Source organism: Pelobates fuscus, chromosome 2, assembly GCF_036172605.1.
Source record: "Pelobates fuscus isolate aPelFus1 chromosome 2, aPelFus1.pri, whole genome shotgun sequence".
Classification (NCBI taxonomy): Eukaryota; Metazoa; Chordata; class Amphibia; order Anura; family Pelobatidae; genus Pelobates; species Pelobates fuscus.
In genome coordinates, this window is record NC_086318.1 from 55,002,524 (window position 1) to 55,146,702 (window position 144,179).

General features: G+C 43.0%; 1 protein-coding gene across 1 annotated transcript; it reads left to right on the top strand.

Annotated features, from left to right (window-relative positions):
* Nucleotides 1-7,339: 7,339 nt before the first annotated feature.
* On the top strand, nucleotides 7,340-79,590 carry NOL10 (nucleolar protein 10). The gene is made up of 21 exons (XM_063442161.1): nucleotides 7,340-7,504; nucleotides 15,715-15,760; nucleotides 16,204-16,302; nucleotides 18,780-18,857; nucleotides 22,428-22,465; nucleotides 22,950-23,086; nucleotides 24,322-24,387; nucleotides 24,875-24,935; nucleotides 25,630-25,715; nucleotides 41,208-41,286; nucleotides 42,222-42,371; nucleotides 43,387-43,453; nucleotides 43,736-43,788; nucleotides 51,488-51,614; nucleotides 52,031-52,110; nucleotides 53,965-54,063; nucleotides 55,448-55,537; nucleotides 56,881-57,054; nucleotides 59,531-59,778; nucleotides 77,736-77,838; nucleotides 79,217-79,590. Exons 1-21 carry the CDS (start codon nucleotides 7,439-7,441, stop codon nucleotides 79,334-79,336), a joined length of 2,067 nt encoding a protein of 688 aa, XP_063298231.1. The 5' UTR covers nucleotides 7,340-7,438; the 3' UTR covers nucleotides 79,337-79,590.
* Nucleotides 79,591-144,179: the final 64,589 nt, after the last annotated feature.

Genomic DNA, 144,179 nt, shown 5'->3' on the forward strand with positions numbered 1-144,179 from the left:
AACCCAGGGCAGGTTACGGAAACTTTAGAGGCAGAGCGAGAGGTAGAGGAGGCCCCGGAGGGAGTAATGGTAATAGAGGGAGTAATGGGAATAGAGGAAGTGTTAGGGAAGATAGGTATTATCCAGCAGCGCAAAGGTCCCGCGATAGAGAAGGTAGGGACTTTGTAGGATTGGCTGACACGGTCATGGAGGACTATTGATACCGACCGGGCTCCATCGCCCTTGGTCGAGCGGAGCCTATGGTCGATGTATCAATAGGGGGTAAAAGGAGTGCGTTCATGATCGACACTGGTGCTGAACATTCGGTGGTGACTGACCTAGTTGCTCCTCCATCTGGAAGAACTATTACTGTAATAGGAGCAACTGGAAGAAGTGCTGCAAAACCGGTTCTTAAAAGTCGACTCTGTACATTGGGAGGCCACGTAGTAAAACATCAATTCCTTTATATGCCTGAATGTCCAGTCCAATTGCTGGGACGTGATATGCTATCTAAGTTACAAGCGCAGATTACGTTCCTACCAAATGGAACAACATCCTTAAGGTTTAATGGACCTTCAGGTATTATGACATTATCCGTACCAAAGGAAGAAGAGTGGCGACTTTATACAGCGTTGACTAGCCAAAACCCTAGGAGTGATGAATCCTTATTCAACATACCAGGAGTTTGGGCAGAGAACAACCCACCAGGACTGGCCCGCAATATTCCACCTATTAAAATCGAACTAAAACTTGGGGTTTATCCAGTGAGCCTAAGACAATATCACATCCCGCAGAAGGCTAAGAAGAACATCCAATCTTATCTGGATAAGTTCATACGGTATGGTATCCTAAAATTCTGTACTTCCCCCTGGAACATCCCATTGCTGCCTGTTCAAAAGCCCGGTACAGATGAGTATCGACCTGTGCAGGACTTGAGAGCAGTCAATGATGCGGTTGTTAGTATACATCCAGTTGTGCCCAATCCATATAACCTGCTTGCTTTAATTCCGGGCGGGGCTACTTACTTTACAGTCTTAGACCTCAAAGATGCCTTCTTTTGCCTCCGAATTGCCGCAGAAAGTCAATGTATCTTCGCTTTCCAATGGGAAAACGCTGTAACTGGCTCAAAACGCCAAATGACCTGGACAAGACTGCCCCAAGGGTTTAAAAATTCACCTACCCTATTTGGTTCAGCTCTAAGTCAAGATCTACTGGATTTCGAGTCCATCCCAGGAGAGTGTGTATTGTTACAATATGTAGATGACTTGTTGATAGCAGCAGTTACAAAGGAAATATGTCAGCAAGCGACGCACGATCTACTACACATTCTCTGGAAGGCAGGATACAAGGTGTCTAGAAAGAAGGCTCAGTTGTGTTTGCCAACTGTCAAATATCTGGGATTCCATATCTCTGAAGGTCAAAGAATTATGGGGCCAGAGAGAAAAGAAGCTGTGTGCCAAATACCGATAACCAAGAATAGAAGACAAGTGCGAGAATTCTTGGGGGCTGCAGGCTTCTGTAGGATATGGATTCCCAGCTACGCGATACTGGCAAAACCTCTGTATGCAGCTATCAAAGGTACAGAGCACGACCCCTTCTTATGGACTCAAGAACAGCAAACGGCATTTGAAGATGTGAAGAAGGCTTTGATGAGTGCCCCAGCATTGGGTCTACCTGATCACACACGACCATTCTACCTGTATGTACATGAGCAAAGAAGAATGGCTGTGGGAGTATTGACACAGTACTTGGGATCATGGCAAAGACCTGTTGCCTACATGTCTAAGCAACTGGATGCAGTGGCCAGCGGACTTCCACCTTGTCTAAGAGCCGTAGCTGCAGCCGCCTTGCTAGTAGCTGAAGCCGATAAACTCACTCTGGGTCAAGAACTTTATGTACGAGTCCCACATGCAGTACAGACGTTGTTGGATTACAAAGGAAATCATTGGTTTAGTAACAGCCGTATGACCAAGTATCAAGCAATGTTGTGTGAAAACCCAAGAGTGCATTTAGAGACTGTAAACACCTTAAATCCAGCTACCCTTTTGCCACAACCTACTGAAAGTCAACATGATTGTTTGGAAGTAATGGATGAAGTATTTTCAAGTAGACCAGATCTTCGTGATTTTCCCATCCAGAACCCCGATGTTCAATATTACACCGACGGCAGTAGTTATGTAAAAGAAGGGATCCGCTATGCAGGATATGCAGTAACAACAATAGACAAGGTGATAGAAGCTCGGCCACTAGCAAAAGGAACATCAGCACAAAAGGCAGAATTGATAGCACTGACACGAGCGTTACAATTGGCTGAAGGTTTAAGAGTGGACATCTACACGGACTCCAAGTATGCGTTTTTAACCACTCATGCCCACGGAGCTTTGTATAAAGAAAGAGGACTATTGAATTCAGAAGGCAAAGAAATCAAGTATGCAGCTGAAATCCTACAACTATTGGAAGCAGTGTGGGAGCCGAGAGAAGTCGGTATTATACATTGTCGAGCGCATCTGAGAGGAGATGGTGATGTAACCAAAGGAAATCGGATGGCAGATAGTGCAGCTAAGCGTGCCGCCGAATCGGGAAGACAGGAGTATGTGGGGCATATAGCTGCTCTTATACCAACTCCACTGTCTCAATGGACTCCAGTTTATACAGCTCAAGAAGAGGAGTGGTTAAAGACTGAACCTGGAAAGTATTTGGAGAACAAATGGTATCAGCTAGAAGATGGAAGAATAGTCATTCCAGCATCACTAGCGGTAGAAATTGTCCAAAACTATCACAACGGGACACATTCTGGGAGAGACAGCACAGAAGATACTCTCAGAAAACATTTCTACATACCAAGATTGTCCACCTTGACTCAGGCCATTGTACGAAGATGTGTAACGTGTGCTAAAAATAATGCAAGGCAAGGATCAGTAAAGCCACCAGGAGTTCAGTTTATGGGGGGACTCCCCATGTCCGATTTACAAATTGACTATACAGTGATGCCTAAATCGGGTGGACATCGCTACCTGCTGGTGGTTGTGTGTACCTATTCAGGCTGGGTAGAAGCATGTCCTACTCGTACAGAGAAAGCAGGAGAAGTTGTGAGATTCCTGCTACGAGAAATAATACCCCGATATGGACTACCCTGCTCTATAGGATCGGACAATGGTCCAGCTTTTGTTCATCAGTGCCTACAACAACTGACTCATATGCTTGGTATAATGTGGAGGCTTCATACGGCATATAGACCCCAGAGTTCTGGTAAGGTAGAGAGAATGAATAGAACTATTAAGAATCAGTTGGCTAAAATGTGTCAGGAAACCCAACTTAAGTGGAACGTTCTCTTACCCATAGCTCTATTGCGAATCCGCAGTACACCTACCAGAAGGATGGGCCTCTCTCCTTTTGAAATCATGTATGGGCGACCACCTCCCGTACTTGGTAACTTAAGGGGGGATTTGAGTCAGTTGGGAGAAGGAATTACCCGGCAGCAGGTTGTAGAGTTGGGTAAGACTATGGAGGAGGTACAGAAATGGGTACAAGATAGATTACCTGTGAATATTTATCCCCCAGTTCATAGTTACCACCCAGGAGACCAAGTGTGGATTAAAGAGTGGAATAATGTACCGTTAGGGCCCAAGTGGAGAGGTCCTTATGTTGTTCTTTTGTCTACCCCTACAGCGATAAAAGTAGCCGAAGTGACTCCGTGGATACATCACTCCAGGGTTAAACCAGCAGCAGTCGATTCTTGGCAAGTTACAGCAGATCCAGAGAATCCCTGCAAGATCCGGTTAAAGCGCACGACTCAGTCAGAGTGACGAGGAACTTTGTGGATTACAAAATTTTATTGTTCAGAGATTTGGTAAGTGAGTGAGAAGGCCATAATAAAGCCTGTCCGCTCACCGACGTATAGTATATAAGCCAGGAAAAGTCTCGACCGGACCCCTGTGAAGACGAGCAGAACTCCATTCCCTGCAGCCCTTACATCCTGGAAGCTGAGGTGCCTTTGCACGGACGAAGACTGAGGATGACGACGAAAGATGTGTTTTTGATAATGTTTAATTATGTGTATTTTTATATTCAGGAAGGTAGAGGTACCGACACTCCTAGCTGTGAGGTATGCATTAAGACTACAAGAACAGGTAACCATATTTCCCAAACCCTAATTTGGCATTCACAATACGAGTGTAAAGGAGATGTATCAAGATGTAGATACCTAAATATAGAATATAGTGTATGCCATTTAGGAGTAGGAGAACCTAAGTGCTTCAGTCCAGAGTATCAACCTCGTACAATTTGGTTGACTCTCAGGAATGGAGATCCTCAGGGGACCCTAATTAATAAGACGGTATTAGAATCCGTACATTCTTCGGGTGTTCTGCTATTTGATGCGTGTAAGGCGATATCAAGTGGTAGAAAGCCGTGGAATGTATGTGGGGATCTTAGATGGGAGAGGACGTATGGGTCTAACGATAAATATATTTGTCCCAGTAGTAAAAATAAATATGTGAGTCCTAGATGCCCAAATAGAGATTATAACTTTTGCCCATATTGGTCTTGTGTGGGGTGGGCAACTTGGGGACAGACAGTAGACAAGGACATGATTGTGACTAAGTTGCCTACCAGCCCATATTGTAAGTCTATGGAATGCAATCCCATCCATATACTTATAAATAACCCCGACAAGTTCTTAGATAAATATGGTAATTTATTTGGGTTTCAAATATATGGGACGGGTTTAGATCCTGGGACAGTATTGTTTATAGGGATAGAGACTGATACGGTATCCTCCCAAACTCATCAAGTATACCATTCCTTTTATGAAGAGATGAGCATAGATAATAAGATCCCCCATAATGCTAAAAACCTGTTTATTGATTTAGCCGAAAGTATTGCCGGTAGTCTTAATGTTACCAACTGCTATGTGTGTGGAGGTACTAACATGGGAGACCAATGGCCTTGGGAAGCAAAGGAGGTAATGTCCGGTTCTGAGGCAGTTGACCAATTAATATCTACACAAGCCGATTATCATATGAGTGTTAGAGGTAAATCTGAGTGGAGATTAAAGACCTCCATCATAGGTTATGTTTGCATAGCGAGGAAAGGAATGATGTATAATACTTCTGTAGGAGAATTAACCTGTCTAGGGCAAAAAGCTTATGATGATGATACGAAGAATACAACTTGGTGGTCGGCTTCAAATGTCTCAGAACCATCTAACCCGTTTGCTAGATACGCAAATTTAAAGGATGTGTGGTTTGATCTATCCATCACATCTACCTGGAGAGCCCCAGCAAATTTGTACTGGATCTGTGGTAAGAAAGCCTATTTGGAGTTGCCACAGGACTGGGAAGGGGCATGTGTGTTGGGTATGCTCAAACCATCCTTCTTCTTGTTACCTAGCGAAACAGGTGAGACTTTAGGTGTTAAAGTGTATGATGTGAATCATAGGAAGAAAAGGGGACCCATAGAGATAGGCGCCTGGGAAGATAATGAATGGCCTCCCCAGCGTATTATAGATTACTATGGGCCAGCCATGTGGGCAGAAGATGGTACCTTTGGTTATAGAACCCCTATTTATATGCTCAACCGTATTATAAGATTACAGGCGGTGGTTGAGATCATTACTAACGAGACATCACAAGCGCTCAATCTTCTAGCGAAGCATAATACCAGGATGAGGACAGCAGTATACCAAAATAGATTAGCCTTGGATTACCTTTTGGCAGTAGAGGGAGGTGTATGTGGGAAGTTTAACCTGAGCAATTGCTGTCTTCAAATAGATGACGAAGGGCAAGCAATAGCTGAGCTTACTAGCCATATGGTTAAACTAGCGCATGTGCCTACTCAGGTATGGAAAGGGTATAATCCAAGTAGTTGGTTTGGTAGCTGGTATGAGTGGTTTGGAGGGCTTAAGGCAGTGGTAGGTGGAGTCCTACTAATTTTAATGTTGTGTCTACTCCTGCCGTGTCTTATCCCTTTAGTAGTTAGGTCTGTGCAAAGCCTGATAGAAAATATAGCAGAGAGGAAGGCTGCTGCACAGATAATGGCAATTTATAAATATAAGGCTCTAGATCAGGGAGAACCAATGCAGGAAGATGAGTGTTGAAGATTCACATCATAAGATAAGTCTGGTCTGGTTCAAGGTAACTCGCGGTGTATGCAAACCAAGGTTAAGTGATGCCTCAAGTAATTGTTAAATATCAAGAGGCATCAAAGGGGGGAATGTGGTGGAATCTCGGTAAAAATAAATTTAGTAGGCCGAGATTACCACGTGGCATGTGTACGTGCATATGCTGACGTATCGATCAGTTGGTTGCACGAGGCAAGATACGATCAGTAGTGTACGGAGCATGTGCAAGAATACAGGATGTAGTATTCCCCTCCTCCATTGTGCTGGACAGGCCATGCGGTCAAGCAGGAAGTTAATTCTTATTTGTATTGATTGGTCAAGAGAATGTGCGGGTGGAGCTTAATATGGGAGGAGTTATGTGCCTATATTAGGAGCTTGCACTATTGTCCGGGGCTCAGAACTTGCTGTATTTTGGTGACACTAGTCCCTCTGAGTCCCGATCGGTGATCCAATAAAGAATCTCTTCCTTCCTGAAGAAACCTGTGTCCATCTCTCTGTGCTTGGCTTCCGTCAGTTTCTCCGGTATCAAACCCACGCAAACGCCCTCCACAGGTGGAAACCGAACCTTGGGACCCAGGAGCCCACAACTCCTAAACACCTAAAACCAGCCAGGGACTGAGACACCCAGAGGCACGATCTGCCACGTGGAGACCAAGAATACACTAACCACAATGTTCTTTTATATATACCTTTATTTTATATGTTGATCTTACATTTACATTAATGTCCTTTTGGAGCTCGATATATCTTTCGGTAAAATCTAACAAAAAACTGTATGTTTTTTTTCTATTATATACAAGGAATTTCCTTGCATGTAATATTTGCAGGTATGTTTTTTGGCAAGTAGTGAACAAAAACAAAAGTAAACAAAAAAGGAAAAAAAAGTGATGTTGGCGCTTTATAGTAATAATAATAATAATAATAATATTAATAATCTCTAAAAAAAAAAAAAAAACATTTCCACGTGGAATTTGAGAGGTTAAATCTGAAGAAATAAAGTATAACTGCACATGTAACATCAGGAAAATAAAACATATATAATAAATAACAGCTTTTACTACAGTGTACAGTGGCAAATATTTTATTAAATACATAAAAATAAAATAACAAATCAATATATATCTTCACATGGAGCAAGTTGTGTCTGCCAGTCACAAGATGGCGGTCTCTGTAGCGTGTGACATCCAAATCATGGCGTCGCAGTGTGCCTGCAGCTACCTGCTTCCTGGTCACGTGACTGCAAGGTTCCGGTTCAGGCACAACGTGGGTGCCTGTGATCCTGGGTCGGTATCAGAGTGCTGGGTGATGTGGGTCCGGTAGGGGCCGGATTCTACCAACATGCAGATCTCTAATGTGAATGATGTGAAAATCTATAATCTGAGCTGTGGGAAGTCCCTGCCAGAGGTAAGTGGATAGAACTGTAGGTCTCATCATATTAACATGTGTGTATTACTGTGACCCTCTACATGTACATCATACTAACATGTATGTGTTACAGTGACCCTCTACATGTACATCATACTAACATGTATGTGTTACAGTGACCCTCTACATGTACATCATACTAACATGTATGTGTTACAGTGACCCTCTGCATGTACATTATACTAACATGTATGTGTTACAGTGACCCTCTACATCATACTAACATGTATGTGTTAGTGACCCCCTACATGTACATCATATTAACATGTATGTATTACAGTGACCCTCTACTTCTACATCATATTAACATGTATGTGTTACAGTGACCCTCTACATGTACATCATATTAACATGTATGTGTTACAGTGACTCTCTACATCATACTAGCATGTATGTGTTACAGTGACCCTCTACATGTACATTATACTAACATGTATGTGTTACAGTGACCCTCTACATGTACATCATACTAACATGTACGTGTTACAGTGACCCTCTACATCATATTAACATGTATGTATTACAGTGACCCTCTACATGTACATCATACTAACATGTCTGTGTTACAGTGACCCTCTACATGTACATCATACTAACATGTATGTGTTACAGTGACTCTCTACATGTACATCATACTAACATGTATGTGTTACAGTGACCCTCTACATGTACATCACACTAACATGTATGTGTTAGTGACCCTCTACATGTACATCATACTAACATGTATGTGTTACAGTGACCCTCTACATGTACATCATACTAACATATATGTGTTACAGTGACCCTCTACATCATACTAACATGTATGTGTTACAGTGACCCTCTACATGTACATCATATTAACATGAAGGTGTTACAGTGACTCTCTACATGCATATCATACTAACATGTATGTGTTACAGTGACCCTCTACATGTACATCATACTAACATATTTGTGTTACAGTGACCCTCTACATGTACATCATACTAACATATATGTGTTACAGTGACCCTCTACATGTACATCATACTAACATATATGTGTTACAGTGACCCTCTACATGTACATCATACTAACATATATGTGTTACAGTGACCCTCTACATGTACATCATACTAACATGTATGTGTTACAGTGACCCTCTACATGTACATTATACTAACATGTATGTGTTACAGTGACCCTTTACATGTACATCATACTAACATGTATGTGTTAGTGACCCTCTACATCATACTAACATGTATGTATTACAGTGACCCTCTACATGTACATCATACTAACATGTATGTGTTACAGTGACCCTCTACATGTACATCATACTAACATGTATGTGTTACAGTGACTCTCTACATGTACATCATACTAACATGTATGTGTTACAGTGACTCTCTACATGTAAATCATACTAACATGTATGTGTTACAGTGACCCTCTACATGTACATTATATCAACATGTATGTGTTACAGTGACCCTCTACATGTACATCATACTAACATGTATGTGTTGCAGTGACCCTCTACATGTACATCATACTAACATGTATGTGTTACAGTGACCCTCTACATGTACATCATACTAACATGTATGTGTTACAGTGACCCTCTACATCATACTAACATGTATGTGTTACAGTGACCCTCTACATGTACATCAAACTAACATGTATGTATTAAAGGGACCCTCTTCATGTACATCATACTAACATGTATGTGTTACAGTGACCCTCTACATGTACATCATACTAACATGTATGTATTACAGTGACCCTCTACATGTACATCATATTAACATGTATGTTTTACTGTGACCCTCTACATGTACATCATATTAACATGTATGTATTACAGTGACCCTCTACATGTACATCATATTAACATGAAGGTGTTACATTGACTCTCTACATGTACGTCATACTAACATGTATGTGTTACAGTGACCCTCTACATGTACATCATACTAACATATTTGTGTTACAGTGACCCTCTACATGTACATCATACTAACATATATGTGTTACAGTGACCCTCTACATGTACATCATACTAACATATATGTGTTACAGTGACCCTCTACATGTACATCATACTAACATATATGTGTTACAGTGACCCTCTACATGTACATCATACTAACATGTATGTGTTACAGTGACCCTCTACATGTACATCATACTAACATGTATGTATTACAGTGACCCTCTACATGTACATCATACTAACATGTATGTGTTACAGTGACTCTCTACATGTAAATCATACTAACATGTATGTGTTACAGTGACCCTCTACATGTACATCATACTAACATGTATGTGTTACAGTGACCCTCTACATCATACTAACATGTATGTGTTACAGTGACCCTCTACATGTACATCATATTAACATGTATGTATTACAGGGACCCTCTACATGTACATCATATTAACATGTATGTATTACTGTGACCCATCTACATGTACATCATATTAACATGTATGTAGTACTGTGACCCTCTACATGTACATCATATTAACATGTATGTGTTACAGTGACCCTCTACATGTACATCATATTAACATGTATGTGTTACAGTGACCCTCTACATGTACATCATACTAACATGTCTGTGTTACAGTGACCCTCTACATGTACATCATACTAACATGTATGTGTTACAGTGACTCTACATGTACATCATACTAACATGTATGTGTTACAGTGACCCTCTACATGTACATCACACTAACATGTATGTGTTAGTGACCCTCTACATGTACATCATACTAACATGTATGTGTTACAGTGACCCTCTACATGTACATCATACTAACATATATGTGTTACAGTGACCCTCTACATCATACTAACATGTATGTGTTACAGTGACCCTCTACATGTACATCATACTAACATATTTGTGTTACAGTGACCCTCTACATGTACATCATATTAACATGTATGTTTTACTGTGACCCTCTACATGTACATCATATTAACATGTATGTATTACAGTGACCCTCTACATGTACATCATATTAACATGAAGGTGTTACATTGACTCTCTACATGTACGTCATACTAACATGTATGTGTTACAGTGACCCTCTACATGTACATCATACTAACATATTTGTGTTACAGTGACCCTCTACATGTACATCATACTAACATATATGTGTTACAGTGACCCTCTACATGTACATCATACTAACATATATGTGTTACAGTGACCCTCTACATGTACATCATACTAACATATATGTGTTACAGTGACCCTCTACATGTACATCATACTAACATGTATGTGTTACAGTGACCCTCTACATGTACATCATACTAACATGTATGTATTACAGTGACCCTCTACATGTACATCATACTAACATGTATGTGTTACAGTGACTCTCTACATGTAAATCATACTAACATGTATGTGTTACAGTGACCCTCTACATGTACATCATACTAACATGTATGTGTTACAGTGACCCTCTACATCATACTAACATGTATGTGTTACAGTGACCCTCTACATGTACATCATATTAACATGTATGTATTACTGTGACCCTCTACATGTACATCATATTAACATGTATGTATTACTGTGACCCATCTACATGTACATCATATTAACATGTATGTAGTACTGTGACCCTCTACATGTACATCATATTAACATGTATGTGTTACAGTGACCCTCTACATGTACATCATATTAACATGTATGTGTTACAGTGACCCTCTACATGTACATCATACTAACATGTCTGTGTTACAGTGACCCTCTACATGTACATCATACTAACATGTATGTGTTACAGTGACTCTACATGTACATCATACTAACATGTATGTGTTACAGTGACCCTCTACATGTACATCACACTAACATGTATGTGTTAGTGACCCTCTACATGTACATCATACTAACATGTATGTGTTACAGTGACCCTCTACATGTACATCATACTAACATATATGTGTTACAGTGACCCTCTACATCATACTAACATGTATGTGTTACAGTGACCCTCTACATGTACATCATACTAACATATTTGTGTTACAGTGACCCTCTACATGTACATCATACTAACATATATGTGTTACAGTGACCCTCTACATGTACATCATACTAACATATTTGTGTTACAGTGACCCTCTACATGTACATCATACTAACATGTATGTGTTACAGTGACCCTCTACATGTACATTATACTAACATGTATGTGTTACAGTGACCCTTTACATGTACATCATACTAACATGTATGTGTTAGTGACCCTCTACATCATACTAACATGTATGTATTACAGTGACCCTCTACATGTACATCATACTAACATGTATGTGTTACAGTGACCCTCTACATGTACATCATACTAACATGTATGTGTTACAGTGACTCTCTACATGTACATCATACTAACATGTATGTGTTACAGTGACTCTCTACATGTAAATCATACTAACATGTATGTGTTACAGTGACCCTCTACATGTACATTATATCAACATGTATGTGTTACAGTGCCCCTCTACATGTACATCATACTAACATGTATGTGTTACAGTGACCCTCTACATGTACATCACACTAACATGTATGTGTTAGTGACCCTCTACATGTACATCATACTAACATGTATGTGTTACAGTGACCCTCTACATGTACATCATACTAACATATATGTGTTACAGTGACCCTCTACATGTACATCATACTAACATGTATGTGTTACAGTGACCCTCTACATGTACATCATACTAACATGTATGTATTACAGTGACCCTCTACATGTACATCATACTAACATGTATGTGTTACAGTGACTCTCTACATGTAAATCATACTAACATGTATGTGTTACAGTGACCCTCTACATGTACATCATACTAACATGTATGTGTTACAGTGACCCTCTACATCATACTAACATGTATGTGTTACAGTGACCCTCTACATGTACATCATATTAACATGTATGTATTACAGGGACCCTCTACATGTACATCATATTAACATGTATGTATTACTGTGACCCATCTACATGTACATCATATTAACATGTATGTATTACTGTGACCCATCTACATGTACATCATATTAACATGTATGTAGTACTGTGACCCTCTACATGTACATCATATTAACATGTATGTGTTACAGTGACCCTCTACATGTACATCATATTACCATGTATGTGTTACAGTGACCCTCTACATGTACATGATACTAACATGTATGTATTACAGTGACCCTCTACATGTACATCATATTAACATGTTTGTATTACAGTGACCCTCTACATGTACATCATATTGACATGTATGTATTACAGTGACCCTCTACATGTACATGATATTAACATGTATGTATTACTGTGACCCATCTACATCATATTAACATGTATGTAGTACTGTGACCCTCTACATGTACATCATATTAACATGTATGTGTTACAGTGACCCTCTACATGTGCATCATATTAACATGTATGTATTACAGTGACCCTCTACATGTACATCATATTAACATGTATGTATTACAGTGACCCTCTACATGTACATCATATTAACATGTATGTGTTACTGTGACCCTCTACATGTACACCATATTAACATGTATGTGTTACTGTGACCCTCTACATGTACATCATATTAACATGTATGTATTACAGTGACCCTCTACATGTACATCATATTAACATGTATGTATTACAGTGACCCTCTACATGTACATCATATTAACATGTATGTATTACTGTGACCCTCTACATGTACATCATATTAACATGTATGTATTACTGTGACCCTCTACATGTACATCATATTAACATGTATGTATTACTGTGACCCATCTACATGTACATCATATTAACATGTATGTATTACTGTGACCCATCTACATGTACATCATATTAACATGTATGTAGTACTGTGACCCTCTACATGTACATCATATTAACATGTATGTGTTACAGTGACCCTCTACATGTACATCATATTAACATGTATGTGTTACAGTGACCCTCTACATGTACATCAAGCCAACATGTATGTATTACAGTGACCCTCTACATGTACATCATGCTAACATGTATGTATTACAGTGACCCTCTACATGTACATCATGCTAACATGTATGTATTACAGTGACCCTCTACATGTACATCATGCTAACATGTATGTATTACAGTGACCCTCTACATGTACATCATACTAACATGTATGTATTACAGTGACCCTCTACATGTACTGCAATAAAAGGGAACTGAGCTGAGTTTAAATGCTCATGGATTTTGCTAATCTCTCTCTCTTGGATGTCAATGGCACAATAATTACACGTTTCTTCATAGTGGGGTTTCCATGTCCTTTACCCTTAATGTGTGTCACTGTGTCTTATATTAGCATGGTCTCAGTGTGTATTTTATCCCAGTATGTGAATCGCTTTTACTAAAAAGTCTCATTATTAGCCAGTGAGTGTGTGCCATAGTTTGTATCTCTCTTAGTGTGTGTCACAGTGTGCCTTTTATTATCCTGAGAGCGTCACAGTATGTCTCTATTCCAGCATGTGAGAGCGTCACAGTATGTCTCTATTCCAGCATGTGAGAGCTTGTCTCTATTCCAACTTGTCTCTATTCCAGCTTGTGAGAGCGTGACAGTGTGTCTCTATTCCAGCATGTGAGAGCGTCACAGTGCGTCTCTATTCCAGCATGTGAGAGCGTCACAGTGCGTCTCTATTCCAGCATGTGAGAGCGTCACTGTGCATCTCTTTTCCAGCTTGTAAGAGCGTCACAGTATGTCTCTATTCCAGCATGTGAGAGCGTCACAGTGCCTCTCTCTTTTCCAGCGTATGAGAGAGTCACGGTGTGTTTATTATCTCGCCTGTGAGTGCGTCACAGGGTGTCTCTTTTGCAGCATGTCAGTGTGTCACAGTGCGTCTCTTTTGCAGCATGTGAGAGCGTCACAGTGTTTCTTTTCCGGCATGTGAGAGCGTCACAGTGTCTCTTTTCCAGCGTATGAGAGAGTCACGGTGTGTTTATTTTCTCGCCTGTGAGTGCGTCACAGGGTGTTTCTTTTGCAGCATGTCAGTGTGTCACAGTGCGTCTCTTTTCCAGCATGTGACAGCGTCACAGTGCCTCTCTTTTCCAGCATGTGACAGCGTCACAGTGCCTCTCTTTTCCAGCATGTGACAGCGTCACAGTGCCTCTCTTTTCCAGCATGTGACAGCGTCACAGTGCCTCTCTTTTCCAGCATGTGAGAGCGTCACAGTGCCTCTCTTTTCCAGCGTATGAGAGAGTCACGGTGTGTTTATTTTCTAGCCTGTGAGTGCGTCACAGGGTGTCTCTTTTGCAGCATGTCAGTGTGTCACAGTGCGTCTCTTTTCCAGCATGTGAGAGCGTCACAGTGTGTCTATTTTCTAGTATATGTGTCAATGTTCTCCACAGCAATAAAACTCACTTCAGTGAACACTGTACCTCCAGTAGTGTATCGTAAGTGTTTCCCAGAGCTACACATCCTATTGTGTGTGCTTATCTTCTGTATCAATAACATCCTTGGGCTGATGTTGACTCTGTAGAGCAGTTCTGGGTGCCAACTAACTTGGGAACAACTTATGCCCATCGCATAGCACAAGGAAGTACATGGTGGGCAAGCCCCTATCTCACTTTTCCAGCTCTCTGTGAGATCGTGAGCCATGGCAGCAAACATGCATAGTCAGGGCTCAGTGGAATGCTCTTCTGATTGGAATTTCAGGGAAGAATGCAGGTGAACCTATTGAATAGTTTAAGCCAGGGGTGGGCTACCTTCAGAACTTCAGATGTTGTGGACTACATGTAGACTAGTGGACATGTGGACTAGATGTAGGTTGCCTACCCCAGGGATAGGCTGATGGATGAGGGTGTTTTATGAATATTTGGAATTAACCTTTTAACACTGACCGGCCAGGAAGAAAGTTTGCTAAACTGGATTATTTAAATATTAGCTGGCAATAAATGTTTATTAAGTTCCACAAATAAAATACTTGGACGTATCCAATAACATAGATATGAACTAAGCTAAAATTTACAACACTCCTAACTGGTAAAATCCCTCTTTGGCTGTTAGATTTGTGTGAATTTTAGAGTTGAGCCCTGATCTAGCCCTGTGTAAGCTTGTTTTGTTATATTTTTTTTAATGTTGTTTTCCATTTTTTTTTTCTTTTTACCAGTGGCTTTCAGATCGCAAAAAAAGAGCCTTACAGAAGAAAGATGTGGGTAAGTAGAATGTCAGCACATATTTAAATGAGATTCTCTGTTTTAACTTTAAATCTTGTGACTTGATGTTTACATGTGTATGGAACACGTATATTTTAAAGTGACACTCAAAGCACCATCACCACTATAACGCGTAGCGGCTATGGTGCAAGCAGGCTGTCGGTACTGTCTCATGTTTCTGTGATTTTGATCGGTTTAGCACAAACCGAATGTCCTCCAGATACCTGCAGCCTGGCCACTGGCGGCAGATTACTAATTGCACGTCAGCATGTGCCATTCCAACTTCATCCACGTTTAGGTAGTATTGAGCATGTCAGCAGACGCTCTCAGCCAACCAATGCAGAAATGTAAATTCCGCAGTGCAAATACAAAAATACAGTTTCTGTGTAAATCCCAATTAAGCAGCATACACTTGGTTAACGTATTTTTCTTTTTCTTTAAAGATGTCCGGAGAAGGATAGAACTTATTCAGGATTTTGAAATGCCTGCTGTCAGTACCAACATTAAAGTCTCGAGAGATGGGCAATATGTTATGGCCACAGGTAAGAATATACCATAAGTATGGAATTCTATGAGACCAGACTCTCACATTGTGTTTTTAATTGTTCTTTCACCAGGACTCCTGATTCTCTAAATGTTTATGTTTACAATGCTTTTTTGTTAAATGTTAAATGGCTGTTAATGCATTTTGCCCTTGCCTTTGGCATTTAACTGTGTATCCTCTATAAACACCAGAATAATTTTATTACCATTGATGCCTAGTAATGCAGAGTTTCACAATAGCCTTGGAGATGTATATGCTAGACCAGGGGTAGGCAACCTTTTAGCAGCACTGTGCCGATATAGGATTGTGATGTCCCGTAGAGTGCCGATCCTATTTTTTTTAAATTGAGGTGTGTATGCTGCCATATTCTGCTTGTGTTATTTTGACTGTAATTGCTTTGTACCGTTGTATTTGTGCGTATATGAGCTATTATATTGTATATGTTCGTTTGTAGTTTATGGTATCGTGTATGATACCTATGAATGTGGGCTGTGTATGAGGGCTGCTTGTGGAATTGTGTGTGGATGGATATGTCACATTGTGTGTTTGGTAGTGTGTGGGGGCTGTTTGGGGTATTGTATGTGAGAGGCTGCATGTGGGGTTGTGTGCATGTATGTGGGTTGTTAGTGGTGTTGCGTTTGTGGGCATTGTGTGTTGTGTGTGTGGGCTTCTCATATTATTTGTATGAGGGGAGGGTTATTCTGCATTTCTGTGCATATCTAGCAGTGTGGGTGGGTTCCAGTGGGGACCAGGCTGGCCAGGTACAGGTTAAGGACAGGAGCTGGGATAGCTGTCGAAGGCTGCTCTACTACAGTGTGGATTCCCATTCACAAGTGCTGGGAGGAAGTGATCTGAGATCACTTCCTCTATGTGCTGCAATGCATAAATTGAGGATTGTCCTTCACCACCTCTTCGTATTAGCAGATATCTGAAGTTTTACTGGGACTCCTAATAGCCCAGAGTGCGTTTGGCTCTAGCAGCCTCGAGTGCCGTGCATGGCACTAGTGCCGTAGGTTGCCTACCCCTGTGCTAGACATAAAGGGACACACCATGCATCATAACTTTTGTAGGTTATTGTAGTGGTTACAGGAACGTGTCTTACACGAAGCAAACAAAGCACTTTGCAGGGGGCGGCAAAAAAAGCTGCCCCCAAAGGCCCAGGCAGATCCCTTGTTTGCCTTGTGTCCTGGGGGGCTCAAGAGCTGCCCACTTTTGAGCCCCCCATAGGCGGGCAGCGAGGGAGCATGCTCACCTGAGCAGCTCCCTCCGCGCCGCTTAATGAAGCCGAGAGCCGGAATATGACGTCCTCCGGCTTCCAGCATCACTAAGCGGCGTGCGAGGGAGCTGAGCAGGAAGATTAAAGCTCCCTCCCTGCCTACTCAGCCTGGCTACCCGCCCGACCAGCAGCCCCACTGGACCACAGGTTAGTAATCCACTCCAGCTCTCCCAGGGAGGCTGGGTGGATTTAAAATAATAATTTGTGAGTGTTGGTGGAAGTGTGAGTGAATGTGTGTGTGTGTGTATGTGTGTGTCGGTCAGTGTGTGTGTTCGTGCGTCTGTCAGTGAGAGTGTGTCGGTCAGTGAATGTGTGTGTCTGTCGGTCACTGAGAGTGTGTGTCATTCAGTGAGTCAGTCTGTCAGTGTGTGTCCAAGTAATAGTGTGTGTCAAATCAGTGAGTGTGTGTGTATGTCATTGTTTGTCGGTGTATATGAGAGTGTGTCTCTGTCAATGAGTATGCGCGTCTGTCAGTCAAAGTGAGGTCTTGACAGAAAGGGGTGGGGGAAATGTAAATTAGAGGGGGTGCCCGAGCACCGTCCTGCCTAGGGCAGCACAAATCCTAAATACACCACTGGGTGGTTATGGTATTATAAAGCTGTCATTGAAATATACCTTTTATACATGGGGAGGTCTACCTACCCCTTAAATCTTTCTACACTCAGTCTGTTTACATCACTCAGGACACACTCCTTCAGTAGAACGAGTTGTGATGTGAGTGTGTACACACAATTCCTTGCCCAGCTCAGGGTCACTCACACGGTGTGAACAGGCTGTGTGTGTATTGCTCCGAGTGGAAGTTGGACTTCCCATATTCTGTCAGTGGGTAGGCAGTACAGTTTCCAGAAGGGTAACAAAAAAAACTAAACTGAGGGACGTTACTGGGGACTAGGTAACCTAACCATCATAGTGAGCTGTTATGTTAGAGTGGCCCTTTAATTGTCCCTGTGGAGCATCGGTCATTTAGGGAACAGTTTCTTGTAAGGTCACTGTCAGAGCTGTAACCTGGGCAAAAATATTTTTAGAAAAAAATGCTTCTTATTGGAAGTACAACCTACTGATTTTTATAGGGTTTCTGCTGTGATCTCTAATTTTTCTGTACCCCTTGGGTGGCATATGACTCAAGAAGTACAATGTTTGTTTTTTGTTTGTTTTTTCCTACTTTTAGTTTAAGTCACTAATCTGAAATTCTTTTCCAGGAACCTACAAGCCTAGAGTCCGTTGTTATGACACTTACCAGCTTTCTTTGAAGTTTGAACGATGTTTGGACTCAGATGGTCAGTAATCTATAAATTTACCTATTTATTTATTAAATTCCCAGGCACTATAAAATTGGTGGAGAACGTACAATATACACAGACAAATACGAAAGGAAGAGAGGGCATATAACATTTTACCTGTAACATGCGGGTGGGGGAAATACGTTTTGTGTGTGTGTGTTTTATTGTTGTTGTTTTTATTTATTTTTTTTTTAAACCCTATCCCACCCTATTTACTAGTCCCCCCCCCCTTTATTGCAAGGTTCCAATTAAAGGTACACTAAACTCACCCAGATCACTATATCTAAATGAAGTGGTCCAAGAGCGGTGGCCCAGTCGTTTTAACCATGTAATGTAAAAGATTACAGTTTTGTTTGTGGAGTTCAGAGAAAAAGACAAAATTTTCTTTTTAACCTGTGCCTTTGTCAAGAGACTTATAAAGGCACAGGATAGTGACGAAACATTGTCCTTTTCTCTGAACTCAAAACACACGCTATGGAAGGAATGTCTGTTTGCGCACACGCTACCACTTAGCAGGTACCCAAGCAAGTATGAGTGGGAGCATCACGGCACAGTGACACATCACTCTGGACACACAAGTGCTGCAGGGATATATGGTGTTTCTGTATGGGCAGATACCTTTTAACTGAAGCCCACAATAGATCCATAGCAAACATTGAAGCTACACACAGTGTGACTTTTTTTTTAACTTTTGCATGCAGTTACACCTCATTCCCATCTGTAATCGTCTTTTGCCCTTTATTTATTTTCCCTACTTATTAACCCCTGATGTTATGTTCCATGTTGTCATACATTGACTTGACTTTAATGCTCTTAGGACATTATGGAACTTCCTGCCGTTTTGGTGTAAGCAGGGTTAAATCCCTGCTTTCACCAGTGAGCCCCAGGTATCAGTTGATACCTTGGCTTTGTCAGCTGATCAGCACCGATCACAGTGTAATCGGCTGGTAAGCAGACTCCATTTATAATTACATTGAATGTAATTATAAAAATAGCCAATAGAGAGCCGGAATATGACGTCCTCCGGCTTCCAGCATCACTAAGCGGCGTGCACTAACTACAGTTTTAGCTTGGAAACCCATTTCCTTAAAACAAAATTGATATTAGCAGAGTGTTCCATAGGGGTTGGGGTTAGATAAGGCAAGACGTAATGCTGGGTTTTGGGATATGGTTGGTATAGTGTTTTGGTTGGGTTTGATATAAGGTTAACATTACCTACTAAAAAATGTATTAAGATCCTAAACATGTTAGGCATGTAACAATCAGGACTAATATATGAATCTATTTTGAGTTCTTTTTATTTAGTTGCACTGGATGTTGGATGTATAAACCGTATTATAAGCAAAAATGTGGCAAAAATGCATGTGCCTGCCCCCTTCCCATAACATTTTATTCACATGTCATGGTGTGTTAATTATACACAAAGGATGTTTAATGAAGCCGTATCTGTCCTTTAAAGAGAAATATGTAATATGTATGGGGGCACTTAAAGAGAATCCCTTAAATTACAGTGGAACAAACAGTGCAAATTCTAGGTTTTGTTTTGTTTTGGTTTAGAATATGGATAAGACCTTCCGTTCTTAAAGGACCACTATAGGCACCTAGACCACTTCAGCTTAATGAAGTGGTCTGGGTGCCAGGTCCAGCTAGGGTTAACCCATTTTTTTTTTTATAAACATAGCAGTTTCAGAGAAACTGCTATGGTTATAAATGGGTTAATCCAGCCCTCAAAGCCTCTAGTGGCTGTCTCATTGACAGCCGCTAGAGGCGCTTGCGTGATTCTCACTGTGAAAATCACAGTGAGAGCACGCAAGCGTCCATAGGAAAGCATTGATAATGCTTTCCTATGAGACCGGCTGAATGCGCGCGCAGCTCTTGCCGCGTATGCGCATTCAGCCGAATGGGAGGAGAGGAGGAGGAGAGCTCCCCGCCCGGCGCTGGAGAAAGGTAAGTTTTAACCCCTTTCCTCTCCCCAGAGCCCGGCGGGAGGGGGTCCCTGAGGGTGGGGGCACCCTCAGGGCACTATAGTACCAGGAAAACGAGTATGTTTTCCTGGCACTATAGTGGTCCTTTAAGGGATTCATGAACTAGTCTTATAATACTTTGTTCATTTATTGTTGGCTTATCTATAAAAATCTCTACAGTCTAATAAAACAGCAAATATGGGCAGTAAAATCTGCATCTGTTTTAGCACTGTAAATGACCCTTTCCTCTGCTGTAGCTGAAAGGGATCCTATAGTTCCAGGAAAACAATAGGTCCCTCCTCCCTTGTGTACCCCCTCCTGCAGAGCAGAATGGGTTACAACCACTTCAGCCACTTACCTGAATCCAGTGTCGATGTCCCTTGGCGCTGAGTCAGGCTCCGAGGGCCGCCCCAGCCAGCGGGGGAGACCTAATGCACATGCACAGCAATGGCTGCACGCATTAGACCTCCCCATAGGAAAGCATTATTCAATGCTTTCCTATGGGGAAAATCTGTCACTGGAGGTCCGTGAGGACGTCCAGCATCAGATAATGGACCAAAAGTCCATTAGGATTCCTGAAAAGCCTCCAGTGGCTGTCTGACAGACACAGAGGGCAGACTTAGAGCTGCAATGTAAACATTGTTCTCTGGAACTGCAATGTTTTACATTGCAGCACTAAGTGCAAAAGGGACACAGCACCCAGACTACTTCAATTAGCTGAAGTGGTCTGGGCGCCTACAGTGTACCTTGAAATCTCCTTTTTTATTTTCCTAAATCTCCATAGATGATATTTTGTCTTTTGTACATTACTGTTAAAAAAAACATGTTATGCTATTGGAACATTTGCTTGGGAGAGTAGTGTAGTGGAGGCAAATAGAAAACCAATTTATCTTCACGATTCTTCCATGTCCAGGGACCACATCAGCTGTTTGTGTTAGCCAGTTGGCTATTCAAATTTGCATGGTTATTCATGACACCGTTAACTGTGTGATATTCAGAGTAAGAGAATACAATGACAGAAACATATGGAAAAAAAGTTAAAGGGACACTATAGTCACCAAAACAACTTAAGCTTAATGAAGCAGTTTGTGTGTATAGATCATGCCCATGCAGTCTCACTGCTTAATTCTGTTTCATTTAGGAGTTAAATCACTTTGTTTATGCAGCCCTAGCCACACCTTCCTAAACACTTCCTGTAAAGTGTCCACTAATGTTTATACTTCCTTGATTGCAATTTCTGTTTAAGCATTCCTATCTTCTGAATTGGCAATAGCTTACTAGACCCTGCTGGAGCCTCCTGTATGTAATTAAAGCTCAATATACAGAGCAGGAGATGACAACTTTTACAATAAGTTATATCTGATTGAAAATAAAACTGTTTTGTTGTCATGCAGGCTGTGTCAGTCACAGCCAGGGGAGGTGTGGCTAGGGCTGCATAAACAGAAACAAAAGTGATCCTAAATGGCAGTGAATTGAGCAGTGAGACTGCAGAGGCATGATCTATACACAAAAACGTCTTCATTACGCTAACATTGTTTTTTGTGCCTATTGTGTCCCTTTAAGCATACTTGCTGCTTCAGTAATTTTTGTTTTTATTTTTCAGTGGTTAAATTTGACATTCTTTCCGAGGATTACTCAAAGGTACTGTGTATTACTCTGCATCTTCCAGATTAGTTTTCAGAGCTGTGCTTTATATATAATAGTACATATGTTATTGGGTAAACTACCAGCTAAATGTCTCCTACAAATAGATACATGTTTTGTAGTCCCCTCTAATCGTTGCTGAAATGCATGTTCTTGTTAGAAGAAGATTAACCCAGGTTCACATTGCTCGAAAAGTAACTAAAAATGCGAAGTGGACTGCAATTAAATGGTTAACCACGTTTCGACTACTTAACTGGGGGTTTTATGATCTACACCTGACCATTAAGTGTTAAGCGGGATACTTGTTGATGCATTGTCAGCCAGGTACTTCCTTCTGAAATAATAAATGGATTTAGCTATGGTACTGCTATCAGATGTGATCAGATATTGAAATTGCAGCAATAGGCGATTCATCTCCCAATATTCCAATGTATCAGTGTATTCTCTCAAAGCATCACTCTGTTTACTTATTTTGTTGCAGGTGGTCTTCCTTCAGTGTGATCGATACGTTGAACTTCACTCCCAGCATGGTCGTTATTTCAGACTCCGGATACCCAAATTTGGCAGGGATTTTGCTTACCATTACCCGTCCTGTGACCTTTTCTTTGTAGGGGCAAGGTAATGTCTGCTGTGTGTAGTATCACGGTCAATTTCTACAAGTGTTTTGTCGTGTTATATGAGTAGCCGTGGTCAGGTCAGGTGCCGGATAACTTAAATATATCTTCATAGATTTTATATATACTAACAGACTTCCCATCCATTGTGCCTAAATGATGATAAAACACTAGTGAAGGATAGTTATTGTTTCAGTAAGTTTTAGTAAGGAGAAAACTTACAAATAAGGTTTTTCAGGCTATTTTTAAGTCAGTCATTTTAATCTATTTATTTAACACTTTGACGTGGGTTGGACAGGTTCAGGCTCATCAGCTGTGAGTTAAAACTCCCTTGATTATCATCCAGACCGGGGTGTAATTCTCAGAAGTTTAATTAGTGAAGGTTGCCTGAACTTGGCCTAGCCTACACCTCCCAATGTTATTAGAGGGCCTGTACGGACAGCTCCCTTATACTGTATGCAAAGTCTTAGATTAGTCGTTTCTGGTAGTGGCTAGCCATACTGTCCTTGTGTTTTCAAGCTGTCAACAAACTCATTAACAGGGTCATTTACTAAAAGGAGAATTCGAAGTTCATTTCTTTTTTAAGCTAGTCAAACTGAGAGCTTAGCTGACTAAATGTGATTTCGAGTTCTCATTTAAATGAATACGTTCTAGGTACCAGTTTAATTACTGCAGTATGTTACCCAAAACAAAGTAAATTTAATTTGATATTGATTATGTTAAAAGGATCTCGAGCTGTGTTTTGAGAAAGCATTACTACACCTGTGAAAATGAAATAAACCTAGAAATCTGAAAATACATAGTTTGTAATTCACATTTCCCTTTGCAATAAGTTAAGTTAGCTGTTCTGTTGAGTTGTGTGCAGACCCTGAAATAATTGCACCTATACATTACATCTGCTATTGGACATCTATTGCCAAAATGTCAGCATCATTTGTTCCACTTCTGGGTCTTGTGCTGGTGTGTGTGCTCTGCTCTGCCAGTCCTGGCTGTTTTTATGTACCCTGTCTATAAGGGAGAAAATGTCTAGCCGAAAACTTCAGAGCTCTTTCTAGAATCAAATTAGCACAGAGAGTGATATGATACGTTAAAGACGCCCCAAAAAAATAAAATAATAATTTAAAAAATATTTTTAAATTTTTTCTTTTTGGCAACACACTTTTTCTTATAATTTTTCCCCAGTAAAATTTTGAGGTTATATAACATTTTTTTTTTTGTTTTTTTCTCCCCCAAATACAGTTCTGAGATTTACCGGTTGAATTTAGAGCAAGGACGTTACTTGAACTCTCTTCAAACAGAAGCCTCGTAAGTACAACTATGCCTCTCTATTCTGCAACTGTCACAATGCGGTTGTGCCACTAGGTGGAGGCAGAGTATCACGTTCCCTCATTATTTTATTTGATATATACGTGCATATGCATATATACCGTGTTTCTCCTAATATAAGCCCTAGCCGTTCGCTAATCTATGTTCTGGGAAACTTCCCTGAACATAGATTTGCGGTATTCTGTTAGCGAGTAAGCTAATCTATGTTTGGGAAAGTTTCCCTGAACATATATTTGCAGGATTCCATACCCTAGTAAATTGGTCTATGTTTGGGGGAATTCCCCTGAACATAGACCTGCTTTCTAGCACACATTTTCCCCCCAAAATAAGCCCTAGTGCGTTTTTTGGGGAAAAAAATAAAAATAAGACCCGGTCTCATTTTTGGGGAAACGCGGTATGTATGTGTGCAACCTGATTTGTATTTAGTATTGATTTCTTGATAATCTTTGTTTTCCTTTACTTTTAGACAAATTAATGCTTGTGATATCAATCCAGCACATCATTTACTGGCTGTGGGCACAGCAGAGGTAACTGTGTTTTTTCTTTTAACATTGGCCTCGATTTTAATATTTTTGGATAAGCTTTTCAAATTAACTCAATCTATTAGAAAAACATTTCAAACGGTTTATCTGCAAAAATCCCCCTTGACCCTAATGAGGGTTTCTGTAGATAAATAATTAGAAATTTTTTTTTTCCCCTAACAGATCGTGATCATTTAAAAAAACGTATCCAAAATAATTAAATCAAGGCCCAGGTTGCCGGTTATCCGTATACGGAGCAGTTTTTTAAAAATCCAGAAATATTTTTTTCCCTCCTTGAGCCGTTGTTAGAGATAGTTATTACATTTCTGTTCAGTGGTTGACAATTGTCTTATTTATGTTAAAGAACAATCACTGCGTGTAAATGCTATATGAACATTCTATTTAAGAAGTTAGAAACTACTCTCTACATTTGTGTTCATATATGCATTACAAATTATTGCAAACTTTTGACACTGTAATGCTCAGCTTCTAATGGGACTGGTTAAAAACTGAAGTTAGGAAAAATCACAGTGAACAGTATATTTATTTTAGATTCTGTATCTGTATATTTCTGTTCCATTGCTTTTATTTCCTTCTTAATTAATATTAATAAGAAGGAAATATATATATGTGTGTCTTGTTTCGGACCATTCTTTTCTCAGTTCTTTATTCTAACTGGTATTATTCTGATCTCGCTCAGGGTAAAGTTGAATGCTGGGATCCAAGGACAAGAAATAGCGTAGGCGTTCTGGACTGTGCTTTGAGTAGTGTAACGGAAGATACCGAGTAAGTTGTTGTTTTTTTTTGTTTTTTTTTAAATAAAGTTTCCATAACCCTTAGCATGCCATATAGGTCACAGACACATCTTCAAGCTGATAGACAGCACATGAAAAGTGTGAAGCATGTAGCATTCATATGCTGTGGGATTCCTCTTTGATCTATACTGATAGCGTACTTCTGAGCAGCTCTTTGCTTGTTTGCCCATCAGTACGTATAGAAAAATATGGTGGATCTGGCTTCAATTTGCCCCATGATGTTAGTATCGAAGGTTAGATCTATATCCTCTGTTACTCGTGAGAAATGTGCTATAGTCTTTTAGATTCTGATTTTGTCCACCACTCAGTAAAGCCATAACTAATTAGACATTAAGCAAATTAACCCCTATAGCGTTTACAATGCAGGCGTTCTGTAAACAACCTAATCACTAAAGCAAGCTACGAAGCTAAAATAAATACATAATCCCTTCGAAAGTTCTCAAAACATTACTCCTCAAATAGAGGCAAGTGTATATTGGTTGAGAGCAGTTGTGTTTGCTAAACAAAATGTAAAAAATATATATTAGGGGAAAGAAATTCCCGGTCTGGCAAACCATCCCTATCATATCATATACCCAGATGATATATTAGTTTGAAGACAGCCATCTTTTTCTGTAGCCCTAAATATTCATAGTTGATGTTATTTTCCTTCCAGGGTTGTAAGAGACAGTCAAATAATTGCTTAAGGTTTTTGTCTTATTTTAGTTTTTTCGCATGCTTTTCATGCTTACCGTAGTCTATTATGTTAAAAGTTGTTAAAACAAGTATAGCTGGCTGTACTGGAGTTGTCATTTCTGTAGTCAGATTTATGACCACTACATTAATCTATCAAAAATTTTTTTTTTTTTTTTAAATCATGGTGGTACAAGGAAATTTTCTTTTCATTTTAATTTAATTTTTTTCACCAAATCTGCATATCGTCATATATTTTCTTCTTTGTAGGATGTGCAGCCTATTTTTACGTGTGTCATATTCATTTGTTATACTTTTTCAATAAATAATTATCAGATGTCGGTTCATTTGGTTAATAAACAGAGTATATGACTTTTATATATTAATGGAACAATCTAATTAAAAAAAATAAATGCATTTTTTTTTTTATTGGAGAATTCGATTACTTGCCTCCTCCACCTTCATTCCATCTTTGAAACCAATAATAAACTATTAGACTCCCCTTTATTCAAGCTCCAGTAGAGTCTAGGTCAGGAAAGGGTACAGGGAAGCAGTGCCTTCTGGGTGTCCTTAAACTCGTATGGTGGTGAGTCAGTAGGGAAAAAATGAAAACAGAAACAGAATATAGTGTAGTATATTCTATAGGTGATGAGGTTAAATAAGAAAAATGCCACTTACAATTTTCTGGAGTTTATGTTCAGCTCCAGATATATGCGCTTGGGCGGTATTATCCCTTCCTTGTAGATGGTAGGTCAGGGTCAAGGACCAGTTAAAGTGTTGAACGTTCACAGGTATTTCCCTCCAAATTTCAGTGTCACAGATATTCATTAACTACATAAAATGAAAATGAAAAAGGGGGCAGGGCTTGACGCCATGCTGATCAGATGCATGGAACGGGAGCTCCTTACAAATCTTGCTTTTTAGCATTTAATCTTGATACCCGGCATACTTTATTCGTCTGGTGGCTACATGATTGTGTTATGGTACTTTTTAGCAGTAAACCAAAATGTTTAAATGTCTATCTGTTCCTGTCCAAATCAATAAAATTGGATTGCGTATATACGCTGAAGTAATTAAGTCTGACACACAAGGTTCAGGTTAAAATAACTTCGAGAAAATTTATTGGCAAGTGATTAAAAAGCGGGCGCGCAGGCCCTTTTAAGAAGCATTTTGCGTCATCATTGATTATTAGAATATCAGCAAATAAACATCATTAATTGGATTAATTGTGAAGTGTCGGGATTAGTGTCCTCCTATTAATATTACTAATTGGCTCAAAGACTAAGTGGTTAGTCCCGTGCCCACCCACCAAGAGGTGGGATTGTTCTGGATACGGGTGGGGACAAGGGGGTCTTGAGCGTCATTTTACACGGTCGGTGATCTCAGGCCTCGTGGCCAGGTGCAAGGTCCCTTATGAATAGAACATTTCATTACTACTGTGTTCTCATGGCCTTCAAATTATACTATGTTGCAAGTTAAGGAAAAGTCAGCGATTCCTGTGTTAATCATGTCCTTATAGAAAATACAGTCTTTGTCTATTGTATTAGATGTGCTGGGAAATTCTGTCATGTAAGGTAGTTTTAAAATGAACAAATTAGGTTATGAGGACAAAATGGAGGATTGAAGAAGTCAGGTTAGGAGGACAAAATGGAGGATTATCACAGTATAAAGTTAAAATGGAGTTAGTGCAATAATTCAATACAAGTACGATAAAGATTTTTAATAATCCCACATCAGTCCCCCCTATGAAATGTTAGATTCTAAGAGATAAAAACTTTATTAAGTTAGTACCAGGAAGACGTGTTAACCCAAAGGCACAGAAACCCCGTGGCCGCTAGCTAGGTGTTAATGCAAAGTGCAAGACTGTCCCTAGATCTGACCCTGACAGGCTAACTCATCCGTCAGTATGGCTCTCGAACGCTTCACACCCATGGGTGTCCCATGGCAGCTAACCCACCACTTCTCCACACGGGGCCTTTACCATTCACTGACAGATGCTGTCCCTAAGCTAGTCCCTTCCTAGAATTCCTGCACTTTATCAACAAAAGGGATTGTTTGCAGCGGCAGACAGGGTGAGTTGATGTCTTGGAAATCTTGGTCATCAACTTCAAGATGAGTGAAAGTGGGTGCCGCTTGGTCAACAGTCTTCATGAGGGACTTTTTCAGACATGGGAGGATACAACAAAAGAGAAGAGCAAAGATAAAAAGAAAAATTAGTATAGCCATACCAATATGCATTAAAGCCTTTTGCCATCCTGTCATCCAACCAAACCATCTTTCCCAGGGATCTTTTATCCCAGAATTCCTTTTTAACTCTTCAGACAGGTCATTTAATTTCTCGATGGCTAATGTAACTTTACCATTAGGGCCTGTGTTTTCTGGGATATAGGTACAACATGTCATGGGCAAAATTTTACAAACCCCTCCTTTTTCGGCTAAGATCATGTCTAGGGCCATTCTATTCTGGAAAGCCATTTGGGATGTGGCCTGCAACTGTTCGGCCAACCCCTGGAGGGCGTCTGGTGTAATTAACAAAACGCTGTTGATTATAATAAATGTAATTTATCCAATTTAAATTCTTGTTTGTGGTAACTATGGCAAAAAGTGATTCAAATCCTGCAGCAACTTCATCTCTTGCTTTAAACTCATTGGGCACCCCCCTAGGCACTCCAATGGCATCAATATACACATGAGGATCAAAACTTCCTTTCACTGGGGCGTCACGCTTAACCTTAGTGTGCCTGGACTCATGGTTGACGAGGTGTGTGTCAGAGATGATATGTATAGGCATAATGGCTTTAGCCAGAGTACACTCCCCCCACCACTCTTTGTCCATTCTGGATCTTAATTGTAAATCCCCACACAACCAGTAAATATCCCCTAATGACCTGGTGTGAAACTGCAACAAGTTCATAGAGACATTTCTGTAGGTAGCACAATACCCCTTAGAGAAGTTACCCAAGAATTTACCAATTCCATCATAATTAGCATAACAAGTGTAATTACCTTTATACACGGTAATACCATCTGGGGGTTTGACATCCTTGGTTAGGAGAGGATACTCCTTTGTCCATGCAATACATATGGACCTGTTAAAATTATAGTGATAGGCAAAAAGGCTTAAAACACATTCCTCTACATCTACTGGCAGGATTAGAGGTACAGTACCCAGGTGAGGCCGGGCACCGCCACACACATAGCATGCGGTCTTATTATGCTTATTAGCATTATATTTCATCCATTCTAACCATAAATTTACATCATTAAAACCTGTTTCAGCGGCCATGGTATCTTCAAAGGTGGGGTTAGCAATGGCCATCATGTCTTGAAAGGTCTGGATATGAGGTTTTAATGGGTTTGGGACCATATGGGTGGCCCCTTGCCACTCAGAAGAGTTACACATATCTTTGAGGTAGAAATGCCCTAATTTACGGTAGGACCCCTTTTTCCAATACATTCCCATCACATACTGGTCTGCATCTGTTGGGCTTGGATGCTCAATATTAAGGATTAATTTCATTGGTGTACCCCCCCCAGGCTTTCTCAAAGTCATTCTCTGGAGAAGGGATCTACCATGGTCATCTACTTTAGATAAGGCACTTTTTGGTTTGTAACCCCAGGCAGGCCCGGCATTCCATCCCGCCGCCCCCCAATGATTACAATTGTGCCCCCATTGTTTGTCAACTACACAAACATATGGGTCTTTTGAATGAGGGATATCTCTATAGATACTCTGGATTTGTGATGTGGGAAATGGGCATTCTACAATATCACAATAATCAAAGGTATAAGTAGCCACATGGGTGCATGATGAATTATACCAGAAGGTGTACCCACTAACATCTTTGGTAATGGCTACTTGCTGGGCCTTTATGAGGCTAATTAAGGAGAAGGTGTACCAGAGGTACATGCTTGTGCGGTATCTGCTTCCTCTGGGGCAGGAGATTTCTTGCAATGGGAAGCGTGGATCCAATTTGGCCTACCGGCCAGTTTGACTGAGGTTGCGGTAATCAGGAGAACTTGGAATGGACCGTCAAATCTTGGTTCCAGGGTATTTTTCCGCACAAACTTCTTGACCAGAACCCAATCTCCGGGAAGCAGGTTATGGGTACCTGTATCCAAATCGGGATCTGGAATTGAAGAGAAAACTTGGGCATGTATTTTGTCTAAGGCATTTGCAAGTTCAGTTACATAGTCTACTAAAACATCTGATTGGAGCTGTAACTGCTGCGGATAATAACAACCTAGTCTGGGTGCTGTCCCAAATAGAATCTCATATGGGGACAGTGAATGCTTCCCTCTAGGTGTGTGCCTAACACTAAATAAAGCTATTGACAGGCTTTCTGGCCAGGGCATTTTTGTTTCTTGTGACATTTTTAACATTCTGGCTTTTAGAGTGCCATTCATACGCTCTACTTTACCACTACTTTGTGGGTGGTAAGGGGTGTGGAAGGCTAGAGTCACCCCTAGAGCAGTCCAAATTTCTTTAGTCACTGTCGCTGTGAAAGCTGGGCCTTGATCACTTTCAATGACTTCTGGGAGTCCGAACCTACATACTATCTCTGTAAGTAGGCGTCTTGCGGTTGTTTTTGCAGTGATATTGGCCACTGGGTAGGCCTCTGGCCATCCTGAGAACATGTCCACTATGACTAGTGCATATTCATGGGGCCCACTCTTGGGCATTTGGATGTGGTCAATTTGAATTCTCTGGAAGGGGTACATGGGCTTTGCCAGGTGTTTTGCAGGCACCTTAATTGGTCTTCCTGGATTGCATTTTGCACAAATGACACAGGCCTTACAGAAGCTGCTGATCAATGTTGTGATTCCGGGTGCTTCATAATACTTCTGTATGAGGGCGGCCATCAATTCCTTTGACAGGTGTGCAGGCCCATGTGCCCATTGGACAACTGCTGGATATAAATTTTTGGGAAGACAAAATTTGAAGTTGTTGTAATATACTCCGTCCTTTTGGACAGCTCCTTTCTTTTTCCATTTCTGGATTTCTTCAGGAGTGACTGCAGCTTGCTGTTCTCGCAAAATTCGCAAATCTGTAGGAAGAGTTTGCAGAGCAAAAATAGGGACTTCTTCTTCTTCTTGTCCGGACACTTCTTCATCCACTTCCTGCAGATCCCTGGCTGCTAGCTTAGCAGCCTGATCAGCCAAATGGTTGCCCTTTGCTTCATCTGTATCCAATTTCCCATGGGCCTTTACCTTCAAAATGGCCACTTCTTTAGGGAGTAGGAGGGCATCCATTAGCTCCTTGATTGCAGTACTATGCTTGACTGGTGTACCGGCGGTGGTAAGAAATCCTCTTGTCTTCCAAATTAGGCCGAAGTCATGTGCCACACCCAGAGCATATCTTGAATCTGTATAGATGTTGGCACGTTTTCCTTCGGAAATTTTGCATGCTGAAGTCAGAGCCTGTAATTCAGCTTCTTGCGCAGACATTGCTGGCGGTAAGGATGATGATTTGATAACTTCATCTGTTGTGGTTACGGCATATCCTGTATGATATCTTCCTTCTTCATCAGCATATCTTGAACCGTCCACAAACAGGGTGAAATCTGGATCTGGTAATGGATTCTCATGCACAGTTGGTAGGTGCACTGTCTCCATTTTCATCTGTTCAAAACAGTCATGAGGTGTTTCAGGGTCATAATCATTCACTATGACCAGATCTTGAAATTCTTTTTCTAGGAAGTGGTGTGGCCATGCTTCCAGAAGGTCAGTTGTTGGGTATTTGGCAATACCATTTTCCTGTAGCTGTTCTTCATCCATGGTGGCCCATAGCTTCGCCATAGGCCCAAGATCATTCCATGACCTTGTCTTCAGTTTGGTAACAGGAATATGTGGGATAGCAGTATCCCAATGGCGGTAGAGGTAGTTAAGTTGTTGAGATAGTTGGACCAAGACCATGCTATTGCCTTCAGAGTCACAATAGAAATCTTGAGCAGTGAGCTTCACATCAGTCCAGTGGTAAAGCTCATCTTCATAACAAGGTTCGGGAGTAATGTTTGGTTTGTACCACATGGTACAGAAGGCGTAATCTGGGCCTTCACAGAGAGGCCTCTCATCTTCATAAAATGTCAAATGTGGATGCATGACTTTCTTGATACATCCACAGAGCAGGTAAATGTAGGTTTCATCCGTGATAAATCCATAATAGATACCCCCCTCAGGGAGTGGAAGAAGAGTGGATGGGTTAAGAACTTGACATCTTTGGATGGAAATGTTGTCAGGTAGAAGAAGATGGCATTGGAGGCGTAGGTGTCTGGCTGGAGACACGTGCTTGAGCTGGACTTGGTTGATGATGGCAGAAATGTCATGAGGGGCCAAAACAACCAGAGGGTGGCCAAGGACCAGGTCTGAGGTTCTTTCTATGAGCTCTCTTGCAGCAAAAACAGCCCTGAGACAGGAAGGAGTCCCTCTGGCCACAATGTCCAGTTGACATGAGAAATATCCAATAGGCCTCTGGCGGCCTCTTAAGTCATTAGTTTGGGTGAGAACTCCTGTTGCATGGCCTTGTCTTTCGGAGACAAATAATTTGAAAGGTTTGGAGTAGTCAGGTAGGCCCAAGGCAGGAACAGAAGCAATGGCACGTTTTAGAGCATTGAAATTGTCCAGAGCTTCATTGGTCAAACAGAATGGGTCAGACTTAAGGGCATCATAGAGAGGTTGCATAAGCAGAGAGGCTTCTGGGATCCATGCTCTGCAGTAGGAAATGAGGCCTAGGAAGGCATGAAGAGACTTTGAAGTCCTTGGAGGTGGGATGTCCAGCACAGCTCTTACCCGGTCCCGAGTAAGATGTCTGGTACCTTGAGATAGGCAATGACCAAGGAAAATCACTGAAGGTTGGCAGAATTGGAGCTTGATGAGCGAAGCTTTACATCCTTGTTCTGCCAAATAGCAAAGGAGACTAATTGAGCAATTTTCAGTAGTGGGTATATCATCTCCACAGAGCAACAAATCATCCACATACTGGAGCAGAACAACTTCTGGGTGCTCGGCTTGCCATGGGTCAAGGATGGTGGCCATGGCCTTTGCAAATTGACTTGGAGAATTTTGTGCCCCTTGGGGCATGACAGTCCAGGTATACTGTTGCATCTCATGAGTGAAAGCAAACAGGTATTGACAGGAAGGGTCCAATGGGACACTGAAAAAGGCATTGGCCAGGTCAATTACTGTGAAAAATTTTGCAGATGGTGGGACTCCAGAGAGCAGAGTATGGGGATTTGGTACAAGAGGGGTGTCCAGGACGGTAGCTTCATTGACAGCACGGAGATCCTGAACCATCCTGTACTTCTCAGGCTCACCTTTTGGAGTTTTCTTTTTCACAGGAAATAATGGGGTGTTGCATTCAGATTTACATTTTACCAGGGCACCCTTCTCCAGGAGTGCCTTGATGTGGATAGAAATGGCAGCAGCCTGTGCTGGTTTTAATGGATATTGTGGCTTTCTTGGTAACTTAGCTCCTGGAATAAGCTTTACCACCACAGGGGGAACATTTAGGTGACCTATGTCCTCTGGGCCTGAGGACCATAGCTTGGCGGGCACCTGTGTTTTTAATACCTCTGGGAAATTGGACCTTAATTCTGCTGCTTTCTCACGGGGTTTTTCCAAATGCAGCATCAGAGGCAAGGAGCACAAGGCTGAGGTGTCTGATTCAGATAGAGGTGTAGTCATTTCTATTTGCCCATCTGGGGTGAAGGTGATGGATGCTTGCAGGCGTGAGAGAACATCAGCACCTAACAGGTTAATTGGGCAAGTGGAGGATACCACAAAACGAGCAAGCAGGCCAACTCGTAGTGGAGTTGTTAAAGGGCTGTGTCTTGGCTGGCCATCCACTCCAACACAAGAGACATCAATATTGGACAGGAAAGATGAGTCTGGCAGGTCTTGTTCTCTCAGAACACTACGGGCTGCACCTGTGTCAACAAGAAATGTGGTTGGTTGGCCCTCAATGGGTAAAGTCACTGTAGCAAGTGGCCCCCCCTTATCCCCTGTAGACACTGCCATAACAGGGGTTAATGACACAGGCTTGCCAATTTCCTAATCATCTGGTTCCTCAATTATTGGAACCTCCTTCTCGGCCTTAGGGGCCGGGGCAGGCCTGGATGGCTTTCTTGGCTCTCTCCTGGGTTCCGGGCAATCACTTTTAAAATGCCCTTTGGCCTTGCAATTAAAACAAACACCATCCTCTGGTCTGGTACCCTTGGGAATAGGGGTAGTGCGTGCCACCATAAGAGGAGCAGAGCTTGGCCTTCTGGGGGTCTGGGCAGACTCTAGGCCCCTAGCAACTAGGAGTAAAGTATCCAGGGGAACAACCTTGTATTCAGGGCGGGCAGCGATAATTCCCTTGCGTATTGGGTCTTTGACACCTTGGACAAAAGCACCGGACAGCATTTGTGAATGAATCTTGTCAGTAAGATCAAACCCCAAATCTGTGAACATTTGATACAGTCTTGCATGAAACCTTTCCACTGATTCTCCTTTATCTTGTATAACATCAGTAAGGCCAGCAGCCTGATCTGCAAGTTTGTCCTTAGCCCAATCTCTTAATTGGTTGCAAAAAGTTACTCCGGAGGGGTAATCAATGTCACTGCCGAGCAGATCTGTACTGAGGTGTCGGGCCATGCTTGGCCAATATGCATCCCCTGCTTTAATAGCACAAATGCTCAGTAGATCACGCCATGCGGCGGAATAAGTCTTTTGAATTTGAACTATCCCTCGGTAAAAGGGCATAGGCTGCTTTTCTGGGTCAGGGAGTGATTTCATTAAAGCACTAGCTTGAGTGGGGTTAAAAGCAACATACTTAGGAGGGGCCCGTTCTCCCCGACCCTTGTGGCCGAAGGGATCATCGATAGAACGATGAGCTGAGGCTCCCGCAGCAACCTCCGATGAGACATGGGACACCCTGTCCTCCTCTTCGTCATCAAATTCTATGATATTGTCTCTCTTACGTGGTGCAGGGCTTGCGTGAGGTGAAAGGATCGGGGGATGGGAAGGAGCCCCAGATGCAGGGGTGGCTAGCGAGTCATGACCTGGGGACAGGTAATCACCGGGGATTACCGGCATCAGGGCTGAACTGGGGGCCGCCATATTGGAGGCGGGAAAAGGAGTTGCATTAGGATTAAGGGAAGAAGTGGCGGCCATGTTCGATATGGGCACTTCCGGGGCAGACTGAGCCGGACTGGGCATAACCGGAACCTGGGGAGCGGCTTGGGGAAAGGGAGGGTAACCGGGGTAGGGCAGGGCCATGGGATATGGGAAGGGGTAGGGCCAGGCAGGGGAGGGCAGAAGAGTAGGGTGGGTAGGTACATTTAAGGAGGTAGGGTATTGGACTGGGGTGCAGCTGGTTATGGGAGGAGACAGGACGGGATTGGTGGGGATGGGTGCAGAAGGAGGAGTCGGAGCAAGGGAGGGAGGGGTAGTTAGTTGGGCGGATGCTGATGGGAGGGGATTAGCGACGGAGAGGGATTGCAGGGAGGAGATGGCAGATGAAATGTTAGGATTAGGCATGGAAGGTAGCGTGGGGATGGATGAGGATGATGGGATTGTTAGAGACGGGGAAGGGGTAAAGAAGGATCCATCAGAATTCAGGACCGGGCAGACAGGGGAGGTGATGGGATTGGATTCGGGAGTATTGGGAGTGGGGAACATAGTCAGCTGGCTATGACCTACTGCTGACTGAACCTTGGGGATAGACATCCCCTGGGCGCCATTTTGGGGCGCTGGCTGAGGGTAAACTCCAGCAACACAATTCTTATGATACACAAACAATTTCACACCTTTGTGATTTATTTCTTCCTCAACCCAACCTTCTAGCTGAATAGCCTTCGCTACTCTGTACCATGCTTCAGCAGTCTTTAATAAATCATTATCTGTAAGCTTGCCTTTCATTTCTGCCAGTAACTTGCGCCAGCTTTCTGGTTGCAATCTTCCACATGTCGGTACAGCAATTTTACATACTTTTGCAATCCTTTCAACACCTTTAACCATCTCCTCACCCTCTCTGTTCTCTACTAAATCACATGCTAACCAGCCCTTACTGGGCTTATCTAAATCCTGTCCCATAGTCTCTTTACCCCTATACCAGCGTCCTAGATATAGAGAGAGAGAAGGAAAATTGAACAGGAACGTCTACAATGCTCGACTGCCACCCGAGAACCGTGGGACTTTCTCAGGTGCGTCTTCCCAAAACGTAGACCAGTCACTGAATCCGCCTACCCGGGGTGGTAGACACGGATTGGAGAGAGGTGAGAAGTGTGTGACCAATCACTTCTCTTTTAAGAGGAATGGGAGTGGATAGTATAACAATATAGGAAGTGTAGAAAAGATGAAAGGCAAGGAAAATCCTTAGAGACAGACACAGGAGTTCATGAGACTCCTCATTAAACAAACAAGACAACAATACAGTTGAAATACAGTGCATGCATCACAGTTCAAATGAAATCAACAGTAATTCCTTTCCTTTACTCGTGTGCTTACTCCAAAGTCACCTCCCTCAACCCCGTAGTGTCTCCGCTCGGAGAACAACTTTCATAAGTCTCACTACCAGCGGCCACGGAAAACAACTGACACCGGTCCGAGTTCCGTCAGCCTCCCTCTGCACAGTAGTCCACAAGAATGTGGCCACCTCTATCCTCACTCCCGTAGTGCCCCTATAAAACCCACTTATAAGTCTCACTACCACGTGATGCGGAAAACAAGCAATGCCCACTTGAATCCCCCTAGGAAACAGAGTCCCCTGCCACAAGACTAAGCCCCCCTCACAAATAAAACAGAAAACTGGAATTCCACCGGCCCCAGCGCTCAGGGTTGTGGTTACCAAAGAAAACCGGACTCCCCCCAGCCGAAGCTGTGGGTTACCAAAACCGGACTCCCCCCAGCCGAAGCTGTGGGTTACCAAAACCGGACTCCCCCCAGCCGAAGCTGTGGGTTACCAAAACCGGACTCCCCCCAGCCGAAGCTGTGGGTTACCAAAACCGGACTCCCCCCAGCCGAAGCTGTGGGTTACCAAAACCGGACTCCCCTCAGCCGAAGCTGTGGGTTACCAAAACGCTAGCTAGGCTGTAAAACCGGCAACAGAAGACCCAGGCAAATCCCCTCAGGTCCACCCCCCTTTATCCCAAAAGGGGCAAAATACAAACAGATAGACAGATATACTGAAGACCCAGGCAAGTCCCCTCAGGTCCACCCCCCTTTATCCCAAAAAGGGAAAAACAAGCAAGACAGAACCCCAGGCAAATCCCCTGCAGGTCCACCCCCCCTTTATCTCAAAATGGGGAAACAGGCAAACAATTCAAACACACCCAGGCAACAGATAGACAAAAAATGCAGGTAAACAAGTGAGTAACGAGGCACCGGGCAAGATATTACCTGTCTTTGATGTCCTCCCGGGAAGCAGTCACAGACACGTGGACGGGTCAATCAAAGGGGCCGGAACATACCGGTGGCTCTGCAGAAGTCTCTACCGTGTACCTGGAGGTGATCAATCTCCTTTCCTTCCCCCTGGATTCCTCCGTCCACCCTTGTCTTCCTTAGGACGGCTCACCGGCCGGACATAGCCCGATGCCCCACGTTGGGCGCCAAGTTGTTATGGTACTTTTTAGCAGTAAACCAAAATGTTTAAATGTCTATCTGTTCCTGTCCAAATCAATAAAATTGGATTGCGTATATACGCTGAAGTAATTAAGTCTGACACACAAGGTTCAGGTTAAAATAACTTCGAGAAAATTTATTGGCAAGTGATTAAAAAGCGGGCGCGCAGGCCCTTTTAAGAAGCATTTTGCGTCATCATTGATTATTAGAATATCAGCAAATAAACATCATTAATTGGATTAATTGTGAAGTGTCGGGATTAGTGTCCTCCTATTAATATTACTAATTGGCTCAAAGACTAAGTGGTTAGTCCCGTGCCCACCCACCAAGAGGTGGGATTGTTCTGGATACGGGTGGGGACAAGGGGGTCTTGAGCGTCATTTTACACGGTCGGTGATCTCAGGCCTCGTGGCCAGGTGCAAGGTCCCTTATGAATAGAACATTTCATTACTACTGTGTTCTCATGGCCTTCAAATTATACTATGTTGCAAGTTAAGGAAAAGTCAGCGATTCCTGTGTTAATCATGTCCTTATAGAAAATACAGTCTTTGTCTATTGTATTAGATGTGCTGGGAAATTCTGTCATGTAAGGTAGTTTTAAAATGAACAAATTAGGTTATGAGGACAAAATGGAGGATTGAAGAAGTCAGGTTAGGAGGACAAAATGGAGGATTATCACAGTATAAAGTTAAAATGGAGTTAGTGCAATAATTCAATACAAGTACGATAAAGATTTTTAATAATCCCACATCAATTGCACCTGGGACCGACAGGGAACCTTTCAGTAGCACTCTTGCTGTCGGTGGCTGTGGGGCTCCAAGCAACTAACATTGCGGCTTGGTGTTGTCCCAACCGAGAGGGGCGGCCGACCTCCTCAGCGGAATTGCTCTGGCATCCTAGGCGGCAAGTCCTGTTTCTTCCCCCCTCTGGACCGGTGGAGGTTATCCCGGCACCCAGACAAAAAGCTCATACAAGGCCCGCTGAGTTTTGCAGTAACACTCTCCTGCAATGGCGCAGGCCGCATGGCTCCCAACCCCCAACGCTGACACTGGCGATATACTCACCCGGCTGGACAAGCTCTTCCACAACTTTTGGCTGCAGCTTGAGCACAGAATGCACCAGCCTGCGCCATCACAGCCAAGTTCCCACTCGCATCGAGGTCCCTTTAAGGCATCTGCGGCTCCAAAAATGGCAAAAGCTCCCACACAGAAGCAGAGTACAAGGCGCACCTTGCCCAAACGTAGGATGGTGCAAAGGCCTGTCCAGCGGCTGCCTAAGTACACTCACCAATGGGAAGCACAGAGGCCCTCCGATGCTGAATACCCGAGACTACCGCAATACCTGTACCTACCAGTCGGAAGCCTCCTGTCCCACCTAAAACGTGGAATTGGGTGAAAGAGTGTGGGGGAACCAGCAGACTCCTGGCTCGCTATGACAATCTGGCCAGCATTGGCAACAAGCCAGTTCACATACTCTGTGGTGGACTCCTGTCTTATACTAAGCTTAGTTCTTATGTTGATATAGCACACTTTTAAACCCCTTTCTAAGCTTTTACAGATTAATACGTTTTGTAGCATTAATCTTACACTACTTGTTCCTCAACTTTTCAAACTCATGCTGAAACACATCCTGTTTTCTTGATCATTACTTAACAAAAAATATGTGCCACAATTCTCAGTGTAATGCCCATGTTGTCTTGTCATTGCAGGTACTCTTGTTCCTCTCAGCACATTTAAAATAAAGAATTATAAAGTGAAAAATAAATGAGAATAAAAACAGAAAAATAGTGCTCTTTGTTTTGTTCTTGTAAAAGCAAAATAAAAGGAGGTATACTCGCATAAGGAGAGCAAGAAATGCGTTTTTTGCTCAATCCCGTGTAGCGTCGGTGGTGTCCTCCCCCCTGAGGAGGTCAAAAGTGTGGCTCCTCTGGATAAAATCTTCAGGGATAAAATTGTAAGGTTTAAAAAGAACAAAACTAGTTTTATTTAAAACACTAACGCGTTTCACCCAAAAGGGCTTCGAATCATCATTACTTATGGGTTTTATGCAGTCAGGTGCTTCTCACAGGGAAGCATTGCACATGTGCTGCACTCTCCTTGATTTCGCATCAATGGTTCTATGAGAAGCACTGACATTCCGAGTGAGGCAAGAAACCCTCTCAGCTGTCTTGTTTACTGCCGAGAGGTGTTAATAAGAGGATATTCCATAAACCAGAGGAAACGTGCATTTAACCCCTAAAACACTTTAACAACTGAAGTTTAAGGGCAAACTTTTTAATGGATATAGTGATTAAACATAACTATGTAGTTTAGATGGTTAAAACATTGTTTATTAAAGTTTGCTTGACTAAAAGTAGAGTTTTGTAACTTTGTGTATTCATGAAGGTTGGTAAATAATAATATTTTGACTTTTGTGAGAGAAAATTTTGACTATTATTGCTGACTAGAACTCTGTCAGGGACACGTTCGTCCTCTGAGATTAATGCTCATTAGATTTTTCTTTCTTGGCTATAATACACCAGGGTGGGTAAAAATCCGATTTTCTTTTCATTTAAATCAGTTTTTTTTTTTTTTTTTTTTTTTAATAATTGCATTTGAAGGAAAATCTATTTAAGATACATTATAGTCCAAATGTTATTCTGTATGAAATATGGATCAGTTATGTAGCATGAGGATGTATATTTGTGCAATATTTGCATTACTGTTAAATGAATTCCATGAATTGAACTTCTGTCTGTAGAGATAACAAGCATTTTTATTTATTTTTTTACACAGCAGAAATTTAAAATAAACATACAACGTTCAGAAAAAGACATTATATACACACAATCAGCATCTTTTAATTTAAGTTCTCAAAACATGAGTAATTAATGTATTAAAGTGGAGATGCTCAACTTTGCAATCATTTCATTATTATCAGTATATTTCTAAAGATGTATAACAAAATCTGTTCCGATATAACAAACTTATCTGAAAAGTTGTTAAATAGGAAAACTTCATCTGTTTGCAAATATAAATGATTAGGACAACCAACATGAAGGAGTTTTTAAGTTTACAAAAAAATAGAATAATTAAATCAAGTATTGCTGACTAGGTCTTTAAAACGACTAGTGGTAATACAAATCCACCACTATAAGAGCTTTCCCGAGAGTAAAATCGTTCTTTATTTTTGTCCATTTGTTCTCTTTCAGAATAGAAGGTTTACCAGCAGTATCAGCCTTGAAGTTTAGTGGACCGTTGCATATGGCCGTTGGCACATCAACTGGACAGGTGCTTACATGGATCATACAGATGTGGATTTAACTTTTGCCAAACATTTTTCATCTTCTCCATTTTGCTTCTTAACTTGTGTCTCTCACATGATGTTGTCTGTATGTCCATTTGTTTCATTGTGTGAAGCCGGCGCTCATTTTGAAATTTGTTCATCCGAACCAGAGATGTAAAAGGGCACTGAAAAAGTTTTGTTTGTTCAAATAGTTGTGCCCATTGCAACCCCCTCCAGTGTCTCTTCTGCCGCTCAGATGCTCATTACACTTTGCTTACCACTCTTGTCGTGGAGGATCCCCTCTCCCAGACATCTCTATTTAAATTCCTTTTCTGACAATTTCTGTTTCATCAAATTCCTTCCCTAATTCAGTTCTCTCTGTCCCCATTTTTGTGGTGCTGCTGTTTTGATTGTCATATGAGCGTTTTGCATGCTACCGTTAGCACGGGTTGTAATGTTAATATTGTAAGAGAAAACCACAGCTAGAATAGGTAATAAGTTAATTAGGTAATTAGTTAGAATAGGTAATAATTAACACCAGGAACAAACTTCCAGAAAATGACATAGCAGTGAGAAATGGGGCCTGTAGTCTGTGCGTGGGGACAGGTAGGTCTCTGTTCAGTCCAATAATAGGACTTTGAGCAGAGCAATTTGAAATTAATGAGAGTGGCTGCCAATTTTATTTGCAAGTAGTGCAAATATTTATTTATTGTAATAGGTTTCATTTTTAGTAGTATTTGTGGCCAGATGGTATAATTGTCCTTGGGTTTTATTTGCACATTCAAAGAATTGCATATACACATATAGGCACAATTTAAGGTAAAGGTCATTGACCTATTTAAAAAAAAAAAAAAAAAAAAAAAAAAGTTGGTTTTACGTTTTATTTCGTTTTTTACTTCTTACAAGTTTTTACTATTTTGCTTCCTCCCTTCTCCATCAGGTTCTGATTTATGATCTCCGCTCCAGTCGTCCAATGATTGTAAAGGATCACCAGTATGGATTACCTATTAAATCTATACAGTTTCACGATCCTTTAGAACTAGTTATATCTGCCGACTCGAGGATTATCAAGATGTGGAACAAGAATACCGTAAGACATGTCCATGTTTCACTGTATTTTGGCTAGTCAATTCATGGCATCAAGTATTCTACTTATATCATATCACGGAACTTGTGGTGCTTTCATGAAAACGTTGGTCACCACCAGACTCAGATAAACATGGGGCACTAATGCTTCACCTTTCACCTGTGAGGAGCGAGAGACCGGACATCATAGAATGTGACGGCGGATAATAACCATTCAGCCCATCTAGTCTGCACAATTTTCTAAATATTTTCATTAGTCCCTGGCCTTATCTAATAGTTAGGATAGCCTAATGCCTATCCCATGAATGCTTAAACCTCTTTACTGTGTTAACCTCTACCACTTAAGCTGGAAGGCTATTCCATGCATCCACTACCCTCTCAGTAAAGTAATACTTCCTGATGTTATTTTGAAACCTTTGCCCCTCTAATTTAAGACTATGTCCTCTTGTTGTGGTAGTTTTTCTTCTTTTAAATATAGTCTCCTCCTTTACTGTGTTGGTTCCCTTTATGTATTTAAATGTTTCTATCATATCCCCCCTGTCTTGTCTTTCCTCCAAGCTATACATGTTAAGATCATTTAACCTTTCCTGGTAAGTTTTATCCTGTAATCCATGAACCAGTTTAGTAGCCCTTCTCTGAACTCTCTCTAAGGTATCAATATCCTTCTGGAGATACGGTCTCCAGTACTGTGTACAATACTCCAAGTGAGGTCTCACCAGTGTTCTGTACAATGGCATGAGCACTTCCCTCTTTCTACTGCTAATACCTATCCCTATACAATTATGTCACAGGCTTAGACCTGGGTGAATAGCTCTTTCCTTTGTCTCACTATGATCACACTTACACTTGTGGTTGGTTTTAAGTTGATTAAATGAGCTGTAATTGCATATTTTATTCGGTGCTAATAATTTCTACCATACTGACAAACCCATCCCTAGAATTGATTTTGGGATAATCTGTGAGCTATATGTCTAGTAAATATTAATTTGCACTAACTTTAGGTTCTTTTTCTCTTTAAGGGCAAAATATTTACTTCAATTGAACCAGAGGCAGATGTAAATGATGTGTGTATTTATCCTGACTCAGGTGAGACTACATGTGCATAACAGGGAAAAAATGATTAAATAGAACGTAGCTTGGTCAAGAGGATCTGTAGGTAATTGCTAACGGAAGTCTGAGTGACTTGGGATGTAGAGGATGAGCTGATTTAGAACATATTCGGTAAGAGTAGGATAGAACCTGACAGAGGGGAAATGTGTGGGTTGGTCATGAGTCAAAGCCTGATTAACATTCCTTATATATTTTTATGTATAATGTGAAATTAAGCTGTCTGTTCTAACTATGATCTGTGTCATTTTGTATCCTCAGGAATGTTATTTACTGCAAACGAGGCTCCTAAAATGAATGTATATTATATCCCGGTAAGTTCCACGCTGTCAATAATTGTACCTGTGATTTCATTGTGTGCTTGGGAAAGTTCTTGGTGGGTTGTAGCCTCCAATTTGTTTGATATAATAATCTGTATTTCATTTTTATTTGTGTTTTAAAAAATAAATAAATTATTAGTTATTATTGTTTACAATCTACTATTGGCATGGCTGGTGTAAAGTTTAGTCATTGAAATGATAGAGGAGCTGGCTTTCTTTCCTACGGACACACAAAATGTAGAAAAAGCTAAATTACAAAAAAAATAAATTGTATTAAATGGATACTATAGTGGCAGGAATACAAAGCTGTATTCGTGGCACTATAGCTCCCAGTAAGTACCCCTCCCCTCCAGCTGCAGTGAATAAATTGTTAAAACTCCTTTAACCCCGCCTGCCAATGTCCTTCGGTGCTGGGTCGTGGCTCAGTGTCCTCAGATGCCACTCACGCTTTGGGCCCACCCCATAGGAAAGCATGCCATTTCTACGGGGAAATAGCTGACACTGGATGTCCTCATGCAGAGTGTGGGGACGTCCAGTGTCAGTGGACATTCTGGAAGCGCCTCAAGACCTAGAGGCTGTCTCAGTGCTGCAATGTAAACATTGCAGTTTGTCTAAAACTACAATGATTTACATTGCAGCACTCGGTGCAATAGGGAAACTGCAGTTCAATGAACTGAAGGGGTCTGGGGGCCTACAGTGTCCCTTTAAGTGTATACGCAGGACTTATTAGAGGATAACTAGCAGCTTTGACATGCTGTGTCACGAAACCTACTGAAACCTTGAAAAAAGTTTATTCAAACCTTAGGTGTTGAGTTTGCAACCCCAATTAAAATGACCAACCTCACCACAGTTTCTTTATTCAAACATCACACACTTAATATGTATCATCACAATATGTATGGATGCTGCAATGTATTTAAAAAGAAGAGTGGGCGTTTTCAATGGTTTTTCCTCCAGAATCCACAAAGTTACATATAATAAGGACGAACCTGATTTAGGACCCCAAGGATGTGCCAACTGCTGGTGAAAACTTCATTAAGCAAATTAAATCTGGGAGAGAAGATGGAGGGCAGTGGGACTTAAAATAGTTATGTTCATGTTTATTCTTTTGCTTTTGTTTGTTTGTGCTTTTTTTCCTGTAATTGTCTCTTGTCCAAAGATTGTTTAACCCCTTCGTGGCAAGTGATTTGCCACAGCCATTCATATAAAAGTCCTTGGCTAATAAGGCTAATAACAAAAGTTTTGTCATTCAGTTTTATTACAAACTGAGAATGCTGGATGACATTCTGGTGGCAAGTTTGAATTCCTCTTACTACTTGTGCTACCATACATTCTTTGTATAATTTGGTTTATTACAGGGTCGCCATTAGCTGATCACGTGACTGATCCATGTTTTTGAACCGGGCAATGCCTAATATGTGGGTGGCACATTAGTATTTAAATGCCATTTGTCTATTTTGACATTGTAGTCAGCAACAATAGTATTTAATTAATTGTATACTCCTTTGTGTGGCCCCTACTGGTGATGCTTTGGGCTGCACACCATCAAACAGTGCACACATTGTATTCAGGGATCTAGATGTATGCACACTAAATGCAGTTTGTTTCCATGATTAAAACCTGCGATGGAAGCTTTGCAGCCCATTACTGGTATTAAATCTCACATTGGCATGTGTCTGGTTTTTCCTCTGTTTAGCCTTTGGGCCCCAGCTTCCCCACCCCAGCATGTTGGGCCTCTAAAATCTAGCTCTTCACACCAAAGATCTTAGGCAGCGCTGTATTACGCGGACTTTATTGTTTTCACAGCAATAAGCACATCCTCCTGTGAAAACCATGTGGAACACCTGCAGTGTCTCTCGGAATCTGGCTGTGACGGCGAACCAGACATAGGAAGTGTTGGGAAATTTAGGGAAATATACAGACATTTAAACTGTAACCATGCATGGCTTTTTGGGTGTGTGTCGAACAGTCTCAACAGGATGCCCCATTAATGATCAGTGACTTTATACTGATATAATTACAGCCTTGACATGAAAGGGCATGTGTGTTGAGGCCTGTTTTCCCTTTATTTAAGCCTTTTAACGTCATCAGCTACAGTAACTAGCGTCAGGGGAAAATCAGAATTTGGAATGTTGTTACCTAGAATTAAGCAGCTGCTTTGGAGTAATTCATTTTTATTGTTTCATTATAGTCGCATGTGATTTGTAAATAATATGGAAAAAATATTAGATATGTTGTATTTTCAAACAGTGGCGTTCCCGTGGGATGTGGTCCATGGCACACAGCCGCTTGCAAAGTATTTGCTGGTAGCTGTTTTTACCAGGACACCTGTGCTAAACCTTGCCAAAATCATGTTCTTGCTGTAATTTCACATTGTTGTCTTCCCACTCTGAAGTTACTTATTTGCCTTATTTTAAATCTGTTTGTTAGGTTAGTGGAGCTTTCAACATAACAATGTAGCAAATAAGAAGAAAAAAAATAAGTTAAAATATATGTTGACTTAATTTTTTTATCTCTTGGCATACTGTGTGGTGTTTCTTGAAGAAACACAGTACAAGCCCTGTGCCCCTCACCCTATGGGAAGAACCACTGTACCCGAGTTGCCGCTTTGATAATGTGGAATGAATGTGTCTGCATTAATAGTGTCAACTTCATCCATGCTCTAAGCCTCTATCTGCTGTCCCACTGTGGATGAAGTTGATATTGCCAATAGAAAAGTGTAAAATCTACCTGAGCAATACAAGCTTTTTCCGGGCATCTTGTGAAACCCCCATTTTTAATCAAACCACTGTAAAATGCTTTAACACAGGAAAAAAAATAAACCGTAAACCCCTCAAAAAAATACAAGTACTCCTTACACACATAAAAAAGCCAGCATCACCACCTCCGTGAATTGCAGACCCTTTCAAGGTCACTGCAGTTATGCAAGACCATTAAACGATAACACACAGCAGCGACATCAGCCACCTACATAGCTACCTACCTGTAGTTCTACAAGTCTATAATGGCTAGAAAAATCCTTTACCATGTCTGTGCGCAGCCTGCAGCTTCTATTGATATTCTGTAGTCAGGTGCTGCGTGCTGAGATGTTTTATGGTTTGGCTAGAAATGATTTATTTTATGCCTCGGTGAATTGTTTGAATTCCATAGTGATTTTTAGCATTCCCTTTTCACTTATTTTACATATGCCTATTGGCTAAGGGTATCTTTTGAATAGTTGCACCTAAACAAACAATAACGTCTCTCGTGACGGGAAATCTACCCGTCTATTTATGGTATTTTCTATAATGTGTTTACCTTGTGCTGTTTGTTTTGTATCTTAGATCCTTGTTACTGTAAATGTATGAAAGATAGCAGGTTTCTAGATAATTGTGTGTGGGCATAAGTGAAGAAATACTGTATTTTAAGTAGTTCCAAAGTCATTTCACCAATTATCGGAAACCAACCCTTTTTTCATTTTCTTGTAATTATGGCCTATGTTTACCAAGATTTCTGAATGATTAATCTTCAGAAGTCCGCTATGCTTTCAGATTTGGCTACTCGGAATTTGAAATCAATTCACTTTGAATTCTCAGTTTACTAAATAACCCTGGTGATATGTGATTCATCATATGTAATACACTAATAAGCCACAACATTATAACCACTGGCAGGTAAAATGAATAACATTGGGGAATATATTGGGAATTAAGTGATCAGTCAGTTCTTGAATTTCAAGTGTTGGAAGCAAGAAACATGGGCAAGCAAAAAGTGACTTTGACAAGGACCAAATAGTGACGACTGGATCACTGGGTCAAAGGATCTCCAAACTGGTAGTGTGCAGAGGTTAGTACCTATCAAAAGTGGTACAAAGAAGGACAACCGGTGAACCGGGATCGGGGGGCGTCCAAGGCTCATTGAGGCACGAAGGGAGCAAAGGCTTGACCATCTGGTCCTATCACACAGAAGAGCTACTATAGTTCAAATTGCTGAAACACTTACTGGCAATGATAGAAAGGTGTCAGAACACACAGTGCATCATAGTTTGCTGTGTAGCTGCCGACTGGCCAGTGCCAACAATGACCCTTGTCTACTGCAGAAAGCGCCTATAGTGGGTATCTGACATCAGAATTTGACCATGGGACAATGGAGAGGGTTGAGTTGTCTTGGAAATCACATTTTCTTTTAGATCAGGTGGATGGCTAGGTGCTTTTGCGTTGTTTACCAGAGAAAGAGATGGCAGCAGGGTGCACATAGGGAAAAGGGCAGACCGGCGGAGGCAGTGTTATGCACCGGGCAATGTTTTGCTTGGAAACCTTGGTCCATGTGGATGTTACTTTGACACGTGCCAGCTACGTAAGGATTGTTGCAGGCCACGTACACCCCTTCATGGCAATGGTGTTCCTTAATGGCACTGGCCCCGTTGAGTAGGATAAAGCATCCTGCCACACTGCAAAAATTGTTCAGGAATGGTTTTAGGAACCTGACAAACCATTTAAGGTGTTGCCACCAAATTTCCCTGGATCTCAATCTGATGTGCAGGAGCAACAAATCCGATTCAATGAGGCTCCACCTCGCAGCTTGCAGGACTTAAAGGATCTGCTGCGAATGTCTTGGTGCCAGGTATCACTGGACATGTTCAGAGGTCTTGGGGATTCCATGCCTTGATGTTTTGGCAGCATGAGGGGGGCCTACACAATATTAGGCAGGTGGATTTAATGTTGTGGCTGTTGAGTGTATGTGATGTTATGCACACATCAGAAACTCTTGTGCTACTCTTGCCACAGTTTCGGTTTTCTCTGGTTTTCCTGACTTCAATTCTCTTTTAAAGAATTGTAAATGCGGGGTAAGGAATATGCTCTCTCCCTTACAACTGTGGGTTAAGCTAGTAAACTGATCCAATATGAGAGACAGCCAGTTGTTCGATTTGTAAACAACTGCAATGCTGATTGTGTGGAAGAAATTGAGATTGACAGTGCAACTTAAAGGGACACTTCAGATGCCTAAAGCAGTTTAGTTTGCTGAAGTGCTTTATGTGTGTAGAGTGCGTCCTTTTTGTTTTTTCATTTTACTAAAAGTGCAGATTTCAATATATATTGTCACTTTTAGAAATTAATATTGTAGTTACCCTTTGGCTGTCAATCAGACAACTGGTCCAGTTACTTCCTGGTTTTATTAGCCCAGAAGAACTAAAGTTAAGAGGCAGCGATTGCCCAGAGCACCTGCCTTGGAAAGACTTCTCATTGAGCTGCATTGGGAAGGCTGTGATTGGACAGCCACAGAAAGTCTGCAAGAGATCTCCAGCTTTTACAAGTGATTTGTAGATATAACCCAATGAAAAAAAATGTATAATTATATGCATGTATGTTTTCATTGATGGGGGGGGGGGGGGGTGTATCTACTTAATAGTGCTTTTAATTATTTATTTATTTTAATTTGGGCTATGTAATATCCTTTAACTTGCCTTTGTACTAACACAATATCAAACCCATTGTCGCATTGACACTTCATGAAAACACGAAAACCTAGACAAATACCACTGGCAATATTGGAGATATTACACCATATCATATGACGTCTCGGAAACCTAATGAGCGAATAATATCTAATGCACAGTGTGAGCTGAACAGATTTACACCTGGTTTCAGCTTGAAAGTATGTGTTCTATTCTAGTATGTGGAAAATGTGAGAGACAGGTCATTAAATAGGAGGTTTGGGTTAGAGGTGCTGGTTGTCTCAGGTAAAGAGTCAGACTTCTGCTTATAGAAAGCTTTACCGCTGATTAACTGTCATCAACCCTGGTGACTAATCCATCTGGAATTGCCTGTTAACCATTATTGCCAGGGCTTCACTGTAAACACGCTGGGTATTGACCCTCAATGAAGAAGACATTGTGACGAGCAATGTTTAAACTTGCATTTTGTTCATTTGGATATGAGACTAAATTAAAATTAGACACAGATCCTGTTACAATCTATCATAACTGAAAAATCTGAAAAAGTTTAGGGAAGTGTGAGTTGGACTCACTCTGGCAGTCAGGCGTGTGAGATGAAGGAAGCTTTGTCAATCACCTGTTAATGCCAAGATGTGTCGCCAACTCCAAATGCCATCCTTTTTATGACCACTGGACGTGCTAAGCTGTGAATGATAATGAGGGCCCAGAGGAAAGCATGTCAAAACATTAACAGCTTCGCCCAGTCGTTTTTTGTTTTATGAGACTGGAAACATGTGCTTCCTAAAGTAATGCAAACATCTTCACGGCAAATAACAAAAAAAATATAAAATAAACCGTGGTGACAGGAAATCCATGTGGTTTCCTTTTAGATAGTCTGGAGTAAGGAGTTTATATATAGAAAGATACTTATTTATATATTAAAAAAAAAATCCTCTTTATCAAAACCAATATGAAAAGAGGTCAAGTCTTCTTTTAACCACCTTTATTGGACAAATGTATCCCAAAATTGCTAGCTGTGTGACCCGGTGTGTATGGAGATTGTGTTTTGGCAGGTGATAGTATGCCTTGCACAGATGTGTAACATAGCTTGGGCTGATGTGTCTGCTTACCTACCTGTACATCAATATGCATTTTGTTTGATGGATGTTATAGCTGCTATGTATATACATTGATGTGCGTGAGGAGCTTCAATGAGACAAGTGGTAGTGTGGCCGGGACTGTGTGTATCTATTGCACGTTGACCTGAAAGAGCTAAGAGAGGGTGTCTGTAATGAGTTTGTAAGTTGTTGTTTTTTGTTTTTAATTGCAGACACTTTAATGCTGGTTTTTTATTCTTAAATAATAAGATACAATGACTTTTTCCCCTCAGTAATTCAGCATTCCTTTACAGATGCAGTTAGCTTATGTTTGCCATGGGTATTTTATTATATAGTATTGTTTTCTTTTTCCAACACTATGTATATGATTACACCCACTCTGTGTCTGTTTGAGACGTGAAGAAAGCCTGTGATGTCTGAATCTAGTTTCACGGAAACTACGGTATTTGCAGTCATGCCTGCCTTAGCTGTCAAGGCAACTACACAGTTACATTTCAGACCACAACTTTCTTATTGGAACTCTGATCAGCAGCTTTAGATATCGTGTATAATATCTAAGAAGTAGGTCACGGTGCCTTCTAGGTTTATTATACTTTTTATTACTTTCCTTCCAACCCAGTGTGTACACTGCCTACATTTGCTTGTATGTTTCTAAGCCATTCATTGTAAATGTTTGGCTCCCCTTTCACTGTAGCAGAGGCCCATGCAGATAAAAGTACACAAGGGGCTCTGAGCACATTGCAGGACTTGTATGCAAGCTGCAAGTATCATGTGATTATTATTTTATTATTTATATAGCGCCATCAGATTCTGTAGCGCTATACAAGGGTGGAATAGCATTTTAGATCCATTCTTGAGAAATTGCAAGATTATTAATGCCATATAAGCTATCCCTAAGTTTTGGTGGTGTATTGCAATGTTGTAACTTTGTATCCAAGGTTTATTCATTATAGACAGAATATTGTAGCTGTAGGGTTCTATTTAACTTTATTATAGGAGAACTAAGAACTGGTAAGCCTGCTACCGTAGCCTCTGGAATTCTTCTTGGTCACAGTAAAATATTACGCATATCTGGAGGTTTAAATGTTGTCTCTGATTAAGCAACAACAAAAAAAAAGTATTTCAAACACAACTTCTAAAACTATGTTTTGGTTTGTTTAAGGCTTTGGGACCTGCCCCCAAGTGGTGTTCATTCTTGGACAACTTAACTGAAGAACTGGAAGAGAATCCAGAAAGCACAGTATATGATGATTATAAGTTTGTTACCAGAAATGAACTCGAAGATCTTGGTGAGTCTCTTGTCCGGTTGCATTATTACTTATTTCTTACTTAACCCCTTAAGGACCAAACTTCTGGAATAAAATGGAATCATGACATGTCACACATGTCATGTGTCCTTAAGGGGTTAAAGGAACAAACCTGTATTCCTGACACTATAGTGTTAAAGCACTATTTATGTCCCCGGCCTCCCTGTCTGAGCAGTAAACAGGGGTTTAACCCCCCCCCATTGGCACTATACCATGAGAACAGGATATATACAATAACAGTGCTGCTCAATGAGAACACACACTCACTTAGCATTATAGCTACCCACCTGCACCTCGTGCTGCTCGTTTATATTGCCTTCTTTACTCGGTCACTTAGTTTGTTCATGCAGTAAATCCATCCTTTATATGTCCTGCTTTCCGTTTTATCCTTCTCCCAGGACTCGGTCACCTGATTGGTTCCCAGTTGCTCAGGGCGTACATGCATGGCTATTTCATTGATATACGCTTATACCACAAGGTAAGTAGCCTTAGCAGTTGTTATATAAATGTCTATGTAATTATTATTTCAACTCCTTTATTTTCCCTTTGTTTCTGCTATTATTTGGTGTTTTTCCTTGGAATTTCGAAGTATTGCAATTCCCTCTTGGATCAATCTCTAATTTGGTAAAGGCGGAAAAAAATGATTTCTCCACTAGACATTAATCTGAACTAGAAATTAAATTCTGACTTGGCTATATTGGCAGACATTCTAGTTGTCATCTCATCACTGTTAATTGACTAGACTTTATTGTATTCCTCTGAAGATAAAGTTCTGCAGCTTTTTAATCAAACTATGCAGAACTGTCATTTTGTTTTCCCCTAAAAAATGTTCACATGCAAAAGACTATAGAGTTTAAAAAAAAAAGTTTCTGTGTCAATAAAAGCCTTTTCTTTAAATCTGTGTTCTCTGCTTGTCAGATGATAAATGCTCGAATTACCGGTCAGAAATAGTACAAGGGTGAAACCAGTGGTTATCTAAGAATCTATTTCATGGAATGTAATCGCCATTAAGTTCCTAATGCTGTACTTCTACAATCATTAAACTTCGTAGCGTAGGGAGAACAATGCCATTCAATGATAAAGGTGCTCCAGAGACCAGCATTGCTCAGCAGTTTACTTTAGATGGGATTAGCTTCTCTAATGGACTTTAGGGGAAAAAAATGCTGTGAAACATGCACTTTCCTGCTGTGAAAAAATCTTATTACCTCTTGTAATGATGGAAGCACAGAATCCTTAAACAAGGGTTGCAATTATTTTTATTTTGACACTGCCTTAATAGAAGGTGATTTGTACAGTTTATATTTTTGGACTTTACTACACCTTTACATTGATTATGGGTCACATGACAAAAAAAAAAAACACGTGTCACCAACATGTGCTTCCTGCGCACACACCTGCATCAATAGATTGCCTTTTCATTGTTAGACATCTTGGCGCCGTTTGTTAGAAAAAAAAAATACGCTGTAGCATTTTGTCTTATGTATAGTGGATATGCATGTAGCTAGCGAATGTGACTTGGTGGCACTTTATTGAATATCTAACCGTTTATTGTGCTAGCTATTTGCAGCCTGTGCTTAAATTGTTGTCTTCATTGTGTGATATCCCTGTACTTATGGCATAAATTAAGAGAATAGCAGAAGCGAATATCCCTTAGCATTCTGGGATTTCTCGTGGGTGGGGGGGGTATTTTAGAACTCACCTGAAGTTACCTTGTAATCCGCACATTTCTTGATGTCAGGCCTGCTATAAAAAAACTTTATTTATTGTACTCCGGCATAGCTGGCATTTGCACCTGTGCACATCAAAAGGAGAGTGCCAGGAAAGACTAAAGCCATTCATTATTTTGGCTGTTATTTCCTTTTAAGATCCATATTGAAAGAGTTTGTGGATGCTTCCTTCCAGTCATTTTCTGAGAAAAAGTGGAAACACGTTTCCTTAACTCTTCTCTGATGTAACAACTTCTTTCCATCTGACAAAGATTATTTCTCCCACTGCCCCTGTGTGTGCTCCTTTCCATTATGTGGGTTTGAAATTATTATGTAAAAGTGACAGTCTGTTATTGTTGTCCCATTTCATAGAATATTTATCTCTCCATCTCTCTCGTGTGTGTATATCATGTCATTGTATTTTATATGGACATGATCATATTCAAAAAAAGCGTGGCATCTGCTTTAAATATTGTTTTTGTTTCTTAATGCAGAATATATGCGTGTTTAGATATATGTATGTATATCATTTTGCTTCCCTTCGATGTGTATGTGAACAGTTTTCTCCGTTTGTGTAACAATACTAAGTCATTCTTTCTTTACTTTGATGTGTTGTGCCCTAAAAGGTGAAAGCTATGGTCAATCCATTTGCTTATGAGGAATATAAACGGGAGAAGATAAGGCAGAAAATTGAAGAAACTCGAGCCCAGAGAGTCCAGATTAAGGTAAAGTTATATGATTGAATACACCCAATAATGGTTATTGAGGGAGTATTCGCAAACAGCCAATGTGGTTTGAGGTGTAACCTGTAGCACTTTGCAACATTGAAACAAGTCATTTTAATATGAAATGCATTGAATCCTTGATTGTCCCAATCTGACGACAACTCTAGTATAAATAGATTGATGTTTGTTAAACTCATGGGTGAGAGTCCAGTTTAAACAAGGATCAAGCCAGAGTTTTCCGTTTTGTCTTTAAATAATATACAGTCAAACGAACGAGAAAACCAAACACCTAACAACATTAGGGCATTCTAAAGCTTACACCAGAGAACCCTAGGTATCAGTGGGTACTTAGGGTTCCCATCAGTTGGGGCCCACACTTTTAGATTGAACTGTTTGAAGTGCTTGAAGCCAGTGCTGCAAACGGTTCTTTAAATAGGCATTCGATGCTTGATCACTGTGATGGTTAAATTCCTGCTGACACCACTAACCCCAGGTAACCACGGACACCTGGGGTTCCTGTTAGCCTTTCCCCGGCCGATTGGGACCGGTGCTGGGCTTTGCCAGTTGCCCAGCACCAATCTCTGTACATGGGTTGGGAACCAGGCTCATTTAGAATTACACTGTGTAATTCTGAAAACAGCCAGCTTAACATCATCAACTGTGTTAAATGGTAAAACCCATTTCTAATATCAGAACTGATAGTAGCCGTGGGTTAGTGGTGGGGTTAGAATAGGGTTAGATTTGGGTGGAAGAGTAGGATAGGGTTACACTTAGTGTTGGGGTAGAGTTAGGGTTTACTTTAAGGTAAGGGTTAATGCTGGGTGTTGGTTAATGCTGTTTTAGGGTTGAAGTTAAGAGTAAGATTAGGGTTGACACGTGGTTGAGTTAGTGTAAGTGTTGTACGGTTGGTATAGGATTAGTATAGTGTTTGTGTGCATTTAACATTCAGGAATGATATGAATTTATTTTCAGTTCTTTTTAATTAGTTGCATTAGAAGTGTGAAAATTATAAGAAAAATGTGAGAAAAAAATATTTGTAACATTTTATTCACACAGTATTGTTAGTTATACATGTATAATGTTAAATAAAGGCCCTTTATGTCCTTAAAATATATATATATATATATATATATATATACACACACACCCCTTACATTATCGATTGTTCAAATCCATGGTTTTGTTTTGGTTCAGAACATGGACAATCCCCCCCGACCTTAAAGGCGTACGCTTTCAGAACACACAAAGCCCTGACTATTTGTTTGCAAATTACTTGGCAGTGAAGGTTATGTACAACTTCCACGTGCATTTTACTTAACCCTAAAGCTGATCCGTTACATTGTATTCAATCCTCATTAACCCTTTCTTGTCTACCCACAACTAGAAACTGCCTAAGGTGAACAAGGAGCTGGCACTCAAACTGTATGAGGAAGAGGATGAAACACAAGCTCTGCAGAAGAAGAAGAAACAGAAAGTGAGTGTGCTCTCATTGGGGTTGCTCAGAATATGGCACTCTGTTCTCACCTTGCGCAGTTCCAGCTCACGATTGGGGGAGTGGGGGTGAGGGGGGGGGGGGGGGTTGATCCGGTGATAGCTGGCATTGTCAGTGGTGGTGGTGTGTGTTTGAGCTTCCTTTTCCCATGCTGCTCGGGCAGCACTCGTGTTAGGTTAGTTGTCACTGCTTTGCATAGCTGATGGCCAATGGTGGATTTGAGGATCGCATACACGTTCATGCCATCTCATTGGCCGTGTTTCTCAAAGTCCTCAAAGTTACAGAAATGTTTATCCTGCAGTAATGCCTAAATATTTTATCCCCTTTCTTCCATTTCTGTAATTACACAATAATACATACAATGTATAGGTAAAAACACAGATATATTGGTTGGAAACTCCTCCTTCCCTGCCCTGGGTGGATGCAGCCAACAAACGATTAGTGATATTACTTGCTTAGACTTACAAGAACAGAGAATGGCATATCCTGCTAATGATATGACTGGAACAATGCAGTACGATAAGATAAACTTCTGTCAACACTAGGCCATACAAGGAATGTGAGCTTTCGGGAAGGAAAGTTGTCTTTTTTTTTTTTTCCCCTTTTTCTTTTAATTTCGATACAATTATTTTGCAATTGCTATCAGAATGTATTCGACGTAGAGACACGGAAATGGTCCAGATTACAGTAACCCATGATTTTTCACTGGATTTTGCAATGCTCGTGGCTAATGGCCAGTTGGTAACAAACTAATAATTTACATTATTAACGTCCAGTGGGTCTACAGTGGCCAATGTCCATTGCTTGTAAAATGCTGTTGCTTAATTCACAGTTTATCCAATATTAATATCCAGAAATGTTGGATGTTGAGCCTCTATTAAATGATGTACTGCACACTCCATGCTGACGAGCTGTATCTGCTGCCGTTACAGTATATATTCACAGAATTCTGCTGCTTGCCCGGCACAATGCAGAATGGATATAATCGTAACTAAATACAGGGAATCGAGAGGCCTTCTAGGTGCAATGTTACTTTTAACATCCTACCTGGAATCCCCTGACCTGATTACTTGCTTCAATATTCACATTATTCTTGATGTGTTAAATAAACTCACCTTTACTAAATATATAGATTTGTGTAGATCAGACGTTTGAATATGTGTATGAAAAGGTTACTTACCGCATCCACCACATGTTTTAGGATCCTTTTTTATTTTTTAATCTGTTACTGTACCGAACTGGGTTTTCTATCTCTTTCATTCTGTACACTCCTGTAGCAGATCAGATGGTAACAATCATATTCTAATTTATTCTTATTTACACAGAAAATGCCCAACATCCTCAGCGATGACCGGTTTAAATCCATGTTTGAGAACCCTGACTTCCAAGTGGATGAGCAGAGTGAGGAGTACCGGCTGCTGAACCCACTGGTTTCTAAAATCAGTGAGAAACGGAAGAAGAAACTAAAAGTAATGGAGTCCCTGCAATCCGAGGACCAGGTACTTACTACTTCCTAATATCTTTCGTTTGAAATGCCAAAGTCACGGATACATTCTTGCCTTTAACTCGCTAGTAACAGCACTTACTTGGGGTACATTGACCAATGAGTAAACATATTGACACAGAGAATAATTTATTGACTCTCCTAACATATTCCTTAACACATAGGAGGTGCTGTATTGCCGTTTTAAGAAACCATTCACACCTTACTAGTCAAAGTGGGTCAGAGTGTATATACTGTGGGTATAAAATACCTTTCGCTTAATAAATCCTGCTGCATTTTTTGTAATTAAAGGAACACTGTCATTAAAATGTAATTCTTTTTCAAGTTAAAGTTTTATTTAGGTGAGCTTGTTTGTGTGTTTTTGTAATGTGTAGGTATGTATACAGTGACTTATCTTTCCTGTCGCAAACATGTCATATTACCTATACATATATGCATTCAAAACCACATAATTACCTAAAGGTAAACTTTTATTAGAATAAAATATATTACATTTTTGTGACCCGATTAAGTCAATGCATTCCTGCAAGTAAGTCACTTTTTTCGTTTATTTATTTTTTTGTAGTTTTGCAATATTAGAGCTTGTCACATTTTGATGCAGCAGAAAGATAGGTCCTGCGCTCACTCCCATCACTACTGGGCCGGCAGCAAAGACTACAGTACACGTCAGCCCCAATATATAGTAAAAACCAAAGAAAAACAAGTTACCGGTGCTCTCTCCTTAATCCCTTTGTATCTTTTAAAATACATAGGGATTAAGGAGAGAGCGCAGGTAGCTTGTTTTTCTTTGGTATTTATAAAGCGCCAACAGATTCCGCAGCGCTGTCCAATTAGCGGAGAAACGTACAATATACACAGACAAATACAAGAGGTAGAGAGAGCCCTGCCCGTAAGCTGATATCTAGCCATTGGAGCTCTTTTATACAAAGTGCTTGGCTAGATGGCCCGTGAGCTTACAGTCTAAAGAATACAATGGGGATTTGAGACAAGAGGTAGCAGGGGAAGTTTGAAGGTGATGGCTGAAAGAGTTAACAGAGAAGCAGCTATTGGTAAGATGTTAGGGGAATGAAGAGGTAATTAAGTGAGCATCTCAAACAGCTGGAGGAGCATACCATATATTCAGGGGGAGCCTGGGTGGGGGGAAAAAATGCTGAGCTTCACTCAGTTTGAGTGTGAAGTGAGGCCTAAAGAACAGAGATGGAGATTGAACAGTTATATGAAGTATTTACAGCTGGGAGGAGAATAGGAAGGGGGGGGGGGGGGGAGGTTTCTGAGTGAGCCAGTAAACAGTGAAGAGAAAGGCAAAGAGTGAGTCAGGAGAGCTTCAAGTTGTATTATGTGAAACGACTTACTTCACAAGACCAAACATGTGGACCTGCTGTGACATCATTGCTATAAACTCACTTTATTGTTACCGACATGCATAACCGTGGTTTTCGAATGCCGAAAATGGGGCTGACAAGGCTATCCGCTCTGCATTCAAATCATGATATAAATGATATCTGAGGAAGTGAGTGCTGGAATAATGGGGGTTGGCTGAGATAAAGGATGGATAGAACAGCATGGGAATGACATAGAATGGGGGACTTAACTAGCAAGAAACTGGAGAATCAGATGACTTAAAACTGGCATAAAAGAGAGATAAGAATGTTGATTAAAAATCTAGGCTGAAATTGGACACTGGAATGAGGAAATGGAAGGGATATCATCAAGGGATAAGGAACTGGGTGGATGGATTGGTATGAAGGTATTGTTTTATAAGGGGACTTTCGTAAAGAAATAAGAATATTATGGGGGCTGGCATACAAAGAAAGAATGGTGATAGGAGAATCACCATGAAGGAGAGAGAGAGAGAGGGACAAGTATAAACACAGAGAGGCCACAGCAGGTTGTCTTAGGAGAGAATAGAATGTATAGACATTAAGGGTGTGAAAGATAGCATGCTGGCATGAAGATGGGTGAGGAAAGGGAGCAGCGATACAGAGTGAAAGAAAGGGTGGCATGGTGAACAGAACCATACAGGACTCAATTGGGCCAGACATGGTCACCAGTGGTCCCTGGTCAAAAACATCCCTCACCTGGGAATGTGCAGTGGCAGCATAATTATATCCCAGTCAGGAATGTTTAATCGTTGAATAAATTCTAAACAAATCACATTGAGTACTTCAAGTTGAGACATATGTACATTATGGGCAGGATAAAATAAAATCCATTATTTTAAAAAACATTTTGGTAACTTGTGAAAAATGACTTGAACTTCAAATGTTTCAAACTTGGTAGCGTAGTTGTAATTTAGTTTTTGTTTGTAATAATGTGTGAGCATGCATCTATCTCTCAAAGAGTAACTCTGCCTCTTTGTATGTGTTAAATACATCTGTCTTGGTGGCGATTGACGAGCTACAAATAGCTTGGCACGTGTGAGGAACTGTATTATTCCTTGAGCTGTCATTTGATTCTAATTCTGTCCCAAGGAGGAAGAGGAAGAACAAGAAGGAAGGCCAAGTGATGCAGAGAGTTCAGAATCTTCCGACGATGAAAAGGGATGGGTCGAGGAGGTCAGGAAACAGCGCAAGCTTCTACGCCAAGAGGAAAAAGACAGGAGGCAGGAAAAGGTGAAGGAGGACTGGCAAACAGCCCTGAAGCCTCAGTTTTATGAGATAAAAGCCGGGGAGGAGTTCCGCAGTTTCCAGGACACAGCCAAGAAACAGAAGCTAATGAGGTAACTGCTACCCTGCAGCTGTTTGCTACAAGTCCCATTGCTCTCACTGTCGCTCATAAATTTGGTAGCAAAACCGTTGCGCCTCTCACAGCAAAGTGTTTCTGCAAACTCTGCAACGTTGACATAATGACTACGCTTTAGATCTATTCCTTTTTTTTCCCCATTGCACTTTAATCCCTACGATATCCTAATACACTATATTACCTCTAAATATTAAAAGAAAATACAAATTTAATTTATTTAATTTTAATATTAGTAAAGTTAGAGTGTTACTTACTTGGCGCATGCCTTTTATAATAAACTTACCAGTAATCCAGTTCAGGACAGTCCCCACCGAGTAACTGCTCCACCTTCAGTGAGATCATCTCTCCTGATGACCTTAGGTCCAATCCAGTGTTTCCTACAGAGGTCCGACCTATGTAGCATGGACAAAAAAAAGCAAGAGTGCATGTATTCATGTCCATGGCTCATCAAGTTTGTTTAAAATGTATTTTATTATTATTAAAAGAACAAATCCTCCATATTTACTGTTCTAAGTGCCAAGTCTTATGAAATCCACGGACAGAGCAGACTAGCTTGTGCAATCTCCAATAGCTTTCAGTAGTTCCTGAAAGCTTTCTGTAGCTGCCAGTTTCTCCACAGACAGATCTGATAGCATTTTGTTCCCGGTGAGTGCTTATCTAATGAGCGTTGTCATGCAGCTCTCATCCAAAGTTCTGGCTTTTTGTTCTTCATGTCAACTTTATTCTGTAGGGGCGTTCTAGAGGAATAGGTAACCAAGGCTCTGTGAAAGAGCAGAGATACCTTGAAGTGCATTCTATTAACAACTTGGAAAGATTTCTATAATATACGAAACTTGGAGAGGGCCCCCATTGTCATTCAAACTAAGAATAGAAAGCCTTTTTCACAAAATGTCTCTGGCAATGCATTTATATATTGATAATCACTGAGCCCTCGATCACTGCCTGTCTTGGCTGTGATTGCTATTGCTGATCACTAATCTGTGTAACCCATGCAGTATATTTTCTATCTTTCATTCTCTCCTTCGTTCCTCCCTCAGTTTTTAACACATCAAGCCTTTTCACTAATCTTCATATGAAAGATTGATCTGATCTATAAAGAAATCCAATACTTTCACCCTTCAGAACTACTTCTCCCCAATTCCATACTTTACCCGCAACACTGTGCTTAGTCATCTTCTCTTCACCACTGCCCACCCATTCCCTTCTATAGTTATCACACAAGATCCAGCACATTCACTGAACACCAACCTCAAAGCTCACAAAATGTAATGATTTAGAAAAAAAACACCTCACCCAGGCATAAATAATTAGGTTTGGATACAGTATACGATCATACATTGCATAAGCCTGCCACAATGTCAGTGTACCCCATTCTTGGCAGGTCCTACGCTAGACACCTAATGATTGTTCTTATGAGATGAATCTACTTACTTGGGAACTACTTCCTCCTGGGACTCTCTGCAGGTCGAGGCAAAATAGGGCCCTGTAATGCGGCACAGGGAGGGTTGCAAAACCACAGAGTTGGCCTGGCTTTCCAAATATATTTACAAATGAAACCAAGACGGTGGCACTCACCTGAACATGCACACATTATAGGGTGCTGCTGGAAACAATTTATACAACATACAGGGTCCAGCGCACTCGCTCATTCGCTAAACAGTAGCTTCTAAGCTCAACATACCCAGGCAAAAATAATGGAGGTTTAGTAACCGTTTTTGATTGAATGATACATATTAATATGTATATCTCTACGCACTCCAGTCTAACCCTTTTGCAGTAATGTTAGCACAGCTGAAAACGGTGTTCTGATTAAAGAATTCATAAAACTGACCTTCATTAGACTAGTTTATTACTTAGAGCATCAGCAATTGTTGGTTCGATTACAGACTCGAGGTGGACAGAAACAAAGAACTTCTTTGAAAACTTGTTCTGAAATTAATCAGTCTATTCTTATTCTGAGAAATGAAGGCTATTCCATGTGCCAAGAAACCAAAGATCTCATACGAGGCTGTGCACTACCACCCTAACTGGCTCTAACCAGAATAAAAAGAGAAGTGGCAGACCCGGTACACAACTGAGGAAGAGGACAAACACATTAGAGTGTCTAGTCTGATAAATAGAAGCTTCGCAGGTTCTCAACTGGTAGATTAAAGGGACACTATAGGCACCCAGAAAACTTAATCTCATTGAAGTGGTCTGGGTGCAGTGTCCCCTTAACCCTGTAAAGTAAAACTTTTTGGTTTTAGGGAAACTGCAATGTTTACACTGCAGGGTTAAGACAGCCACTAGAGCCGCTCCCTTGATTAAAACAGAGTTTAGCTCTGTGAAACAACTCTGGACGACCTCACGCTTTGCATTAGATGTCCAGCTTCTTAAAAATCCTTATAGCAAAACATTAATTCAGTGCTTTCCTACGGGGAAGGTCTAATGCACACGTTTTAACCTTCGTTCGCCGGTGTAGGGGGAACAGAGGGACATTATAGTGTTAGGAATACATTTTTGTATTCTTAACACGATAGTGTTCCTTTAAGATGGCCACAAGTACCAGACACTGGACAGAGGAAGATTGGGGAAAAAAAAAAAGTGTTACGGGCAAATAAATCTAAATATCGAAGAATATTTATGAGATTCAGACCAAATCGAAAGATGCTGGAGCAGTGCTTGATGCCATCTGTCAATCGTTGTGATGGCTAACTTTGGTGGTGCTAAAGTGCGAGATTTATACAGGGTAAAATGGATTTTGAAGACAGAAGGCTATCTCTCCCGTTTATCCTGTGGCTGGCGCCTGATTGGAGCCAATTTCCTCCTACAACAGGACACTGACCCAAAACTATCTAGGGAAGAAGCAGTGAGCTGGTATTCTGACTTTAATGGAGTGACCTGCACAGTCAGCAGATCTTAACCATATTGAGCTGTTATGGGAGCAGACGGACCGTGTGGTACGTAAAATCCCATCATGCTAATCCTGAGGAGTTCTTCAGATTAGCTCAAAGCAAAGTTTGAAGGACACAATTATTATTTCACTGAAAATTCTTTTTTTTTTTTTTTTTATGGTATTGTTAATTACGATATTTCCTATTCAAACTCATTTCATGTATGTTTTCATGAAGAATAAGAATATTTGGGACCCCAAACTTTTAGCTTGCTGGAGTAGTGATTATAAACCGGAGAAGAAAAGTACATTTGGATTCAAGTGTTACCAAAAGTCATACAATGAATGAGCTCTTGTTTAGATGGTGGGTGCTATAGACATCTGGTTTTGTCACACCAGTAACAGAAATCCAATATAGAAAAGTGGTCCAGCATTCCTCCAGTGTAACAAGAGTATTTTATTTAGTATATAGCAGCAACATTTTGACTAACACAGTAAGGAGTCTTTTTGGGTTCCCTTTTCTTAGTTCTGTAGACTCTTCCTTAAATATATTTTAAGTATTTGATTTCAGCTCTTATCTAAACATGTATACCTTTCAAAATCTTCATTGTCACTCAAGATACAACAGAAAGTTTCAGAATGTTTAACTACTGCCTCATTCTGGAGCACAGATCGTCACCTAAAACATGGCAGAGGCAGATTTACTTACCTGGGCTTAGTGTACCGCAGATATCTCCGTTATATATTTCTCCTGGGCAGCAGCATTTCCCTTGGGATAACTCTAGATTCAGTGCTTTCCTTCACTATCCTCATTAGCTAATAAAAATGCTCTGTTTGCCCCTTTGCAAAGCGATTTTTCACTTACTGTGTATCAACATTTCTTCTGCGTGTGCTAATCGTTTCCTGTTTGGATTACCTTAACACCTTACGATTGTTAATCTGTTTGTCTTGCCTATTATTTTGAACCTGTTCTCTACTTGGCCACGAGAATACTTGTATTTTCCCTAGGCAGCCCTTTTTCCATATGCTTCTTACACCAAATATCATCAATTACATTACTATGTTGCATTCAACATCCTCATCCTTACTTTCAAATGTCTCGATTTTTCATTTACATCCTGAGTGAGTTTCCTCTCCAATAATCTGCTATACACAATGCTGTGTCCATAAGTACACCATGTTGTTATAGTAGAGGCCATTGCTGTGTCTTTATATTACAGTTCTATTCCTTTTTGCCCTCTATCTTTAGAATGACACTCGGCTGTGCATTGGCCAAACATGGATCTTGATGTTTCTGTGTGTACACCTGAAGTGCAGCACTGTGCGATTTCACCATTGTAGTAGCGCACAGTCTCCTGCGGCAGCGGCCATCCTTAGCTTTGGTAACTGTAGGCATAAAGCATAATGGTAAACTCTTATCTTAAAATTAAATAAAAGTTTCTAGGTATTTGGCAGCTAAGAATATACATAGCTATGTTATCTTTAATGGAATACCATGTACTACTATATGCGCAAAACAGGAGCTCTTTAAATGATTGACAGTCGTTCTCTTGGGCACATCTGCTGTATACCACGATAGTGGATTGACACAGGCACCTGAGGGATACGCTTTATGGTAACAAAGATAAAACAATGAGACAGCAACCTTAAAAGAGAATCCCTCAGACTCTTTTTAAAATAAGACAAGTAAAAACAATAAAAAAAAGGCTGCGCCACACTCAGTGATAAAAAGTCCAGTTAAAAGGAAAAAGTCCAAATATTATATCCTTACAAATGGTCTTTGATGGTAAGGTCTTCTACTGTTGTGGTGGATCCACTTTATATGAAAGATAAAAAGAAAGAGAAGGACAACCAATGGTGCAGTATGTAAAATTCAAGTGTGGACATAAAGGAGTAATAGTATAGAACTCACATTTGCCAGAGCTAATATCCAGCTCTGGGGTGAAGCGCATACAGCGGTTTAATCCCCGCTTATGGGATATAAATGGGTTCTTCTCCGTCACTAATGTCCAATTCTCGGGATAAAAAGAGACGACCAATAGTGCTCACTGTATAGTAATATTAATAAAAGAATAAAAGGATGTACTTACAAGACAAGAGCAGACCAACTGCTCTGTGATGACAGCGTGGGTGGATTTATCCCCACCTAAGGATTTCTTTTAGTACAGGACACTTCCAGGGATGTTTTCCAAAGGTTTTATAAAAAAACAATAAAAGATGAATAAGATAATACTAAAAAGCCAGGGTAAAAAAGGTAATGTGTCTATAAAAAAGATAATTGGCACAATAAGATGACCAAAAAGTCTTTAATATATATATGAACACAATATTAAATATCCATAACGCGTTTCGTCAAAAATACTTTTTTGAAAAAGTCTTTTTGACGAAACGCGTTATGGATATTTATCCCATAAGCGGGGATGTTTATCCCATAAGCGGGGATTAAACCACTGTATGCGCTTCACCCCAGATAACTTACGCCAGCTAAGTTATCGTAATAGCCAGATTGGAACGCGAGGCAGCGGCCGTCCGCCCCGCTCTCCTCCTGTGTAGGCCTCAGTACCCAGAATGTCTCTCCAGGACCTAGATTCACCCGGTAACGGGTGCTCCAGCTACATCGGGACAATCCAGGACTCTGTACCCCGAACCTGTAGAGTTCTCATTTAGCACAAGGTGGGTATTTTCCCCAGAATCAGCCTGATTCCTCAGGAGCTCCAGTGACCTGCAGCCTGTCGGCATGGCCGCCCGGCCCCGTCCCCCGGCGCAGCCTTTTTTATTGTTTATACGCTTTATGGGCCTGATTGCTGAACAAGCAGACGACTAAGCTCATTTATTAGTGAGAGGACATCTACCCATTGATACATTGCAGTACATTTTATTTCAGAATATACACCCAAAGACTTATAACACACACTGGAAACAACAGTGGTAGCTAAAATAACATTTTTATCTGACTGTTAACTATACAAATAATGACACAAACATCACAGAATTAGTCATTTCAAATGTCACATTCCTCTGTGCAGGTCTGTGTCTCTTTTAACATGTCCATACCCCTCATTGTAAGCTAAAGACACTAAATATACAACGCATATGCACTAGATATACAAAGCACAAAAGAAGCAAAAATATAAAACAATACGTAATATGAGAGATTATGTTTGTGAAGAGGGTGATACTGGCTGTCCTTGCATTTCTTAGATGGATTCAAGCTAAGCCGTGGGTTGACTCTAAGACAAGATAAGTGCAGAGGGTTTTGAAGGTTGTCCAAGTGGGTTTGCCCATGTAATTAAGATTTTTAAATTAGGCTTCCAAGCAGTTACTCTTCGGCCTAAAGGACTCTGACCTGCATTTAAGTTAGCCAGAGAAGTTGGCTCAGTTCTTCATTATTTTCCATTTGTTTAGATGGGGTTGTCCTGTTTTTCTTTGGTATATGATGAACTTCGGTGGAGACCACAAGTCAAAGCCAAACATGATGAAACCTTTGAATATATTGTGTTATTTATTTAACGCCGTGCTAATGAATGATACTAAATTTTCAGGCCGAAGTAGACCCGTTGGTTTTTAATGCCTTCCATAAATAATGCAAGGTATACATGCTATGGGGCCTGCTAAATTATCTCATCAGAATGTATAATGGAAGAATTGTCTAATGCTTTCAATGAACATATGGCTTGCGGTGTAGCGGAGAGCCGATCTTGCACAGCTATTCTCCACTAGAGATTCCAGTGAGGCTCAGGAACAAGGTGATGTTAAGTCCATAGGCAAGGTTTCCAGCAGGTAAGGTAATACAGCAGTATCCCCATCGCAATCCCAATAACTGGACGACACACAGTTTCAGGAGTAGACTGACAAGCTTTATTCCACAGTTCCTTATAAAGCCCTCTCCCATGCAAGGGAGGAGGTTCTAACACTTAAGACATTATCCAATCTCTAAGTAGTAACCTCCCACAGATCTCCTCCCCTCCTCTAGCATCATAATCCCCTTATTGTGTACACAGTTTTCCCCGAGTTTTGGATGTACCCTAAATACTTGGGGTACATCCACAAATTCAACATCCCCAGATAGCTCTATTCTGGGGGACCAACATACTTAAAAATTAGCCCATTCGGATGAATGGTTCGTGAGATATGGGGTTCCAAAGATTTGACCGACCGCATGGGTAAAGTATCCGAAAACAGTTCCATGCATTTTGGCCCTGCAGTCGGTCACAAACAAGGGAATGAAAACAGGCGAATTGCCTGTGTTATAGAGCCTGGAGAGGGTTTGAATGAATTCCCTTGTTTATGGGGCTCTTTCTACCGAACGGCGGGTCATTCGGTAGTTTCCATACGAATTTCTGGAAGTATGGAGGTCTCAGCGGTGTTTGCCTAGTCAAGTGTCCGATTTTAGTTCCAGACACTCGACGGCAAAACACCGCTGTTCGGTAGTTTAAGATGGCCGCCGCCACGTGTTTGTTTCCCGAATGGCGGCCACCCAGAGGACAAAGACCACACTGCACTGATTGCCAATTACCTGTTTGCAACATTGTTGCAAACGGTAATTGGAGGCACACTCATTCCTGGGTGGTCTGGTTGTTCGGTAGTTTCATTCCCTTGTTTTATTTGAATGATTCTACCGAACAACTAGAGGAATACAATTCTTTACATACATTTAACTGTCATTATACCCGGATACCATGCTTTCTATACATGTACATACACATTAAACCAGCCATATGACCAAATACACTTATTCTCATACATGTCGTGGGACAGCCCGGTACCAATCCGCTACATGCGGTATGGGAATTACTACCTGCCACCTACACAAAAAATTTGGTAAACATTTCCAGACTGACAGGTACACAGATCAGAGGAGGAATCACTTCAGAGGGTCATAATGTTAACATAAGCAACTGCTATTTTAGAAAAATTATATATATATTCACAAACCCAACCCCCCCCCCCCCCCCCCCCCCAATTCCCAATTGATAGAGATGAAACTGAACAAGGAATAGAGCAGTGCTAAACAAACTAAGAACACTAGGATGGGAGGCAGCACACCTTATAATAGGGGAATCCCTTCAGCCCCACCCAAAAAACTAGAACAAGTGAAACAACAATATACAGGTAGTGCCAAGAAAAACACTCCAAACGCAATAGTATATAATAATAAGAGCAATAAAAAGAGTCCACAATAAAACTTGAAAGAATAATTCCAAATGGTACGGCACAGTCTCAAAGGTGGCAATAGATCTTCTAGTCCTGGTATGGGACTTTCTTGGTAGCTTTGCTTAATAGCAGCATATGAAAAGGAAGCAAAAACAGAGACAAACCAATAGTGCAATATGCTAGTTCGTGGTAGGACAAACGATACTTAGATAACATGTCAACTCACATATGGTATAGCTATAACCAGCTCTAGGTAAAACAGCATGCAGAGGTATACAATCCCCACTTGCAGGATATCCCTCTGGTTTTGGTACACAGTAGAATGATGGTAAATCACAACTGGATAACGATGAGGTAGATCATATGGAATGACATAAAAAGCAGCCAATAGTGCTCTCGATATAGATAGGTAAGTATTAATAAGGTAAATAAAAATATACTTACAATAGAGTGAGCAGGCTAATCTGCTCTATGTATCAAGCCTGGGTGGTATAATCCCCACCAAGGAATGTGGTCCACATTAGGTAATGGGTCCAGATGTCGGGTAAAAGTATAAAAATAAATAATAATAAGTTCTAAAAATATATGGCTAAAAGGCAGGTAGTGAGGTAGCCAAAATACTTTATTTTAACAGCATAAAAACCACAACGCATTTCTCCCCTTAGGGCTTACCACTTGAGAAAGCCCGAAGGGGAGAAATGCACACACACATACATTCGACGAGTGCCACAATGCCGGTATACACCACTTTCATCAGATCCTTTTCAAACAACCTAAAGTCTGATCTTATGATCTTAACCCACTTATTTGGAAAATCCATCCTCCTGGGGCTCTCTGCAGTTCAGAATGATCTATAACTCTGCTCACCAACCTTTTAAACCAATATATCCGAGCACTAATTATTGACACAATAGTCCTCTTAGTGTTAGACCTTGTGGTACATTTGCTACAGAATATATCATTCTCTGGGAGGTAATAAAATTACTTTCGGTGATCACGTGAAGGCTTCACGTAGTGGGGAGTTTGTTTTTGTTTTGTTATTAGGTTGCAGAAGAAGCGGACATACTGTGCCCTTTGTGCTTTCACTTGTAATGAATAATGCGAGGGTGATTTGGAAGGGGGAGGTGGACGGATGTGCGCTGCAGTTAAAATCCATTCCTGTAGCAAGAGTGGGCAAACAAGAATTCATTATGACAAAAAGCATTTCATAAATGATTAAGGGGGGGGGGGGAAGAAGACTGAAAATAACTGGCTGGGAAAAGAACAGTACAGTGAACGGTCTGACAGGCAGACCGCATTAGCATTTAGTGATGCTGAAATATTTTCAAGTATTGTATGATGTTCTATATTTATTGAATTGGGTTGGGTTTTTTTGTGTTTTTTTAAAACATACATTTAAAAATAGATAATCAAGTACCTCCCTCCTAAAGGATGATCTGTGTACAACTAGGCATGAAAGGACGAGTTTTTTATAAGCAAGAATAGAAAAAAAACATTACGTCTATTGGGAGGCCACGTGTCTTCCTATAAAGGAGCACTGCATTAGTGATCATAGCACGATACTGGAGCTGTACATTGATTGCCCACGGGCTGAGCACATTTGCTGAGGATGTACTGATGGGTGGTTCACTATGATGCAGAGTTGCACTAATGGGTGATGCATTGTGATTTAGAGCTGCGTTGCTGGGTAGTGCACTGTGATTTAGTGCTGAATTCGGGGTGCACTGTGATGGAGCCTTGCACTTAATGGGTGGTGTACTGTGATGGAGCGTTGCACTGAATGAGTGGTGTACTGTGATGGAGCGTTGCAGTGATGGGTGGTGCACTGTGATGGAGCGTTGCACTGATGGGTGGTTCACTGTGATAGAGCGCTGCACTGACGGGTGGTGCGCTGTGATGGAGCGCTGCACTGACGGGTGGTGCGCTGTGATGGAGCGCTGCACTGACGGGTGGTACGCTGTGATGGAGCGCTGCACTGACGGGTGGTGCGCTGTGATGGAGCGCTGCACTGACGGGTGGTGCGCTGTGATGGAGCGCTGCACTGACGGGTGGTACGCTGTGATGGAGCGCTGCACTGACGGGTGGTGCGCTGTGATGGAGCGCTGCACTGACGGGTGGTGCGCTGTGATGGAGCGCTGCACTGACGGGTGGTGCGCTGTGATGGAGCGCTGCACTGACGGGTGGTGCGCTGTGATGGAGCGCTGCACTGACGGGTGGTGCGCTGTGATGGAGCGCTGCACTGACGGGTGGTGCGCTGTGATGGAGCGCTGCACTGACGGGTGGTGCGCTGTGATGGAGCGCTGCACTGACGGGTGGTGCGCTGTGATGGAGCGCTGCACTGACGGGTGGTGCGCTGTGATGGAGCGCTGCACTGACGGGTGGTGCGCTGTGATGGAGCGCTGCACTGACGGGTGGTGCGCTGTGATGGAGCGCTGCACTGACGGGTGGTGCGCTGTGATGGAGCGCTGCACTGACGGGTGGTGCGCTGTGATGGAGCGCTGCACTGACGGGTGGTGCGCTGTGATGGAGCGCTGCACTGACGGGTGGTGCGCTGTGATGGAGCGCTGCACTGACGGGTGGTGCGCTGTGATGGAGCGCTGCACTGACGGGTGGTGCGCTGTGATGGAGCGCTGCACTGACGGGTGGTGCGCTGTGATGGAGCGCTGCACTGACGGGTGGTGCGCTGTGATGGAGCGCTGCACTGACGGGTGGTGCGCTGTGATGGAGCGCTGCACTGACGGGTGGTGCGCTGTGATGGAGCGCTGCACTGACGGGTGGTGCGCTGTGATGGAGCGCTGCACTGACGGGTGGTGCGCTGTGATGGAGCGCTGCACTGACGGGTGGTGCGCTGTGATGGAGCGCTGCACTGACGGGTGGTGCGCTGTGATGGAGCGCTGCACTGACGGGTGGTGCGCTGTGATGGAGCGCTGCACTGACGGGTGGTGCGCTGTGATGGAGCGCTGCACTGACGGGTGGTGCGCTGTGATGGAGCGCTGCACTGACGGGTGGTGCGCTGTGATGGAGCGCTGCACTGACGGGTGGTGCGCTGTGATGGAGCGCTGCACTGACGGGTGGTGCGCTGTGATGGAGCGCTGCACTGACGGGTGGTGCGCTGTGATGGAGCGCTGCACTGACGGGTGGTGCGCTGTGATGGAGCGCTGCACTGACGGGTGGTGCGCTGTGATGGAGCGCTGCACTGACGGGTGGTGCGCTGTGATGGAGCGCTGCACTGACGGGTGGTGCGCTGTGATGGAGCGCTGCACTGACGGGTGGTGCGCTGTGATGGAGCGCTGCACTGACGGGTGGTGCGCTGTGATGGAGCGCTGCACTGACGGGTGGTGCGCTGTGATGGAGCGCTGCACTGACGGGTGGTGCGCTGTGATGGAGCGCTGCACTGACGGGTGGTGCGCTGTGATGGAGCGCTGCACTGACGGGTGGTGCGCTGTGATGGAGCGCTGCACTGACGGGTGGTGCGCTGTGATGGAGCGCTGCACTGACGGGTGGTGCGCTGTGATGGAGCGCTGCACTGACGGGTGGTGCGCTGTGATGGAGCGCTGCACTGACGGGTGGTGCGCTGTGATGGAGCGCTGCACTGACGGGTGGTGCGCTGTGATGGAGCGCTGCACTGACGGGTGGTGCGCTGTGATGGAGCGCTGCACTGACGGGTGGTGCGCTGTGATGGAGCGCTGCACTGACGGGTGGTGCGCTGTGATGGAGCGCTGCACTGACGGGTGGTGCGCTGTGATGGAGCGCTGCACTGACGGGTGGTGCGCTGTGATGGAGCGCTGCACTGACGGGTGGTGCGCTGTGATGGAGCGCTGCACTGACGGGTGGTGCGCTGTGATGGAGCGCTGCACTGACGGGTGGTGCGCTGTGATGGAGCGCTGCACTGACGGGTGGTGCGCTGTGATGGAGCGCTGCACTGACGGGTGGTGCGCTGTGATGGAGCGCTGCACTGACGGGTGGTGCGCTGTGATGGAGCGCTGCACTGACGGGTGGTGCGCTGTGATGGAGCGCTGCACTGACGGGTGGTGCGCTGTGATGGAGCGCTGCACTGACGGGTGGTGCGCTGTGATGGAGCGCTGCACTGACGGGTGGTGCGCTGTGATGGAGCGCTGCACTGACGGGTGGTGCGCTGTGATGGAGCGCTGCACTGACGGGTGGTGCGCTGTGATGGAGCGCTGCACTGACGGGTGGTGCGCTGTGATGGAGCGCTGCACTGACGGGTGGTGCGCTGTGATGGAGCGCTGCACTGACGGGTGGTGCGCTGTGATGGAGCGCTGCACTGACGGGTGGTGCGCTGTGATGGAGCGCTGCACTGACGGGTGGTGCGCTGTGATGGAGCGCTGCACTGACGGGTGGTGCGCTGTGATGGAGCGCTGCACTGACGGGTGGTGCGCTGTGATGGAGCGCTGCACTGACGGGTGGTGCGCTGTGATGGAGCGCTGCACTGACGGGTGGTGCGCTGTGATGGAGCGCTGCACTGACGGGTGGTGCGCTGTGATGGAGCGCTGCACTGACGGGTGGTGCGCTGTGATGGAGCGCTGCACTGACGGGTGGTGCGCTGTGATGGAGCGCTGCACTGACGGGTGGTGCGCTGTGATGGAGCGCTGCACTGACGGGTGGTGCGCTGTGATGGAGCGCTGCACTGACGGGTGGTGCGCTGTGATGGAGCGCTGCACTGACGGGTGGTGCGCTGTGATGGAGCGCTGCACTGACGGGTGGTGCGCTGTGATGGAGCGCTGCACTGACGGGTGGTGCGCTGTGATGGAGCGCTGCACTGACGGGTGGTGCGCTGTGATGGAGCGCTGCACTGACGGGTGGTGCGCTGTGATGGAGCGCTGCACTGACGGGTGGTGCGCTGTGATGGAGCGCTGCACTGACGGGTGGTGCGCTGTGATGGAGCGCTGCACTGACGGGTGGTGCGCTGTGATGGAGCGCTGCACTGACGGGTGGTGCGCTGTGATGGAGCGCTGCACTGACGGGTGGTGCGCTGTGATGGAGCGCTGCACTGACTGGTGGTGTTCTGTAATGGAACATTGTATGATGGGGGGTGAATTAAGAAGGAGCGTTGCACTGACTGGTGGTGCGCTATGATGGAGAGTTGCACTGATGGTGTGATAAAGTTGTGCTGCTCGGGGCTGCTCTATGATGTGGTGCAGGAGTAATATGTCATTATTTGTGTATTTCTCAACCCCAATGTTAATGATCAGTGATATAAAGAGAGTAATTAGTATTGTGCAACTTAAAGGGACACTATTTACCTGAACAACTACTGTTTACTTTCCAATGGGAAAGCATTGAGATTGGCTGAGATAATCACTTCTGATGATATCAGCCAAGGAGGTGGATCCGGAGTGAGGCCATCACTGGCGGACCCACGTGCAGCTGAAAATAAGGTAGGGTGGTTATTTTATTATTATTATTATTATTATTATTATTATTATTATTATTATTATTATGGTGGATACGGGGTGGTGAGGGGGTCAGCAACCCTTTGTGTGTTTTTAACACTGTAGTGTTCCTTTAAATCATGAATTAAATCACCAGTCAGTAAGTCATGATTTTTAAACATAAAGACTTATTTATGCTGATTTTTATAAATGTAGTATTTGCAACCAGATGAAGATTTCGTGTTTAGAATAATACATTTTCAGATAAGTTTAACAGTTCGTTAAAATCACTGTATGAAATCTTTCTGATACACCACTATTTAATGGAATAATTAAATGGACAGACATTTAGACCACTCCACACTATCCTCCTCTCCTGCTTTTTTTTTTTTTCTTCATTTTTAATTTTTTTGGGGGGTAACCAAATTAGTGTCACAAGCAATCACGCTAAAGAATAACAGTTTGGCAGCCAAATTCTCTCCATCCTTTTGAAAAAAAGTAGAATTTCAGACTGAAGCAGAAATCGCTGTACAGTCTGTGACTGATCTCTTGCCATACTGAGACATGAGGCTTAACTAACTGCACACATATGAGACGTTTGTACAAGGCATTGGGAGAGAAAGAGCAGAGCTCAGGACATTATGACCGAAAACCCACCAAACCGATTGTCTTGAAATAGCAAAATGGTGGAAATGATGCAAGTGATTTCTTTAAGGCGGGAGGGGGGGGAGAAGAAAATGCTTTCTAAGAGAAATTACTCGATATCCAAGTTTTACTAGCATGAGCTGGTTTGAAAGGCTAAAATTCTAAATGTACTTATTGAGCAGATGCGCCTAATAGGCTTTCAATAAATTTTGATTTTTAAAAGAGACCCAAAGATAAGCAACCAATAAAGGCACGCTGGTTAAGTGAACAGATAACATATATTTTGCACTATTTGGCAGTTTGGTGAAAGGGTTAATGTTGTATGTTCCAACTGTTACCATCATGTCCTTTACAAAACAGCTGAAGATGAAATTCTAGCAAATTGTGCACCAGCGTTAATGTTGCCCCATCTCAAAAATAAAATAATCATGTCAATTAGTAATTTGATTATTTGAGATATTCTTAGTTGAGGGTATATTACCAGTTCTTTTCATTGCGTCAAATAGGCTTCCATAAAATATTTGGCAGACTGTGTTCAAAAAATAGAATAAAATTTAGCCGTTGGCTTTGTAGTTTGCATTAGTGGAAATCGGAATCGTGGACATGTTATTGGGTTATTTGAATGAATTATTATTATTTTTTGTTTGTTTTTATTGTATTTTATCAGATACGTACGTTTCAGACATGCGCAGTTCAATGTAAACATTGCAAACAGTTCAAGTTGCGCTTAATACGAAGTATTGTAGTGAGAAATGGGAGCATAGAAACATCAGGCCTGATACAGTTATGTTTATCATAAGTACAATACTGTTCACGTAAAAAAGCAATCGTAGATAATGCATCATGTCTGCGAGTTCCGCATGTGTATCAAAGAAAACACTTATAACTACTAAGTGACATAACAATAGTGTGTTCAGATAGAGCAAACAGTAGTGAAATGTAACTAATATTAGGCTGGATGGGTGCGTGCGCTTCTTCGTATGTATTTTAATCATGGTAGCTATCAGGTAGGGTTCCAGTCAGTCTCCCATTTGTCCCTGTGGTGCAATTGGTTGAGGTGCTGTAACAGTTAAGGGTGCCATGCCCATTGCTGGCCTGGCCTACTTCGGGTCCTCCCAAGGCTGACATTGTCAGTGTTCATGATTGCGTCTATGTCCTGGCCAAAGTGAGTTGTGTTCGGTAATGATTTGATTGTTGGATCTACGGATCCCATGTTGCATGTCCAGAGAGGGAGTATCCAATCTCCTCCATGGTCCTGATGCATTCTACTCTAGAAAACCATTCCTCTATTGGGGTGGAATTTGTTGTTTCCAGCATTTAGTAATTAGGGCCTTGGCCTCTGTTCACAAGTAAAATTTGAACGAGTTGCGGTAAACTTTTAGAGGCTTCGGGGATAGATGTAGAAAGATGTCCAGAAAGGAGTGTGGTTTCGGTGTTGTGGCTAAGGCAGCTGTCACCTCTATAATGGTACTCCAGAATGTGCGCAGTACTGGACACTCCCACCAGATGTGTTGGTATGTGCCCCTACTCCTCTCGCATCTCCAGCACAGATCTGGGACAATGGGTATATGCGGTGGAGTCGCGTAGGTGTCCTGTACAATGTGCTGATCAATTTATAATTGGCTTCAACTAGTGGGATGCTTAGTGTGTTTTTGTGGGTGATACAGAATATTTTGTGCCAGTCAGATGGTGTGAGTGTGAGTCCTAGTTCTTGTGTCCAGTCCTCTGTGTATTTGGGCAGGGATTTGCAAGCTGTGTCCTGTAGGATTGAGTGAAGTAGAGAGCGTGGTCTTTTCAATGTGCGGGGCTCTGAGCACAAGGTCACAAATGAGGTGTGGGGCAGTGATGATCCAGGTTTGTTCTGTATTGTTGATATGAATTGTGTTAGTTGGTGTTACCAAAACATATCCATGAATGTTGGCTGTTCCCGGGGGCAAAGTTCTGTGAGTGGTCTGATTTACCCCTCCTCAGCCCCCCCCTGCCAGGTGGAATGCTGGGGAATTATTAGTTATTTAGCGTTAGTAATACAAACCTGTATTCCTAGTGCTATAGTATCCTAATGCATGATAAGTTTGGAGCAAAAAACCTGGAAATGTTTTTTTACTTACCTTTTCTCCATCACTGAGATTCCCTTTGTGCCACCACCCGCTCGTCCTCCCTTGGCATTATCTGACTGTCTTGCAGTTGGCTATTTAAATGCTCCTCAAAAGGAGTAAGACTGATGCGTGTGAGCGCGAGGATTGCACGTGCATCCAAATGCTTCTCATAGGCTTTAAATGCAATGCTTTCCTATGAGCTGCAACATTGCCACTAGAGGTGAATTTAACCCTGCAATGTAAACATTGTGTTTCTAAAAACAAATTACAGAACCACAGCGCTCCAGACTCCTTCATTGACATGAAGTGATATGCGTATACTTATTGGTCCTATAGTAGATGGAAGTTGTAATATAAGCAGACCCGTGCATGCTTTTTGAAGATATAAATAGCAATACCTACTACCTACTTTTTCTAAATTCCCCCAAAAAACACCCCTATCTCAAAAATGGTACATTTGCTTGTAGCAGCACTAATGGAAGTGTCCTCTGTTTACATGTTTTTAAAGCAGTCACAACAAAAGGAAAATTCGGCGGCATCAATGTGAAGTTTATTCAGCTGTCCTTAAAGGGCCTCTCATTAGCAGAATAACGAGAATGTTACATAACAAATGTTGCAACGTGACTATCCGCTAACCTCACTTCTAAAGCATTCATTTGCGAATATGCTATTTTTCCAAATTGTTTACATACTGTTTCGCCTCTCCTAGCCCTCCAAGTTCATTTTTAATATGGTTTTCACCCCTCTGTGGACTGGCTAATCTCGGAGCTCTGTAAGGCTGAGCAGTACTTTTTATTTTATATCCGTTCACTGTGTTTAGTAATACAGAGAATCATTTTAATGCGACGATTCCTACTTGAAATAGCGGACAGTCTTTTCTGGAATCTGAAGCTTCCAAGGTTGTTCAGCTCATGCAACACAAGTTGCGTTTTCCAGCTATTTATTACAGATAGCGTTTCGAGGTCAGGGGAAGAAATGTTTTCTTTTTCAGAATGTTGTGATAAGTTGTTTATGTTTTACGGAATGCAATAAGTAATTTCATTCTCACACATTAAAGGGGAAAATTGCATTTGAAATTAAATATGTGCACGCATGACATAGATCTTTTAATTAGTGTGTACACCCAAGAAGGACTTGGATTTATTTGAGTGGACAGGGTGATACATGATTATTTATTGGCTATATAATAAAGTATAGTAATTTTATCAAAGGAGCAAACCAAGCTTAAATTTTCTTTATCTTGATCATCATACGAATAAATAAACAACCAGAATTAACACACAGGTGCAGGTGGAAACGTCGTCTGGGTTTGTTATGAAGTTATCTGTATTTTTATATTAGTCAGTGAAGACATACGTTACAGTTATGTAGTTTGATCTTTCTGTTAATGTTTTATACAGAGGTTGCCATTCGATGTAGTGTTGAGGTGACTCAAATCACTGTCAGTATGCTACGTGTGCACACTGCACAGATCAACTGCCTGAATCGTGTGTTGTGGGAGATGGTAACGGTTCTATTGTGACATTTCTCCCATTCTGACCTGTGGTTTATTGTCATTGACACCTTTACCTGTACCTTGTGTCTCATCTGTCTCGTCCGTCTTAAATTAAAAGCTTCTTAAATTGATATTGCCGTTTGTCAATTGAAAAAAAATTATATAAAAAAAAAAAAATCAAAGGAAATAAATTAATATATTCGTTCACACGTAAGAGATCTATACATGTCATTGAAACACTAAATGGTAGCGTTTAATCTATGTTGCTGTGTCATGCAGGAAAACACTTGAAGACCGCCTCAAGGTAGAGGAGAAACTTGGTACGCTGAACGTCTCAGACACCGCAGTGGGTAGCAAACAGCTAACATTCACTTTGAAGAAGGTAAGGTGTTTCCAGAATTCACATAAGCATTAGAGGTGCAAGATTTTTATTAATTATTTGTCGCTTTCTTACTAACAAGCATTTGGATATGTGCGCTTGTTAAAGTCTGAATCAGCGTTATACGATTTCCTCTTTGTGAAATATTACTTTGTGCGTATGTTTGAAGTTTCGCATCACTTTACAAATTGTTGCAAATCAATTCTACTGTCAAGTTCTCTTTAAAAAAAAAAAAAAAAAAACTATATAATATTTCTTTTTTTTTTTTATCATAGTTTAATTTCCCTAGACAATTTTTAATTTAACAGATGTGATTTTTGTTTTCTTTTTTAATGGTAGCATTACAAAATAAACACTTTTACTAACCCTGAAACGGTAATTGTGTGGAAAAGACAAAGTAATTGCAAGTTATAGACCAAAATAGTGGATTCGGATATATTTTTTTTAGCTTAGCTAGTTTGACCTGACATTTGCAATTCTTGATTTAGTGGATAATTTCCTGTTAATATAAGTTCATCTGATGTTCTCCAGATTGGGAAAGTTTGAGATTTGTTTAATTTATCTGCAGTACTGGTTACGTTTGATAATTTATCCAGGAAAAGGTTCCCTTATGATTCTAGATAATAATGTGAAGATCTTGGTCCTCACTAGGAGAGTACAGTAGAGCCATCTAGATTATATTTTATTCATACAGTGACACATCGTTCTGACGGAGCACTGAGGGCTTTATGTGAAGCATTCAGATAATTTGCTCATGCAACCCTTCCAGTCTTATTTTAGATTGCCCCACCATGAGAGTGCAAGACAAGAGCCGGCCGTGTAGATTACACCAGTTGGCTTTCTTCATGCAGTGTTCCCCTGCTCGGATTTCCTGCTAATTTTAATACCATGTGTTATATATTTAGCCTATACATTTCTAGATTAGATCGCCAGACACACACAGTGAGCAAGCGAAGATCTGGTTATTGGTTACAGTATTCCTGGATTTCCCAGTGCAGGTTGCATTCTCTCTAATTGCTCTTTTCACGTTGTTTCTTTTATGAATGTATGCTAGAGAATGCTTTGTACTGAACTATGTTTTATAGGAAAATATTGCTGTAGATGAGTTCTGGGTACATTTAATCCACTAGATTGAAGATTGAGTGGTCTCCAGAACATCGAGGTGGCATTATTTTCCCCTAATACACACACTACACCTTTATGTAAAGGTACATAATACATGGTCTAGATTTTGCGCCATTTCACTTAGAGAACTGACATGGATCATATTACATTATAAATATATTCTTTGCTGTTTTCTTTACAATTTTTCTTTTGGTGTTGAATGTTCATACTTACGACTTGTTCATGTGTGTTTTATTTTTTTATTTTTCTCCATCAGTCCGAACAACAGAAAAAGAGACAGGAAGCTGAGAAACAGCACAAGGAAGAGCGGAAAAAGCTCCGCCGCTCTGCAGGACACCTCCGGAGCAAGCCTGCCAAAGGACGGCCATTTTATTGATTGTCCTATATGTACTACCAATGGACGGCCATTTTATTGATTGTCCTATATGTACTACCAATGGACGGCCATTTTATTGATTGTCCTATATGTACTACCAATGGGCGGCCATTTTGGACGGCCATTTTATTGATTGTCCTATATGTACTACCAATGGACTGCCATATAAAAAACATTAGTTTTGTACATTCTGCAGAGCATAAAATCTATGAGCTAAAAGGGTTCTGTATATAACATTAAAATGGAGAATTTTATATCTGGTTTATTGTAAGTGTTTTTGACATGAATATGCCACACATGTACTTGAATGTGTTTTGTGTATGAATAATTCCTAAAGTAAATATGCAACTTTTTGATATATTTAATTTTAGTTTATTCTTGAGTGATAAACGTGTAAGATATATCAGGTTTTATGAGTAGTCAGATAATAGAAGGGAAAATAAGAGTATCGCAGTCATACGTTTTTGTCCATTGGCAAACAGGATTTTGGAACCAGACGTTTTTAGAAGAATCCCCTCGTTTTCAAGCCTAAAATGTTTCTAAACCACACACTGCTGATCTAATGCATTATACTTGATAGAGAGATGCTGTCCTGCATTCTAGTAACTCCAGAATTCTGCTAATGCAATATAAAAAAATTATACATTGTGATACAATACTCGTATTGTGAAATCAGCTTCAAGCGTTACCTGATTGAACAGGTACATCAACTTCATGATTAACAAATGACCTCTGACCTCCAACAAATTCCTACCATTTGTTTTAATAACTGCTGCGACCGCCTAAAGCAAGCGTGTCAAACTCAAAAGCTAGCAAGGGCCAAATAAACCAGGTTTACGTTTATGTGGGCTGCAGAAATAAATAAAAAAAAATGTACATTTTCATAGAAACATAGCAAGACTGATGAGTTCTCCATAGACAGAGCCAGTTCCATGCAACCATCGTGGTGACAGCTGTCAGGATTGACACGGTAGCTCTGCCCAGAGTCTAAGAAAGTCAAGTGTAGGAAAAAGACAACTGGGTTTGGAATTTCAGTGAAATTTCAACACAGTCAAAATGATTTGTTCATAGACTTCATGAAATACTCGTTTTTCAGGGGGTGGAGGACAGTGACAGTGCCATTTTAAATGCATGCAAGTTTTCATTTGGGGTATATTTACTAGACAGCTATTTTAATTTTTGTATTTGAGCAGTGGAGTGTGCCTTTATTTATGCTCCAAATGTGAGCCCTGGGCTAAAAGAAAGGGATGGGTTGTTGGCTGATTTTAACAGTCACTGCAGTGCAATAAGCAGATGCGCGTGAGTCGAAATAATTCAATAAAATTATAGGATTAACAAATATTGTCTGCATCTGTACAAGGAAGGGCGCAATGAGTCATATAGCACAGCAATTACCTTTTAAATCACAAATTACATAACACATAGAGATTGATGTAACAAGTCTATTGGATAAGGAGTTGTCTGTCTAAAGAAAAGCCGTGAGATTTGTAGGTACTCCTGCTTCGCCCCAGAGGCTACATTAACCTTAAATCCAGGAAAACACTCTGATATTTCAATACCATTCAGATCTCTAGCAAACCTTTGGTGTCTTGTTGCACAATTTAGATTTGTGAAGATTGAGGAGGAATACTGAATCATATTCTATATATACAGTATCTCACAAAAGTGAGTACACCCCTCACATTTTTGTAAATATTTTATTATATCTTTTCATGTGACAACACTGAAGAAATGACACTCTGCTACAATGTAAAGTAGTAAGTGTACAGCCTGTATAACAGTGTAAATTGGCTGTCCCATCAAAATAAGAGATGAGATACTGTTTATAAGAAATTTAAGATAGGGAAGGCTCTTGTGTACCTTGTGTTTCATTGTACATCAGATACTTTTTGCATCTTTGAAACCCACAATTGATTTTCTTCTTTATAAACATTTTATGGTAAATAAAATTAACTTAGTAAAATATGGCCATTAAAGTCAAAGGAGACAGAATTCGAAACAAAGGCAGCAGCAAAATGATGGCAGCATCGGTGTCACTTTGCTATTTAAATAACATAATGATATATAATGATACAATGATTTGTGGAACCAGGACATACTTGAAAACGAGAGAAATCTCAATGTATCTTTCCTGGTAAAATATTTTATAAATAAATAAATAATGTCAGCATACTCTGCAGTGCTATACAATTATACAGAGTGACATAGCAACACGTAATTTGCAGAGAAAATAAAATTGGCAGGTAAAGGAATTGAAGATGTTGTCATTATTGATAATTGTCAAGGTACATATAATGAAACACGTAGTTCTGTTATTCAATATGTGTGGTCACAGTACTAAGCTGAACAAGTAGAATAAGAAAGTCCTTCTGTTAATTTCTGTATGGAAAGCTTTTACATGACGTACTCTAGTGGAACCATTGATAGTTTAAGATTCTTTATCTTGCGTGCAAAAAGCTCTATGAGAATTAGGTAATTATTTTATTTTATTATTTATATAGCGCCGTCAGATTCTGTAGCGCTGTACAATGGGTCATGTAGCATGTGACATGGTGTATTTTATTCGCAATTAAATGTTTATTGGCGAGACAAACAAGAAAATAACAGTCTGCATAAAAATAAACCAAAGTGGAAGTCCATAATATTAGTAGGGAGGCGAAAACATATAGTTCAATGATTATAAAAAAAGAAACAGAAAACAAAAATTAAAAAAACAACCTGTTAGCTCAGGAAATCTCTCTGTACTAGAGTTATGGGTAAGAATGAAGGGGAAAATAAGAATAAAAAGCGCAGAGGGGAGCACATTACACGTAAATAAGGAGGAGGGGGTGGCTGAGCCTCTTATGAATGAATCTCCAGCCAGGGTGTCCTGATTTTGTAGAATTGGGTCGATGTACTTTGTAAAGACCACTGTCATTTTGTCCATCATGAGGACATAGTTTATCTTGCTTATTTATTTATTTTTATATTGTGTTCAACAAGTTGATACAATAAAAGCATCGTAGTGTCAAGAAGTATGTAGTAAATTGGTACAGTAATATAGATTACAGTTACCGAATTTGCACTTTCTGTAGATAGGTTACAGAAACTTTAAATATATTGCTGGCAAGGACCTTGGAAGCATCAGTGTCTTAGTTTAGGCATAGGCAACCTTCGGCACTGCAGATGTTTTGGACTACACCTCCCATGATGCTTTGCCAGCATTATGTGTATAAGAGCATTATGGGGGATGTAGTCCACAACATCTGGAGAGCCGAAAGTTGCCTATCCCTGTCTTAGTTCTCTGTCGTGTTGCCGGTATCCAGTTGTTAATTCTGTAGGGGTACCAGTTGCCGATACTCTGGCTGGTATTTAAAGGCAAACACTTTTTTTTTGTTTATTATTTTGTAAGTAATGATTCGGCGGTGTTTAGTAATAGTATCACATTTGTGGAAGGCTATATGTGGTTGAATCCACCGTAGAAGTGAGTGATCGTCAGATATGAACCAATCATGTATGTAGGACCAAACGGGTCCAGGAGTGTGTGGGAGGGGTCGGTCGCTGCATTCTCTCAGGGGGAGGGAGGGAGCACGGAGGAGGAGAGTCATCGTATTGTAGTTATGTTATTGTTGTCAATTTTCATTGTGTATCCTGCTGTCCGTCAAAGTGTATCCATGTTCCCAAATTGCTCTGTAGAGGAGGTATTTGTTAGATAGTGATGCGTGCATTTCTTCCATCATTCTGATTGAGTCTACCCTTGTTATCCATTCCCTGATAGAGGGTGTGGCTGTGTTTCTCCATTTAACTGGTATTAGCAGGTTTGCAGCAGTAACTGGTTGAAAGAGTGTGTTGAGGTTTGGGAAGTGGATGAGGGTGTGGTAGGAATAACAGCGTCTCTGGGGTATGAGATTTGTGGAAGGACGTTATTGCTGTGACCAGTGTCACTATTCTCTTCCAATACTGTTGGACGGTCGGGCAGGTCCACCACATGTGGGCTGATGTGCCTCCTGACTGAGTGCATCTCCAACATTCGTCGGGGGAGGAAGGGAATATGTTGTGTAGTTTGGCCGGGGAATAGTGCCATACACAAATTATTTTATAGTTAATCTCTTGTATGTTAAGGCTGATAGAGGATTTGTATGCGTATGTGAAGATCTTCTGCCAGTCACCAGATGTAAGTGTAATGTGTAGCTCTTGAGCCCAAGAGGATGTAAAAGCAGGTATTTTATCTTTGGGGTCATGTTGCAGTAGTCTATAAAAGGTGGATAGATGTGTAGTCCAGAGTTTGTGTTTGTTTCACAGTGTGCTTCAAATGTTGTGAGGGGGCGAGGTCCTTGTAATAGGTGCGATTCAGCTTTTAGAAAGTGCCATAACTGAGCGTATCTGAGTTTATCTTGTTTAGTACTTCTGAGAATGTAGGGAGTCGACCATTCCAATTCATACTAATGTATGTTACTTTGCAAATTCTGTAATTGTGCTTGTTGGCAGAGGGGAAAGATCAGTGAGTGGATGGGGGATTTAAAGATTTAAAAGGGCTGCCCAAGAGTTACAATCAATATCAACCCTGAGGGCCTCATCACCGTACCATGGAAACTTTATTCTAAAGTCGTCTCACAAGAGGACAGGTCCACCACATGTAGGAGCCCTCTGCTCTGTTGAGTCCAGTGGATCTGGTAGTGTCTGCAGAGCACCTCAAGATAGTTTGGACTAACCTTTTAGTGTTTTCAATATTTAACACCATCAAGGAAATCAAATACATTTGTGTGACCTACATTTTACAGCGCCTTTCTGTGTCTCTGTTTCCCCTGTGCAAAATTCCAGGCACAGTCTTGTGTGTTTACACGTGGAGTAATAAATAGTTTATGGATGAGATCACAGAACATATTTATAGTTAACAACACCAAAGAGAAGAGTTTGGCTACTGAACACTTTTTGGGAAATTATGAATCACAAAGAGGAAACTTGTTCCACTTCGTAAGTCTCCAGAAAGACAAATGGTTCAGAAAAAAAACAAAAATTGGATGAATATATTAAAACATATCTAGAATTGTCATGTAGTGTATGTTTACCAAGATTACAGAGGTACAAATAAAAAGTGCAAGCAATGACATTGCTAAAAACATTGTCTAAGACCAATAAAATGGCATCAGCATTGCGGCAATACCCTTATCAATAGTAATGTGGTGTAATCTATGTACAACTACTTGCTGGGCCAACAGCCTATCTCACTCATGGGTAGATTCGGAACTGTAGCTATTTCTGTTTATTCAGTTTTTCGTTTCCCATGATGTTTCGCCAAGCCCGTGACAAACATAGTTCACAAATATCTGCAGTGGCAGAAAGAACCGTCCAGTTCATTGTGTGAATAAACTCTCAGCAGCATCGGTGTTCAATAAAGGACACAGATTGCAGATTGTGCTTGGTATGTGTGTGTGTGCTCTCCCCCTTGACACCTGCAGTTGGCTGGCTGATTCCTTATTTTACAATCTACAGGCAAGCTATGTGGAGGCGGTAATGAAGTAGGAAATATCCTCGCATCCCAGTCCACATTTTTGCAGAAGATTTAAAAAACATCATCGTTTTCAGTCCATCTGCCAGTTTGTCAGCATCCTTGATTACAATATCCTGCAGATGTCCCACACTGAGCTTCCCCTGTTCTGTATATCTATAGCTTCCACATGTTTTGCAAAATATGTCGTACTTCATACAGGATATGGTCTTGCAAAATGATTTATGTCTCGTGTAGCCAACCTGATATCAATCTAGATTATAAAAAAAAAGAATTGTTTAGTTTGACTTTAATAATTGTAGCACAATTAAACATGAATTAAATTACATTCATGGTAATGGCGATGAGCACAATGTGATAGAAATGTTAGCAAGTTTTTCCTCTGCAAATACCTATATATTATCTTTTATGGGTACAATCTGTGTACAATCGCTGCGAAAGGCCATCACTGCTATAGGTAGAGTCTGTGTACACTGCTAAAGGCCATCAATACTATAGGTAGAGTCTGTGTACACTGCTAAAAGCCATCACAATTATAGGTACAGTCTGTGTACACTGCTAAAGGCCATCACAATTAAAGGTACAGTCTGTATACACTGCTAAAGGCCATCAATGCTATAGGTAGAGTCTGTGTACACTGCTAAAGGCCATCAATGCTATAGGTAGAGTCTGTGTACACTGCTAAAGGCCATCACAATTATAGGTACAGTCTGTGTACACTGCTAAAGGCCATCACAATTAAAGGTACAGTCTGTGTACACTGCTAAAGGCCATCAATGCTATAGGTACAGTCTGTGTACACTGCTAAAGGCCATCAATGCTATAGGTACAGTCTGTGTACACTGCTAAAGGCCATCAATGCTATAGGTACAGTCTGTGTACACTGCTAAAGGCCATCACAGGTATAGGTACAGTCTGTGTACACTGCTAAAGGCCATCAATGCTATAGGTAGAGTCTGTGTACAGTGCTAAAGGCCATCAATGCTATAAGTACAGTCTGTGTACACTGCTAAAGGCCATCACAGGTATAGGTACAGTCTGTGTACACTGCTAAAGGCCATCAATGCTATAGGTACAGTCTGTGTACACTGCTAAAGGCCATCAATGCTATAGGTACAGTCTGTGTACACTGCTAAAGGCCATCAATGCTATAGGTACAGTCTGTGTACACTGCTAAAGGCCATCACAGGTATAGGTACAGTCTGTCTACACTGCTAAAGGCCATTACTGCTATAGTTGCAGTCTGAAAGCGATTCAGACTCTAATAATAAGAATAACTAGAAAAGCTACAATTTCTGGGGACATTGTGTAAAGTGTTCTTGCCTCCACCAGTAGTCTACAACTGGAGTGCGTGGAGTAACTGGGTGGAGTGGCTTGAGTAACTGTGGAACGGTTAGACTGGGCAGAGTAACTGTATGAAACATTGATTAGCTGTATTGTTGTAACATTGTATGTTACTGTTTTCCTGTTACAGGTATAACGAATTGACTAATATGTAAATATATTTATTACATGTGATAGTGCTCACTTTTGTGTTATCAAAACTGTAGGAATGACAGCAGTTTGGAGAATGTGTTTCATCTAGCAGCCTCTGTGTTCCGGAACACTCTGCTAGCTGCTCGCACACCTGGGTTCCTACGGCAACTCACTCTACAGCAAGGGCAGAAAAGAGCGGTTATAAACAAACTGCTCCAAATTGCTCACTCCACTGGCGGTTGCCATCTTATAAACGTAGTTTCTAAATCCTACAGCGAAGAGCTTTATATTGTGAGAATCACAAGACCCAGACCTACATTTTGATGCATAGTATGTCTCTTAAATATTATAAATGAAGGCACAGTCGCAGTTTAGAAGTTACCCTTCAAATTTGAGGTGGCTAGAGTGGAGTTTCAATTAATGTCAATGGACGGCTTGAGTTGCAAACAAATGGTCATATTGTGAAAACTATCAGGACTATGGCTTAGCCGTGGACATTTCTAGTGGCAGCAGAGATAGCTGAACGATTTGTGTAGGTGGGCTTGAAAATGAGGGAGTGGTGGCAGTTTAGAAATCATGTCCTGATTTTTCAGCTTTTGCCAGCTCCCACTCTAGCTTTGAACATTCCGCCATTCATTCTTATGATACCAATTTCGCCACAAAAATGACGATATTTTGTGAACCATTCAGCGAAACGTTCCACAAAGTAATAGCACACCGATCGGGAACAATCTGCACGTTTTGGTATATTTTCGGCTATGTAGTGTAAAAACTGTGGGAGGAGTTAGGGTGGCAAATTTGGCTATAATAAGAATAATAATATATATATGTGAGATAACATTAAGTGGTCTTGCCATGCAAGAACACTTAATAATAATAGGTCCAGTCTTTGTACACCATTACACTGTGAATTGTAGTAGTACTGTGCCGAGTACTGTAAAAACTGAGCATTCTGCTAATTGAAACATTGACATATGTCAGTCCTCGTTATTGCTCTATTTTGGCATTGAGCCAGACACACTGACACATTTTAATTATGGTTCCCTTTACATGTCACAGTATTGTGAAACTGTATACATAGAACACTCTGTAAACGTGCAGATGTGCTAAAGCTGTGATAATGTTTACATAACACTGGTTTATTACCCAATCTTGTTTACGATACAGGAAGCTGTTACTGGTTTCACATTTGAAGGTTGATTCCTTGTAAACTATACTGAACACAAGGGCACCAGTGCACACCTATCGCAAACCCCAGATCTTTTTAAAACCCACTGAAGGCGGCACTGTCACCCCCCCTTCAAAATTAGTATTTTATGAAGATATAATCTTTATGAAATACTAATTTTGATTGTGTTGGAACTTCACTGAAATTGCAATCCAGTCAAAAGATATAGACACAAAGTAGGGACTGTCTTTCTATGTGTCAATACAGACAGCCGTCACCAGGGCCATCTTTAATATTGCTTGGACCCTGAGCAAAGCATTTTCTTTTACCCCATGGACTCTGTTCCTCCCCCACCCCACTCCCGCTCTCTGGCAAGCAATCACACCTTCCACCCCAACACAGTGGCAGAACTAAAGTAGAGAGGTGCAAGAATCTTTTTGGGCCCCCCTATTACAATGGTAACCAAAAGATAAATCCCCATCTATCGTACAACATATGGGGCCCTACTATTTCCCCATGTTTGCAGGGTTGTATTAAGCACTGAACAGTGTTTGTGTGTTTGAATGTAAGCATCTTTTCCCATTGAGTATGTTTGTGTAAATGTAGTTGTGTTTATATGTGGTGTTGGCGTTTGAATGCAAGCATGTATTTACGAGTAGTGTTGGTTTTTCAGTGCAGGAGTGTGTTTGTATGCAGTGTTACAGATTTCATGCAGGGCTGTATTTGTGTGTAGTGTTGGCGTTTGAATGCTGAGATGTATGCACATACACATACGAAACACATGCTGATATACATGTACGTACACTGACACACATACAGATAGTCATATAGATGCACAGACTTACACACAGGTACACAAGCTGACATGCATGCAGATACACAGACACACATGCAGATACAGATATACACACATACTGAAAACATATAGGTGTACAGGTACACATACTGACAACATACATATACATACACTGGCAACATACAGATATACACACTGATACACATAGAGACAAACATATACACACACTGACACACATTCAGATACACATTGACTACATACAGATACAGATATACACACTAACACATACACACAAGGACAAAATGTAGATACACACACTGACACACAGATACACAGACACATATGCTTGCAGACATACTAACACAGACACATACCCTGGCAGACATACTGACACATACACAAACAGACACACAATGACAGATACTGACACACACATACACTGACAGAGATATTGATTTCACAGATGCACACACAGACATACTAAAACACACCGTGACATACTAACAAAGACACACATACACCCACTGACAGATATACTGACACACACAGACAAATACAATGACAGACATACTAAACCACACACATACACTGACAGACATATTGACGCCACATTCAAAAACACACACACAAGGACATACTGACACACAGACATACTGACACACACCGACAGATATACTAACACACAGACACATACACTGACAGACATACTGACACACAGAGAGACATATATACTAACAGACATACTGACACAAACAGAGACATATACACTGACAGACATACTGACAAACATTCACATACACGCAAAATTTACACTTTTAAACCCACCCTTCAGTTAGTTTTCTAGTTTCCTACCTTGGAGGGTGGCTTCCCTGGTCTCCAAAGTGGTGGCTGAGGCTGTTAAAGGAGCACTATAGTCACCAGTGCAACTACATGTATTCCTGACCCTATAGTGTTAACACCACCATCCAGGGCCGCCATCAGAAATTTTGGGGCCCCTAACAAAGCACAAGGTCTGTGCCCCCCCTCCCTCCAGGGCCTGCCCACGCCCTACCTAGTCCGCTGACAAAGATGCAGGACTGAATGTGGTGTGTATAGTGGAAGTGAATTAGAATGTGTGTAATGGATGTAGTGTTTGTGTGTATTAGATACTGTTTGTGCAGTGAATGCAGAGTGTGTGTTAATGTGTAGGGAATGCAGAGAGTGTGTTAGTGTGTAGCGGATGCAGAGTGTGCGTGTTAGTGTAGTGAATGCAGAGTGTGTTAATGTGTAGCGGATGCAGAGTGTGTGTTAGTGTAATGAATGCAGAGTGTTAATGTGTAGTGAATGCAGAGAGTGTTTCAGTAGTGGATGTAGTGTGTGTACAGGGATGTAGTGTGTGTTTGTGTAGTGGATGTAGTGTTTGTATGTACTAGATGAAATGTGTTTAGTGGATGCAGTGTCTGTAGTGGATGTAGTGTGTGTATTAGATGCAGTGTCTGTGTATAGTAAATGCAGAGTGTTTCAATTTGTGGTGGATGTAGTGTGTTTTCTGCGAATACAGGATGTTTGTGTAGTGGATGCTGTGTGTACAGTTAATGCAGAGTGTATGTTACTGTAGTGAATGCAGAGTGTGTGTCAGTATAGTGAATCCAGAGTGTGTGCATAGTGTAGTGAATGCAGAGTGTGTGTTAGTGCGTAATGAATGCAGAGTGTGTGCTAGGGTGTAGTGAACAGGGCCGTTTGAAGGAATTTGGGGGCCCCAAGCAAAATAGACATGGAGGCCCCCCCCCCCACGCCCTCCCCACCTTACGCACGCAAAGCCTACAGGAACCACAATAATTAGGGATTATTCTAGCTTTAGTGACTGAATAATCTAAATTTTATTAACGACAGGAGGCGAATATTTGCTTTATCTTTCTTTACTGAACCTCCCAGCAGCAAAGGAACAGTTAAAAGTAATGTAAAAAGTTCAACCAATCAGATCGTATAACAGTATTATATGATGTCATCAAACTCCTCCCATATCCTCTTTCTTGCTGTGGTCGATGATATGTCTGTGTCAACCGTGTAAACTGTAACGATGAACTGCGGACTAAGTTGGAGTCCTGAAGTAGTCAACATGTGGAATCTTCAGCGTGCTTGAAGGAGCCGTATATACAAAGGTAGGTATTTTTCACACTAAGGGAATAGAGAAGAGACGTGAGAGTATAGGTTCTCATACTAGGTGAATGCAATTTATGGCATGTATGTTAAGAACAAATTGTAGTTACTCTTTGAATATAATATTGAATATTTCAAACACTAGATTAGAAGTGTTATGGCGTGAACCTATGGCAGATGGTGTATAAAGTGTGTGTAACCAGTAGACTGGAATGCATAGTAACTTACCTGGGCGGGTGTTAAAAAGTGAAAATAAAGAAGGGGGGGAAAATATTCGCCTCCTGTCGTTAATAAAATTTAGATTATTCAGTCACTAAAGCTAGAATAATCCCTAATTTTATGGCAAGACAGGAGGCTTCATATTTGCTGTTTTAACGCTCCTGTATGATAGAAGATGCAGCATGTGTCATAGGTTTGAAATAAAATGTACGGAATGTGGACTCTCTGGACCAATCTGCAGATGACAAAATGTCTGAGAGGAAGCTTCCCGCGCGAAAGGCTGAGGATGTGGCTGCTCCTCTGACTGAATATGCGCCAAAATTTGAGTCAATGCCTGCTTGCGCTAGTATCCATCTGATCCACCGTGCGACGGTGGGTGCGGATACCGGTTTGTGTGGTTTTACATAAGACACGAGGAGGGGTCCCGTAGGGGGGCGTAGAGTGGTGGTGGCATCTAAATAATGCCTTACGCAGAGTACCACGCAGAGTGATTCTCTATTAGGAAAGTAAGGTAGAATACGGAGGAAGAATTAGTTTTGTTCGCTAATTTTCATTAGCGGTCCAGAATTCTAAAAGGGAAAAGACTTGAGTGATATCCCAGAAACAGGAGTATTTAGGAAGAGGGGGTCTGGCTAACCTGATCCCTCGTAAAAGTCTACAGACTGAAGGATGTTTCCCTATTGACGCATTGTCAATGGGATTATGGGCCGCAGAGATAGTGGATCTATAGACATTAATTGATCGATAGGATTTACCTTGATCAAACAGGGTAGACAGAAAATTTAGGATGATCGTCAGAGGTGCTGAAAAACACCAGCTGACCCAGTCTGGGTTCTCCTTAGTGGAGTGACAATGACTATCGTCACTATTAGGGCTTTGACCCGGTAGAGGGTGCGTTGGATCATGGAGAAAGGTGGGAACGCATAGGCTCCTGTCTCCGGCCAAGGATGTAGAAAGGCGTCGACTGCCCATGACTGGGGTCTGGGAGCCAGCTGATAAAGGCTTCCGTGTGGCGGTTCAGACGGGATGCAAACAGGTCCAGTGTAAGGGGCCCGCGAAGGCAATGAATTTGGTGGAACACGCGGGGGTCTAATTGCCAGTCGCTTACATCCCTCCAATGGCGAGAGAACCAATCCGCGACTAGGTTGTCCGTGCCCGGAAGATATTCTGCTCTGATACATAAGTTCCGTTCTAGACAGAATTGGTAAAGATCTTTGGTCAGATCGGATAGTAGCTTGGATCGGGAGCCTCCTAACCGATTCACATAGCGCACTGCAGAGACATTGTCCATGCGCAGTACTACAGGTGAAACTGCGAATTGCGAAAGATCCTGTAATCAATTCCAAACAATTGATGTGCAGTGCTTGTTCGGATGGGGACCAAAGTCCCTCTGTGGACCCTTGGGCGCATGTGGTGCCCCATCCCAGGAGACTGGCATCGGATTCCAGAATGAAATCTGGTTGTGATCCGAAGATGGCTTTGCCATTCCAGGCTTCCATATTGTGAAGCCACCAGTGAAGTTCTATACGAACTTCGTCTGTCAGTTGGATGTACTGATCGTAGGAGGTGGAACGGTGTAGGTAGTATGTCTTGAGCCGTTGCATGGCTCGGTAGTGTAAAGGTCCTGGGTAAATGGCTTGGATAGAGGCGGACAGTAGGCCTATAGTATGGGCCAGATCGCGTAAGCGAATCTGATGGGTTGATAACAATTTGCGAATGTCTTGTGCCATTATCAGGATGTCATCCAAATATATGATGGATCGAATCCCTTGTGATCGGAGTAGCGCCATCACTGGTTTCATCAGTTTCGTGAAACATCATGGTGCGGAGCATAGTCCGAACGGGAGGCATGTGAATTGCCAGATTTCCTCTTGCCAGAGGAATTGAAGGAAAGCTCGATGGTTGCGAGCAATAGGAACTGTGAGGTATGCGTCTTTGAGATCGAAGCTGGAGAACCAATCTCCCACGCAAAGAAGGTCCCTGAGTAGATGGATGCCCTCCATCTTGAAGTGGCGATACCTGACAAAGTGATTCAGGTTTTTTTTTTTGGTTTTTTTAAGTTGATTATTGGGCGTAGATCTCCAGTTTTTTGTGGCCAAAAAAAAATGTTGCTTAGAAAAGTATGCGGGAAAGGGGATTTCTCTATTGGCTCTTTTTTTACTTGCTTGCGCAGTTCGGTTTGTAGTGTCAGGTTGTCTGCTGCAGACATCTGCAGTGGTGTAGGTGGGGTGTCCTGGAAGGGGTGGAAAGGAAATCTATTTGAACACTGTTGGAAAAACTGGTTAATCAACCTGCTATAGGTACATTGAAAGAAGGGAGATTTATTACCTGGAGCAGCTCTTCCGCGTAGGAAGGCAGATCCACGTCCCCGGATAGACCCTCTATTAGTGAATAGTTGCCTGTGGTAGGGTCGGGGTTGTCCCGATTGCCAATAGTTTTCAGAGGGGCGAGGCCTGTAGCCTGTGAAGGCGATTCTGCTGTTCGTTCAGCCTCTATAACGTCCAGCTCTCCCAGAAAAACGGCCTGACTGAGAACGAAAAACCCTGTGCAAGGAGGATTGAGCCTTATTTAGGGTGGTGAACACCACTACATGTTTGTAAAGGTCTTTCATGAACGAGTCCCCAAACAGTAATCCATTGCCTCTGGTCCCAGTTCTCGGGAGCTCAGATCGGCTAATTTTGCATCCAGTTTGTACAGTGCCGCCTAGCGTCTCTCAGTGGACATGGCCACATTAGCGTTGCCTAGTAAGCATAAGGCTCTCTGGGCCCACTCTCTAACTGTGTTTGGGTCAAATCTGGCGTGAGAGCTACCTTGTTTGGAATGGTCGGTCGAGGGCACTCGGCTCTGAGTTTTGCCCTAATTTATTTGTCCAGTGGTTTGCATAACCACATTTTACAAAAGTTGGAAATGTGCTCTGGTGGAGCCCATTCTGCCGACCGTGGGTGTCTGATGACCCTGGGGTCAAATGAAGGATCACCCGAAGCATCCAGAAGGATGTCTGAATCGGGTCCTTTTGATTAGGTAGTATAGCATCTAGATCTTTATGTGTGAGAAAGGTTTCCTTGACAAATTCCGATGGGGTATCCCCTAGCGCATTCGCCGAGGGGTCCTCACCAGAATATCCAAGGAAATAATTGTCAACCCTGTCTAACGTGTGGGATGTAGACCCTCTAAGGGGTTAAAGTTAGCTTGAACGGGGCGAGTGGCAATCAATTTTTGGGACTTGGCAGGAGCCTTGCCCTTGCCCGCAGACCTACTCTCCCCTTTCCAGGGGCGTTTGCGTGTAACCTCCTGATCCGAGGGTTGAGAGTCCTCGGAATCAGAGAGTTGACGTGCAGTAGGGGTGACTTCGGATGAAGTCTTCTCATGAAAGGCTGCTAATGCCTTGGGGATGGAATCTGCAATGGTTGAAACCAACCAGGCTCTGAGTACCTGGGATATAGCGGGCTCATTATTGTCAGACATGGTATGTCTTAGAGCGGTTGCCAAACAGTAAAGTATATTAATTTGAAAGAATGGAGTTGAATGGGGTTCACCCAAAATTATTTCAGAGTATAGATGGGTGTCACCCAAAATATTTGTGTAGTTTAATACGTAGGCGGCACTCAATATTTAGTGGGGTTGTCCACTAAAATATACACAAGTGGGTTGTACCACTATGATAGTAAACAGTGGGGTTAACCACTTAATTATAACCATAGACAGTGGTTCACCACTGAGTAGTAATAAAGTGTTGTATCACTTAATTATAGTGTATTTGTATAAGGGGGTCACCCTTAACAGTAATATTGGTGTTAAAACACCTTAAGAATTGATATTAAAGTGTTGTATCACTTTAATTATAGTGCATTTGTATAAGGGGGTCACCCTTAACAGTAATATTGGTGTTAAAACACCTTAAGAATTGATATTAAAGTGTTGTATCACTTTAATTATAGTGCATTTGTATAAGGGGATCACCCTTAACAGTAATATTGGTGTTAAAACACCTTAAGAATTGATATTAAAGTGTTGTATCACTTTAATTATAGTGCATTTGTATAAGGGGATCACCCTTAACAGTAATATTGGTGTAAAACACCTTAAGAATTGATATTAAAGTGTTGTATCACTGTAATTATAGTGTATTTGTATAAGGGGGTCACCCTTGACAGTAATATTGGTGTTAAAACACCTTAAGAATTGATATTAAAGTGTTGTATTACTTTAATTATAGTGCATTTGTATAAGGGGGTCACCCTGAACAGTAATATTGGTGTTAAAAACACCTTAAGAATTGATATTAAAGACACTCAATATAATGAAGTGGCAGATAATAAAATGGTGGGGGTCACCCACAAAGCCTTCCTTTATTTAGTAACAACAATGATAATACAGCAGGTGTTGGAAAAAATCCTGAGAAGGAAATAAAAGGGGGGAAAAAATCACTAAAAGAAATTCAGGTATTAGCACTTTAAGGTGCTATAACAGAAGAGGAAAATAGTACTTACCAGATCCGAAGTCAGGCGAGTTGATCGCTGCTCTGGTGACTGAAATGCGAATAAAATGGCCGCCGCCAGCAAAAGGGTGGGAAACAATGCACTTGCTAAGTGCTGATGCGAACGGGCGGGGTAACGCGAGGGCGCGAAACTGAGAATAGTAAAAAGCAGTAATGAGTCGCAGGAGGAAAAACCTGCGATTTAAAGGGGAAACCTAAATAAAGTTTAATAGGAAATTGACAAAGTAGTCCAAGATTGAATAGAATGAAATTAAAATAAATAGAGCATAAATGTTTCCACAGAAAGTGTTGTTAAAGTGATAAGTGAATAAAGTGTTAAAGGTATATGACCATTGTAATACATTTTTTAATTGAAATAGTGTATTAAAGGTTAAATGATACAGCAATATAATTGGAGTAGACTCACCTGGGAGGCAAGCAGCAAAGAAAGAGGATATGGGAGGAGTTTGATGACATCATATAATACTGTTATACGATCTGATTGGTTGAACTTTTTACATTACTGTTAACTGTTCCTTTGCTGCTGGGAGGTTCAGTAAAGAAAGATAAAGCAAATATGAAGCCTCCTGCCTTGCCATAAAATTAACATACACCACCCCATAATTAATATACCCCCCATAATTAATCCACTCCCCCATAATATACACCCCCCATAATTAATACACTCCCCCATAATTAATACACTCCCCCATAATTAATATACACCACCCCATTATTAATACACCCCCATAATTAATATACACCCCCCCATAATTAATATACACCCCCCCCCATAATTAATACACTCCCCCATAATTAATACACTCCCCCATAATTAATACACCCCCCCATAATTAATATACACCACCCCATAATTAATACACACACCCCATAATTAATATACACCCCCCATAATTAATATACCCCCCATAATTAATATACACCCCCAACATTAATCCACCCCATAATTAATACACCCCATAATTAACATACACCACCCCATAATTAATACACCCCCATAATTAATATACACCCCCCATAATTAATCCACCCCCCATAATTAATCCACTCCCCCATAATTAATATACACCCCCCCATAATATACACCCCCCATAATATACACCCCCCCATAATATACACCCCCCCATAATTAATCTACCCCCCATAATTAATCCACCCCATAATGAATACACTCCCCCATAATTAATATACACCCCCCATAATTAATATACACTCCCCATAATTAATATACCCCCCCATAATTAATCCACCCCCCCCCATAATTAATCCACCCCCCCCATAATTAATACACTCCCCCATAATTAATATACACCACCCCATTATTAATACACCCCCATAATTAATCCACTCCCCCATACTTAATATACACCCCCCCATAATTAATATACACCCCACATAATTAATACACCCCCCCATAATTAATACACCCCCTTTAATTAATTAAATAACATTACATAAATTACAAAAACACATAAATTACTACTCACGTTTTGATGATGCCTTCCCTCCGAGACCGACCACTGGATCCTTGGGCTGAAGATCCTTGAAGGCGAATTGACGGCGGCGCTGCGTACGGCGTCATCACGCCGCGTCCCAAAGACTCCTCCCCCTTCTCAAAGGTGCGGCTGAGCGCAGTGTGATGATTGGGGCCGGGGGGGCGACACATGACACGTGAAGTCATGGCACCCCCCTGGACAGTGGCACCCGGGTGCAGTGTATGCAGAGTGTGTGTTGTGTTAGTGTATGCAGTGTGTGTGTGTGTGTGTTGTGTTAGTGTATGTAGTGTGTGTGTGTTGTGTCAGTGTATGTAGTGTGTGTGTGTTGTGTCAGTGTATGTAGTGTGTGTGTGTTGTGTTGGTGTATGTAGTGTGTGTGTGTGTGTTGTGTCAGTGTATGTAGTGTGTGTGCTGTGTTAGTGTATGTAGTGTGTGTGTGTTGTGTTGGTGTATGTAGTGTGTGTGTGTGTTGTGTCAGTGTATGCAGTGTGTGTGTGTTGTGTTAGTATATGTAGTGTGTGTTGTGTCAGTGTATGCAGTGTGTGTGTGTTGTGTTAGTGTATGTAGTGTGTTTGTTGTGTTAGTGTATGCAGTGTGTGTGTGTAAATGTGCAATTTATGTCATCCCCCCTCCCTGCTTACCTGTGTCCAGGGAGGGGGAAGATTCCATCCCTGGTGGTCCGTTGGCATGGGGGGCCCCCCGGCTCCCTGTTACCGCAGAGGGGGCCCAGGCAGCACACTGCTTCAGAGGCGGCTCTAGACTTTATGAGGCCTTAGGCGAAATGCAAACATGAGGCCCCACTAACAAAAAAGTGTCACATATACACATTGATGCCCTGTCTACCTGTGTATGTGCCTGAGAGTGTGTCTGACAGAGAGTATCCTTGTGTGTGTGAATGTATGTCTCTGTGAGCATGTTTGCGTTTTTGTCTGAGACCCTATGTGTATGGGGTAGCTGCTTGAAGTGTGTTGTGTGTATAGGTGGGTGATGGTGAGAGGGGGGTGATGGTGTGGGGGTGATGGTGAGAGGGGGGTGATGGTGAGGGGGTGATGGTGAGAGGGGGGTGATGGTGTGGGGGTGATGGTGAGAGGGGGGTGATGGTGTGGGGGTGATGGTGAGAGGGGGGTGATGGTGAGAGGGGGGTGATGGTGAGAGGGAGAGGGGAGGGTAATGGTCAGAGGGAGCGGGGGGTGATGGTCAGAGGGAGCGGGGGGTGATGGTCAGAGGGAGCGGGGGGTGATGGTCAGAGGGAGCGGGGGGTGATGGTCAGAGGGAGCGGGGGGTGATGGTCAGAGGGAGCGGGGGGTGATGGTCAGAGGGAGCGGGGGGTGATGGTCAGAGGGAGCGGGGGGTGATGGTCAGAGGGAGCGGGGGGTGATGGTCAGAGGGAGCGGGGGGTGATGGTCAGAGGGAGCGGGGGGTGATGGTCAGAGGGAGCGGGGGGTGATGGTCAGAGGGAGCGGGGGGTGATGGTCAGAGGGAGCGGGGGGTGATGGTCAGAGGGAGCGGGGGGTGATGGTCAGAGGGAGCGGGGGGTGATGGTCAGAGGGAGCGGGGGGTGATGGTCAGAGGGAGCGGGGGGTGATGGTCAGAGGGAGCGGGGGGTGATGGTCAGAGGGAGCGGGGGGTGATGGTCAGAGGGAGCGGGGGGTGATGGTCAGAGGGAGCGGGGGGTGATGGTCAGAGGGAGCGGGGGGTGATGGTCAGAGGGAGCGGGGGGTGATGGTCAGAGGGAGCGGGGGGTGATGGTCAGAGGGAGCGGGGGGTGATGGTCAGAGGGAGCGGGGGGTGATGGTCAGAGGGAGCGGGGGGTGATGGTCAGAGGGAGCGGGGGTGATGGTCAGAGGGAGCGGGGGTGATGGTCAGAGGGAGCGGGGGTGATGGTCAGAGGGAGCGGGGGGTGATGGTCAGAGGGAGCGGGGGGTGATGGTCAGAGGGAGCGGGGGGTGATGGTCAGAGGGAGCGGGGGGTGATGGTCAGAGGGAGCGGGGGGTGATGGTCAGAGGGAGCGGGGGGTGATGGTCAGAGGGAGCGGGGGGTGATGGTCAGAGGGAGCGGGGGGTGATGGTCAGAGGGAGCGGGGGGTGATGGTCAGAGGGAGCGGGGGGTGATGGTGAGAGGGAGCGGGGGGTGATGGTGAGAGGGAGCGGGGGGTGATGGTGAGAGGGAGCGGGGGGTGATGGTGAGAGGGAGCGGGGGGTGATGGTCAGAGGGAGCGGGGGGTGATGGTCAGAGGGAGCGGGGGGTGATGGTAATGTGAGAGGGAGGGGGTGATGGTAATGTGAGAGGGAGGGGGTGATGGTAATGTGAGAGGGAGGGGGGTGATGGTAATGTGAGAGGGAGGGGGGTGATGGTAATGTGAGAGTGAGAGGGGGGTAATGTGAGAGTGAGGGGAGTGTGATGGTGAGAGGGAGAGGGGGTGCGATGGTGAGAGGGAGCGATGGTGAGAGGGGGTGAGGGTGAGAGGGAGCGGGGGGTGATGGTGAGAGGGAGCGGGGGGTGATGGTAATGTGAGAGGGAGGGGGTGATGGTAATGTGAGAGTGAGAAGGGGGTAATGTGAGAGTGAGAGGGGGGTAATGTGAGAGTGAGAGGGGGGTAATGTGAGAGTGAGAGGGGGGTAATGTGAGAGTGAGGGGGGTAATGTGAGAGTGAGGCGGTAATGTGAGAGTGAGGGGGTAATGTGAGAGTGAGGGGGTAATGTGAGAGTGAGGGGGGTAATGTGAGAGTGAGGGGGGTAATGTGAGAGTGAGGGGGTAATGTGAGAGTGAGGGGGGTAGTGTGAGAGTGAGGGGGGTAATGTGAGAGTGAGGGGGGTAATGTGAGAGTGAGGGGGGTAATGTGAGAGTGATAGTGAGTAATGTGAGAGTGAGAAGGAGTAATGTGAGAGTGAGAAGGAGTAATGTGAGAGTGAGAAGGAGTAATGTGAGAGTGAGAAGGAGTAATGTGAGAGTGAGAAGGAGTAATGTGAGAGTGAGAGGGGGTAATGTGAGAGTGAGAGGGGGTACTGTGAGAGTGAGAGGGGGTACTGTGAGAGTGAGAGCGGGTAATGTGAGAGTGAGAAGGAGTAATGTGAGAGTGAGAAGGAGTAATGTGAGAGTGAGAAGGAGTAATGTGAGAGTGAGAGGGGGTAATGTGAGAGTGAGAGGGGGTACTGTGAGAGTGAGAGGGGGTAATGTGAGAGTGAGAGGGGGTAATGTGGGAGTGAGGGTAATGTGAGAGTGAGGGTAATGTGAGAGTGAGGGGGGGTAATGTGAGAGTGAGGGGGGTAATGTGAGAGTGAGAGGGGGTAATGTGAGAGGGGGTAATGTGAGACGGGGTAATGTGAGAGTGAGAGGGGGGTGATGTGAGAAGGAGGGGGTGATGGTGAGTGGGGTGAGGCTGAGGGTGGTGACGGTGGGTTATGCTGAGGGTGGTGAGGGGGTGATTCTGAGGGTGATGAGAGGGTGATGCTGAGGGTGATGCTGAAGGTGGTGGGGGGGTGATGCTGAGGGTGGTGGGGGGTGATGCTGAGGGTGGTGGGGGGTGATGCTGAGGGTGGTGGGGGGTGAGGGTGGTGGGGGTGAGGCTGAGGGTGGTGGAGGGTGATGGTGAGGCTGAGGGTGGTGGGGGGTGATGGTGAGAGTGGTGGGGGGGTGATGGTGAGGGTGGTGGGGGGTGATGGTGAGGCTGAGGGTGGTGGGGGGTGATGGTGAGGCTGAGGGGGTGGGGGTGATGGTGAGGCTGAGGGTGGTAGGGGGTGATGGTGAGGGTGGGGGGTGAGGCTGAGGGTGGTGGAGGGTGAGGGTGGGGGGGGGTGAGGCTGAGGGTGGTGGGGGGTGATGGTGAGGGTGGTGAGGGGTGAGGCTGAGGGTGGTGGGGGTGAGGCTGAGGGTGGTGGGGGTGAGGCTGAGGGTGGTGGAGGGTGAGGCTGAGGGTGGTGGAGGGTGATGGTGAGGCTGAGGGTGGTGGGGGTGATGGTGAGGCTGAGGGTGGTGGGGGGTGATGGTGAGGCTGAGGGTGGTGGGGGTGATGGTGAGGGTGAGGGGGGTGGGGGGTGATGGTGAGACTGAGGGTGGTGGGGGGTGATGGTGAGGGTGGGGGGGTGAGGCTGAGGGTGGTGGGGGGTGATGGTGAGGGTGGGGGGGTGAGGCTGAGGGTGGTAGGGGGTGATGGTGAGGGTGGGGGGTGAGGCTGAGGGTGGTGGAGGGTGATGGTGAGGGTGGTGGGGGGTGAGGCTGAGGGTGGTGGGGGTGAGGCTGAGGGTGGTGGAGGGTGAGGCTGAGGGTGGTGGAGGGTGATGGTGAGGCTGAGGGTGGTGGGGGTGATGGTGAGGCTGAGGGTGGTGAGGGGTGATGGTGAGGCTGAGGGTGGTGGGGGTGATGGTGAGGGTGAGGGGGGTGGGGGGTGATGGTGAGACTGAGGGTGGTGGGGGGTGATGCTGAGGGTGGTGGGGGGTGGTGGGGGCCGAGGGTGGTGGGGGTGAGGCTGAGGGTGGTGGAGAGTGATGGTGAGGCTGAGGGTGGTGGGGGGGTGATGGTGAGGGTGGTGATGGTGAGGCTGAGGGTGGTGGGGGGTGATGGTGAGGCTGAGGGGGTGGGGGTGATGGTGAGGCTGAGGGTGGTAGGGGGTGATGGTGAGGGTGGGGGGTGAGGCTGAGGGTGGTGGAGGGTGAGGGTGGGGGGGGTGAGGCTGAGGGTGGTGGGGGGTGATGGTGAGGGTGGTGGGGGGTGAGGCTGAGGGTGGTGGGGGTGAGGCTGAGGGTGGTGGAGGGTGAGGCTGAGGGTGGTGGAGGGTGATGGTGAGGCTGAGGGTGGTGGGGGTGATGGTGAGGCTGAGGGTGGTGGGGGGTGATGGTGAGGCTGAGGGTGGTGGGGGGTGATGGTGAGGGTGAGGGGGGTGGGGGGTGATGGTGAGACTGAGGGTGTTGGGGGGTGATGGTGAGGGTGGGGGGGTGAGGCTGAGGGTGGTGGGGGTGATGGTGAGGGTGGGGGGGGTGAGGCTGAGGATGGTGGGGGGTGAGGCTGAGGGTGGTGGGGGGTGATAGTGAGGCTGAGGGTGGTGGGGGTGATGGTGGTGTGGGGTGATGGTGAGGCTGAGGGTGGTGGGGGGTGATGGTGAGGGTGGTGGGGGGTGATGGGGAGGGAGAGCCTACCTTTCCCTGGTGGTCCAGTGGGCTCCCTGGTGGTCCGGTGGCCACTGCTCCCGGTCTGCAGCTCCGCAGAGCTGCAGACCGTGTAGTCTCGCGAGATTTCAGAGCGTTGCCGTGGTAACCCGCGGCAACGCTCTGATTGGCCAATTCTCGCGCGTCACATGGTCTGCAGCTCTGCACACTGCGGAGCTGCAGACCAGTGTCTGCGATGGTGGCCGGGCAGCCAGGAGGGGCCTCGCACCCGGCGGCATACCGGGCAAGCCGCCGGGCCCCCTCCTGGTGTCAGGTCCTCGGTCAGTGACCGAGGACCTGACACACTCTGCCAACAGGCGGTTTAGGCGGCCGCGAGGCCCCCGCCAGCGCGAGGCCTTAGGCGGCCGCCTAAACCACCTAATTAGAGAGCCGCCTCTGCACTGCTTCTTCTCTTCTCTCCTCTCTTCTAATAATAATTAGAAGCAGTGTGCTGCCTGGGCCCCCTCTGCGGTATCAGGGAGCCGTTGGCCCGCGGCTGCACACATAGATAGCGATATTCTATGTGTGCCACCATCTAGCCCCCCTGGGCCCCTCATGCCTCCATAAATATAGCAAAATCTTACTGTATTTAAGCCAGAAGCTGTAACTCTGCATGCTGTTTGCCTTAAAAAAAAAAACAGTCTGCTGACATCAGCAGAAGTGGTAGCCTGATCCAATCACAATGCTTCCCCATAGGATTGGCTGAGACTGTCAAGGAGGCAGATCAGGGGCAGAGCCAGCATGATTCAAACACAGCCCTGGCCAATCAGCATCTCCTCATAGAGATGAATTAAATCAATGAATCTCTATGAGGAAAGTTCCGTGTCTGCATGTAGAGGGAGGAGATACTGAATGTTTGGATGCATTTTAGGCAGCCATGACCCAGGAAGGATCTCTAACAGCTATCTGAGGAGTGGCCAGTGAAGCTATCACTAGGCTGTAATGTAAACACTGCATTTTCTCCCCCCTCCCCCTCCCCAATTTAAATTTTCCCCACCCATTCCTGTCAAGGCTGCACTTTGACTGACAGATGCTTACTCACTGACAGACACACACTCACTGGCAGATGCATACACTCACTGACAGACACACACTCTCATATAAACTGACAAACAATGACATACACACACTATTACTTGGACACACACTGACAGACGCACACTCTCACTGACAGACGCACACACTCACTGACAGACGCACACACTCACTGACCGACACACACACACATTCACTCACATAGACACACACAAACACACTTACAGACACACACATACAGACACATACACACATACACAATTCTCCCAACACTCACAAATTATTATTTTTTACATTTTATTTTAAATTCACCCAGCCTCCCTGAGAGAGCTGAAGTGGATTACTTACCTGTACAGTAGGGCTGCTGGGCGGGCCGGTAGGGGGCGGACAGGCTGAGTAGGCAGCAAGGGAGCTCTGATTTTCCTGCTCAGCTCCCTCGCGTGCCGCTTAGTGGTGCTGGGAGCCGGAGTGACGTCATATTCCAGCTCCCGGCTTCATTAAGCAGCGCGGAGGGAGCTGGCCAGGAAGAGCTCAGGTGAGTATGCTCCCTCGCTGCCCGCCGCCCGCCTCGGGGGTGCTCAAAAATGGCCAGCCGGCCAGATCTTGAGCCCCCAGGACACAAGGCAAACAAGGGATCTGCCTGGGCGTTTGGGGCGGCTTTTTTTGCTGCCCCCTGCAACGTGCCGCCCAAGGCAGATGCCTTGTTTGCCTCATGGAAGACACGTCCCTGACTGTACTCTCACAAGAGTACAGTAGCAATGTCGGCTCCGAAGATGTCAATGCCCATGAGGGACAAGTCCAGATACAGTGTTGCTCAAACGATTCCTGACATTTTGAACATGTAGTCTTGACTGCAACCTTATTAATGAATTACTCCACACACTATGACCACTTCAGTAATTTTTAAGGGACCCTATAGTCACCAGAACAACTACAGCTTAATTTAGTGGTTCTGTTGAGTACAGTCAGTCCCTGCAGGCTTTTTGCTGTAAACACTGTCTTTTCAGAGAAAAAGCAGTGTTACATTGCTACCTAGGGACACCTCCAGTAGTAGTCACTGACATGGCCACTAGAGGTAGTCACTCACACAGCCACTAGAGTGCAGTACTGACGTTCAGCATCTCCCACGCTCTGCATGGAGACTCTGAACACTGCTCATAGATGCATTGATCCAATGCATCTCAATGAGAAAATGCTGTTTGGTTAGAGTGGCCTCCCCACCCTGCCTACATGGCTGAAATCATCAGAATTGATCATCTCAGTCAATCCAATGCTTTCCCATAGGACATGGCATCTGGAGTCTGTATGTGCAGCATTTCGCTGCAGACAATCCCTCTGCTGCCAGTGGTGTTACTCACGCTTTGGCAGCATCACTGGAGTGTCTTCAGCCAGCCCAGAACTAGAGTTGGCTAATGTAAATTCTGTGCAAGTTTCCATGTACAGAATTACAATGATTTAGCTGATGCTTTCAGCCAATGAATGCTTGGCCGGATTGGAATCCGGCTGCAGCTCTGCTGAAGACAGATGTCATAAATCCGGCTTCAGAGCAGACTCGTTGCCTGCTGAAACTCAGGTAAGAGCTTAAACCATTGCGAAAGTGTCTGCCCCATTACCAGGGAACCAGGCATGGTACTCTACTATAGCGGGGTGTAGGGGTTATGATGCTTGGAGTAAACCTTTAATGGATAGTGCTATAAACAACATTCTACTCTGTTACTGAGAGGGGGATATTTATCTAAGTGTTCTGAAAAGTGACAGTTAAAATCCATCATTATTTTAAATATATTTAATAGTATTTTCTAGGTGGTCAGTTTTCTTAGTAATTTCCACCAGCTCTCACATAAATTTCCATTAAAGAAGAAGGCCAAATGGCGTGGTAGAAAGCATAGGCATGCGCAGCCTATTGCATTATGGTGTGCACCCTAAAGCACAAACACACACGCCGCATGTATATGTATATAGATATATATATATTTATATACACACACACTTATACATACATACATACATACATACACTGCTGTGTGTGTTAGGGTGCTGTTAGTGTGTGCTGCCATCCCTTATCCCTGGCAACGCTCCGACCTTGCGAGAGGAACCTGGTGGAACTGCTGGCTAGCGCTCCCCGGGTCCTCTCCTGTCTGTGGGCCGGTGAGCATGGCTGGACTGGGACAAAAAGTCAGCCCAGGCAGTCAAAGGCAGAGCAGCCCACTAGGAAGGCTGGGCCAGAAATGTGGCGCGTTATATCGCCAGCAATGACAAGCACCCCCCGCCCTCCCAATTGTTATGTTAGTGTGATGCCCCACCAGAGCATTCAGTGCTCTCTGATGGAGAAAAAGTCCTAGTGACTTGTCTCTGGTGTCCCCAATAGTGGGTACCGGAGAACACAAGTGGAAAAGGATTGTTAAAGTGTGTTATGCATGTGTTGGAATGATCCCTGCGGTGTTATATGTGCTTGGATGTTTTTTTATGTGATTGCATGTGTCTAGAGGAGACTGGTTATGCTGTAGAGTGTAAAGGGGTCTGTTAGTGGTGTATAATATGTAGTTAGGGCCTGTAGTGTATAGGTGTGTTTTTAGGCTGTATATAATGTGTGTGTGTGTGTGTGTGTGTGTTTATAGGGCCTTTAGAGTGTGTGTGCCTAGTGGTGTGTTGCGTTTGCATGTAAGGACTGTATTTCGTGTATCTACGAGTTGCAGGGGGTGGCATTGTGTGTGCGCATAGGTGTTGTGCACGTTTGTATTGGTGTGGTAATAATAGGGGTTGTAGTGTGTGTTTAGGGGAGTTGTGTGTGCATATGGGTTCAGTGGGTGCACAGGAGGTGTATATGGGCATAGTATAAATGCAGTGGTGGGGTGTTTATAGGGGTATAGAGTGTGTGGTGCTTTTGTATGTGTGTATGCAGGAGGTGTAATGTGTGTGTTTATAGGGAGTATAGAGTGTGTGTAGTGATTGAGTGCAGTGTATAGGGGATATAGAGTGTGCGTGAGTGCAGAGGGTGTAGTGTGGACTGTCCCTAAATAATAAAAAGAAAATGTCTGAAAATATCTATGCCAGCTCAAAATATAACCGCGAAACCGGTCAAATTTGGCAGATGTGACGACATGCTGCTCCCACCATCCCAAAAATAAGTTGGCATATGTGGGTGCGCAAGTTGTCCCCATCGCTGTCCCTGAGATTTGCAGGTAATACTGTCCATTGAAGGTGAAATCATTATGGGTCAGTATGAAGTGAAGGGCATTAATAAAGAACTTATTTTGAAAATCACTATAAGAGGTGTTTTCCAAAACGTATTTGCAGGCTATAAGACCCATCTGGTGGGGTATGTTTGTATACAAGGCAACCACATCCAGACTAGCCAGCATAGTGTATGGAGGGACTGTCATGTCTTGTAAGAGTTGCAAGGTGGTTTTAGTGTCCTGGAGATATGAAGGTAACGTTAGTACAATTGGATATAGAATTTTCTCCATATATTGACTAAGACGTTCAGTTAAACAGTTATTCCCAGATACTATGAGTCTCTACCCCAGGTATCCATTATTGGGGCAGTAGTGACTAGTAACTCTATCAGTATTTATGTGTGTTTTTAGTCCGATCTAATAAAGTATTTTCAGACATTTTGTTTGTATTATTTAGGGACAGTCCTCTCTCCTCTTTTCTTGCATTTATCTACTTAGGGTTACCCCCTGTGCTGTCCCTTTATTTCTTTACTTATCGTTACAGGGCCAACCCTCTATTATATTTGGTAATTTGGAACTTCGGCAATTCCATAACCCTAACCATTAACCCTACCGCTACTTCTACCCTTACCCCTAACACTTCCCCTATACTTGCCCCTACCCCATCCCTAACCCTACTCAAAACCCTACCCTTAACCCTACCCCTAACCCTAACCACCACAAGCACTTACACATCTAAGGTTAGGGTTAGAGGTAGAGTTAAGGGTAGGGTTAGGGTTAGGGTTAGATTCCTGTCATCATTCACTTAATTTTCCCTCTCTCTCTTCTTTTACCAATTTTCAGAAATCCGAGCACTTCGGCACTTCCGAAATTCAGTAATTTAGCAATTCGGTCGGTTCACCACTTTGGCATCTGAATGTCCAAATTGCAAACTAATTGCACATGTCTAGTAGAAAGAAAGAGAAGTGAAACAAATAACTTTTCTATTAGAAAAAGTGTTGGTAAGATTGATTAATCTGTTGAATCGCTGAGCAACAACCAATGAAAAAAAAGACAAATTTCACAAACTCTGCCAAAAGTTAATAGAAAAATCTGTAGAAAAATTGGTCTTGGCAACAATGATAAATCTCCCTGTAGTGTTGGATAAGAAGCTGATGTTTTGCATAAATTGGACCATTTACTTCGTATCATCTGCAGTTTGTTTTTGCATTTTCTGCTTTAATGAATGCTGTTTGTCAATATTTGTAATTCAACAAAATCCCATTGAATGCATACATGAATGAATACAACATTAATTGTATACAGCAGGGCCATTTAGAACATGTCGTGGAATTGGCAGACGTGTCCTGCTAATCCCCAGCATGTGTTATTATTATCTTTCTTTCTAATTTTACCGTATCAGATCAGAGAAACAGTATGATTACTTCCTGAATCGCACACGTTCGTTTCCCTTCCGTGATATCTTCACACCCTGGAAAAAAATGAAAATTTAAATTCCAGACACACATCCGTAACAGCTGTTTGGGAACTGTTTCCTATTTAAAAACGTTGCTGTAAAAAAGGGAAAAGGGATTTTTTTTTTTCCATTCATATTTGTTGTTAAGTCACTTCTTGAGGGGGTGATTAAACTTTTTTTTTTACCATTGAAAGTTTATTTGTATTTTAGCAAAAATTTAAAAGAAGTATAAAAGTGGTGACAATACTTTGGTATCTAACTATCACCCGATATCCTTTCTCCCAGTATTGTCAAAAATCTTGAAAAAATGCATCCACACGCAACTATGTGAATATTCTCAACAATCAAATTATCTGATCCCTGATCAATCAGGCTTTCGTCCAAATCACTCAACTTTAACTTCCCTCTTAAAAGTTTGCAAGGACATCCAAATTGTCATGGAACAAGGAGACTTAACTGGTGCTATTTTTCTTGATTTTGCCAAGGCCTTTGAATAGTAGACCATGACATTCTTTTGCAAAAACTTAAAAACTCTGATTTCGATCATATGTTTCAGACCGATTGCAATATGTAGCCATTTCTGATAGCCTAATAAACTTTAACTCGCAACTTGGAACAAACTTAATAATAAAAATAATAACATTAATAACTAAAAATAATAACTTAAAATAATAACTTAAAAACCGAGTGTAAAGTCAGAGTCCACACTCATTACTTTCGGCAATTCAATAATATTTATTAGTAGAGGCTAATCAAACAAATAAACAATACATATACATTTGAAATGGGCTAGTATATGTTGCTACCAAACCTATTCATTGATTGAATGGAAAGTAGACTAAATTAACATAGTAAAACAGGCATAGACATGTGATACAGTTATCACTCCATTGATCACCAGCTGAGAGAGTAAGAGAGAGAGGGTGTGTATAGTGGGGAGAGGGGAGAGAGAGAGAAGGAGTGAGGAGGGTGAATTCAAAGAGAGAGAGAATGTGCTATTCACAGGGCTTTAAACAGGTTAGCCCTTCCTTCTGCTGGACACACCTCCCTCAGTCAATCCCTTAGGATCTAACAGAACCAGAGTGCTTCCTGGGGGAGGGGGGGTTGCACTGGAGGGAATGGAGGAGGAGTTTATCAACAACCCAACTGGTTTTGCCTGGTGAAAGGCCATGTGCTTCACAGAGGACTCCATTATTGCCTAAGGGTAGAATGGGGCTTGAATCCCTGTATTAGAACACAATAACACTTCATTGGCTTACAGTGTGGCTGTTAATCAGTCCCCCCACTTATTACATTCCCCAAGGCTCCATACTCGGCCCCCTGCTATTCACATTATTTATAAATGATCTGCAAATCCTCAACTGTACACATGTATGCAGACGACCCTGTAGTCCACACTAGTAAACCCAAGCTACCACGGCTTGAGACTGCTCCAAAACCAATTCACAGAGGTAGAAAAGTGGTAACAGATAACAAACTCTTCCTAAACACTGACAAAACAGTTGCAATGATCTTTGGAACTGTACCTAAATTATGTAAACTACAAAATCAACAACTATGTATCAGAACAAATTCAAATAGCTCACTGACCGCAGTCTGTTCTTTCAAATATATAGGTATGTTGCTAGAGCCCAACCTATCCTTTGGCCTTCACATTGAAAACATATCTTCAAAACTTTACCCAAAACTAGGTGCCCTGTACAGAAACAAATCCTGCCTAAGCCCTACAGTAAGGAAACAGTGCAACAAATGCTAATTCCGGTAATTGATTATGGGGATGTAGTGTATGCACCCGCACCGCAAACTCACCTTAATAAACTGAATATATTATATAATTTGTTCTGCCGCTTTGTACTAGAATGTAATTACTTTATCCACCACTGTGACATGTTAACAGAGATAAACTGGGTATCGCTGGCATCCCGACGCACTCTTCATCTTTCCAGCCTTGTGCATAAGGGCATTTCTGGGAGCTCCCACCCTACCTGAGTAGAATGCTCTCCCCAGCTGTTCCCACCTCCTATAACCTCCAATCCAGTACTAGCACAATATTTAGCATACCGCAATTCAAAAATAAAGTGGCTCGATCCTCGATTTATGTGTGCATGTATGTGTATATATATATATTGTTTGTATATTGTATTTTTGTAAAATTGTACCCTATTGTAACAATGCAATGTTTTGTGGACCAAGGACATAGCTGAAAACGAGAGAAATCTCAATGTATCCATCCTGGTAAAATATTTTATAAATAAATGAATAAATAAGGCTCGAAGACTATCCGGTGTGTCACGGAATTCCACCCGTGATCCCCACTTTTTATCATATGATTTCATAGTTGCTGTAGATGAGCTCCCAAGTGCTGTTGTAATTTAATATGTTTATGACATCCACAAAGATGTAAAGACGGAATAGCAGTATGTTGTCTCGATTAAGAATTCCCTGACTTAGCGCGAAACATTTTCAAACTATTTTGTTTTTAAGTTTTGGGTTAAAAGGTTGGGCTTTAGTGGATAGGCACCATACACGGACTCACAGAGGGACTCAATATATAAAAGACCATACTGGAGAATATTTCATACCTCATGGCAACATGGCATATACCTGAAGTACTGAAAGTACTGTGTATGAGACATAATACATATGTATGCTTAAAGGGACACTCCAGGCACCCAGACCACTTCTGCTCATTGGAGTGGTCTGGGTGCCAACTCCCACTACCCTTAACCCTGCAAGTGTAATTATTGCAGTTTTTCATAAACTGCAATAATTACATTGCAGGGTTAACTCTACCTCTAGTGGCTGTCTAATAGACAGCCACTAGAGGTCACTTCCTAGTTTCTAGCACAGGAAACCTGTGCTAGAGCGTCGCTGGACGTCCTCACGCTGTGTGAGGACCTCCAGCGTCACTCAAAACCCCATAGGAAAGCATTGAAATGATTTTTCAATGCTTTCCTATGGGGAGACGTAATGCGCATGCGCTGCATTTCCGCGCATGTGCATTAGGTCTCCTCGGCCGGTGGGCGAGATCAGTCTCGCCCACCGGCCGACGCAATCACAAGGAGGAGCGTCGCGGAGGAGGAGACAGCGGCGAGGGACATCGCCGCTGCCTCAGGTAAGTCACTGAAGGGGTTTTCACCCCTTCAGTAACCGGGGATTGGGGGTGGGAGGGAGAGGGACCCTCCAGTGCCAGAAAAATGGATTGTTTTTCTGGCATTGGAGTTTCCCTTTAAGTGAATGGGCAACTACAAGATTACAAATGCAGATAGGTAATATAAAAAAACAATAGGATGTGGTGCACACAAACAAGACAATTAAGCAATAAACAAGACAACAAATAGTATACATGACAAGTGTAATAAAATACAGAACTTTCAAATACTTTTTAGATTAAAATATATACAGTAAACAATGTTGCCTCTGCCAGGGTCATCACGGATAAGTTACACCATTAAGAGGAAACATTTTAAAGTGTTTGAAACCAGAGTGCCTGATTTCTGGCGTCTGTAATTACCCGTAAGCAGGGACGTTTTAGTCGCAAGGCTAACAAGGCATTTGTCTTGGGCGGCATTTTCCAGGGGGCGGCAAAAAAGCCGCCCCCAAATGCCTTGTTAGCCTTGCGGCTAACTGACAAGCCGCCTGGGCGGGCGATCTGCTGGGCAGCGCTGGCGAGGGAGAGCTCCCCCTGAGCTGTCTGCTCAGCTCCCTCGCGCGCCGCAGAGTGAGGCTGGGAGCCGGAAGATGACGTCATCTTCCGGCTCCCAGCCTCACTCTGCAGCGAGCGAGGGAGCTGAGCAGACAGCTCAGAGGAAGTGCTCCCTCGCCAGCCGCCCGACCGCCCAGCAGCCACTGGACCACCAGGGAGAAAGATGACACCCCCCACCCAGCATTCCCAAAGGTAAGGAGGCTGGGGGGGGGGTAAATAAAAAATAATTAAAAAAATGTGAGTGAGTGTGTGTGTATGTCTGTTAGTGTGTGTGTGTATGTCTGTTAGTGTGTGTGTGTGTGTGTGTGTGTAAGTCTGTTAGTGTGTGTGTGTGTGTATGTCTGTTAGTGTGTGTGTGTGTATGTCTGTTAGTGTGTGTATGTCTGTTAGTGTGTGTGTGTGTGTGTGTGTGTGTGTGTGTCTGTTAGTGTGTGTGTGTGTGTGTGTGTGTGTGTCTGTGTATATATGTATGTCTGTTAGTGTGTGTGTGTGTGTATGTGTGTCTGTGTATATATGTATGTCTGTTAGTGTGTGTGTGTATGTGTGTCAGTGTGTGTGTGTGTGTATCTGCTAGTGAGTGTGTCTGTTAGTGTGTGTGTGTGTTTCTGTTAGCTAGTGTATGCGTATCTGTCACTGAATGTGTGTGTGTGTATTTAGAAGGCGGGGGAAGGGTTGGGTGGGGGTGGCGCGGGCGGGCGGGAGGGGGGTGCCTGAGTTTTGTCCTGCCTAGGGCAGCACAAAACCAGGATACACCACTGCCCGTAAGGGGAAAGCTTCCTGAGCATAGATGTAGACAACTAACATTTTACTTATGTTCAGTTCAACTGATTCACACCAGAATAACTTCTGTCTCAGATTACCTGCCATTCCATATAATTTGGGATTATTAGGTAACAAAACAGTGGGACAAATTGTGAAGAAGAAAAATAATGCTTCTCATCATGAGCTGATATGGGACTTGGCAACCAAGAACACCTTCACAGAGAGAGATACGGAAACACTCTCACCATCAAATGGTCTAATATACCCATTGTCATATCCCCAGGAAGCCATTTCAGCTTACTTCTTATATTCTTCGTCCATTTATTTTTCCTAAACTATATACTTTCCATCAGTTCTTATCTTAGTAGGGAAAATACAGACTGTCTTTTCTCTCTTGATGAGGGTTCGTGAAACAAGAGATATATTTTCACATGTTTATAGTAGTCCCACTAAGTAGCATCTAGCAGACTTAGGCATTAGTTTAAAAGAGAGAGAGAATGTGCTATTCACAGGGCTTTAAACAGGTTAGCCCTTCCTTCTGCTGGACACACCTCCCTCAGTCAATCCCTTAGGATCTAACAGAACCAGAGTGCTTCCTGGGGGAGGGGGGGTTGCACTGGAGGGAATGGAGGAGGAGTTTATCAACAACCCAACTGGTTTTGCCTGGTGAAAGGCCATGTGCTTCACAGAGGACTCCATTATTGCCTAAGGGTAGAATGGGGCTTGAATCCCTGTATTAGAACACAATAACACTTCATTGGCTTACAGTGTGGCTGTTAATCAGTCCCCCCACTTATTACATTCCCCAAGGCTCCATACTCGGCCCCCTGCTATTCACATTATTTATAAATGATCTGCAAATCCTCAACTGTACACATGTATGCAGACGACCCTGTAGTCCACACTAGTAAACCCAAGCTACCACGGCTTGAGACTGCTCCAAAACCAATTCACAGAGGTAGAAAAGTGGTAACAGATAACAAACTCTTCCTAAACACTGACAAAACAGTTGCAATGATCTTTGGAACTGTACCTAAATTATGTAAACTACAAAATCAACAACTATGTATCAGAACAAATTCAAATAGCTCACTGACCGCAGTCTGTTCTTTCAAATATATAGGTATGTTGCTAGAGCCCAACCTATCCTTTGGCCTTCACATTGAAAACATATCTTCAAAACTTTACCCAAAACTAGGTGCCCTGTACAGAAACAAATCCTGCCTAAGCCCTACAGTAAGGAAACAGTGCAACAAATGCTAATTCCGGTAATTGATTATGGGGATGTAGTGTATGCACCCGCACCGCAAACTCACCTTAATAAACTGAATATATTATATAATTTGTTCTGCCGCTTTGTACTAGAATGTAATTACTTTATCCACCACTGTGACATGTTAACAGAGATAAACTGGGTATCGCTGGCATCCCGACGCACTCTTCATCTTTCCAGCCTTGTGCATAAGGGCATTTCTGGGAGCTCCCACCCTACCTGAGTAGAATGCTCTCCCCAGCTGTTCCCACCTCCTATAACCTCCAATCCAGTACTAGCACAATATTTAGCATACCGCAATTCAAAAATAAAGTGGCTCGATCCTCGATTTATGTGTGCATGTATGTGTATATATATATATTGTTTGTATATTGTATTTTTGTAAAATTGTACCCTATTGTAACAATGCAATGTTTTGTGGACCAAGGACATAGCTGAAAACGAGAGAAATCTCAATGTATCCATCCTGGTAAAATATTTTATAAATAAATGAATAAATAAGGCTCGAAGACTATCCGGTGTGTCACGGAATTCCACCCGTGATCCCCACTTTTTATCATATGATTTCATAGTTGCTGTAGATGAGCTCCCAAGTGCTGTTGTAATTTAATATGTTTATGACATCCACAAAGATGTAAAGACGGAATAGCAGTATGTTGTCTCGATTAAGAATTCCCTGACTTAGCGCGAAACATTTTCAAACTATTTTGTTTTTAAGTTTTGGGTTAAAAGGTTGGGCTTTAGTGGATAGGCACCATACACGGACTCACAGAGGGACTCAATATATAAAAGACCATACTGGAGAATATTTCATACCTCATGGCAACATGGCATATACCTGAAGTACTGAAAGTACTGTGTATGAGACATAATACATATGTATGCTTAAAGGGACACTCCAGGCACCCAGACCACTTCTGCTCATTGGAGTGGTCTGGGTGCCAACTCCCACTACCCTTAACCCTGCAAGTGTAATTATTGCAGTTTTTCATAAACTGCAATAATTACATTGCAGGGTTAACTCTACCTCTAGTGGCTGTCTAATAGACAGCCACTAGAGGTCACTTCCTAGTTTCTAGCACAGGAAACCTGTGCTAGAGCGTCGCTGGACGTCCTCACGCTGTGTGAGGACCTCCAGCGTCACTCAAAACCCCATAGGAAAGCATTGAAATGATTTTTCAATGCTTTCCTATGGGGAGACGTAATGCGCATGCGCTGCATTTCCGCGCATGTGCATTAGGTCTCCTCGGCCGGTGGGCGAGATCAGTCTCGCCCACCGGCCGACGCAATCACAAGGAGGAGCGTCGCGGAGGAGGAGACAGCGGCGAGGGACATCGCCGCTGCCTCAGGTAAGTCACTGAAGGGGTTTTCACCCCTTCAGTAACCGGGGATTGGGGGTGGGAGGGAGAGGGACCCTCCAGTGCCAGAAAAATGGATTGTTTTTCTGGCATTGGAGTTTCCCTTTAAGTGAATGGGCAACTACAAGATTACAAATGCAGATAGGTAATATAAAAAAACAATAGGATGTGGTGCACACAAACAAGACAATTAAGCAATAAACAAGACAACAAATAGTATACATGACAAGTGTAATAAAATACAGAACTTTCAAATACTTTTTAGATTAAAATATATACAGTAAACAATGTTGCCTCTGCCAGGGTCATCACGGATAAGTTACACCATTAAGAGGAAACATTTTAAAGTGTTTGAAACCAGAGTGCCTGATTTCTGGCGTCTGTAATTACCCGTAAGCAGGGACGTTTTAGTCGCAAGGCTAACAAGGCATTTGTCTTGGGCGGCATTTTCCAGGGGGCGGCAAAAAAGCCGCCCCCAAATGCCTTGTTAGCCTTGCGGCTAACTGACAAGCCGCCTGGGCGGGCGATCTGCTGGGCAGCGCTGGCGAGGGAGAGCTCCCCCTGAGCTGTCTGCTCAGCTCCCTCGCGCGCCGCAGAGTGAGGCTGGGAGCCGGAAGATGACGTCATCTTCCGGCTCCCAGCCTCACTCTGCAGCGAGCGAGGGAGCTGAGCAGACAGCTCAGAGGAAGTGCTCCCTCGCCAGCCGCCCGACCGCCCAGCAGCCACTGGACCACCAGGGAGAAAGATGACACCCCCCACCCAGCATTCCCAAAGGTAAGGAGGCTGGGGGGGGGGTAAATAAAAAATAATTAAAAAAATGTGAGTGAGTGTGTGTGTATGTCTGTTAGTGTGTGTGTGTATGTCTGTTAGTGTGTGTGTGTGTGTGTGTGTGTAAGTCTGTTAGTGTGTGTGTGTGTGTATGTCTGTTAGTGTGTGTGTGTGTATGTCTGTTAGTGTGTGTATGTCTGTTAGTGTGTGTGTGTGTGTGTGTGTGTGTGTGTGTGTGTGTGTGTGTCTGTTAGTGTGTGTGTGTGTGTGTGTGTGTGTGTCTGTGTATATATGTATGTCTGTTAGTGTGTGTGTGTGTGTATGTGTGTCTGTGTATATATGTATGTCTGTTAGTGTGTGTGTGTATGTGTGTCAGTGTGTGTGTGTGTGTATCTGCTAGTGAGTGTCTGTTAGTGAGTGTGTCTGTTAGTGTGTGTGTGTGTTTCTGTTAGCTAGTGTATGCGTATCTGTCACTGAATGTGTGTGTGTGTATTTAGAAGGCGGGGGAAGGGTTGGGTGGGGGTGGCGCGGGCGGGCGGGAGGGGGGTGCCTGAGTTTTGTCCTGCCTAGGGCAGCACAAAACCAGGATACACCACTGCCCGTAAGGGGAAAGCTTCCTGAGCATAGATGTAGACAACTAACATTTTACTTATGTTCAGTTCAACTGATTCACACCAGAATAACTTCTGTCTCAGATTACCTGCCATTCCATATAATTTGGGATTATTAGGTAACAAAACAGTGGGACAAATTGTGAAGAAGAAAAATAATGCTTCTCATCATGAGCTGATATGGGACTTGGCAACCAAGAACACCTTCACAGAGAGAGATACGGAAACACTCTCACCATCAAATGGTCTAATATACCCATTGTCATATCCCCAGGAAGCCATTTCAGCTTACTTCTTATATTCTTTGTCCATTTATTTTTCCTAAACTATATACTTTCCATCAGTTCTTATCTTAGTAGGGAAAATACAGACTGTCTTTTCTCTCTTGATGAGGGTTCGTGAAACAAGAGATATATTTTCACATGTTTATAGTAGTCCCACTAAGTAGCATCTAGCAGACTTAGGCATTAGTTTATGGAAGAATTGCAATTCGGACAAAAAACTTCTTGTTTGTCCTTTTGTCCAAATGCAAACTTCTGAATGGCCAATGTAAGAATTCACAAATTGCTTAAAATCTAAATTTTAATTATTATTATTATTATTTAATTCAGTGGTAGTCAACCTTTTTTTACCTACCGCCCACTAATGCATCTTTTTGGTTGAAAAAATGTCCTTACCGCCCACCAGTTTTCGCGCAAATGCAGAATATTTTTTAGAAAGGAGGGTGTTTTAAAAAAAAAAAAATGTACGTACATTTATCTTTTTATTTCTACTTAATGCAGGTTTATAAAGTTTTAACTTTATAAAGTTTAATGAGAAAACAATAAAGTAAATTGAAATGACCTTTACTAGTAATTAATGAGATCCTTGAGGTTGATGCTGCGAGACTAAATATTTGATATCTGGTTCGATTTTCGTAAGGAACAAACGAAGGTCTCTTTCAGTGATATTCAGACGACTTCTCTGTTTACGCATAATATGATTTCTCATTTGTGCGTCAGCTCATCTCCTCTCCCTCCTCAATTCTCCTCCCCACCTTTTTTTCCCTTTTTTCTATTTTTTAACCTTCCTTGTAGCAATGCCCAGTAGGAAGGCTGAGCTAGGTAGCCCACTATGACAGACAGGAACACATACACACACACATACAGGCACACATACAGACACACAAGACACACATACATACACACACACAAAGACACATACAGACACACATACACGCACACACACACACATACAGACACACACGACACATACATACACACACGACACATACATACACACACGACACACAAGACACACATACAGACACACACATACACATACACACACAAGACACACATACAGACACACACACAAGACACATACACATACATGCACACACAGACATGCACACACACAAGACATACATAGACACCCACACATGCAGACACACAAGACACACATATATACAGACACACACACATTATATTTAAGTCACCCTCCTGTTTCCTACATTTAAGGTGCAGGAGGGTGACTTATTTTTATTATTTCACTTTTGATAGGCTGTGTATTGCGTCATCGAAAGATAGCACTCCTCTGGTCATTTTTATTTTCAATGACTGTGTTTTTGTATGGCTTTTAAGGCTTCTGGTTATTGTCTGTCCCAAAGTGCAGGCGGGCTTTTACTGCAGATGGAGGCACAGAGGTTATCTATGACAAATAAATGTTCTAAGATGTAATTTCTAGCAAAGCAGACATATCCAAGAGGTTTATATCAGAATGACGTTGACAATATGGCTGGAATAATTCACATTTTTAGGTTGTGAAAACTTCTAGACGAGGCATGCGTTTGTGATTATTTCAAATGGAAATTCATTGGAATTTCTTAATTTAAAACAGAAACAGACATACACACACACAGACATACAAGACACACACACACACAAGACACACATACAGACACATACAGACACACAGACAGGCACACATACACACAAACAGACACACAAGACACACATACATACACACACAAAGACACAGACAGGCACACATACACACAAGACACATACAAACAGACAGGCACACATACAAACAGACACACACAGACATGCACACACACATGCAGACACACAAGACACACATACAATGACACATACATACAAAGACAAGACACACATACATACAGACAGACACACATATATACAGACAGACACATACACACACACAAGACATACATACAAAGACACATACAGACACACACACACACAAGACATACCTACAAAGACACACACACACAGACAAACACACACATTATATTTAAGTCACCCTCCTGTTTCCTACCTTTAAGGTGCAGGAGGGTGACTTTCCCTGGGGTCCAGTGGTGGCTCAGATGGATGGGAGTCAGAGTTCCCACTCTGACTCCCTGGTGTTCCTCCCGCGCGGCTCTCAGTTTAAGCTGGGAGGAGTGACCGGGGAATCACTTCCTCCCAGCTCTGTGATGTCATCACAGGGGGCCCGGTCGCGCTGTTAAAGCGCCCAGCACTGACCGGGCCCCCTCACAATCCACATCCATCGGGTGGCCCTGACAGCATGGGCCACCCGATGGACACCTCCATATGCGGCCCCGGCGGTTTGCCGCGTGGGCCGGGGCCGCAAATGGTCACGGCGGTACCCAGTCGTACGGGTACCGCCGGCTGGCACCCGCCGGGCGGCAAAACCTGGAAATCCCTACCGCCCACCTGGAATCCTAAAACGCCCACTAGTGGGCGGTAGGGACCAGGTTGACGACCCATGATTTAATTATTTATATAGCGCCATCAAATTCCGTAGAGCTGTACAATGGGTGGATGGGTGGACTAACATACATGTAATTGTAACCAGACAACTGGACGTACAGGAACAGAGAGGGGGACGGCCCTGCTCAATGAGCTTACATTCTAGATGAGTTCATCAGTTCATTTACATAAAATCAGTATGCTTGGCTGGGATTACCAATCCATATTTAACTCCTTCAATGCGGGACTTGAATACAACCATTGCAAATGAAATTATTTAATTTCGAACAAATTTAGAGTGCTATGATTTGGCTGATATCAGAGCTGGCACAACCTTTAATGCGCCGGCTGTGCTCATCTCCCACGCAGTCCCCCACACAGCATGGGCCACTGCAGACTGCCCTCTGGCTGAGAGCAGTGCTCTGGAAGTGCTCCTTCCTAAACAGAGACTGAAAGGGAGCATTCCGAGGGGTCTGTTCTCAGCTAGAGGGCAGATTCCACAGACGGCCCACCAGACAACCAGGGAAACCGCTGGATCACCAGGAAAAAATTATCAGAGCTCCCATCACTCAAAAATGAGCAATGGGTGGGGAGGCTGAACAGGTAAATACAGCCTCCCCACATAGAATCTACCCCCAAACAGTCACATGTCACATCACTCCCCCCACACAAAGTCACCATATTACAGTGGCTCCCAACCCAGCGCTCAAGTACTCCCTAGCAGTCCAGGATTTAAGGATTACCCAATTGTGTCTAAGGTGTTTTTAGAAGAGCCTCCCTTCTGTGTGTCTTTGTCACCCCCAGCCTCCATTCTGTGTGTCTGTGTCACCCCCAGCCTCCATTCTGTGTGTCTAAGTCACCCCCAGGCTCCAGCCTCCCTTCTGTATGTCTTTGTCACCCCCCAGCCTCCCTTCTGTATGTCTTTGTCACCCCCCAGCCTCCATTTTGTGTGTCTGTGTCACCCCCAGCCTCCATTCTGTGTGTCTGTGCCACCCCCCCAGCACCCTTTTGCTTACCTCACACCTCCTTCTGAGCCGCAGACCAGGGTAGAGGAGATTTGTTTCGTCTCCTCGGTTTGACAGGAAGCAGTTCAGCGCTCACTGTGAGCACTTCCTGTCAGACCAGGTAGACGTCACAGATGTTCCTGGTCTGTGGCTCAGCCACGCTACATGCTTTAACCGGCAGGAAGGCAGCACTGTCTCTAATTAATAACGTGCTATCTAGGCATACTGAAACATAAGTAAATGTAAGTATTACTTCCCGGCACCCAAAATAATTGGATTCTCGGGGTGGTTTTTCTGCAATCTGCTTGGTGGTGAAGTGGTTAAGGGTACCACAACCAAATTAGGGAGTTGCTGTGCTTAGTAGATAGCTCCCTAATTGTGTCAGTCCCTCATAAGTGTACCAAATTAGGGAACAATCTACCAACCAACTGACCAACTAAAAGACCAAAATAAAGAAAGCGCTATTCTTACTTTTGATATTTGTCTGTTTAGTAGACAGTTCCCTAATTTTGTCTCCTTATGTGGGATTGCCATAATTAATGATACCAAAATATGGAGCTATATACTAAACACAGCTCCCTCCCTAATTTGATATCCTTAAATATGGCTATCCCACATAAGGCTACCAAATTAGGTGGCATTCCATTCATCTGAATGGAAATTCTGAACTAAAATATAGGACAAATGTTGTCCAAAACAATTTGACTAAAGGACAGAAGTGTTTGGGATAGAACGAAATTTATTTTTGTCTGAACTGAAAATTTCCGCTGTGCAGAGTCAAACATCTAGCACATATTGCGAATGGTGGCAAAAGATGTTTATTTTTGTGCTGTCCAAAAGGAAATATCCCCCAAATCATGACAATCTTGACATAAGTCAGCATGAGCGTTGTTAGCTATTTTTGGTGGACACTAGGACTTTCCAATGGATTGTCACACTGAGCTGTGACACTTTGATCTCCTGTACCCCGTCCCAATACCCCGTCCCTCATGATCTACAACTGGCAGTGCGGTGGTATCTCATCCCATAGTACACTGATAGTCTGATTCAGCAAATCCAATATTTTGGTATTGTGCTCTGTAGCTAAATATGTGTACTATGGGGTGCGGCTAACAAAGCTGATTCTAAACTAAGTTCCACACAAAATATTTGGGAATTTCTACTCTATTCTTTACATCCCCTCCCCCCCCCCCCCCCCCCGACCCTTTGAAACTACAGTCCCACCTGTCAAGCAGGTTACACATCGCTTGATTTTGTCCTTCTCTCTCTTTTTTTATATTTATTCTTTTTATTTCATTTTCAATTATAACAACCTTGCCAAAAATATAAATGGCCATGTTGTTATAATTGAAAATGACATTTTCTGCTTCTACCTACTTGGTCTTCTAATTCCAAATTAGCTTTGTAACATCCATTAATCAAAGATGAAATCCAAGATGTCAGTAAGACCGTATTTGGGTAAATATATTCACGCCAATCAGATCGGATTTATCCCAAACTGTAAGAAGAATGGCAATACTAGTCACTGCTTTAAAGGAATACCCCAAGCATCATAACATGCTTGCTGTAGAGGTTATGGTGCCAGGAGTGTCCTGGCGCTCCGTCATTGTAATGAGTCAAACTTTTTTGACTGGTTTGATCTGCCATGTTCCACACCCCACCTCCACAACCGCCCAGGAACTTCCGTTTGCTATCCTGAACTAAGTCCTGCAATGCAAGGACCAAAACGAGGGAGACCTAAAGGCAGGAAGTGAATATAGTAAGATACCAAGAACGGGAGGACCTACGCCAAAGGATGGAGGGGATATAGTAGTCTTTAAAGTGTGCTAAAAGGGAATATTTCTATCTTGCTGAATAGGGAGGCAAAATAAAATGCTGATGGAACGGGAAACTGATTGCAAGGTGCGCTTAAAATACCGCATTTACTTGAATCTAGTGCACATCTTTTTTGGAAAATAAAGTTTCTAAAATTTGAGTGCTCATTAGTTTCGATGGCGCATTAGATTCAAGTAAATACGGTGTGTGAAAGCCATTTTAAGTGGAGTAAAATCCCTCTTGTACACATTGTTGCACTGACAGGCCGGAGGTTTTTTTTTTGGTCGGAAGATTTCTAACAAACGTTACCCATGGATGTTTTATCCTTGCTGGGCAAGCCCGTCCCTGCTTTTCCAGATTCGGCAGACAGACTACTAACATTTTGAGCATGAGTACCCTTCTAAAAGAAAAAAACAATAAAATCACAGTGCCAAGCCCATTGTAATGTGAGCTGGAGGTCTGCTCCCATGTTTCTGTCTCAGAACAGATCTGTAAGGAGTTTAGTCAGGTCTTTCAGAAATGTTGTTTTACATTTTACATTGTTTTGCTTTGGGATATAGATAGAGAGGCGCCTCTCGTCTAGCTACTTCTGTTCTACTGAAAACAGAACTTTTTTTTTTTTTTTTGTTACCTTAAGAATCTGTCCGAGCAGTGGGCTATTTGAAAATAAAATTATAATTTGCTGTCTAGTATTTGTTAATGCTTGGCTTGCACTGTTATTACAGCATTGCATAAAAGGGCTTTTCTGTGATAACAAGTGTATATACAAAAACAGTCAAGACTGGTTCTTTGAAAATCCCGTACACTGTAACCTACCATACTAGTTAGCAGGGCTTTGATCTTACGGCTGGAAAAAATATATTCCTTGAAATGGATAAAGTTGTTCTAAATCCAATAATGCATCAAAGCAGACATGTCAATCTGGCAAACTCTAGCCTTATGGAATCTGGTGATCAGAAGTACGAATTTAACCATACAAGACAAGGGAAATGCTAGCTATTTTTTTTTTTTGTAATCTTTTTTTTCTTTTTAATTGAACAGTTCAATTGTAAATTTCACCCTGCAATATTTTCTGAAAGGGAGAATAGCTATATATATAATATTCATCATCTATAGTTTTTCGGCAGCAATGAGGTGGCCAGGCAGTGCTGTACCCAGTTTCCATGGACTCTATCGAGTTATTATTTTGGTCATGGTAAGATTGCTTCTAGGCTTTTTTCACTAAACTCTGAATTTTAGTACATTAAAAAAATTAAAATTCAAGAGACAATAGCCAAGTTGTGACTATAGCTGATTTTGAAATTTTTTTGTTTTCCGTATCTAGTATTTTGACCTAAATTTTGCCATTTGGTTTTCAATTCATAGCAGTTTGGTGTTTAGTGATTATATTGCCCTTAAATGTGTCACCTACACGAACCTCCATGTTCCATTTCCAGTGTATCTTGGCCCAGCTACAGGTTAGCTCTTTACAACAGTTTATCCTACAGTTTATCCTACAAGACACAGAGGGTACAACTTCCCCTCTCTCTATATAGTTCAATAATGAATCCCCTTGAGTGCCTGTGAGTGCGTGCCGGTATGCTGCTTGGAGTGTGTATCTGATTGGGCCTGTAAGTTTACTGATCAGCTACGACATTAAAACCACCTGCCTAATATTGTGTAGGTTCCCCCCCCCCTCCCCCCGTGCTTTCAAATTATCTCTGATGCGTCACTAGACTCCACAAGACCTCAGAACATGTCCTGTTTTCAATGGCATCAAGATATTAACAGCAGATCCTTTAAGTTCAGCAAGTTGGGAGATGGGACCTCCATGGATTGGATCTGTTGTCCCAGCACATCCCACAGATACTCAGTTGGATTGAGATCTGGGGAATTTGGAGGCCAAGGCAACATCTCACCTTTTTGCCATGCTTCTCAAACCATCCCTGAACAGTTTTTGCAGTGTGGCCGGTTGCGTTATCCTGCTGAATGAGGCCACTGCCGTGAGGGAATTCCATTGTCATAGTCTGCAAAAATCTCTAGATATGTGGTTCGTGTCAAAGTACCATCCACACATAGGCGTGCGCACGGGGTGTGCCGGGTGTGCCTGGGCACACCCTAATCACACCTCCGTGCTGCACTACCTTTGGGCAGACTAACATGTCGGGTCCTCGGTCTATGACCGAGGACCCGACACAGGAGGGGGCCGGCAGCGTGCACACAATGCCGCCGGGTGAGAGGCCCCTCCTGTCCGTCTGCCCTGATCCTCAGTCTGCAGCTCCGCCGGGAGTGAGCTGCAGACTGAAGTATCTCGCGATCTCCAGCCTGTCAGAGCGTTGCCACGGCAACGCTCTGCCTGGAGATCGCGAGACTCACCATGTGGTCTGCAGCTCACTCCCGGCGGAGCTGCAGACTGAAGAGAGAGGGCGCCCACTGGACCACCAGGGCAGGTATTTAAACCCCCCTCTGTCCCCTGCCACTCACTGCCCCTCACCCTGCCTCTGCCCCCATACCCCCCATAACCCCTGTCCCTAGCCCTCTAACCCCCTAACCCCTGTCACTCACTGCCCCCCACCCCCCCTAACCCCTGTCCCTACCCCTCTAACCCCTGTCACTACCCCTCTAACCCCTGCCACTACCCCTCTAACCCCTGTCCCTAACCCCTGTCACTACCCCCAACCCCTGTCACTACCCCTCTAACCCCCTAACCCGTCACTACCCCCTTAACCCCTGTCACTACCCCTCTAACCCCTTTCACTACCTCTAACCCCTGTCACTACCCCTCTAACCCCTGTCACTACCCCTCTACCTCCCTAACCCCTGTCACTACCCACCTAACCCCTGTCACTACCCATCTAACCCCCTAACCCCTGTCACTACCCCCCTAACCCCTGTCACTACCCCCCTAACCCCGTCACTACCCCCCCTAACCCCGTCACTACCCCCCTAACCCCGTCACTACCCCCTCTAACCCCGTCACTGCCCCCCCAACCCCTGTCACTACCCCCCTAACCCCTGTCACTACCCCCCTAACCCCTGTCACTACCCCCTAACTCCTGTCACTACCCCCTAACCCCTGTCACTACCCCCCTAACTCCTGTCACTACCCCCTAACCCCTGTCACTTTCCCTCTACCCCCCTAACCCATGTCACTGCCTCTCCACCCCCCAACCCCTGTCACTGCCCCTCTACCCCCCTAACTCCTGTCTCTACCCCCCCAACCCCTGTCACTACCCCTCTACCCCAACCCCGTTCACTGCCCCTCTACCCCCCTAACTCCTGTCACTACCCCCCTAACTCCTGTCACTTTCCCTCTACCCCCCTAACCCATGTCACTGCCTCTCCACCCCCAACCCCTGTCACTGCCCCTCTACCCCCTAACTCCTGTCTCTACCCCCCTAACCCCTGTCACTGCCCCTTTACCCCCCAACCCATGTCACTGCCTCTCCAACCCCCTTAACCCCTGTTACTGCCCATCCACTCCCCCACCCCCTGTCACTGCCCCTCTATCCCCAACCCCTGTCATTACCCCTCTATCCCCAACCCCTGTCATTACCCCTCTATCCCCCTAACCCGTCACTACCCCTCTACCACCACTAACCCCTGTTACTACCCCCTAACCCCTGTCACTAACCGTCTAACCCCGCTACCTCCTGTCACTGCCCCTCCACCCCCCCACCTCCTGTCCCTCTACCCCCCCAACCCCTGTTGCTGCCCCTCCACCCTCCTAACCCCTGTCACCCACACAGTGCACCCCTCACAATCATACACACTGTACCCCACACACACTGAATCCCTCACAATTACACAAACTGTACCCCTTACAATTACATACACTGTACCCCTCACAATCACACACTGCACCCTTCACAATTACACCACACTGTACCCCTCGCAATCACACACACTGCACCCCTTACACGCTGCACCGCTCACAATCACACACACTGCACAGCTCAGCTCACAATCACACATACACTGCACCTACGTATACTTGTATTTGTGTGTGTGTGTATGTATATATATATATATATATATATATATATCAAGTGATAAAGTGGAGCACTCAAAAAGGACTTTTCAATCGTGAATTTATTGATACGAAAACGCTTACATTAAATCATCTGTTTCGACGTTTCGACCCCTCAGGGTCTTTATCAAGAACAATTTACAAGTGGCAAGAACAACGTTTATATACAAGTGAAGATAATTAACTCACCAATCTCTAGTGTGTGCGGCCACCCGTTCGAACCCGGAAGTGTCACGGAGACCCACGTGGTTTCCCTCGCGTGCGTCAGTGTGTGCAACGTGGTTGCTATGCGATAGTCTATACACAATGCGATCATGTGATCTTTGTGACCAAGAAGTTCAAAATAACAATCTGAAACGTGTATGAAATATGTGGTCTCTGGGAAGGAGATCTACATAGTGATGTAGTGCTGAAATATGTACAAAAATCTAGAGGTGCACAAAAGTTTGCCAGAGGGGGAAACCTCAGGGTTAATAAAGTAAATGAATCATTATGAGACATAAGACCCGAATGGGTCAGAGTGCAACAAGTGCTGTGTGTGCCAAATAACACCGAAAAACGTGTGGTGAAAAATACCAACTAACCAAGTGAATGCATAAAATAACATACATCTCATGATTTACATTTAAAAACAAGGTAGAAGGAGTTAATTCTTAGATAGAGTAATATAGGAAAATCTATGTTTCAAGGATCTATTGTCATAAATTATAGATTATAAATGAAAATTCAATGGCTATTCTATATCATTCAAATACTAAACAGTGGGGCATTACTTAGAAGATCAAAGCGAACTTTTATATTGATAACTTGGTTTAGGTCACACACGACTTCTATAGCTATCAACAGAACATGGAGAATGTAATGTACTCGTTCAGTCCCTTGGGAGTGACTGTATCCAGCCGGTGTATCCAGTAGGTTTCGCGTTGAAGTAGTGACCCCTGAGGGGTCGAAACGTCGAAACAGATGATTTAATGTAAGCGTTTTCGTATCAATAAATTCACGATTGAAAAGTCCTTTTTGAGTGCTCCACTTTATCGCTTGATATATATCCGGACGTTGGATGCACCAAAGGCAAGATACACTGGATTAACTTGCAGGGGTGAGTGCCTAAATTATCATTTTTTCTATATATACATGGTGAACGTCACACCAGTTTTGGGCACCCCCGAAGATTAAGCACTTGTTTTTGTATATTCACTAAATTGTGCGTTCAGGCACACCGTCAAGTCAGTCACGATGGAGGACTTCTTAGCAAGAGCAGGGGGGATGGCAGATACAGCTGAAACCCTGTCCATTACAGAAGATCAGGCGCAGGCCATTCTATGGTCTAGAACAGCTAAAGATTTGTCACATTCCAACACAGTGAAAGACCTATATAATGACCTAATGAAATTGAAAAGAAGGGAGGTGGACTTGGATTTACACGGGATTTTTATCTCGGATTATCACAGAGCCAAGCGGATCCCTAGGGGATTTAGAGTTAGAAACTCTCCAACCATCGGCAGGCAAAACCCAGATTTCTGCCGTAAATGGATGAATATCGCCAACAAATGCTCTCTCGACTGGATGGTGATTGTGGTGGAGGAAGTGGGCAAAGAACTCATCGGGGTGAAGCAATCTATCCAAGAGGTAGAAAATACCAATACAGATTTATTACACTCCTCAGCGGCCACAGAACACATCTTAAAGCTACAGGACGACATTAATAAGTATAAGAACGAACTCATTCGTTTTAAGAAACAAAAATTGGATAAAGTCAATTATGACTACAAATGCCATCAGGTGTACAGATGGTTGAGTGGCACACAAACAACCAACAGGGAATCGTTTCCCAAATATAAATATCGAATAAAAAAGCCTATATTTCAAACCATAGACACCAGCTCGGGCGAGTCAGCCTCTGATGTGGACAACAAGGAAGAGAGAGACACACATGAGAAACGCCCTTTTTTAGAGGCCAATATTCGCCCTTACGAATCTCCAGGGACTTCATATACACAAACAGGAGGAGGAAAAAGAACTCAATCACCAGGAGAGGAAAGAAGAGACACCAGAAGCACTGGAACAAAAGGAAAACCCCCAAGGGGGAAGAGATGTTAGTATTTAACTTATCTCAAAAAAACCTAACAGGACATCATATATCCGTGCTATCCAAAGGGCTCACATTCGTCCCAGTATCCAAACCAGCACCTCTCCAAACCGATATCGAATTTCACAAAATACAACAGATCTTGACTAAATACGAACGATGGACAGACAAACCCTCTATGCCGGACACTGTGAACAAACCTAAAAATCCACTAAGAATTAGGAACACAGGAGATCAAAAAACCTCCAATATGTCCATAAAAACCTTTATGCAGTCGGTGAAAAATGAAACATACCAGAAGCTGAAAAATCCTCAAGACAATCGACAAAATCTATCCCCAGCAGAGAAGACAGCCTTAAGAGATCTCATGACAGATCCCAGTATCATCATTCGACCCGCGGACAAGGGGGGAGCGATTGTAGTAATGACCTATGCGAATTACAAAGAAGAAATATATAACCAATTGTCTGATACAAGTACATATCAGAGATTAACTTATGACCCGGTTAAAAAATTTCAAGCTCAGATCAAAAATATCATCACCATTGGTATACAGATGGGGTGTGTCGATACCAACATGGCTAAATACCTATTTGTGGACTACCCGAAGCATCCAGTGTTATACACACTGCCGAAGATTCATAAAGACATGCAACACCCACCAGGAAGACCAATTGTCTCCGCTAGGGATAGCCTCCTTGAACCAATTGCGAAATATATCGATTATTATATCAAGACCACCGTGATGGAGCTTCCCACTTGTCTGCGAGATACAAACGACTTCTTGGAAAATATAAAGAATCTAACATCGGTAGAAGAAGGATATGTTCTGGTAACACTGGACGTCAAGAATTTATACACCATAATACCACATACGGAAGGTATACAATCACTCCGACGGATTCTTAGCAGCTCTTCTAAATACTGCGGACCACCTATTGAATTCTTAATGGAGCTACTACAGATAGCTCTAACATGTAACTACTTTAAGTTCGAAGAGCACTTCTACCTACAACGGACGGGTACTTCCATGGGGGCAGCAATGGCACCTTCATACGCCAATGCCTACATGTTTGTGTTTGAAACCCAGTATATCCTGGAGAAATATCATGAACACATACTTGTATACCATCGTTTCGTGGATGATATTTTTCTTATTTGGACGGGAACCAGCAGCGACTTGGAACAAATGGTCTCAGATCTGAATACAGCTGAATGCCCAGTCAAATTGACATTATCATTTAATCTTCATGAGATTCAATTCTTAGATGTGTCCATTTATAAAGCAAATGGTAGATTAGGGTATACCCTATATCGTAAGGCAACGGCAAGGAATACGTTACTCCAGGCCACGAGCTATCACCCTCAGAAACTCAAAGAATCTCTCCCGGTATCCCAATACATGAGGGTATTGAGATACAATAGTGATCCAGTGAAAAGAGAGCAACAACTTCAAGAAATGACCGAGAGATTTCTGTACAGAGGATATAACCCTGACGTACTATTACAAGCAAAAGACAAAGCCATGAGACACACAAGGGATCCTATGGAGACCACTAAAAAGACCTCACAAGCTACCAGGATGTACTTACCCCTAACTTTCCATACAGGCACCTCACAAATTAAAAAAGCCATGAATAAATACTGGGGCATATTACGGTCCGACAAGAATTTGCCACCCATCTTTCAGCAGCAACCGATTATCAGTTTAAAAAGAAACAAAAACCTAAGAGACCTTTTAGTGAAAAGTGATCCGAGTTTATGTTACCAGAAGACAAAAGGACCTACAAAGAAAGGTTGTTACAGATGCAGTGGCTGCGTGACATGCAGCCAAATGAACACCAGTACCTCATTTTCTCATCCACACAGTGGAATTCGGATCCCTATCACCCAATACATCACCTGCACTACGGATCATGTGATCTATTTAATCACATGTCCCTGTGGTCTCTCATACGTGGGGAAAACGGACCTAACCCTCCGAGATCGGATTAGAGGCCATAGATCCACCATCAATACGGCCTTCAGGGACCAGAAATCAGACAAACCTGTCGCTAAGCATTTTCTTCAAGCCAACCATAGACTCCCTACCCTACGATTTATAGCCATAGATCACGTTCCACCAAGTCCTAGAGGAGGAGATAGATCTAAAACACTACTTCAACGCGAAACCTACTGGATACACCGGCTGGATACAGTCACTCCCAAGGGACTGAACGAGTACATTACATTCTCCATGTTCTGTTGATAGCTATAGAAGTCGTATGTGACCTAAACCAAGTTATCAATATAAAAGTTCGCTTTGATCTTCTAAGTAATGCCCCACTGTTTAGTATTTGAATGATATAGAATAGCCATTGATTTTTCATTTATAATCTATAATTTATGACAATAGATCCTTGAAACATAGATTTTCCTATATTACTCTATCTAAGAATTAACTCCTTCTACCTTGTTTTTAAATGTAAATCATGAGATGTATGTTATTTTATGCATTTACTTGGTTAGTTGGTATTTTTCACCACACGTTTTTCGGTGTTATTTGGCACACACAGCACTTGTTGCACTCTGACCCATTCGGGTCTTATGTCTCATAATGATTCATTTACTTTATTAACCCTGAGGTTTCCCCCTCTGGCAAACTTTTGTGCACCTCTAGATTTTTGTACATATTTCAGCACTACATCACTATGTAGATCTCCTTCCCAGAGACCACATATTTCATACACGTTTCAGATTGTTATTTTGAACTTCTTGGTCACAAAGATCACATGATCGCATTGTGTATAGACTATCGCATAGCAACCACGTTGCACACACTGACGCACGCGAGGGAAACCACGTGGGTCTCCGTGACACTTCCGGGTTCGAACGGGTGGCCGCACACACTAGAGATTGGTGAGTTAATTATCTTCACTTGTATATAAACGTTGTTCTTGCCACTTGTAAATTGTTCTTGATAAAGACCCTGAGGGGTCGAAACGTCGAAACAGATGATTTAATGTAAGCGTTTTCGTATCAATAAATTCACGATTGAAAAGTCCTTTTTGAGTGCTCCACTTTATCGCTTGATATATATCCGGACGTTGGATGCACCAAAGGCAAGATACACTGGATTAACTTGCAGGGGTGAGTGCCTAAATTATCATTTTTTCTATATATACATGGTGAACGTCACACCAGTTTTGGGCACCCCCGAAGATTAAGCACTTGTTTTTGTATATTCACTAAATTGTGCGTTCAGGCACACCGTCAAGTCAGTCACGATGGAGGACTTCTTAGCAAGAGCAGGGGGGATGGCAGATACAGCTGAAACCCTGTCCATTACAGAAGATCAGGCGCAGGCCATTCTATGGTCTAGAACAGCTAAAGATTTGTCACATTCCAACACAGTGAAAGACCTATATAATGACCTAATGAAATTGAAAAGAAGGGAGGTGGACTTGGATTTACACGGGATTTTTATCTCGGATTATCACAGAGCCAAGCGGATCCCTAGGGGATTTAGAGTTAGAAACTCTCCAACCATCGGCAGGCAAAACCCAGATTTCTGCCGTAAATGGATGAATATCGCCAACAAATGCTCTCTCGACTGGATGGTGATTGTGGTGGAGGAAGTGGGCAAAGAACTCATCGGGGTGAAGCAATCTATCCAAGAGGTAGAAAATACCAATACAGATTTATTACACTCCTCAGCGGCCACAGAACACATCTTAAAGCTACAGGACGACATTAATAAGTATAAGAACGAACTCATTCGTTTTAAGAAACAAAAATTGGATAAAGTCAATTATGACTACAAATGCCATCAGGTGTACAGATGGTTGAGTGGCACACAAACAACCAACAGGGAATCGTTTCCCAAATATAAATATCGAATAAAAAAGCCTATATTTCAAACCATAGACACCAGCTCGGGCGAGTCAGCCTCTGATGTGGACAACAAGGAAGAGAGAGACACACATGAGAAACGCCCTTTTTTAGAGGCCAATATTCGCCCTTACGAATCTCCAGGGACTTCATATACACAAACAGGAGGAGGAAAAAGAACTCAATCACCAGGAGAGGAAAGAAGAGACACCAGAAGCACTGGAACAAAAGGAAAACCCCCAAGGGGGAAGAGATGTTAGTATTTAACTTATCTCAAAAAAACCTAACAGGACATCATATATCCGTGCTATCCAAAGGGCTCACATTCGTCCCAGTATCCAAACCAGCACCTCTCCAAACCGATATCGAATTTCACAAAATACAACAGATCTTGACTAAATACGAACGATGGACAGACAAACCCTCTATGCCGGACACTGTGAACAAACCTAAAAATCCACTAAGAATTAGGAACACAGGAGATCAAAAAACCTCCAATATGTCCATAAAAACCTTTATGCAGTCGGTGAAAAATGAAACATACCAGAAGCTGAAAAATCCTCAAGACAATCGACAAAATCTATCCCCAGCAGAGAAGACAGCCTTAAGAGATCTCATGACAGATCCCAGTATCATCATTCGACCCGCGGACAAGGGGGGAGCGATTGTAGTAATGACCTATGCGAATTACAAAGAAGAAATATATAACCAATTGTCTGATACAAGTACATATCAGAGATTAACTTATGACCCGGTTAAAAAATTTCAAGCTCAGATCAAAAATATCATCACCATTGGTATACAGATGGGGTGTGTCGATACCAACATGGCTAAATACCTATTTGTGGACTACCCGAAGCATCCAGTGTTATACACACTGCCGAAGATTCATAAAGACATGCAACACCCACCAGGAAGACCAATTGTCTCCGCTAGGGATAGCCTCCTTGAACCAATTGCGAAATATATCGATTATTATATCAAGACCACCGTGATGGAGCTTCCCACTTGTCTGCGAGATACAAACGACTTCTTGGAAAATATAAAGAATCTAACATCGGTAGAAGAAGGATATGTTCTGGTAACACTGGACGTCAAGAATTTATACACCATAATACCACATACGGAAGGTATACAATCACTCCGACGGATTCTTAGCAGCTCTTCTAAATACTGCGGACCACCTATTGAATTCTTAATGGAGCTACTACAGATAGCTCTAACATGTAACTACTTTAAGTTCGAAGAGCACTTCTACCTACAACGGACGGGTACTTCCATGGGGGCAGCAATGGCACCTTCATACGCCAATGCCTACATGTTTGTGTTTGAAACCCAGTATATCCTGGAGAAATATCATGAACACATACTTGTATACCATCGTTTCGTGGATGATATTTTTCTTATTTGGACGGGAACCAGCAGCGACTTGGAACAAATGGTCTCAGATCTGAATACAGCTGAATGCCCAGTCAAATTGACATTATCATTTAATCTTCATGAGATTCAATTCTTAGATGTGTCCATTTATAAAGCAAATGGTAGATTAGGGTATACCCTATATCGTAAGGCAACGGCAAGGAATACGTTACTCCAGGCCACGAGCTATCACCCTCAGAAACTCAAAGAATCTCTCCCGGTATCCCAATACATGAGGGTATTGAGATACAATAGTGATCCAGTGAAAAGAGAGCAACAACTTCAAGAAATGACCGAGAGATTTCTGTACAGAGGATATAACCCTGACGTACTATTACAAGCAAAAGACAAAGCCATGAGACACACAAGGGATCCTATGGAGACCACTAAAAAGACCTCACAAGCTACCAGGATGTACTTACCCCTAACTTTCCATACAGGCACCTCACAAATTAAAAAAGCCATGAATAAATACTGGGGCATATTACGGTCCGACAAGAATTTGCCACCCATCTTTCAGCAGCAACCGATTATCAGTTTAAAAAGAAACAAAAACCTAAGAGACCTTTTAGTGAAAAGTGATCCGAGTTTATGTTACCAGAAGACAAAAGGACCTACAAAGAAAGGTTGTTACAGATGCAGTGGCTGCGTGACATGCAGCCACATGAACACCAGTACCTCATTTTCTCATCCACACAGTGGAATTCGGATCCCTATCACCCAATACATCACCTGCACTACGGATCATGTGATCTATTTAATCACATGTCCCTGTGGTCTCTCATACGTGGGGAAAACGGACCTAACCCTCCGAGATCGGATTAGAGGCCATAGATCCACCATCAATACGGCCTTCAGGGACCAGAAATCAGACAAACCTGTCGCTAAGCATTTTCTTCAAGCCAACCATAGACTCCCTACCCTACGATTTATAGCCATAGATCACGTTCCACCAAGTCCTAGAGGAGGAGATAGATCTAAAACACTACTTCAACGCGAAACCTACTGGATACACCGGCTGGATACAGTCACTCCCAAGGGACTGAACGAGTACATTACATTCTCCATGTTCTGTTGATAGCTATAGAAGTCGTATGTGACCTAAACCAAGTTATCAATATAAAAGTTCGCTTTGATCTTCTAAGTAATGCCCCACTGTTTAGTATTTGAATGATATAGAATAGCCATTGATTTTTCATTTATAATCTATAATTTATGACAATAGATCCTTGAAACATAGATTTTCCTATATTACTCTATCTAAGAATTAACTCCTTCTACCTTGTTTTTAAATGTAAATCATGAGATGTATGTTATTTTATGCATTCACTTGGTTAGTTGGTATTTTTCACCACACGTTTTTCGGTGTTATTTGGCACACACAGCACTTGTTGCACTCTGACCCATTCGGGTCTTATGTCTCATAATGATTCATTTACTTTATTAACCCTGAGGTTTCCCCCTCTGGCAAACTTTTGTGCACCTCTAGATTTTTGTACATATTTCAGCACTACATCACTATGTAGATCTCCTTCCCAGAGACCACATATTTCATACACGTTTCAGATTGTTATTTTGAACTTCTTGGTCACAAAGATCACATGATCGCATTGTGTATAGACTATCGCATAGCAACCACGTTGCACACACTGACGCACGCGAGGGAAACCACGTGGGTCTCCGTGACACTTCCGGGTTCGAACGGGTGGCCGCACACACTAGAGATTGGTGAGTTAATTATCTTCACTTGTATATAAACGTTGTTCTTGCCACTTGTAAATTGTTCTTGATAAAGACCCTGAGGGGTCGAAACGTCGAAACAGATGATTTAATGTAAGCGTTTTCGTATCAATAAATTCACGATTGAAAAGTCCTTTTTGAGTGCTCCACTTTATCGCTTGATATATATCCGGACGTTGGATGCACCAAAGGCAAGATACACTGGATTAACTTGCAGGGGTGAGTGCCTAAATTATCATTTTTTCTATATATATATATATATATATATATATATATATATATATACACACACATGTGTGTATATAAAAATACATATACACGCGGTGTGTGTGTTTGTGCTTTAGGGTGCACACCCTAATGCAACAGGCTGCGCACGCCTATGCATCCACATGAATGCAGAACATTACCCAGGACATAACACTGTCTCCACCGGCCTACCTTCTTCCCATAGTGCATCCTACTGTATTTCTTCCAGAGAATATCCACGCACCCACACATGAGTATGCGCTGGTGTGTGACTTTAGTGTTTCCTGGTGTGTGACTGGGAGTGTGTGCTGATGTGTGTGACTGGGAGTGTGTGCTGGTGTGTGACTTGGAGTGTGTGCTAGTGTGTGACTGGCAGTATTTGTATTTGTATATGTATATGTGTGCAGCTTTAAGTGTGGTGGATGTTTATTTTGACTACCATGTGCATCTTTGAATATCTGTAAGGATATTACTGTATATGTGTGCATTTAGTTTGTCTCTGAGCAAGTGTGACGTTATGTCTGTATGTGTGTATGTCTGTTAGTGTAAGCTTTGTGGCTCTAAATGTATGTATCTATGGGCCCATGAGTAGTCTGAATACTTATATGTGTTTTATTCTACATATGTCTCTATACTGACTGAAGGTGTGTCTTTGCGTTTGTGCCTGTATGTGCAGCTCTCTGTTGAGACCATAGACATTTATTGCTACATAGTACTGTGGATCTAGTGATGAGAAGGAAGAGGTGCTCGGAATTTGACATGGTCCCCAAGGTGGGGTGATGAAATTATGCCACCAACAGTAAAGGGGGCAACAAAGAGCAATAGGGAAAGTAAAGAAATACAATATGGACAGGGAACTATAGGGATTGATAGTGTCTGGTCAAAAATAGGAGTGGAGGAAACAAGAGGGACTAAACAAAGGTGGTCTTAAAGAAACCAGGGAACTACATGAGTGTCTGAGGGAATGGAGTAAAAACAGGACGTAATAGAGAAGTGTTAAGGTGAAATAGCAAGATTATCATGTAAACCATTACACTAATACTTACCCAAAATCTTATATTTGGTTTAAACCCAAACAGACAGTTTTTATCAATTTAAATAAAACTGTATGTTTCATCCTCAAAAGAAACCTATTTGGATAGGGCATTTTGTTCTAATTTCTCTAAATGTATTAAACTAAGGGTTAACCCCTCATAGATCATCCCAACGGATAAAAAAAAAGCTCTCCCCTATGTAACTATACACTCTAGAACAGTGATGGCGAACCTTTTTGAGCCCAAGTGCCCAAACCACAATACATGCCAACTTTTTTTTCCTTAAAGTGCCAACACGGCAATTAAATCTCAATACTGAGGTTTAAGTTTAGAAAAAACAACTCGTACTGTTGTCCGAACTAATTAACAACTTTTGTTTTAAAAGAACACAACAACAGAGAGTTCAATGATACAAATTTTAAATAATGATATAAATAGATAAAAGTAAGCTTATATTTATTAGTATCTCCAACAAATGCAAAACATACACACAGAGAATGCTGAATACATACACACAGTCTGCTGAATATACACACACAAGACTGCTGAATACAGAGACTGCTGAATACACACACACACTGTCTGCTGAATACACATACAGACAGACTGCTGAGTACGCACACACAGACTGCTGAATACATACACACAGACTGCTGAATACATACACACAGTCCGCTGAATACACACACATACAGTCCGCTGAGTACACACACACAGACTGCTGAATACACACACACACACAGACTGCTGAATACACACACACACACACACACACACACAGACTGCTGAATACACACACACAGACTGCTGAATACACACAAACACTGCTGAATACACGCACACACACAGACTGCTGAATACACACACATACTGCATTGAGGGGTGTAGTTTAAGGGGCATTGAGGGGTGCCGTGTGTGGGGTGCTGTGTGTGTCTGAGGGTTTCTATGTGTGCTGTGTGTGTGTGTGTGAGGGGTGCTGTGTGTTTGTGAGAGGTGTGTATGAGGGGTGGTGTGTGTGTGTGTGAGGGGTGGTGTGTGTGTGTATGAGTGGTGGTGTGTGTATGAGTGGTGGTGTGTGTGTGTGTGTGTGTGTGTGTGAGTGGTGGTGTGTGTATGAGGGGTGGTGTGTGTGTGTGAGGGGTGGTGTGTGTATGAGTGGTGGTGTGTGTGTGTGTGTATGAGGGGTGGTGTGTGTGTGTATGAGGGGTGGTGTGTGTGTGTGAGGGGTGGTGTGTGTGTGTGTGTGTGAGGGCTGGTGTGTGTGTGTGTGTGAGGGCTGGTGTGTGTGTGTGTGTGTGTGAGACAGGGGTGCTGTGCTGTGTGGGGGGTAGGGCTGCTGTGCAGGGGTAGGGGTGCTGTGCTGTGGGGAGTAGGGGTGCTATGTGGGGGGGTAGGGCTGCTGTGTGTGTGGGGGTAGGGGTGCTGTGTATGGGGAGTAGGGGTGCTGTGTGTGGAGGTAGGGGTGGGGAGCGATGCTGGGTGTAGGGGAGGGGAGGGAAGCTGGGTGTGGGGGAGGGGTGGGAGGGATGCTGGGGGATAGGGGTGCTGTGGAGGGGTGCTGTGTGGGGGGTAGGGGTGCTGTGGGGGTAGGGGTACTGTGTGTGGGGGGTAGGGGTGCTGTGGGTGGTTAGGGGTGCTGTGGGTGGTTAGGGGTGCTGTGGGTGGGGTAGGGGAGCTGTGTGTGGGGTAGGGGAGCTGTGTGTGGGGTAGTAGTGCTGTGTGTGGGGGTTAGGGGTGCTGTGTGTGGGGGGTAGGGGTGCTGTGTGGGGGGTAGGGGTGCTGTGTGTGGGGGTAGGGGTGCTGTGTGTGGGGGTAGGGAGGCTGCTGTGGGGGGGGTAGGGGTACTGTGTGGGGGTAGGGGTACTGTGTGTGGGGGGTAGGGGTACTGTGTGGGGGGGTAGGGGTACTCTGTGGGGGGGGTAGGGGTACTGTGTGTGTGTGTGTGGGGGTAGGGGTGCTGTGTGGGGGGGGTAGGGCTAAAGGTGCTTTAATAAAAAATGAAAAAAAGTATTTTAAATCAGTCCCCCCCTTCCTCCTTCTTACCTCTAATGGGGGGACACAGCCATCCCTGGTGGTCCGGTGGTGGCAAGCAGTCTTCCGGGTCGGGAGGCAGGGAGAGGGATCTTTGCAGCAGCTCCCCTGTCCTCCCGCGCGATGCTGTGTGGAGCGTTGCCATGGTAACGCGCGGCAACACTCCACACAGCTTGCTCGCGGGAGGACAGGGGAGCTGCATCACAGATCCCTCCCCTGCCTCCCGACCCGGAAGAAGTAGGCGCCTGCCGTCTCGGGCAGGCAGGTGCCTAATCTGCATTATTGGCGAACCTATGGCCGCGTGCCCACAGAAAGGGCCCGGCGTGCCACCTGTGGCACGCGTGCCATAGGTTCGCCATCACTGCTCTAGAATGATGTGTTTTAATAAGGAAGTGCATGTAACAATGTATAATAGTAAGAGCCAATATATCCAAAATGCCAGTAAGGATTTCATGATGGCGCAAAAAGATTTAAAATAGATTTACTGAGTTAGATGTATTTATAACTTAATACATCAATTGCTAGAGGTAACACACATTTAATTACAGGCATTTAAATCATTGTTGCCCTACAGGATTGATTTTTTTAAGTTTGAGATTTTGGCCTACATTTTTATTTAACCCTTAAGGACACATGACATGTGTGACATGTCATGATTCCCTTTTATTCCACAAGTTTGGTCCTTAAGGGGTTAAACTGGTTGTCAGATTACCACACCTTACTTTCTAGTGAGAAGCCCCAGACAACATGCAATTCTTCATCTATTTGTTAAAGAGTTACTATGTGCAGATTTATGCTTGAAACGTTTTATATACAGAGAAATCTGCATCTACACCCCCAGCACACACGACTTAGGCAGCTGTTAAACGGACACTATAGTCACCAAAACAACTTTAGCTTAAAGGGACACTATAGTCACCAAAACAACTTTAGCTTAAAGGGACACTATAGTCACCAAAACAACTTTAGCTTAATGAAGCTGTGTGGGTGTATAGATCTGTATCACTGCTCAATTTACTGCCATTAAGGAGTTAAATCACGTTGTTTCTGTTTATGCAGCCCTAGCCACACCTTCCCTGGCTATGATTGACAGAGCCTGCATGAAAGAAAAAATGGTTTAATCAGATATAACTTTAAAAAGTTTTTATCTTCTGCTCTGTAAATTGAACTTTAATTACATACAGGAGGCTCCTACAACGTCTAGCAAGCGAGTAACAGAGCAGGAGGTAATACATTCTAAATTAAACAGAATTTACACAAAAAGGAATTGTAAACATTAGATGACTCTTCACAGGAAGTGTTCAGGAAGACTTTGTAAATCACATGCAGGGAGGTGTGACTTGGGTTGCACAATTTAACTTCTGAATGGCAGAGAATTGAGTAGTGAGACTGCAGGGCATGATCTACACACCCAAACTGCTTGATTAAGTTAGTTAAAGTTGTTTTGGTGACTATAGTGTCTCTTTTATCTTTTTATTTATTATTACTTAGTGTAGTCTGTCAATTGCTGGTCTGTTGCTACATAACTAACCATGACGCTGGCTACTAGCTACTATTATTACCAGCAGGCAAATTTGGATTTTTTTTGATTTTTTTATTCTTTATTTTTGTGTGCAGAGAGTAATACAAATAGCTTTGCAAGGCCACACTAGCATTAGCAAGCATACAATAAGACATGCATAACAGATTCATGGTCTTGATAAGTAAGCACATTTTTGTTAATAAGATGATTGCTACAGGTTAGATAGCATACGTTCAGATTGCTATATTGCAGTAAATTCTCAATTTTGTTTAAGTAACTGTGTAATACAGCTATTATCAAAGAGAAACGGTCCTCAGTGCTATCAGGTATATGTCGCGTAGAGTATAGGCTAGCTAGAGGACAAATAAATCAGGCTTAACTCGCTGAGCAGGGTGTGTGCCATCTAAGTGGGACTGTCATATATGTGGGAAAACCTGTCATTTTTGCCAGGAGGCAAGTTACACTGAGGTTATTGATTGGAGACACATGTTAAGACTACATAGAATACCAAGAACCAGTCTCAAATAAAAGGGAGAGTTCTAACAGAGTAGTGTAGCAGGGGAAAGTTAGGGTAAAGTAAGGGTGGAAAGAATAGAAACCGCTGGGGTCCCCCAAACAACATGAAACTTTCAACAGCTCAAATACACAAGCCGAGATACAAATGTCCCATAGCCAGTCAGTTTCAGCCCACACCAACCCGATAGAGGTTAGGTGAGAGTTCCAGAGACCCTAGCAAGGCATCCCTCCTGTCCCAGACCGCGTCACTTGACTTGCAGCTCCATCCCTTTTCATCGATCATCAGCTTCTTGTACATGCCATGTGTTCCCGGGGAGTGCGCCATGGAGGGGATAGGGACCCCAAGCAGATTGTGTTTTGGGTGTGTGGTAATGCAGCTGGGCTTCCGACGGTGCTGGTCCCGCTTCGGTCTCTCCCGCAGTTGCCGTTTCCTCGTGTGGGGCATTCTGCCATGTGAGGTCGGCCATCCCCTGAGGAGACCTCCTGCCGTCTTAGGTGAGTGTGGCAGGGGCTTCCCAGTACTCATGGTCGCTGCAGTACCGGGTGGATCTCGTAAGAGTGGTTTGGGCGCTGTGTGTGTTTTCGGGCGCTGGCTTATTCGGAGCCAAAATTCCTGGCATAGCTGCTCGAACTTTGCTTCAAACATAGCTGCCCAGTTCTGGTGCTCTGGGATGGATTGTTGTGACGGGCGTTGCAGGTCAGCGGCCTTCTTGAGCTCACCACGCTGTCTCAGGATCAGCTTCTTTCGGCTCAGCTGTGAGGTGAGTTCCCCAGCAGGGACCGGGATATCCCCCACCGGTCCAGAGGGGGGGGGGGGGGAGAGGGGGGAACAGGGCCTTGTTCACATTCGTTTGGGCCCCAGGCTGGGTTCTGTTAGGCAGGATAGTGGGAAAAATTTGGAATTTTTCATAATCTGAACTCGAATTTGATCAGATAGGCCTGGATATGAAACATTTTGTCTATATTTCATATAGGCATTCAGTATGGCTAAAATTCAGGCCCCTTTGGGGCACCATCCATATGGCACCGTACATCAGCAAATGGTTTTGGTACGGAGACTTTAGTGAGTAAGCCCAACAGGGCTTATGCATTTCACGTTATATCTGGTACCCATTTGTTTCACGGTTTGCTCCAATTATGAAGATGTGAGAAAATCTGTATTTTGACATCGACTTAAATTATTTCACTTGCAAAACTGCTAGTAGTGACAAGTAACCAACCACAAATGGAAACATTTCAAAACATCTCAAACGGAAACTAAATTGCAGTAATGCCTATGGTGTTTTCAGAAGAACTACAGGGTTTTTCAGACAAACATCAAAGTTTTGTGGTTTGTCACAACATCTGTCCTAATTGGTTCATGTAAATATACTATAAGGGTTCTATAGCGGAAACGATACTTTTTGTGTGTGTGTTGAAATCTATAGTAAACGAACAAATGCGCTTTTCAAACAAGTAAGCCAAGCTTAAAAGTAATGAAATTTTATCTCTCAGGGCATAGACTCTATGGGAAAACTAAAGAAAGAGACTTAATGCTTAACAGATATATACAGATATATAATGCTATACAGAAAATACCTGTTGAGGGGGGTGGGGCCGGGCCGCCGGGCCGCCGGGCCGACTGGACGCCATCTAGATGGGCTCCAGCGGCAAATCGCCTGAACACAAAATGTTTAAGCAATGATAACAGATACAGGTATGTACATTAAACAAAAACATCAAATAGTCCTACTCAGTGACTTTCCAACCGATCTACTATTGCTACAAGACATATAGATCACGAATATCTCAATTCATTCAACATGTTCATAAAACATATTGATCACACAGTGATTTAATAAGCCAATTACCACCTTTGGCAGAAAGGTTTGAGCTAAAGCGTTCACTTTCTCAAAGGTTTCACAGAGAAATAATCTAAAAATGTTTGCAGAAGAAACATAATATAAAAAATACAGCATAAAGTGATACATGTACTCATAAAGGAGCTGTATAACTTCCACTGTTTTGGTATAGTTTCACCTCTTCCCTTGCACAGAGGCATGAGGGTTAAATATATGGAGGTAAGCTAACTACTGATATCCAGCCTCCAGTGCTATTATAGAAATCGTTACAGGGATCAATATAACAAACGTGATCCTAATCTTCCTGTAGTCCACACCAGGTATGCTACAGGACGGGGTATAACCTCTGACTGACTTATCAATTATTAATTCTCCCATCATCTAAGTGATGGGATTAATAAAATAATAAGAGGAGACCTAACTCTTGTCCAACCATACTCCTCTTTTGAATTTCTTACCTGATTTCGTTTCTTATACTATTTATTTGAATGTTTTACCCCCTTTGGTGTATCTTATACCTATTTTCCTCTTTGGGTGTCTTACACTCCTCTTGTGTATCTCTTACAATCCCCTTGTGTGTCTCTTACCCCCTCCATGTTTGTGTCTCTTATTTTTCCCTAGCCCCTTTATGTATCTCTTACCTTATATCCTCCAGCCCCTTTGTGTGTCTCTTATTTTTTCCCAGCCCCTTTGTTTGTCTCTTACCTTCTCCCCAGTCCCTTTATGTGTCTCTTACCTTATTACCTCCAGCCCCTTTGTATGTCTCTTGTTTTTCTTCAGCCCCTTTATGTGTTTCTTACCTTAGCCCCTCCAGCCTCTTTGTGTGCCTCTTATTTTCCCCCAGTCCCTTTGTGTGCCTCTTATTTCCCCCCAGTCCCTTTGCGTGTCTCTTACTTTCCCTGTCCCTATTTGTGTCTTAATCCCCCACCAGGCCCTTTGTGTGTCTCCTTTCCCCTTACCAAGTGTCACTCCTCTCAGTTCCTTTTGTGTGTCTTACTCCCCTTCCCCAGCCCGACTGTGTATCTCTCCCCTCATACCATGTCTCTTTCTCCCCGTGCACCATAAGGCCTTATGGTTGCTGCGGCCCTGATTATCACTCCCATCCTACTAGCAATGAAATGGGGATTGTTAAAAAATGAGCAGTGCTTGCCAGTAGGTGGGAAGTATAATAATAATATATATTGTGTCTAAACTTTGTGTTCCCAGAGAACAATGCTGTGGATTTCAGCAGTTTGGTAGATGGACTGAGTCCGTTGGACAATCACGTGGCATTGTTTTTGACACCTTGCGGTGTCCTTCTCAAGCCATCTCAGCATTTTCCAACCAAATACCAAAAATTTAATGTGAAAATAAACCTCATCCTGTAACTTAAAACAGCACTATCACTTTGCAGGTTTTGTTTTCAAGTGAATCTTTTTACCTTTATTTCCTCATGGTTTTTTTTGACATTCACTTTAGTTTTTTAATTTAGATAGGAAAAGAACATACTGTTTTCTTTTCATGGCAATCTTTGGAGATTGCAAAGCTTGAAATACCACTCCACAACCCAAAAGCACTTCAGGTTGCTGAAGTGCTTTTATAGGTGAGGAGTAGCCTAGTTTTACCCCAGTTTATAAAAGCGCTGATTTCTAAGAGAAATCAGCACTTTAATAAATTTTCTAGGGAACACCCGCCTGGCTATCAATCAAACAGCCAGGGAGGTTTGCAGACTCCTTCCGTTAGCTCCCCTGAACTAGCAGAAGTGGCAGGCTCGCTCTATTTGAGTGTGCCTGCCTCCCCCCTCACCAGCTCCTCAGCTGCAGACCTCAGACCAGATATATGTGTGCGTGTGTGCATGGGCAGACACACGCACAGGTAGCTGCATGTGTGTGCGTGTGCACAATCCCGTGTGCACACGTGCACATGGGCACCAACTGGTCAAGGTTATTTTCCTGTGAAGAAACTGTAAGTCTCTTCCAGGAAAAAAGGGGTGGACTTGCTCAGGCTGCAGTTCATAAGATCTGCAGCCTTTGCAAGCTCTTTTAAGATATACCCCCAAATTAATACATGCATGAAAATTCATGAAGGAATTCATTGTGGGTATATCTACTAAATACCCCTCCCCCACCCCCCCAATGTGGTAAGTGGAGTGCCCCTTTTGAAGGGATACTCTAAGCATCAAAACAACTTTAGCTTAAAGGGACTCTCCAGTGCCAGGAAAACAAATCCGTTTCCTGGCACTGCAGAATCCTGCAGTGCCCCCCTCCCTCCCACCGCCGACGTCCCTCTGTGCTGGGTCAGGTCCGCCCACGCTCCTCCCTTGCCGAATGGGCGGGCGCGCGCATTAGACCTCCCCATAGGAAATCATTATTTAATGCTTTCCTTCCTATAGGGATTCCGGTGACGATG

Bases quoted from the DNA above. Each gene is read 5' to 3' on its own strand.
- NOL10 (XM_063442161.1), top strand. From the start codon at position 7,439: ATGCAGATCTCTAATGTGAATGATGTGAAAATCTATAATCTGAGCTGT. The intron at 43,789-51,487 runs GTAAGTTCCACG...GGTTTGTTTAAG, and splicing joins TGAATGTATATTATATCCCG to GCTTTGGGACCTGCCCCCAA. The intron at 52,111-53,964 runs GTAAGTAGCCTT...GTGCCCTAAAAG, and splicing joins ATATACGCTTATACCACAAG to GTGAAAGCTATGGTCAATCC.